This window comes from Pleurodeles waltl, chromosome 9 (assembly GCF_031143425.1).
Source record: "Pleurodeles waltl isolate 20211129_DDA chromosome 9, aPleWal1.hap1.20221129, whole genome shotgun sequence".
NCBI lineage: Eukaryota > Metazoa > Chordata > Amphibia > Caudata > Salamandridae > Pleurodeles > Pleurodeles waltl.
Window position 1 is genome coordinate 421,649,615 of NC_090448.1, and position 144,179 is coordinate 421,793,793.

A 144,179-nucleotide genomic window follows, 5' to 3' on the forward strand; every position below is an offset into this window, starting at 1 on the left:
TTCGCCATAGCTCCATCTTCCTTGCAATGGAGGTGTGCTGCACCTGTGCTCCAAATAGCCGTGGCTCTACCCAGACGATTTCCTCCACCATGACCCTGAGCTCCTCCTCCGAGAACCTGGGGTGTCTCTGCCGTGCCATGGGGTGGTGTGGGTGATGTGTGGGGTGGTGTGTGTGGTGATAAGTGTAGTGATATGTAGTGGTGTGTGGTGTTTTGTGCGTGGAAGTTGTGTGGGTGATGGTGTTGAGTGCCTGTGGATGCTAGTTTGTGGATGGTGGTGTCTCTCTCTGGCCTTCTCTCTGTAATAGTGGTCTTAGGGGTTTGGGGGTGATGTGGGTGTGTGTTTTATATTGTAATGGGTGTGTGGGAGTGGTGTGTGTATGTGTATCAGGTGTGTGTATTTCGAACTGTCCAATGTGGCGGTGTTTTGTAGAAGTGTGTGTATTTTGAGCGCGGCGGTGTGTACCGCCAATGGAATACCGCGGTTGAAAGACCGCCGCATGGATTCGTGGGTCGTGATGGCATGGGCGTATTTCTGTTGGCGTGACGGTGGAGGATTTGTTTTCGCCAGTTTATCACTGACCTTTGGTGTGGCGGACTTGTGTGGGTGTCTGAATTTTGTCGGATTTCGAGATGTGGGTCATAATAGCTGTGGCGGAATTCCGCGGCGGTGTGTTGGCGGTCTTCTGCACGGCGGTAAGCGGCTTTTACCGCCAATGTTGTAATGACCCCCATAGTCTCCCAGCTACTGACAACTGCAGCCTAATACACTTTCCTATTTATTCAACCACATTTGTCATGCTTTTGCCCTAGTTCTCCCCTAGAGCACCTTAAGGATTTTAGGTGCCCTGGGAATAACATATTTTGGAGGCTCCTGTTTGTAACAGACTTGAATTTACAATCCAGTTCCAACGATTTCTCGCCCTCTTTGGTCAGGTCACTGGCACACCCATCCAAATTCCTAATGTGTATACATCTAATATTTAGGGATAGTGATGTATGTTTCAATACTTTTCAACACAGCAGCAGCAGCTCACTAATATTACTGCAAATAATCTCTGTTACACCCTCCCATTTTTCAAATGTGAGGTCCTGTTTTGTTCGTAAAGAACTTTTTTCATGGATGCTGCATGAAACACATTTCTCCGAAATTGTCAGTAACAGTCCCTCACATATCACCCACGTTAAAAATAAGAGAATGAGAAAAAAGAGAAGAAAATTGTACTAAAAACAATCTAAGAAAGGTTAAAGGTCATGAGAGCTACACTCTCTGCAGTAAATGGAAGTGTTTTAGTTATATGCAAGCCCACTGGAATTATGTGGCAGAAAGGACCAAATTATGCAGCAGGGCTGACCAATTTATGTGGCAAGAAAAGTCGTTATGCATTTACAACACCAACAGCTCTAACGCAAGCAAATGCAAGAACTATTGCATTGCAAATGCTTGTCTGTTTTCCTGCCAACTAGGACAAAAACGTGGGACCCCTGCAAGATTTCACCTACTGCTTTGCTCCTGTTGTTTCCCTTGTGCAGGGCACAAGGAGGTTTTGAGTACATCACCATTTTGAGGAGCGGGAGGTGGAATATGTCCCTGCCCCCACCCTTGGAGATCTATTTCAGTGGAGCACTGCTGCTGTTGGAGGATGCATGGTTTCATGAGAAGTGACCGCCGCACCCTCGCTTTCCTCTTGAGTAACCTGTTTTTGGTCTTGTTCCTGGGGCTAGGGATGCTTTAGTGTTTAACTACACTCCTGGTGGACACTTCCAACGAGAGCAGGTATATGATTATCCTTCACATGTGCATTAGAGGTTTCCTCTGAGCATGCTCATTCTGCTGGACTTTATGTATGCACGGTTGAATAGTACTCCTCGCATGCAAGTTAATTTGTCCTCAGTGTGTTGCCTTCAAAATTAGTTTTAGGTGTGGCTGCGCCTGGTTTTAAATTCAAAGGTCCTGGTTAGAGTTACAAAGCTGCAGTTCGTAACTCTGTTTTGAAGCAACAGGATTTACGTTCCTTGGCAGTATGTCTGTGGTGTTCCTTCAGTGGACTGAGAGACAGAATTACAGGGAAACACTCCAGGAAAACAAGTTCTGATTCTTCTTCTTCCAGTTCTTCTCCTTCTAGGGACAACAAGAGATTCAAACATGAGGATAAGATTCTAAAGATCAGAATTAAGCAGATCGTCCTTGAGACTGTCAGCAGCACATGATCCTCAAGTACCTAAACATTTGATTGAGAATCAGTAATCCTCTATTTCGAGCTGTGGAGTGGAGGAGGAAGGAGTGTAGTTGGTTCCCTCCGACTTGAAGGGCAAATATATTGACATGGAGTTGCTGCTGGAGATTGTGGTCAGACTTTGACAAAATATGGGATTTTCCATGGAGGAGTTACTGTGTACTTCTTCAGAGCCTGTTTTAAGGCAGTTTCAGCAACCCAAAGTGTTAGGTCACCGAATAAACATGTTGGTGACCGTAGTAAGGAGTGAATGGAAAAACACCAACAAAATTGATGCCTCTAGATTTACGTCCAGATTGTGTCCTTTGGAGGAGATTGATAAATCAATGCCTGAGTCAATGGATTCCTTGGTTGCCAGCTTGGTTGGCAGAACGTCTATGGCTAAGGAGAGCAGCTTTAAGGACCAAATTGAAAAAAAGATTGCTTCTGCCTTAAATAAATCCTACACTGGAGCTAATTTGGCCATGAAGGTAGGTATCTATTGTGCGTGTGCCTCAAAGTGCTGTATATCTGATATCAAAAGCCTTTTTAAAGTAGTTCAGGAGAACACAGTGTTCAGAGGCTCTTAAATCCTTGGAAAAACAAGGTGAGTTTTTCTCTGATATCACCTTTGACATTGTAAGCTTTAGCTCTGTCAGAAGGTGCCAGAATCTCTGCTAGAAGAATTTTTTTAATTAAAGGAGTGCCACACTGATGGTTTAGAAGGCAGTGGCTTTAAGAGTGCCATTTGAAGGGACAAAGTTCACTGGTATGGATATATAGGAGAAGTATGTGTAGGAGAAGTTACATAGAATTTCAGAAGAAGAAGCATTCTTAGAACTTTTATCAGTGTTGGAACATCTGGATCCCAGTCCTCGTTTTCCGAATACTCCTTTCACTAGCCTTTTAGACGATCTGATCAGGATCAGAGGGTCTCTTTCTACAAAGGAAAGGGCTAGGTAAATAAACATCAAAGAGAACAGGAGGGAAAGTCTGAGTTTTCTAACAGAAAACAGCAGTCGTGACTATGCTGGGAACAGGTCCCTCCTCCCAGTCGCAGGGAGATTAGGATGTTTTCCTTTCTGCTTGGGAGGAGTCTACCTCTGACATGTGGGTCTGTTAGGTGGTAAGGACGGGATACCAGATACATTTTCTGGAGACTCCTTTGGATTCAGGGGTCATTCCTACTCTAGAACCTCCAGATGTGATAAGGAAATTAGTTTGGCGCAGAAGAAAGTAGTGGTTTCAGTTCTAAAAGCAGAGAGGAGCCAGGCAGTGTACTGAAGGGTCATCCCGGTCCCCAAACCCTTTGGTCAGTTCAGAATGAATATAGACTTGAGAGAGGTGAAGAAATAGATAAAGAAAGTCCCACTCAAAATGCAAACGATTCAGATGATTATTCCTTTAATTCCTGACAAATCTTTAATGATAAATTACGATCTAACCAATGCTTATTTCCATGTCTGTAATGCATGGTGTAATCAGAGATACCTCAGATTTGTTTTGCTCAGAAAAACACTTTCAGTTCCAGGTAGTTGCCCTTTCCCATCAAGTAAATCCCAAGGGTATTTCCAAAGATGATGGCACCCTTGGTAGGACGTCTCCATCTTCAGGGTTGGGGTGTATATCCATACCTTGCTTCTAAATGTCCCATTAAAAGAGAAAATATTGAAAGTTTGGGATGTAATGAAGAGTTCTCTACAGAGCCACGGACTACTCAAACTTGAGGAAGTGCAGGTTAGATTCTTCTCAGGACAGAACATTTATTAGAGCCCAATTCAGGGTGGATTTGGCGATGGTCTGTCTTAGCGGTGAGGGTGAGGGCAACAGAAAGATTGTGACTGAAGGTTCAGGAACACTTGGCCTCCTGTGTGTTTCTAGTCCCTGGGGAAAGGCTTCATGTGAGACCACTGTTTGCTCACCTGGCAAAATATTGGAAGCACTTTAGTGCCTTCAATGGACTCGGAGAAGAATATCCTGGTAACGGATGTGGTCAAGGGTCAACTTTAGTGTTGTCTGACAGAGGAATTTCTGCTTCATTCTCCACCGGTGATTGCCAAAAGAACGGATGCTAGCCTGGGGTACAAGCCTGGACTGTGAGGAAAGTACTCACACAGATTCAAAGCAACCTCTCCAGGTTCGAGCCCTTGTCTTAGTGTGCTTCAGGTGTGTCCTTCAGCTTGCGGACAGCAACACATGGGGTTTCTTCTCCACACACAGGCCTTTAGGTGCAATGTAGTCGAGGTTATCGGTAGCAATAAATGCTTTTAGAGCGTGACACGTATACACCGCTACAGCTTTAGTTGCGTCACTTCGATGGTGCGCATCGTGTACAGAGTGCAGGGCATGCCTGGGCGCGCAGGTGCGTTCTGTCGGAGATGGCTTGAGTGCGCGAGTCAGGCAATCTATTCCAGGCAGCACCCGGAAACACTGGACGTCGATCAAAAACGGATGCGTGCACAAGTAGTGTTAGATCTTGTGTAAAGATATTATCCCTTGTTTATCACGTTTTATTTCTGTTTTAAATGGTGTGTGTTTATGTGGTTGCACTTAAAATATTTGGAGCACAGGAAATCTAATTGTGTTCCCTGAATGTGAAAAACACGGAATAGCTAGCTCCCAGTGGTGCCGTCGGTGATGTTTCACTGGGACCCAAACACCGTGGATGGTTTTGGCTGCACGGTCTGCAATTTTTCATGCAGTTTAGTCAGATTTTATTTTGCGAGTACCTCCCTCTCCAGGGCCTAGCCCTTAGATGACTATGTTGTGTTATGTTACGAGATGTTGTGTTATTTTATGTAGTGTTATGTTATGCTGTGTTGTGTTATTTTATACTGTCTTGTTATGCTATTATATTGTGTTATGTTAAGCTATACTATGTTGTGTTATATTATGCTATGTTGTGGGATGTTATGCTAAGCTATGTTGTGTTAAGTTATGCTCTGCAATGTTTTGTTATATTGTGTTATGTTATGCTATGCTTTGTGTCAGCTGAAGGGACAGGAAACTCAATAGGACGGAATAAATTCCAGGCAGCAGGCACTTTATTTTTTGTTTATTTTGTGAACCTTTATAACGTGCTTGAGGTACCCCAAAGCCGGTATACAATGGGATTGACTGCATAAAAAATATACAGAATAAAGAGGCTTATCTTATTTTCACAAGGGTGGAAGGAAAGTTAAAAGTGTATTGTATCTGTACAAAATATTCTTAATAAAGAGTTAGGATTTATACAACGAGTTCACGCTGTTGTGCCTGTTCGCGCTGTGAGTGCCATGACCGCCATGCAGCGAGAAGGGGAGAGACAAAAGAAAAATAAAATCTCAAGTATATCGGTAGTCGTGCAATTATCCATGTAACAGTAGCAGTCTGCAAGGCATGACAAAAACAGCCTCAAGGCGGGACACACGTAAAGCATTTATCGATGACATGAAGTGAGTTCTGAAAGGCAAGCCCACAAACAAATGAAAGTGATGGGCGTGAGATAGGCGTGGATAAAAGCTCACAATACTAACAATAGGTCAAAGCGCTTGCACGCTAGACTTAAAAGGGCAATAAAGTAGAGATGAGGAAAAATGGGAGGAGTGGCAATGGAGGGCGAGAAAATAGATGAAGGAGGAGCATAGATTGGAAGTGAAAAAGGTCAGATGAGAAAGGCAGGGAAAGGGGCTCAAAGGGAGAGGAAGGAATGAAATATCAGGGTGCATGGGAAAAGGGACATTTAGATATAGAGTGAAGGAATAGAAGAAATTGAGAGGTCAGGGAGGAATGATACGCTATGGGAGATTCAGAAAAAGGGAGAATAAAACAAGTGAATAAGAGAATGGAGACAGGAAAAGGGTGAGGGTGAAAGATAGCAATAAGAAAAAAGTAAAAGGAACAGGGAGACAAAAGAAAAAGTAGATTAGAAGGAGCAAAATGGGACAGTAGAGACAAAGTGAAAGGAGCAGAAATAAGGAAGTCGGATAGAACTTGAGGAAGAATATGAGGCCGAGATGCGAAGGCAGGATGTCGATGTGACCAAGAAAGGGAAATCATAAAGTGGACAAGTTTAAAGGGAACTTGGGGAGAGAGAGACACATATAACTTAGTAAAGAGGCGAGAGGGTGAGGTAGAATTTAGGGGAGTGAGGAAAAAGAGGCGACTGTGCGGGGAGGCAAGGAGATGAGAAGAGAAAGTAAGAAAGGAGATTAGGTAGAGTGAACGGGGGTGGCAGAGTGGAAGTGCACAGGGACGGGATTAAATGAACGGGGGAAGGAGATGAGAGGAGGGTGGAGACAGGGAAGAGGAGGAAAGAGAAGAAGAATGAGAAATTCAGAGACCCCCCTCCAAGCAGTGGTGTAGCTCTCACTGGCAGTGGACCAGTGCCCACCAATGCAAGTGGTGCAGTGCATCCGAATTTTGGCAAGCTTTTGGGAAATGGTGACATCTTCCTTGCGTGCGTTAGGGCCCCTACTATGCTACTGTTCGAAGATCGTTTTTCTCCAATGTAATTCTAGATTCATAAAGTTCATTACTAAGGCGCTGGTTATTACCCAAGTAATAATACTTCTTCACAATATTCAACCTGGATTTGTGGTTCAGAGAGCTCAGTATGAATTGTGTTAACCGCACGGCTGCATTTTTCTGCATGTGTTAGCCTTGGTTCTCCACCTAACTTTTTCTAGTGGGAACAATCTAAGGTAATTCCATGATATAAAGCAGTATTATTTCTCTTTTTGAAACAGTAATTTCAACCTCATCCGTAATTCAGGGCGGAAAAACACGAATTTGCAGCACGTTTTTTTACACTTGATTGGATGGTTTGAGAATAACAGGTGCAAACACTATTTGCGCTTATTCTGGACTTAAATTTTAATATTGTGTCTTTGATTTTATATCCAGTGAAAATATGGTGGTACTAAGCAATGCAAAACTCAAGTAAGCACAATTTACACTCGGCTGAAACTTAAGGCCAGTGCAAAAAAGTGAACAGTTTTTGCACTAGCGACTGGGTGTAAATGAAGTTTGTGGTAATGGTTACCATGCATATCTATGATTACCACAAGCCTCTGCAGGTGCCTGTAGGAAAAAGCGTTTGGAAGACAACCGAGATCAAAGTGGCTACATTTCAGATGTAAACATTTGATCCAGTCCCGAATGTCATTCATTTTAATATTTTTTAATGTAACTTTTGTTCTTCACATTGCCAGTTATAGTAAAAATGTGTTTATTTAGACCATTGGTCTTTTAAACATGTACATCATAAATATAAACTATTGTTACAATCCTAGTTAGAACGAAACATAAACCATTAAAATCACGTAAACACTTCCCTATTTGTTGAAACTATAAAATCTACCCACTGCACATCACATTTAATAATTGCATCTTATAAAAACCTTATTGCACCACTTCATACCCTAATCCCATATTTTGTTAGTACAGGTTTTAATAAAGAACATCCCAGTGATAAAAAATATAACCTACAATAAAGAATGTGGGCAGTAGAGCCGCATCCGTCTAGACTATAACAGTAGTTACCATCATTATCTAAAAGTTGCTCCAAACCATCACCCCCTAGAGTGGAGTGAATTTAGCCCTATTCTAAATTTTAATGAAGTATGTCTCATAGTAGGGTTTGGTATTTCCGTTAAATACGGGAAAGAAGTTGTATTCATTTAAGAGGCTCCTCACGTTATGAATAAAATGCAAACATACCCCAATGTAAATATAAACCTCACATGGGCCAGGTTAACAGATGGGTATCTTTAACAAACAATTTCCCACCCACTGTTTTGTAGTCATCCCTTGCTACTTTTTGTGGGTAGATATTTATGCTTTTTTTTGAGTGACTGACAGAAATCCAGGGCTAACCAAAGGTCAAGCTTCTTTAAATTTCAAACTATGTTGTAGTTAGAAATGGTGCATTTTCTCTTCATTACCAGCCAGGCTAAGGAAAGGGCAGAATGGGGGGATGGTACTAACGTTTCAATCTATGTGTATTATGCTGAGAGAAACCAGAGTCTTTTGGCCAAGGTCTAATACGTTATAAGTGACGCCCTGCCCAAAACAAAGTGGAGAGCCCTGGTTCTGTTCAAGGTTGCCAGAAAGTGGACGTCTCTTACAGAACCCACCAACCATTTAAATGATGCTTAAGAACCACAGAAAGCATGGTGTACTCTCCAGAAGGATAATCAGCATTTGTGCACCATTCACCATGTTGTCTGTAGAACACCAGTCACCCTGCACTAGGTATCCCAACTATGCAACATTTGGGAAACATGCCACATGAATCGCAACACAACACATACTGGGTGGGAAGCAGGGACACCAATTATGAGAAGCTGGACAGGTCTGGCCAAGTCCAGGATACCGCCAGACTGCAGGTGAAGACTTGTCCCCCTGAACCTATTATCATCTTCTAGCTCCTGCCATTCGCCACATTGACTGGTATGATAAACGTTGTGCAGATCCACTCTCTGACTTGCTGAGTTCTTGAATCCAGAATTGAAGAAGAGTGACAGGCTAACCAGGATATAAGTTAATCAAAAGCCATTATACTACAAGTGGTGCAGTGTCCAGAATTGACCAACGGCATGGAAGTGTGGCAATTAGCTGTTAGCTGTTTGGTGGATCTCTTGTGTACTGCTGTACCCATTATCTAGCGGTGCAAATAAAGGGTACAGATAGTTACCTACAAGAAAATGCAGACATTTTGCTTTCCTGCAGTACTGTTCTGCTGCAGCCTAAGACTCTTAGTCCACTGATCCTGCAGCCAGCTAGGCAACCACTAGAAGCCCTCAGCAAACCTGGTATAGGCTGGCTCCTTATGATCAAGCTGTTGCCTTAGTTTGAGAGGTGAGCCGTGGATAGCAAGAAAAGCAGGTGTGGCAGGGGGTGGGGAAGGTGTTGGGGGGTGGGGGGGGGGCGGTCAGGGGGCATGGCCAACCAAGAAGGCCGAATGCACATGATCTACGCGGACTCTGCTGCAGGATCTATGAGAAAACAAGGCAAGTGAATCCCACATGCAGTAAATATCACCCTAACGTGATGCAGAACCACTGAAACGCTTGCTACCAACCAAACCAACGGACAAGTGGGGATGTCGCGTAGGTTCTCATTATCCTAATGAGACTTCTGGATTTGGGCGGCAGAATCACCAGTACTGTGGGGTACTGAGTCTGATCCCGCACCATATGACAGCTGTCGGCCCAATCCACGTTTGTTCCGGCTAACTAGCAGTGCCTCATCTCCACTGAAGAGCAGGGATGATTGGGGCAACCGGGCACATAACATACATGACTCCTGAGGGGAATCGTGGTCACTCAGATCTCACCGGTTTCTCTCTGTTACATTAGTCTCACATATGCAAGGACAATCAGAGGCAGAGTATAGTACAATAAGGTTTTATTGAAGTAACTGCATCTTAGATAATAAAGCATGTATGGCAATAACTAGGACGATGAAACACAATAAGATTAAAATTGAGACAAGTAGACACAAGAATAACGCTACCATACTGTCACTAAGGTTTGTATAGCTAGTTCCTACCTAAGCTATGTTAGAGCACCGCATGTTAAGCTCTAATTCTGCCTTTCAGGTTCCCCCTGGGAAAACATCATCCCTCATACCTGAGCAAGAGGCCTGTAGTCTACATAAGCGGCTGTAGCAAATCAATCAGCAATCAACATACAGTGTAGTCATCTGGCTAGAATCTTCCTCTAATGTACATAGGTCAAAGTAGTGTTTTTATAATAAAATAGCTGATGTTCCAAGAAAGGATCCCCACGTAAGAGCGTGTATGTTTCTGTGAACATTGGAGACAAAGCATACCACTTTTGCCAGCAACCTATCTTACTGCAGCCTTGAGAAAAGCACAGCGTGAGAAATGTCTTGTTTAAGAACGCAGTGGTAACCTAGGCAAAGAACAGCTAAAAAATAAAACAATACCGCAAACATGCCTAATGTTAAAATAATAAAACAAAGCTGAATAAAATATATGTAGGTTAAAGTGCACAGCGGCAGGCTTAGTTTGCTAAAATAACATGTATCAAACTGTAGCTAAAATGGCTACACAACAGGGAGAGAAGTGCCACTGGGGGAACACGTAGGAGCAGCGAGGAAGCCCTGCCGGGAAGTCAGCCAGCCTGAGTGGTGGGTCGTGAGATGCTTTGTTGCCCCCGCTGTGCCCCGTGTAACACGGAGTCAGGCGGGGACCACAAGCTAAGGTGAGCGAGCCGGTAGAGGCGCTTTGCATGCCACCCGGTGTGGTCATGGAGAGCTTGCGCTGCCTAGGCCACCCGTGTAAAGTCTGAGCCTCACCTGGTGGTCGCAACAATGCATTAGGAGACTTCGTTCACCCCCACTCACCAGTCTTTTGCAGATGTCTGCAAGGCTATGAACTGGGGAGATGCGGGGGTACCACACCATGGGCCTCGGTCTGAACGGCCCAGACAATTGACAGCGAGTAGACTTCAGTGCCTGACTTAAACGTGCCGGCTTCCCTACGAGGCAGAGGGAGAGTGCCCTCACGCTGAGTTAAATAGAGGAAGTGCAAGTAAGAAGATTCCACCTGCTCACTCACTAATTTTCACAGCTAATATTGATGCCTGCTGGTGCCCACTGACAAGAAACAGCGCTACGCCACTTGAGATGCAGGTAGGCCTCTCACAGGCTGACCACCTTACAGCCTAGGCGGTGGGGGTGGACCCCTTCCTCGCCACTCCTGATCACTGCAAGGGGCCTGGGTGGCAACGATTTACTACCCAAGCAGGAGAAAGAACATTAGAGATTTGCACACACAAAGAGCTGGCAGGGTGGAAGTTGATGGTTGGGGTCTTTGAAGGGATGAGAGACCATGCTGCCAGATTGAGTGGCGTGGCTTGCCTGTGCAGATGACCAGGGTGCAGCAACTTTGCCTCAGACACATTCAGCAACTGCCAATTGCTACACAGCATTGGTGCCCCAGGCAAGAATGTGGTTACAGGCCATGTAAAAGTAAACCACAAAATGTGCCACAGCAACAGGCACTAGTATTTTATAGCCAGCCTCTATGTTAATGACTGTTGCCTTTATGCCTCCAAAAAAGTCTCAGCCTAACAAAATATCCAGCTACTTCACGCCTACGAAGGCAGGGGGCGAGTCACTCAAGGCCAGAGAAAACGCCGAAACGGTCCTCACTAAGGAAGATCTTCTCTTCTCCTTGCACAAATTCAAGAGGGAGCTAGAGAGGAACTGCTCCCTGGACACCCTCCAACAGGACATTAATACTAAACTTACCTCCTCGCAGCAAGATCTGGACTTGGTGGGCACTCGAACACTGGAGGCTAAGATGTGGGAGATGGAACAAAAAAGGGGCCAGATGGAAGAATAAACTACCATCCGTTCCACGGAATTACAAAGATCCATACTGAAATGCAAAGCTCTAGAAAACAGATCATGGAGAGACACTTTGCAATCTGGAAGATGGTGCAGAAGGGCCATGCTTGGAAGCCGTTGTTGGGGAGCATGCACCCTTTTCACTACGAGTCACTGCACAAGGTCACTGTAAGTCACCCCTATGGCAGGCCCTCCTAGCCCAGAGGGCAGAGTGCAAGTACCGATGTGGGAGGACAGCGCTGCGCTAGCAGAGGTGCCCCCATATGCTCCAGTTCCATCTTCCTGGACTTTGTGAGTGCAGGATGCCATTTTATGCGTGTGCTGGACATGGGTCACTACCTATGTCTAGCTACATAATGGTAACTCTGAACCTAGGCATGTTTAGTATCAAACATGTCGGAATCATACCCCAATATTGTTGCCAGTATTGAAAGTATGATTCCATGCACTCTGTGTGTTTCTTAGAGGACCCCCAGCATTCCTCCTACCAGCCTTTTGGGGTTTTCTGGGAAGCTAAAGCTGCTGCCACCCACCAGACAGGTTATTGCCCTCCCGCTGCTTGTACAGCTCAAGCCCAGGAAGGCAGAACAAAGGATTTCCATGGGGAGAGGGGGGCAACACCCTCTACCTTTGTAAATAGGTGTTATATGGCTTGGGAGGGGTAGCCTCCCCAAGGCACTGGTATGCTTTGAAGGGCACATTTGGTGCCCTCCGTGCATAAACAAGTCCACACCAGTTCAGGGAGCCCCAGTCCCTGATCTGGTACGAAACTGGACAATGGAAAGGGGAGTGACCACTCCCCTGTTCATCACCACCCCAGGGGTGATGCTCAGTGTTCCTCCAGAGGGTCCCTGGGTTGTGCCCACCTTGAATAGAAAGGTTGGCAGGGACCTCTAGGAGCATCTGAGTGGCCAGGTCAGGCAGTTGATGTCAGAGCCCTCTCATGATAGGTGGTCACCTGGCTAGGTGACCAATCCCCCTTTCAGGGCCATCTAGGGTCTCTGTCTTGGGTGGGTCCTCAGATTCGGCTTGCAAGATTCCAGTAGGACTCCTCTGCAACCTCAACTTCGACTGCTAGCCACTGGAACCGCAATTGGACCCACCAAGAACCGACAATCTGCATCCACTACGAAGACTCTGCTTGCTACATTGTTTCCACAGCTCCTTCCAACTTCTGCAACATTTCCCCAGCTGTGCATCCTCTGAGGGCAGAAAGTCTTCAGTCTCCATGAGAAGGAAGAAGGAATCTCCCTTGAAGTGAAGGGGTCACTCCCCTGCATCCGTAGACACCAACTGCAACGACGACCAGCTGCGTGGACCTCCTCTCATCCTGAACTGCATGGATACTGCATCACGGGTGGTGGTCCAGAGTAGTCCTCTTGGTCCTCTCTGCCAGCTGTCTAACTTTGGAGGAGGCAAGTCCTTGCCTTCCCATGCAGGACAGTACCCCTGTGTACTGCGTCTCTTGCAGCTACCAAGGCTTGTTGGCATCACCTCCAAGGGTCTTCAGGCTCTGTGTAGCCCGAGCCCCCAGCACTCCTTCCTGTGACGCATAGCCCTCTGTGTGCCTCTCCTACGGCCTGGGACCCTTCTCCTGTTGTGCTACGTGGGCTCCTCTGTGACTCTGGTTCCTCTTCCAGTGGGTCTCCTGTGGGGGCTGCTGTTTCTTCTGTGGACTCTCTACCTTGCTGAGGGTCCCCCCAGGACTTCACCTGTGGTCCTTGCTGAACAATGCAACCACTCATCCCCAGTCACAGATCTGGGTTTAACCCATCGTTCTTTTGCTCACCATGCCACCCCAGTTTGCACCCAGCCATATGCAAATCAGTCTTGACCCTGTTCCTCATGGGAACAGTCCAGCCCGAACTGCCAAGCCAGGTCCTCCCTGGACCGGAAACAAGCATCCTGGGACCGGTTTCAGGGTATCACCCTTCATCAGCCAGGCTAGCTTGAATCCAGTGGCACAGTGAGCAAGGGACCCACGTCTGGGCATACCCTTCCCATTTATGGCAGCTTTAGCAACACAATTAAAATTACAGTATTGCAAAGTTATTTTATCTTTTCCAAGGGCATCCCATTGAATTAGACTGAGACTTGTTGCCCTCTCTTTGTTCTTTAATAATCCACTTCATATGGAAGGGACGCAGAGAATAACTGGAGTACAAATTCCTACGTCTATGGAGGGACGCAGGTAGCTTAGCTCTCCCAGATTTTCACCTATATTACAAATCAGCCCAGCTGCGGATGATTTCCGAATGGTCACGGCAGGAGTCAGACAAACATTGGCTCTATCTGGACAGAGCAGTAACCGGCAGATATATCTGGGATTTACTATGGAAGCCAAAGATGGCTCGCACCCCTTAACACTTCTATTGGCACCCCTATTAAAACTACTCTAAAGGTGTGGGACCACTCAAACTGATGGTTGGTCCACCTTTCCTTCCCCGTATACGCTGATTCACTATAACCTGGCATTTATAGCAGCACTCAATCCGGACCCCACTGACCAATGGAGGGAGGAGGGCCCTCTCACTGTTTCAAACCTCTTTCACAGCTCTTTCACGACTAAGACATAATCACCTTTGAGAATTGCCAACAGGACTTCCATCTACCTGACGCAGAACGCTATCACAATATGCGGTTGAAACACTGGATACTACATCCAAACCTCAGAGAAGTGGCCGCTAGAGAGCTTAAACCCATTGAACAATTTGTTATACGAGCGGGAGGGTATTGACAATGTATCTAGTATATTTACTCTTTATTGCTCACTACTATGATTTCCCTGCAACCTCGCCACATCACTTTTTGGGGGGCAGGCCCTGGGAGAAACAATCCCTGAGGCAAAATGACACAAGCTCTGGAGAGACATTACCAGATTCAATCATTCGATAAGCATTCAAGAAGCGCACTATAAATTGCTCTATGACTGGTATCTTTACCCTAACAATCTCAATATTTTTTCCAGACACGTCAAATCTCTGCTGGAGGGGATATAGACTATTGGAAGACTTCCATCATATTTGGTGGAACTACCCAACAATCTGCCCATTCTAGTCTGAAATTCTGGCCCAGATTAAGGATATTTTGGGGTACCCCATCCCAGATTCCCTGGGGTTTGCATTGTTGGATATGCTTGACGACTCCCTTAAGCACCAAGCATCCAGAGACTGAGCGATAATGTGGCTTTGCCTGGGCATTGCCAAACATGCCCTAGCAGCTGCATGAAAGAAAAAGGAGGCGCTCCTGCAATCTCAATGGCACGCACAACTCTGGCAAGTGGTCACTATGGAGAGGGCATTCTTTTAGATGAGCACAAAAACTTTCAATATACGTCGGGCCCTCTTGTTGAATATCTATCCAGAGATCTACCACTGTGTGCTTGCCCAACCTGTACAAGGGTGCTTTATCTTTTCAAACATAGCTAAGCTGACTTCAAGCATGATATATACTGGGTCTTAAGGCCTGGCCCCTGCCTTACATCCTGAACCTCATGGCTTAAAGTGTGTATTTGATTGTACTGCCATCATGCACCACAGTTTAATGGTATTTGTTGGGGGTTAACCGGTTGTGGATTTTGAAATGATTAGCGACGACAATGTAATGATTTCTTAAGCAACTTTGGAGATATCTTACCTTACTAGAAACTGTAAACCAATTTAGCTTCTCTGAGGGATGACACGCTGTTGAAAGTCAATAACATAGTCACATTTTGGGCTCAGTGTAAAACCAATAAAGAAAGTTTGACAAAGGAAAGTGTCTGTGCTTGAAAAAGCCCTGCTGTCTAATGCACTAAAGGAAGATTAGAGCCTGAAAACCTGCTTCCCATCTGGCAGAAGCTTGGTTTATCTCAGTTTAGTGGTCCACAACTGTCCAAGACCAGAATCTATTGTTGTGAATTGGGGCATTTCTTCATTTAAGCTATTGTGATTTTCAGCTAAATATTGTAGAAGCAAATTATTGCAGGTGGAATGTATATAAGTCAGAGTGACCTTTTTATGCCTCCCTGCGCTGGTGGTGGAAAACCCACTGCATTTTGAGTTTGCCCTCATAGTTGCTAGTGGTTCTCTGGTCAAGTGAGTGAAGACACTTTCGGGAAACCTTTGATGGATATTTTGACAATCCTGGTGTTGGCTGGTAGCATTTTCCACCAAGCAGCATGAATAATGGAAACTTACCCCTAATTGGGGGTAGACTGTTAGTACCCGCTTAACATACCTCTACTATGTCTTGAGGGATGTTTCTGCAAAAAGTGGTCTGATCGCCAAAGAGAAAAGCAATATCAGCGGAGGACAGCAATGCCTTGCCCTTTCCTCATGGGGGAGGAGCTGGACAAAATTCTGCTCCCTCAATGCATGTTGGACGTAGGAGAACATGGCGGCCGGCTGAGGGGCCGGGCGCGGAGGGCTCAGCAGGGCTCGGTGCGTGTAACGCGTGGAATGCAATTTGAACAATAGCCACTTACTGGGGGGTCGGAGGAGGCGGCATGACTGTAATTTCAACCGAGGGATAGTTTTTCTTTCTTTTGAAGGTGGCGGGGGCACAGAGCATTTACAACCAGAAGCGGGCGGTGCCCCTGCTGAGAGCTGGTTCAGAGGTGTTCAGAGGAAGGGAGGCAGTAGCAAGGATTCCATTCCAGGGGAGGTGTCAGCACCAGCTGCATTTGCAAAGGCAAAGGAAAAGACTTAGCAGAAGGTGGGAAGGTGTTTTCTACATTTGGGGCTGCAAGAAGTGAGCAAGAACGCCGAAGGAGTGTGGGAGGTACTTTTTGTTTTATAAATATCAGACTGCAAGTAAGGAATAAGGTTATTTCTCCGGCATTTCAAGGTCCCATGGTGGATAAGGCAGAGGGGGTGGCTCTGAGCCGGGCCAGAAGAGGAGAAGGGAAGATAGGAGTTAGGGGTGGCAGAGGTGGGGTAGCCTATTCCCTACGGAGTGTGAAGGCGACGAAAAAGCGGATAGAAGTGGAAACCGGTGAGAATTCTCAGAAGCAGACCACGGGGAGGAGTAAGGAAGAGCAAATTAATAATTTAGGTAAGAGGAAAGGTATTCAAAGTAATTTACGTTCTGCTACAAATAGGAAAATAAAGGTCACCCCCTCATTAAGGACTTATTTTAGGTTACCCGGAACCCCGAAAATGTCAAGTGCGCAAGGGACAGAGGTAGGACTGCCCTTGCTAGGAAGGGGGGAAATATCTATCTCAACCGTTAATGGGGACTCGACGCAACAAAATATCCCTGGAACCCGCTTTGGGGAGGACGGATTTAATGGAGGAGGACAGGGGGTCAGTCAAGCTGACATACAGGCTGGAGGGGAACTTGACCCCTTGAATAGGGGTGGGGATGTAAATTTACCCAGTGACTCTGTTACAGATATGTTGAAGGCCATAGCCATGGAATTGAAGGACGGTTTTAAAACATCTAAATCTAATAAGGAGGAGATCAGGAATTTGTGTGAAGATCTTGGTAAAAAACAATTACGATTTGGCAGGTCCGACAGCTGCCTTGGAGGAAGAGGTTGGCGATCTGAGGGCTGTTGTGGAGGAAAATAAAGAGCAGTTAAGAGGTTTGAAATCAGGAGAAGCAGGTGTGCTGGCTAAGCTGGAATCCTTGGAAAACAATCAAAGGAGAAATAATTTGAGGTTCCTCAGAGTCCAGAGGGATTGGAGGGAGATGACCTGAAGGGATTTGTGGTCAAACTAATAACCCAGGAAATAAAATTTGATGATGCTGGAGTCGATATAGCAAAATATATTCAAAGGGTACATAGGGTCCCCGCAAAAATGCCCCCCAACAGGGACAGGCCAAGAACATTTTTGGTTTACTTTCTTACATATGGGCTTAAGGAACGCATTTTGGAGATGACATTGAAGAAGAAGTCACTCTCGGTGAATGGTGCTCTATTTGAGGTTAGGTTGGACCTTGCATCTATTACCTTAAATAAGCAATGGGAGCTGAGGAAAAGAATCAATATATTGAGAAGACTTGGGGCAACGGCCCAATTAAGGTTCCCGGCATCCTTAAGAGTAATGGCAAATAATAAGATGTATAATTTCAATGATTGTAATGATGTTGATGACTTGATCAAGAAATTAGAGCAAGATTCTGGTGTAGTATAGGCCTCGTCCTCTAACATCGGTTAGCTGGTTATGGTGATATGAGGCTTAGAGCCCTGAATGATGACCCTTCATAGGCGGTAACGCCGGTCTATGAAGATAGGGAGGGTTCTCCTGGGGTTGGGAGGATGGGGGTGGGCCGGGGTGGAGGGGAGGAGGGTGATGGGGAGCACTGGCTGGAGTGTAGTATAGGGAAAAAGGAAAAAAAGGTCCTGGGTGTTGTGATGGATAGAGAGGAAGGTGGGGAAATACGAAGTCTAACAGGGGCGGTGGGTCCCTTGAGGGAGGATGTCAAGAACTGATTTGAAGCTCCTGTCCTGGAACTTTAATGGCCTCCGGGTGAAGAGCAGACAAAAGAGGATGGTACAATATTTGAAGGATGCTCAATTCGATGTACTGATCTTGCAGTAAACCCATCTTTCTAAGGAAGAGTGTGTGGAAGTTTTTCGACCATGTAGATGGGTGCAGCAGATAGCTAGTTCTAATTATGTGGGGGGTAGCAAGGGGGTAGCCATCATAATAAAAAAACATGCTAATATATCTTTTGTTGAGGGTACGTAGATAAGTCTGGGAGATGGGTGGTGGGGAGATTAACAGTGTATGATTTTGGATTTACTCTAGTGGGGTATTATGGTCCTAATCGGGATGATACAGCTCTGTTGAGAGAACTTTCACTTTGTTTGCTCCAATATTGGGACCCTATTATATGGGTGGGGGACTTCCATATAGTGCGGAATTATGAGTTGGATAGGTCGTCACGGAGTAGGTCAAGAATTAATGAGAAAATGCATGCTCAGGTTCGATTAATGATGTCACAATTTGGCTTATATGATGTTTGGAGAGAAAAGAACGGGCGTGAAAGAGGCTATACTTATAACAAAAAAATATATAGACATCAATCTAGGATTGATTATTTTCTAATTGATGAAAGTTTAAAAGAGGCTGTGGAAGAAGTTCTACATATTGAGGCCTATCTTTCGGATCATTCGGCAGTGACCTTGAAGCTCAATTGGTTTGGGGATAAAAGAGAGAGAAGGTGGACTCTGGATAGAACGTTATTATTGGAAGATGAGGTCGTAGCAGAACTACGGAGAGGGACTGAAGAATTTTTCAATCTTAATAAAGGGTCAGCCTCGCTTGCAGTAGTATGGGATGCATTCAAAGCCTTTTTGAGGGGGAAGTTGATAAGCGCAGCTGCATATAGAAGGAAAAAGTACTATGAAGAAATAAGTAGGCTAGAAAATGTGATTCGGCAGGTTGAGCTGAGATTGGCAGCTATGGATTTGGAGGAGGAAGACGTTAATCAGCAATATAAACAAGATCAAGAGGCTCGTTTGGATTTAGCAGCAGTTATAGATAATCAAATCAGAATGAGATGTGAGGCAAATAGGGTGTCTCATTTTGAATACGGTGAGAACAGCGGCAAACTGTTGGCCTGGAAGGTAAAAACTGGTATAGTTAGGAACTGGGTGGGAGAAATCGGGGACAGAATTTTGGGGGAGGTTAGGAAGAGTAAGAAAGAGGTGGAAGACACTTTCTTAAACTTTTTAAAGGAATTATACACTGAGGATGTAGAAGTTTCAGCAGACTCGGTGAAGGGATGGTTAGAGGGATTGGAATTGGCATCTCTAAGGGAGGAGGAGAATAAGGCGATAAATGAGCCAACTGATATGGTAGAGCTTGAGCATGCGATAAACTTGGGTAAATTAGGTAAGGCGGCAGGACCTGATGGGTTGCCCGCCGAAGTTTATAGAGCTTTGGGCAGTAGTATTATGGGTTTTTTGAGAGAACTCTTCAATAACATTCTTGTGACTGATGGGAGACCCCCCCCTCTTGGAGGGAAGCTATTAACACAATAATTGTAAAACCAGGAAAGGATCCCAGGTGTTGTGAATCTTATCGTCCAATATCCCACCTAAACTGTGACTATAAGATCTTTGCAAAAATTATGGCAGACAGATTAGGGGGTGTTTTGGGGAAGCTGATACATACTGATCAGAAGGGGTTTTTGAAAGGAATACATATGCAGGATTTGACACATGGGTTGGTAGCCTCGGTCGATTTGGCCACCACAGGTCACTCCCCTCTAGCAGTTGTGATGGTTGATGCAACCAAAGCTTTTGATAGAGTTAACTGGGAATATTTAAAGACGGTATCTGAAGGTTATAATCTTGGGGGACACTTTATTAGGACGTTACAAAAATGTTATCTTGATCCCTGTGCAAGAATTTTGGTTAATGGTGATCTCACTTCCTTGTTTAAGATAGGAAGACGTACGCGCCAGGGGTGTCCGTTATCCCCGCTACTGTTTGACTTGTACATTAAGCCACTTGCTACTAGAATTAGGAAGCAGCGAATTCTCCCCTTTGTTAGTGGGAGTTTTTCTATGAAAGTGTCCTTGTATGCAGATGACCTGATGATTTATACTTCTAACCTAACCCAGACTAATTTGGTATTGGAAGAACTGATGAGAGATTTTGGGAGTATTTCAGGGTATGCAGTTAATAATCGAAAGACAGAGGTGATGGTTTGAAAGATGGAGGTAGGCAGTCCTGTAATTAAGAAGGAGGAGGTTAAATACTTAGGGATTACTATAACACAGGATATAAATAAACTTGCAGAAACAAATTTTAGGAAGGTAATGAGGGAGGTGGATATCCTACTGAAGAGATGGTTAAATCTACCTTTAACTACTATTGGTCGGGTTAATTTAATTAAGATGGTGATTGTCCCCAAGCTTACATTTATTTTCAATTTGATACCATTAATGTTTAGCAAGGATTCTTTAAGGAATCTTCAAGGAAAAATTAGCAGCTTCTTTTGGGCATCTAAAGGTGTACGTATTTCTTGGAAAAAAACGAGGAGGAAAGAAAAAGGAGGGTTGGCTGTGCCAGATATGCAATACTGTGCGTGGGCCTTCTTTTTGAAGAATGCGAGGGAGACCTTTAATCACCCACGTCGGTCTGAGCTGGGGCAGGCTCTGATCACAATGGCACAGGATAATGAGTTACAGACAAGTTTTTTGTATAAGTTTGGTGACCCTAAGTACTTCAAGAAAATCATATTTAAGGTGTTACAAGATTTAGCGAGGATGTGGTATGCGATCAGGAGAGCCACGAAACTGTTGCATTATAGTAATAAGGCCCCTATTTGGGACTCCCCAGGGTCACCAGAGTGGACCAAGGATGCATTGGCAACCCCCTTAAAGGCAGCAGTTTTTTTTATAGCGGAGACAATTTTGCTATAATGGAGAGGTTTGATCATTTGAAAAGCTGAATGGGGAGGTAGGGGGTAACTTGTCTAAATTCAAGTACCTTCAGATTATCAGCTGGGCGAAGGATTTAATAGTGGAGTTGGGAGGCACAAATGAGTTGGAAGATCAGTGGCACCTGGAAATCCTGTTGAAGAAGGAGGTGGCCAGATGGTACTGGCTATTTATGGACTTTGTGGACGGTGATTTCACCTTACCAGAGGAGCTATGGGGAGAGTGCTTGCCGGAACACCAGCACAAAGATTTATGGCAAGTATGTACTACACTTTTATATAATACTGTCAAGCCTGCTGCGTTAAGGAGGAATCATTTGTTTTCAATTCACAGAGTTTTCTGGACACCAGCAAAGCTTTCTAGAATGGATCAGGACAATATGGTCGGATACATAAAGTGTGGGACCCTGGCGGTAGACGACGTTCATATGTTCCTGGAATGTCCCAAGCTCAGCAAATTCTAGGTAGAGGTTGGTGATGCTATTAGTGAAATACCCTCTTTAAGACTCAAGGTAAGCACTTCACTTGTGTTTTTTTTATGTTTGATAGGACCTCAGTGGATAAGTAGGGATGGCTCTAAGCTGTTGTTTTATATAATGCTTGTGGCAAAGAGAGCGATTTGTAAAAAATGGATCGATGCCTCACCCCCAACTCTTATGGATTGGAAAGATGCTTTGATGTATAATTTAAAGCTGGACATGAGTAAGATTTGTAAAATAAAAAATAGATTCTGGAATCAACTGAAGCAGTGGTGGGGTTTGGGAGAGGATGGGGGAGGATAAGGGAGCACATTTTGATCTGGCACGGTCCAATGATTAAACATGCCTCCAATGTACCACCACTGGCCGTCGTTGGTAAGTGGAGTGAGTATAGCGAGGCCATACTCCTGGGCAGGTAAAGGTCTGGCGGAGTTGGGCAGCGTTTGGTCATAGCAAACTTTGTATTAATGACCACCCCGCCTTATATCCTCTCGCGGTGAGGAAGGATGGTATGAAAATGAGGACCAAAAAAAAATAAATCTGCTCCCTCTGACCTTGGCCTCAGTTTTCCATAAAGAATCTTTACATACCTGAGGAAGATTGGTCTGATATTCATTTTGTCAATGGAACTGAATGTGTATTGCCAATCAGGGGTACTGAATACACTTTGGATACCTACAAGCATTATAGCAAGCAAAGGCTCTAATTTGTGGTCCAACCTGAGTGTGTTGTGAGTCTTTCTCCTTTTATAGTGAGTAGACCTACACGGAATAAAGTCACCCTGAAGCATCTGCACTAAAGACAGTATTAGACCTGACATCCTTAGGGTGGACTCCCCCTTCCCAGCTTTTTGCCTACCCCCTCCACTTTTCTGACCTCGTTTTTGCTGGTATTAGGACTCTGTGCACTGTGCTTGTGCTGTCTCCTTAAAATATGGTACCATTGGCTTAACCACAAATGGCATATTTAATTTAGTTATAAGTTCCTAGTAAAATGCCCTACATGTGCCCATGGTCTGTAAGTTAAATGATACTTGTGGGCCTGTGTTAGACCTGGTATCCTTAGGGTGGTCTTACCTCAGGGTTTTTGCCTTCGCCTCCTGTTTTGTTGCTGTATCTTTTTTGTTGGTCTTAGGACTCTGAGCATTTCACCACTGCTAACCAGTGCTAAAGTGTATGTGCTTCTCCCCTAACCATAGTAACATTGGTGTATCCACAATTAGTATATTTAATTTACCTGTAAGTTATGTGTAAAGTGGTATTCCATATGCCTAGGGCAGGCAAATTAAATTAATGCTACTAGTTGGTCGGCAGCGCTGATTGTGCCATCCACTTAAGTAGCTTTTTAAACATGTCTCAGGTCTGCCACTGCAGAGCCTGCCACCCCAACTCAGTATCTAAAACCGCTTGCTAAGCCCAGAACTCCCCTTTTCTTTCATGTAAGTCACCCCTAAAGTAGGCCCTAGGTAGCCCATATAGCAGGGTGTCATATAAGCAAAAAGCAGGGCATGCACATTTTACTTTTTCATGTCCTGGTAATGATAAACTCCCAGAGTCGTTTTTCATTACTGTGAAGCCTGCCTCTATCATAGGCCAGCCTTGGAAATTCCTTAAAATACATTTAACTGTAATTCCTGATCTGAAAGGAGTAGCTACATCAGGTTTAGTACCAGTGGAATGGTAATAATAAATCCTTTTTACTGGTAAAGTCTGATTTATTATTACTATTTTAGAAATGCCACTTTTAAAAGGTATTACCTTATTTCGATGCACTCACTCCCCTGTGTGCCCACATACTATCCCCAATACATGTCTGCCCTGGTCTGAGTAACAGCTACACTTGTGCATTCCCTCCAGACACCCACAACACAGGATACTCAACTGCATCTGCATTCATCTGCATACTCATGGGTCTTCCTGGTAAGGAGGTTGGGAAGGGCTCACCCTTACATTTCAAAGGGTAGTGACCAGAGTCCACACCAAGGGGCTGATTAACACCCACTAATAGTCTGGAGCAGGGGATGAGCTAAAAGGGGGTCCTGTGCACTTCATAGAAATTCTTTGTAGTCACCCCCCACATCAAAGACACTTTATAATATAAGTACTGGGTCCCTGACCCACTCAAATCAGTACACTTCTGAACTCAAGGAAATGCTGCTGAAGTAAAGACTGCTGTGTGCCAGGATTGCCACTCTGCCAGCAATGACTGTTCAAAGGAACTGCTGCCCTGCCCTGCTGATCTCTGCCCGATAGCCCAGAACTCATCCACCAACCCCAGAGTGACTCCAAGTGGCTTTGCTGCTTGTTTTTTCAATCACCCCGAGCAGCTTTGTAGGACTTCGCCGCCCGCTGTCTTCAATCACCCTGAGCAGCTTTGCTAAACGTTGTCACCCGTTTTCTACATTCACCCCAAGAGGCTTTGCTGAACTTCACCAGCTGCCTTCTTCAACCATTCCAAGCGGCTTTGCTGGATTTTGCTGCTGGCTTACATTCACAACTCCGAGCAGCTTTGCTTAACTTAGCCGCCCGCCTTTATCAACAACCTTGAGCGGCTTTGCTGAACTTGGCCACCCGTTTTCATCAACGGTCCAGAGCGGCTTTGTGTGCTTTGCTGTTCACTGCATCCCAGAAAGTGACTTACCCCTGGTGCCGCCGGCCTCTGCCTCACAGTTCCCTGCAATCCCTTCCTGTTTTCTTGTGACAGCACAGGGGGAATGCCTTGCCTGGCAAACATACACTCAGCCGCTCTCCAAGAAGAACGCACCCCAGACAGTACCGTAATCTGTGCATGCAACACACACTCATGCCGAGGAGTTCGCGGCACCAGCTTTTTATCCTATAATCGTTCATAAGCCTTGCTTTGTTTCATCCTAAAAAGTAAATAACTAATAATTGACTGGTTGGATTTCTGTTGTTCTGATCTTGATTTATGCAGATAAATGAGCTTTATTTTTCTATACTTGTGTGGAGTCTTTTGGGGTGTATCTCTTGTGGTTACTGTCTGTGTGTTGCACAAATACTTTACACATTGCCTTCTAAGTTAAGCCTGTCTGCTCTAAAGCAAGCTACCAAAGCGTGAGCACAGGTTAATATAGGATTATATACATTAATATAGGTTGCGTATTTTGACTTACCCTGACTAGGATTGTGGTCCCTTTTTGGACACGGTACATACCGCTGCCAACTAGAGACCCAATTTCTAACAGCCTGCAAAACTGATTGTGGCACCCACTTAAGTAGCCCTTTAGCCATGTCTCAGGACTGCCACTGCAAAGCCTGTGTGTGCAGGTTTACCCTTCAACGTCGACCTAGCAAAATAACTCTTTGGTCTGGCACAAACCTTCCCTTTTCATACATATTTGTTACCCCGATGTAGGCCCTGGACAACCCAGAAGGTAGTGTGCAATGCATTAAAAAGGCCAGACGAGTACTTTTAAGTTTTACCGTCCTGGTAGTGAAAGACTCCCAAAGTTGTTTTTCACTACTGCAAGACCTATCTTTTCCATAGGATAACTTTGGGATTACCTTAGTACAGTGGACCCAAACTTTTTCAAACCATGGCTCCCTTGACCTATTGGCTGTTGGCCATGGCTCCCCATTATGTTACTTTTTTTTGGTGGGTGGGGAGATGTAAGCCCGGCTTCTGGACTGCTTCCATTTTTCTCCTTGAAAATAGTTGGGATGAAGCTGATGAAGGTGTTATAATTGTGTGAAATCCTATCCTATCCACTGCGGAGCCTCATGAAGTGTCAATGACTGATTGGAGGGACACAGGGTTCCCAGAGAACTGAACATTTACTGCATTGTGATGTAGTGCTTTTTAAAGAGGTGTGCCTTTAGCTCATTCCTGAGCAGGGGTTGTGGGGCCCTGATAGATACTGGAATATTGTTTCAGATCCTTGGTGCATTGATAGAGAAGGTCTGTGTCTGCCCTCTATTTTTTGATTTTTTGCACATTATTGCCTCCAGTTCGATGGTACGAGGTAAACTCTTGACTGGCATCCTCCCTTTTAACTCTGTCCTCTTTATGAGCATGCTTTGTGCACTCTCCTGTGTGCTCCTTTCTAACACCAGACTGCGATCTCATGCATGCTGTCTGCCTTATGCCTCTTGTGTGTACTTGCCTCCAATCTGTGTGTACTTGCCTCCTAACTGTGTTCCCATGCCTTCTGTCTGTGTGTTCCTGTTTCTGTCCATGCCTTCATGCCTCCTGACTTGTGTCCTCATGCTTTTTACCTGGGTGTTCTTGCCTATTGTCTGTGCGTCCTTGCCTCCTGTCTGTGTGTTCCTGCCTACTGTCTGTGTCCTTGCCTCTTGTTTGTGTGTTCCTGCCTCCTGTCTGTGTGTCCTTGCCTCCTTTCTGTATGTTCATGCCTCATGACTGTATCTCCCTGCCTCCTGTCTGGTTGATCTTGCCTACTGTTCGTGTGTCCTTGTCTCCTGCCTGTGTGTTACTGCCTGTGGGTCCTTGCCTCCTTTCTGTGTGTTGCTGCCTCCTGTCTGTGGTCTTGCCTGCTGTCTGTGTGTCTTTACCTCCTGTCTGTGTGTTCCTGCCTCTACGTCCTGTGTGTCCTTGCCTCCTTTCTGTGTGTTCCTGCCTTCTGATTTTGTGTTCCTGCCTACTGGCTGTGTGTCCTTGCCTCCTGTCTCTGTTCCTGTCTACTGTCTGCGTCCTTGCCTCCTGACTGTATCCCCATGCCTTATGTCTGTGTTCCTGTCTTTTGTCTGTGCCTTCATGCCTCCTGACTGTGTCCTCGTGCCTGTGTGTTCCTTCTCAATGTCTGTGTGTCATTGTCTACTGTCGGTGTGTTCCTGCCTCCTGTCTGTGCCTTCATGCCTCCTGACTGTGTCCTCATACCTCCTGCCTGTGTTCTTGCCTGTGTATCCTTAACGTCTGTGTGTTCCTGCCTCCTGTCTGTGTGTTCCTGCCTCCTGCCTGTGTGTTCCTGCCTCCTGCCTGTGTTCTTGCCTACTGTCTGTGTGTCTTTGCCTCCTGTCTGTGTTCCTGCCTCTACTGCCTGTGTGTCCTTGCCTCATGTCTGTGTGTTCCTGCCTACTGTCTGTGTCCTTGCCTCCTGTCTGTGTCCTTGCCTCCTGTCTGTGTTCCTGCCTAATGCCTGTGTCCTTGCCTCCTGACTCTGTGTTCCTTCCTCCTGTCTGTGTGTTCCTGCCTTATGCCTGTGTGTTCCTGCCTACTGTCTGTGTGTCCCTGCCTCCTGTCTCTTTGTTCCTGCCCGCTGTCTGTGTGTTCCTGCCTCCTGTCTGGGACTTCCTGCCCCCTGACTGTGTGGTCTTGCCTCCTGTCTGTCTCCTCATGCTTCCTGTCTGTGTTCATGTATCCTGTCTTTGCTCTCATGCCTCCTGACTGTGCATTCTTGCCTCTTGTCTGTGTTCCAGGTCCCCTGTGTCCTCACGCCCCCTGTCTGTGTCCTCTGGCCTCCTGTCTCTGCCTTCAGGTCTCCTGTCTTTGCCCTCATGACTCATGTCTCAGTCTTCAAGCCTAGTGTGTGGACACTCATGCCTTATGTCACCTGCGGACACACCTTGTCTATGCTGTCTATGAATCTCCTGTCTGCTCTCTTGCCCCTGGTGTTTGAGTCCTCGAGCTCCCTGACTGTTCCACCCCAATGACTTTGACACCCCCGTGTCCTGTCTTTTTGGTGCTTGTGCCTCTCATCTCAGAGATGATAATGGCATCAGTGCTGTGCCAGCCCCTCCCTAGGGTCCCAGACGTGTCCGTCCCAGGTCCCACCACACACTCTGCCTTTAGCAATGTTTTTTCCAGTGACCTCGGTTTAGGCACATTTTTCCATATTTATGTGCGTTTGTTCTGACCTTTGGCCTATTGTTTTTACCTTTGGTTTTGAAGTTTTGCTTCTAACCAATGCCAATTGCTTTTGGTCTTCTGTTTCTGATCTGCTGAGTTGCTTATTAATATTTTAAGTTGTTTTTAGTGAAATAAGCATCAACATATTCACTTATTTTGTCTTTTGCAAACTGAAACATTAACCTGCACTGAATACTGCAAACGTCTTGCCTCCCTTTATGAATTTTGAACACTTCAGACAGCCTGTGTTTGTTTTTAAAACATAGCATGGAACTGGTAATTGTGAATTCATTAATTTTCTTTGGTGATAATTGGAGACAAGTACACCCGAGCATCATAAATAACTTGGCTTTGACACTTTAACTGCACATTACTGACTGAAATGTTTTCTTTCATCTGCCTCAGCTGCTTAGCTTATTATTCCCTTGTCAGAGACTGGCCTGGCCAGAGAGAGTTGAGGGAGTTAAACTGCAGTTCTGTGCTTAAAAAAGATCTAATTTACAGGCAAATTCATATCACACAGTGGTTCCCAAACTGTGTGCTTGGCGAGAGGCGCCTCTGTCTATTTTTGATGGAGCACTTGGGCGCCGTGACGCACAGATTGGGAACCACTGCCTTATTATATCTTAGAAGTGTAATTCACAAACTGAGAGAGATAAAACTTTTCAAGCTTGGTGTCTCTGGAATCACAATTTAAGTCACAACTTATGAAGAAGTTGGATTTTAAACTGCAATTCTGAAAATGCTACTTTTAGAAAATTAGCATTTTCTTACTTTACCCTTTAGTGCCAGCTGCCTATCTCTGATTAGTTGTCTGGGGTGGGTGACAGGTGAGCTTTGTTTATTCCCCTTAGGCAGCCACATACAATGGGAGCTTAACTGTGACTTGTTGGGCCATCCTAGGAAGATGGGAGGGAGGAGCTGGGCACAGCCTCACACCTGAGTAACCTGTGTTCTGTCCAGCACAAAGGGTTGCATAACCCCCTGTAGTGAGTCTGGAGCCAGGGTACAAAAGGCAGGACCTCTGTGTACTTCAAAGTTCTATCTCTGAAGTCTCCCTCACTTCAAAGGCCTGGGTATAAATATTGGACCTCTGACACCTCAACTTCAGTACACTTCTGGACCTAGAATAACTGCTGTGCTGCTGGAGAACTGCCACTCTACTGGACTGCTGCTTTGCTGGACTCCTGCCTTGCTGTGCTGCTCTGTTGCCAATGGTTCTCCTGCCAGGACTAGGCCTGGATCACTTGAACCCAGAGTGACTCCATGGGCTAGCTGGCTGGCCTCCTGATCTGAAGCCTCTGGGACAGAAAGACTTACAACCACCCTGCTTTTGCGCCTGGACTCTACCTTCTGTGAGTATACCGGGCCAAGTGGAGCCACCCCAGTCCTGGACCCTTAGAAGTAGGCCTAGGGTGCGTTCTCAGTGGAACCAACACATCCTCTGCTGGGTTTGAAACGACGCCCTCGGACCACCACTGCGCAACGGTTTTCAAGCCCAAACTCCTTGCATCTCCCATCAACTGCAGCCTCGATGAGGACGTTCAAACTCCACATTGCAGCTTCACCACTCATCAGAATAGATGCATCACCTTGACTGTGCAACGTTTCCTCAACACTGGCCTTCGCATCGCAAGCAATGTCGACAGGATCCTCAATGTCGACGCAACAGAAAATCGCACCGCAATTTCGGGGCATCTTGGACTGACGCTTCCCCGGCTGCGCATCACATCTTCAACGTGGATCCACAATCAGGAGTCAAAGTACTTTGGTTCAGCAAACCTAACTGGGTGCCGGTAACCGGCCCGTGCTCCATCGTGGTCAGCCTAAATTTTTTACTTTGTCCGGGTCCAGCGTGACAGATTCATTCCCGCTTTCTTACTGGTAAGAGAATGAGGCGTCTGGCTAGAACTGCCGACTTTGGAGCTGGGGAACCCGTTTTGAATCTCGGCTTTGGATTAACATCCTGTGATTCTGGGCAAATCACAATCTCCTTGTGCATAAAAGAAAATGACTGTGACCTTATGTAATGAAAGTGATGCCCCTGTAATGTGCTCCAGTACCTTTGGGTCAAGTTTGCATTATTTAAAACTGCAAAGAAAAAAAATAAAAGCAATAGAACTGTTTCTGACCGGAATTCTGAAACCTATCGTTCGTTAGCTAAATACCAGACATTTAGGTGTCACGTTCCAGCTCACCATCAATCAATCAATAAATCGGTGCTTGTAAAGCACAACTACTCACCTGTGAGGGTCTCAAGGCGGTGGTGGTGGTGGGGGGGTTACACATCCACTGTTGAGGTGGCTCTTAGAAAAGCCATGTCTTCAGCTCCTTCGTGAAGTTGAGAAGGGGGCTGGTTTGTCTGATGTGGATAGGAAGAACGTTTCAGGCGGTGGTAGAAGGTAGGAAAAGAATAATCCTCCTGTTCTGGTTCTCCTGATGCAGGGTACTTTGGCGAGAGAGAGCTGGGCTGAGCGTAGGGCCCAGAGGGGTATGTGGAAGTTGAGTCGCTGGTTCAGGTAGTCTGTTCCAGTGTTGTGGAGGGCTCTGTGTGTGAGGATCTTGAAGGTGATTCTTTTCTCTATGGGAAACCAGTGTAGTGTGCGCAGGTGTTGTGAGATGTGGCAGTGTCGAGGCAGGTCGAGGACCAGTCTGGCAGCGGCGTTCTGGATGTTCTGTAGTTTGCGGGTGAGTTTCTTGTTGATTCCAGCGTAGAGTGCGTCGCTGTAGTCCAGTCTGCTGGTGATGAGGGCGTGTGTGACGGTCTTTCTATGTTCGAGGGGGATCCATTTGAGAGTCTTGCGTAGGAGGTGGAGGGTGCGGAAGCCGGTGGAGGTGACTGAGTTGATTTGATGGTTCTTGCTGGGTATGGAGTCCAGGACGATCCTGAGGATGCAGGCTTGGCTGGTAGGGGTGGGCAGGTTTCCGAGGGTGAGTGGCCACCAGGAGTCATTCCACGTGTCGGGTTGAGGGCCCATGAGAAGTACTTCAGTCTTGTTTGCGTTGAGTTGAAGGCAGCTGTTTCTCATCCAGTTGGAGACTGCTTCCATGCCTTTGCGAAAGCTGTGTCTGGCTGTGTTGGGTTCATTGGATAGGGAGAGGATGAGTTGGGTGTCGTTGGCATAGGAGACAATGTTGATTCCGTAGCTTCTGACTATGGTGGCTAGCAGGGCCATGTAAACGTTAAACAGCGTGGGGCTGAGGGAGGACCCCCGGGGAACTCCGCAGGTGGTAGGTGTGAGGTCTGCGAGGAAGGGGGCGAGCCTCACTTGTTGAGTTCTCCCAGAAAGTAAGGATTGGATCCAGTCGAGGGCCTAGTCTCTGATGACGGCTTTGTGGAGTCTTTGTATCAGGGGACTGTGTTGAAGGACGCCGAAAGGTCTAGCAGGATGAGTGCCGCCATCTCTCCCTTATCCAGCAGGGAGTGAATGTCATCTGTTGCAGCCAGGAGGGCTGTTTCGTTGCTGTGGTTTTTCCTGAATCCGGATTGGGAGATGTCGAGGAGGTTGTGGCCTTCGATAAACGTGGCGAGTTGGCTGTTGACGGCTTTTTCGATGACTTTCGCAGGAAACAGGAGTGGGGAGATGGGCCTGAAATGTTTTACGTCGGTGGGGGTCTGCCAAGGGTTTCTTGAGTAGGGGGTTGATTTCGGCATGTTTCCAGTCATCAGGGAAGGTGGCTGAAGCTAGGAAGCGATTGATGGTGAAGCAGAGCTTGTGGGCGATGATGTCTGCGGCTCTGTTGAAAATGTGGTGGGGGCATGAGTCCATGGGGGCCCGGCACTGTATGGACTTCATTGTTTTCAGAGTGTCTTCGGTGGTGAGGGGGGCTCCAGGTGGTGATTGTTGGTCGGTTGGAGTCAGGTTTTGGTAGAGGAGGTTCTGCACGTAGGTTGTCCTTGCTGAAGTTGTCATCGATGGTCTTGATTTTGTGATGGAAGTAGGTGTTGAGTCTGTCACAAAGGTCCTGTGAGGGTGGGATGTCCGTTGTTTCACTGTTGGGTTGGGTGAACTCCTTAATGATGCTGAAGAGTTCCTTGCTGTTGTGTGTGGAAATTATATATTGTACAGATTTCTTTCTGGTGTTTCTGATGAGTTGGTGGTGGCGGCTCTGAAGTTGCTTTGGGCTTCTGTGGATTTAGGGTTTCTCCAGATTTTCTCGAGGCGGCGTCAAGTGGGTCTGGATTCTCGGAGTTCTGGGGTGAACCAGCTGGCTTTCTTTATGTGGGTGCTGTTGTTCTTTTTGAGGGGGGCTGTGGTGTTGGTGCAGTCAGTGATCCACTTGTGAAAGGTGCGTGCTGCGGTGTTTGGGTTGTTGTGTGCGATGGTCGGGCGGAGTTGGCTAGGGCGATGGTGAGCTGGTCGTCGGTGATTCTTGTTCAGCTTCTATGTGATGGTTGGTGTTGGGTTCTGATGATGGTGGGTGTGTTGTAAGTAAAATGGATGCATCGGTGTTCTGTCCATGGGAGTTTGGAGGTGTGACTGAAGGTAGCGGAGGTTCCTGTTGTGAAGATGGGGTTGAGGGTATGTCTTGCTGAGTGTGTTGGTTCCATCACGATATGTCGGAGCCCTATGCTGTGGAGGTTGTCTATGAGGGATGCCGTGTTGGGGTCTTGTAGGATGTCAAGGTGGAAGTTGAGGTCTCCCAGCAGGGTGTAGTTGGTGTCTGTGATGGCTTGTGCAGTGATGCAGTCAGCGATGGAGTTGGAGAAGGGAGCACGGCGCCCGGGAGGGTGGCAGATGAGGGTTCCCCTGATGGTGGATGTAGGGCTGGTATGTAGTTTGAAGTGAAGGTGTTCCATCGGGTTTGTGGAGTCTTCGGAATGTGTGCTCAGATGTAGGATGGACCTGTGGATGATGACGAATCCCCCCCAGGGCGGTCTTTCCGGGTGATCTTGTATCCTTGGGGGATGGCGATGGACGATGTCTGGGCCTGAGGTGGTGTTGGGCCAGGTCTCTGTGAGGAAAGCGACGTCAGGGGTGGTGCCGTCAAGGAAGTCCCATATTTGCGTAGCGTGTTTATGGAGGGGACGGATGTTGAGGAGAATGCACTTCAGAGTTTTCAGAGTCGGTGTGTTGTTGTGGAGGGGTTGTGCTATGTCCAAGTTCTTGGTGGTGGTATAGGTTTGGTGGCAGCGGAGGCAGCTGAAGGGTTTGTGGGTGTCAGCTGGTGATGCCTGCTTGCAGTTGTTGTTGCGTCCTGGGTTGAGTACGATGAGTGCTGCTGGCGTGTACAGGCGGTAGATGGCAGGTCCAGGGGTCCTGGCGCTGGTCGCAGTTGAGTACGGGCTCGACTTAGGCGTGCCAGCGTGTGCCCGCTGCGCGCTGGCCAGGAGGGGGAGAGGACAGCTGGGAGGCAGGAGCAGGCAAATGGCGTGAAAAAGGGGGGTGGGGCTGCAGGGGCAGCAGCAGTGGGGAGAATGAGAGAGAGGAGAGAGAGATAAGCGAGAATGAGAGGAAAGATAGAAAAACGAGAGAAAGAGGAAAACAAATGAAGAAAGCGCAGAAAGCGAAAAGGCGCAATAACAGTACACTAAAAGAAACACGCAGGGAGAGGACAGAGAAAGGAGGCTGAGGGCAGCCTATTAGAAGAGCTGAGCTCTCCCACTAGACACCAGGGATGAGCCTCTGGGCGGAGGAGGGCATTGAACTTCTGACCGGGGTCAGAGTTCAAGACAGACGGGCTGCACTTACTGGTGGAGCTACGCAGTGGCAGAGCAGTTCACTGACCAGGTCAGTGAGGTCAGTCTTCCTATCGTGCAGCGGCCGCCATTAAGTAGGCAGAGGGAGGAGAGGACAGCTGGCAGGCGGGAGTGTTAAAACAGCGTGAAAAAGGGGGGCTGGCCGTGGGGGCAGCAGCAGCGGGGAGCATGAGAGAGAAGTGAGAGAGAGAAGCGAGAATGAGGAAAGATAGAAAAAATGAGAAAAAGAGGAAAACGATTAAAGAAAGCGTAAAGGCACAATAACAGCACACTAAAAGAAACATGCAGGGAGAGGACAGAGAAAGGAGGCTGAGGACAACCTAGTAGTAGAGCAGAGCTCTCCCACTAGACACCAGGGATGAGGCGCAGGCAGGAGCCTGCGGGTGGTGGAGGGCCTCGAACTTCTGACCAGGGTCAGAGTTCAAGACAGACGGGCTGAACTTACTGCTGGAGATACGCAGTGGCAGAGCAGCTCACTGACCAGGTCAGTGAGTTTGCTCCATTGTTCCATTTGTACCCATTTTGCATTCCCCGTTACTTAGAATTTGTATCCCTGACTGCGTAAAAATAATAGGAAAGCCCATAGCTAGAATTTGTATTCCTGACTGTCTGAGTATCTACTCCCAGGATAAAGACATAATCTCATTTGGAGAAGGAATGGTGCACAGCAAAGAAGAATGTGGACACCTGCTCGTTCAGGTGCCCGCAGACCCAAATGTCTTAGAGCACCAGCATAACTCTAATTCCTTCAACAATGATTTTTGATTATGGTCAGTGTCCACTCTGACTACCCGACCCATACTTTACTTGTCCAGATCTCCCTCCTTAGTTCTGTAGAAGTCATAACCAATAATTGTGGCCCCAACAACGGCAAGCATAAGCAGATCACTGAGGATATTAAGCACATCAACGCCCAATGTGGGTAGTAGAAACACATGTAGGAAAGTCCATGACTTTCCATTCAGTCCCCGACTAACCATTGTATATCTCCCATACTTGTCAGACCACATACACTGAATCTGAAGCTTTTCTTAATTTCAACTAGACCCCTTAGTGAATTGTACTTACCGAACCCTCAGAAAGTGCCTTCTTCAGCCATTCACATTTAGTGCCAGCAAGTGGATTTTTTGCAAAAATTAAACACAGGGGACTGACTTTTCACATATTGTGCTATTGCCCCCCCATGATGTTATCATTGAGGCCATTGACGTGACATGTAAGTATTCAAAATTGTCTCATGTCACCTCCCTTTTGCACATCCGCTACATCATAAGAATATTAGATTTTCAGGCGACAGGTGAGAATTCCTTACTTCTGAACATCCTGCTTACCATAAAATACCCCCTCCCTCCAACGCTTCTAATCCAGAAGTATCTGTCGCTCCAATGAGAACACATTTACCCCACCTCCCTAAGCCTAAATAATAATATCCATCTCAGCTACACCCAAACTAATATAAATGCAAAACATAGACTAACAGGTGTAGACTCCAGCATATCTTGTGGCTCACAGCTTCTTCTTAACGTTTTTGAAGGACGTACACCATTTTTAGGATTAAGCGAATGCAAGAGCTCTGGCCCCTGTTGTAATATCTATGTGGGCTTTTAACCATCAGTTTCATGTAAACACTGGCCTGCACAATACAGTTTCTTTGCACATCTTCACTTCCTGTGTACCCCGATTCACTGTTGAGGTAGTGGTGGTCGATGCACTATTTTAGCCATCATTTAATTTAGAGAAGATGCCTGGCAATGTATTGTGTCGTTGCTGAGGTTTTCCGTTTCACTTGAGTTCGCACCTGTTACCCGTTTCTGCAGCTGTGTTATTTTTTCCCTTTTCTGTTCCCCTATGGTAAGGGTTTCCATTTTGGTCTCTTCATTGGTCCTTTGCACTGTTGTTTTGCCTCCTTGTATGTTCCTGCTTGACAAGTTGCTCCTCAGCTGGCATTCTGGGGTTCCCATTTGATGCAAGCTCATTACAGTGCATTATACCATTACAATGAGTAAGACATTCATTCCCTATCTGCTTATTACTGTTGGCCTCCTCCATTCATTATACGTCAACCTCCCAACTGCTGTCTTCTCCCCAAGTACAGCTGGTTCTCAAATCTCTCAAAGTCTCCAGAAGGCTGCAGACAACATCACCTGAGTTGGATCTACCCAGAGGGCGTATCATGTTGTAGTGTTCTCTAACCCCTTTCTCTGTTTTTACTCAGATTCATCTAACAGGTGTATCAGTTTGACTGATACTCTGCACAGGAACTTGAGGGCATCATAGGCTTTGGGCAGGTCTGAACTCTTGGAACCAAACAGATATCATATTAGAGTGAAATACCAATTAGCTAAGTTGGGAAGGGGCAAGATGCAGAGGAAATTGGTCCCTAAAAGAATGACAGCAGCATACTCATTTCTAAATCATTTGCATTCAAAGGTTTATTTGCAGGCGAGGGCCAACTGTTGCACCCTGCTGTGAATTACATTTTGGCGATCAGACACACAAACAAATTGTGATTGCTCGATCCTAAGTCTTGCAGATTTGAGATCAGATTTCTGGCCCTTTTTGCCTGGAAAACAGTACAGCAGTTCAGGAAGAATATTTTGCAGTGTTATCCAATGATGTGGCAGCCAGGGGGGGCCAGCTTTCTTTGTGATAAGCAATTTTGCTTTGGATCATGCAGGTTTCTAACATCTCAATTATCTCTAAGGTCTACTGTGGAGATCTATTTGCCATGTGTCTCAATCCAAAAAAAAACAGCTTCTTCAATTGGCTTCTGGAAGCAAAGGCTCAGGGTGCTTTTCTTCAACCTTTGGTAAATTGGCAAGCTTTATCATATCCTCTTTTACCACCCTCACACTCTTCTGAATGATACTCGGGTCTAGAGTCAATGAACAGCGGAGACAGAGCAGTGCCGATTCTAGTTAATGATGAGGTCTCCTGAAGTGTACTACCCTCAACCTTCTGGTGCTATCAACACATTTTCCCCAGTTGATTTAAGCTTTTCTCCAACTACTCCTAAATCCAGTGAGCACTCCTCATGAGTTTGTTACTTAAGGGTAATTTTCAGTGGATGCCTTGGAAGATTTCTGACATTCTTCAGACTCTGACAATTGTGGCAAATTACAGATATAGCAGGTCATTCTGTATTAGCTGCTCTGAGAAACGGTAATCCCATCTGTGCTTTAGCAGTAGAGATTATTAACGTTTTATTTTTACATTACTCTGCCAGGTAAAGACTACTATATCCGCTGGCTGTATTTTAGTGAATAGTAAACCTGTAGGATAGCATTTTCTGGTAAGAGGAGCTTTAAGTAAAGTTTCAACAAAAACCTAAGTATTTTGTGAGAATTTAACAGTGGTTTTAAATTTCATTTTGCGATGACCTGAGACAACTTTCTTTAAAAACAAATGTCTGTCACGTTTGCCAGGCTTATATGTCTGATTTCTTTTCAGATGGTATCATATACGAAAGCATCAAATGCGGATCATATCTCTCCAGAACGTTTTTCTCTTTATGATACTAAGCTTACAAAATCTTTTTTTCTAAAACAATACTGCATTCAAGTTGTGCTAATAATGCCACATTATGTATTGTTAAGTGCTCTCTCTCCCTTCCAGTCCTCCTTCACACTTTGATTTTTTCTCAAGAAACTTTTTGCACCTCTTTCTTTATTCACCTTCAACAGATAGGTCAGGCAATTTATGGCAGCCTAGAATGTTTACACTTGTCTTTGGCGCTCATTCGATCAACAAAGCTTTGATATCAAATTCATGTTTTACTTCTGGATGTTTAAAATATATTATGAAACCACAAACTGGTTTTATGAATCTACTTTTAGATCTTTCTGTTCAACCAGGTGCCTCGTGTATCATAAAATTTGAAGAGAGTGAAGTCAGAAGGCTAGAATACAAAGGAAGAGATAGAGAAATAAGGAGACAGGATGAGACTCAGAAAATGAAGCACTGAAATGGAGGGAATGGGAAATACTCCACTAGAGTGCATGTGTTGTTGAGCCATCTCTCTTGTGTATGTTTCACTCTCTGCACTCCGTGTTGCTGCTCTCTGTTGCCCAACTGCTTCTACCCACCCCCTCCTACTTGCGCTTGCCTGTGTGATTCTCCCTATTTATTTTCCCAGCCGTTTCCTTCATGTTGTTTTTGGGTCCCCTTCAGCACTCCCTCACTGTAGCTTTTGCATCCCCTCCTGTGTTGCTTTCACCCCACCCTCCCGGTGTTGCTTTGCTGCTCGGCCCACTTCGTCCCCGTGCTTCTTTTCCTCCACCTAACTGCTTAAAAAAAACATGCACAAATTTGCATGTTTTATTATTGTTTTAGATACAAATCCAATTCAACCCAGGGTACCTTGCATATCTCTCTATGTGCAACGCCCGTCCTTTCTCTTTACTCAGTATCTCCTTTCTGCCATCCTCCTTTTTCTCATTCCACCCTGCCACTTTTTTCACCCTTGCTTAATGATTCATTTGTGTTCTTTCCCCTAACCTTTGTTCTTTGCTCCATCCTTTCTTCTTTTTCATCATGTTAATTTCCCTTCTTTCATTTCAATTATTCATTTCTTCCTTTTCTTTACATGCCTCCCCTCCAATCTCCCCTTCCCTATGTGGAACATTGCTAGCCTCCTGTAAGGAGAATGCACACATCTGTTTGACCTGTGCAATGGGCAAACCCCTCTACACTCATTGTAATCAAGGACAATTGCTTCTTTCCTGGTACTATGACTCTTGCTCTTCTCCTAGAAAAAGTGGACCCATTTGCAAAAATAAAAGAAGCACTTCTCATTCTGGCTTCAGGCCCTTCATGAAGATTTACTGAACTATGTGTGAAAGGCTGACTACCAGGATGAATTGTAATTGCATTTATATAAGGCATACTAACCCTGCCAAGGTGCTGAAGTGCTTTGCACTGGCAGCAAGCTGCTCCGGAACCCAAGGTTAGTGGTTAGAATTCCATGCTATTGATTGCTGTTATTTATTGGGCTTAGTCCTGTGCACTCAAGTAAGCTGTTCCATGTAGTCAATCCAGTGTCTTTATGGTGGGATAATTTAATTGAAGAGAATGAGGCCCTCATTACGAGTCTGGCGGTCCTAGGACCACTAGACTCTCGGACCACCGCCAATGCGGCAGTCTGGCCTCCACATTATGACCGTGGTGAACGCACCACGGTCGGACAGCAGGCACCGCCACTTTATCACCGGCCGACGACCTGGCAGTGCCAGCTGTCTTAATCCACCTGGGCAGCAATGCCCTGGGGATTACGAGTCCCCTCTCCGGTGGCTTTTACATGGCAGTTGCACTGCCATATAAAAGTTGGCAGAAACAGGGTGCTGGGGGGCCCGTGCACTGCCCATGCACTTGGCATGGGCAGTGCAGGGGCCCCAATAGACAGCCTGTCGCGCTTTTCACTGTCTGCTCGGCAGACAGTGAAAAACGTGATGTTGCACCCGACGCACCGCAACATTGCTGCCAGCTCGATTATGAGCCGGTGTCAATGATGTGGGCTGTTTCAGCTGGGCCAGAGGGAAACTCGTAATAGGGGCTGCAGGAGGGCTGCCTCAAAGGCAGTAACCCGGCTGTGTGAGTTTAGCGGACGGGCTTTTTCACCAGCCAAACTCATAATCAGGGCCTGAATGTGAGATTGGGTGGGAAGGACAGTAGGAAGAGGAATAGAAGGTGGAGGAGGCAATGTGAAGGAAAGGAAGAAAAGTTGCCTGAGGGTCGTGAGAGGAAAAGGGAAAGGGGGCAAGATGGAAACGGAGAGGCGGAGAGAAAGGGCTGCCAGGATCTAGAAGTGGAGCAAATGTTAGTAGAAGGACAAGATTCGAGAATAAATGCGAGCAAAGGGTGTGAAGCCCCAATGTGATCGCAGAATAATAATAAGGTGCTTGTAGAGTTCTCCTAATGGCAATTCTACGCGTTCGAAATTGTAATTTGTATTCCATTAATTATATACGACAGGTCTGAGGTGGAAAATAAAACAAAAAAGGACCGGCAGAGCCCCATCCCACCCCACCGATTAACGTATTTCCGTCTAAGATTTGCCAACTCAGTTGAAACAACTAGATTTTTTCTTTTCAGGGCTGCTGCCAGATAGAGGGGGGAGGGGCAGTTTAGAGAGTGGGAGAGGGCGCATTACTATTCTTGCCAGCCTCAGAGAACGTGAATCACTGATATTTGGAACGAAACCCTCGGATTTCTCAACCTCAACAAGGAATAACGTTTTTTTTAATCTGAAAGAAACATAAAAAATACACATTATTCCGAAAATTATATAGACAATAGAGGTGGGAGCTCACAATAGTGAGTTGGCAAGTGACCTAGAGGAGTCTATTCGCCGGGATGCAATAAACAGGCAGCCTGGAATGAGAGAAACCACAGAGGGCAGAGGCGGGGAAAGGGCGGGAGGTCCGGGGGAGATTGCAGCAGCCTTCCTACCGCCTCTGATTCGCCTCAGCTCAGCAGTACTGACTGTGCAAACAGGGACTTTGCTTCATTTCGGGTTTCACTTCATCTGCGTTGGGATGGGGGAGGTGAGTTGGGCATGCCTGGTGACTCATTGTCATATTGCTACTAATTCACAGCTGAGAGCTGCATTGCCAACTTTTTTTTAAATTCCGAAAGTTTGCCGACTCTGTGCGGGGGCGTTTTTTTTTTTTTTGTTAACCTCTAGTTAACAGGTCGTTGTTTTGAATACACATCGGTCGACATGGAGATTCGCTCGCCTTCTTTCTGTTTGGTGGACTGCGATTTCCGGGAACTCCAGCTGTCCCATGTTAGGTGTCAGTGGTTCTTACAGACCTATTGCTTTCTTCTTGAGCGTGAAACTACATATGCCGTACCAGAAAGGCAAGACACAAGTCACAGAGTGGTGCATACATAAGGACAGACCTTCGCAGACCTCTCACGTTTTCACAATGTTTAGGAATGAGCACCGGCAGGCGCACCGAACCAAACTTATCAACAGTTCAGTGAGTCTAGCAGCGTGAGCGCGGAGGGCACTGTCCGTGCGGGACTTAAACATTTTCTAGCTATCGCGTCAAGAATTTTAGATTCTATTAAGGACATGGAGGCGAGGATTATGCTTTCTCTTAACTTTATTGACAAACACAGCAGCCAATAAAAAACAATACTTTTTCAAACTACAAATCCCATGAGCCTTAGCTCACCAATCATGGCACGATACTGTCCATATATATATCATGAGCTCTATAGTCCTTCCTCTTTCTTTGCGAAAACAGTTCAAACATGCGTAAACTTGCAGAACTTGAAACGAAATTCTTTCCAGATCGCTGTAACAACTCCAGGCGTTGGGAGATAACCACATTAACGATGCTTCATCGAAATCCTTCATGATGTCGTGTTGGATGATCCTGAATGAGAACAAACACAAACCACTAATATCGAATATATCAGGGAGGGTAATTATTTTACGTTTTTAAATTAAAAACCATTTTCTTAATCAATTATCATATTAATGACATAAAAATGACAATGAAGCCTTTATCACATTAATGATATAAACGTACCAACCGGGTGGGATAATCCTCGCCTCCGTGTCCTTAATAGAATCTAAAATTCTTGACGCGATAGCTAGAAATTTTTTAATTCTATGTCAGGACCGGAGGCTTCGGATTATACTAGTTCAAAGTCTATTTACTACTTCCGACACTACATCCACAATAGGTTTGTGATAGAAAACCTTGAAAGTGGAATCGTTTGACCAATCAGCTGCAGCCATAATGTCCTCAAGTCTGGCTCCTGTCGCAAAGGCTTTGGAAGCCATAGCTCCTCTAACCGAATGAGCCCCAAAAACACTTCTGTCAATGCCGGATTCGGCTAATAACCACTTGACCCAACGGGCTAAGGTTGCTGCAGAGACAGGATTAAACAGTTTTTGTAAGGAAATCAACAATTGACCTGAAACATTTTGCCTGAATTCTCGAGTGACATCCTCATAACTCTTCAGACATTGAACAACACATAGTTTCTTGTTATGCGGAAACGATGGATATGAAATACATTTGGATTAAGTTTTTGTACGCCTAGAAATAGAAAAAGATACTCCATTAGGAGTGAATACTCTACCTGATAAATCCAGAGCTTTAACGTCTGAGACCCTTCTGCAGGAGAGTAAGCATAGCAGCATAGTCAACTTTGCGGATAACTGTTTGCGAGATAGACCGTCATTATCCGGCCAGTTTTTGAGAAAACGTAAAATAATGTTAACATCCCACAAAGAGGAATACTTTGGTTGTGGAGGTTTTACCATACGGATGCCTCTAAGCAATTTGCAAATCAAGGGATGTTCTCCTACCGGTTTCCCTTGAATATGGGGATGACCCGCCGAAAGAGCTGAACGACAATTGTTAATTGTCCTATAAGCTAAACCCTGAGAGGCCAATTCTGACAAAAAATTGGCTATGACATGAATTTCTGACCCCAAGGGATCCACATTCCTTGTGTCGCACCAACGTAACCACTTCTTCCAGGCCTGTTCGTATCTCTTCTGAGTGGAGGGGGCCCAAGATTGGGATAAGAAAAACAACGCTGAGTCCGAAACTCCAGGCACTTGCCATCGTCTCCTGAAAGTCTCCAGGCCATCAGAGTTAACAGACCTTGAAGGACCAGAGGATGGAAATTGTTCGATGGATCTGACAGGAGATCCACTGACCACGGTATCTTCACCTGAAATTCGCATGACTGGTTCATTGCGGAAGGGAACCATGGTTGAGCACTCCACCATGGGGTCACCAGAATGATTTCCGAGCGTTGGCGACGCACTTGAGCCAAGACGCGAGGAATCATTACAAAAGGAGGAAAGGCATAGAGAAGTTCCCTCGGCCACAACTGCATGAATGCGTCCGTCCCCTTTGCTTGAGGATCCGGCCTCCAACTGAAGAAGCATGGGACCTGACTGTTCAACCGGGAGGCGAATAAATCTATCTGACATGTCCCCCAACGAAGTTGGAGAGCTTGGAAAATGTTCAGTTTGAGCCTCCAGTCGCTGCCATCCCGAAGGAAACGAGAGTTCCAGTCTGCTGTCGTATTGGTAATGCCCGGAATGTATTCCGCTATTACCGAGATTTTTTGATTGAGGCAAAAGTGCCAGAATTCTTTCGCTATCTCCGCTAGGAGACGAGACCTGGTCCCTCCTAGGCGATTGATGTATCTGACCGCGGAGACATTGTCCATCCGCAGAAGAATACAGCAATGAGCCCTGTGGGGAGCCAAGGATTTGATGGCGAACGATCCTGCCAGGAGCTCCAGGCAGTTGATGTGATAAGATAATTCCCCCGGGGACCAACGGCCTCCAGTCTCCACTGGGCCGCAACGTGCCCCCCAGCCCCAACGGCTGGCATCCGATTCGATCACTACATCCGGATTGGAGGGAAAAATCGCTCTGCCATTCCACGCATCCATGTGGTCTAGCCACCATGTTATCTCTGTCTTGGCTTCCTCCGAGAGGGGAATTAGTTCTGAATATTGAAGACCTTTTTGGAGATGAAGAATCTTCAATCTCTGAAGGGCTCTGTAGTGTAGAGGCCCCGGGAAAATTGCCTGAATCGATGAGGCTAAAAGGCCGACAAGCCGGGCTAGAGTCCTCAACGATATAGTCGGAGAGGCAAGCGCTCTCCTCAACTCCTTCTTGATCAGATTCCGTTTGGTGATCGGGAGAATTAGTAATGATGCTAGAGAATCTATCTGAAACCCTAGAAAATCCATACTTTGTGAAGGAATCAGGTTGGATTTCTCTGAATTTAGGATAAACCCTAGATCCTGGAGCAATTTTATGGTCCAATTGAGTTGAGTCAGCACCAGGCTTTTGTCTTGAGCCATGATGAGAATATCGTCCAGGTAAATAATTAGGCGCACTCCTCGTTCTCTTAGAAATTGCACCACTGGTCGAAGGAGTTTGGTGAAACACCAGGGCGCTGAGGAGAGGCCGAAAGGGAGCACCTTGAATTCGAACCACTGGGAATCCCATTGGAATTGTAGGAATTGTCTGTGAGGTGCAAATATCGGGACTGAGAGGTAGGCGTCTTTGAGGTCTAGCCGTACCATCCAGTCCTTGTCCCTTAAAAGATCTCTGAGAAGGTGGATGCCCTCCATCTTGAAATGGCGATACACCATCCAGGAATTGAAATGTTTTAGGTTTAAAACCAGTCTGGATCCGCCGCCCTTCTTTTGAACCAAGAAGATAGTGCTGGCGAAACCCCGAGGGTGAGGTGAGGTTTCCACCACTGCCCCTTTTTGAATGAGAGAGATAATCTCCTCTTTTATGAATTTGTGATCTGCGCGGGAAAAAAGGAGAGGCATAGGAGGACTCTTTTGCTTTGGGGGGGCATAAAATTCTAGCTGAAAGCCCTGAACTGACTGAAGAACCCAAGGGTCCTGAGTAATGGATTCCCAAGCCGGGAGAAACAGTTGAATCCTGCCCCCCAAAGTTACCTCTGAGGGAAGAATAATTCTCACCTGAATTTGTGCTGTCTTGAATGGAGTTACCCCCACGGTATCCTCTTGAGTTTCTACCTCGCCCCCTGTAGCGATTGGGGTAGAAGTTGCCCTGGTTTGGGTAGGTTCCTCTGTTGCCTTGGGAGGCATATCTCGGGGCCTGGTATCTTCGGCCTGGCGCTCAACCCCTGAAGCGTCCGGCCCGCATAAAAGGAGCATTATTGAATACCTTTTTGATGTTCGATTGGGCTTTATCAAGGGCTGTAAATGTAGCTACGTATTTATTCAAGTTGGAAATAAATTTATCTCCGAAGAGCATACAGTTAGCCGCAGGACCGGCTTCGTTAATGGACAACTCAGCGAGCTTAGGATCTAAACGAATGAGGAAAGATCGTCTGCGCTCCGTTGACATGGCGCAGTTTGCGTTTCCCAGGAGGCAGATTGCTCTCTGGGTCCATTGAAGTATCGCTTCCGTATCCAAGGGGGTTTCGGATTCCTTGGATTCTACAGCTAAATCCAATATTTTTGTTAACGGACCAGAAATGTCTAATAATTTGTCCTGACAACCTTTCCAGGCACGGTCTAGACCCTTTTTTGGGTCCTTGGCGAATTTCCGGAGAAAGGTCGCCATGTTAGGGTCCAGTTCTGGAGTGTCCGCTACTTTACCCAGGAGGGAGGGGCGGGGACACTCTGATCTAAGAGTATTGCATACCTCTTTCTCAAAGCTTCTGCGCAGCCTGTCTTGGACGTAGTTCGCCACTTCCTGTTGAGGGACCCACTCAGTAGAGCGAGGGTGAATGATATCCTCTGGAGAGAATAAGAGGTTTTTGCCTTGCGGGGTGTCATCTTTGGGTGTATTATGCTTCGCCTTGCGCTGCTTTTTGCGTGGTTGAATATCAGTCTGAGATTCGTCCGAATCCGATTTTGAGGAAGAGGGATCGTGGTAACTGGATTGGGAAGATGTCTGCACAGGAATGGAAGGTGAAATTTGAGGTGGGGGAGATCCTCCATACGCATGGTCACGCAACACGGAGGTTGCCATTTGTGACAAAATTTCTGCAGAAGAGGTGCCACCTGAACGCTGTAGTCTAAGACCCAACACGTCACCGGAATCTCCGGTTTGCAGGCGAGGTTGTTGGCTACTTTCACCTAGAAATTCTCTTCTAGCGAAATTAGACAGAGGTTGAGTAAAAGGCTTGAGGGCCTGGATTAACGCCCAATTCACGGAGTCTTGCACATGGTAACCCAGTGCTTCCACCAGTCTTTCCTCCAATAGATGTTCTGAGGTTTCCTCCTGCAGTTCGCCATACTGCTCTTCCTCATTGGCGTAGTACGCCATCGCAAAAAATGTGGGTAAGTCCTTGATAGGAGGAGTTGACAGGGGGGGGCAAAACCCTGAGCAGGTGTTTAAATTATCTGATAAAGAGTTTTTAAAGTTTTTAAAGTGGAGGGAGCCACCTGCCAATTTTAAATCTTATTAAGTAAAAACTATTAAAATATCTTTATGCCCCCTGAGCAAAGCTCTATGAGTATTATTTCAGCCCCTACGGGCGCTCTTAGGCCACTTGCACCGGAGAAATTGCCACTCGCGTACTCGCGCTGCAAAGAAGCCGGTCGGAAGCCTCCGATCGGCTCAATGCGCGCGCGCACGCATGAGCAATGAAAGAGGACTACGTCCTCTGAGCGAGCGAGCGCTCGTTCGTACGGCCTGCTCCCGCTCCACACCAGTGGTATTGTAACGCTGGGGGCATTTAAGGAATCGGAGCCGAAGCTCCGGAAAGCGAAGCAAAAAACAAATCAAACACTTCTGACGCGCTAGCAATATTATTAATAAACTTTACAATTCGACATGACATTCAAGCGGAGCGAAGCTCCGAGCGCGCTGTTTACTATAATATATTAAAATCACAACAAATATAAGAGCGTTTCGTGCGTGACTTAACTGGCTGCTGGAGCAGCAAAGAAAGAGGAAGGACTATAGAGCTCATGATATATATATGGACAGTATCGTGCCATGATTGGTGAGCTAAGGCTCATGGGATTTGTAGTTTGAAAAAGTATTGTTTTTTATTGGCTGCTGTGTTTGTCAGTAAAGTTAAGAGAAAGCATAATCCGAAGCCTCCGGTCCTGACATAGAATCCTTGGTCGCCCTCTGTTGTCTCTGCTGAAGCTCGGCGAGCCAATAAATTACAGGGGACAGCCGAGCAGCTGATTGGTTTTGTCTCAGCAGCCCGTGCACGAGCCCTGACAAAACTAGAATGTAAATCATGAAGCAAACATTATGTTAGAAAATGATACGGTGTCTTAAAAATTCAAGAAAGTATTTAACATAAAAAACTTTTCACTTAATTATATCAGATTTTTTGACTAGTATCTTTTAAACATGAACCGAGAAACGTTCTTGCCCCTGCCCTTATGGCAATGCTATTAGTGAACGAAGGGCCATACGTACGAACACATTTTCCCATTGTGACAGAATGGGAAAAACCCTTCGCTACATCTGGCCCTAAGAGACAAGCCAGAGGTCATGTATACCATATATGTGGCCTAGATTGTTATTATAGCTGGAGCAAACGTATTTGAAGGTGCTCTCCTGTGTGATAACGAACAAAAAGGAGATTCGATGAAATAAAGTATTCATCTAAGATCATACAATTTAGTCAAGCAGGGATTGATTTCATACTGTGCAGTTCAGCCATTGATGGGTATCAGTTTCTGGCATCAAAGGTTACCACTTTTTCTATAATTCTTGGAGAATGAAATAAGGGCACACATGTTATTTTGGGCAGTTTTCCATAATGCAAAACTTGTCCAAGGACTTAAGAGCTTTTCACCATAGATGCAGACTGCAAAACACGTTTTCCCTGGCACAGTGACGTTTGACGGGAAAACGATGCGTAGCCGAGGCCAGGATTTAAAGCTGGTTCCCCATGATACAAGGTTGGCATCTGTAAAATTGAGGCCACATCACCTCCTCTGGAAGCTTGACTCGTTTTGGGCTCAAGGTACCAAGAGGACCTTGAGTTGAGCCACAGCCATTCATCTAGATCAAGCTTCCAGTGGCTTGTCCACCTCTAGTCCTTGCTGTATAACATGTTTAACAAGGCAGGTTCAAAAGCCTCATTGCTTTTTTCACCAGTCCATGGATGTGCAGGATAAGTATTTTCATAAGCTAGTGCTGTAGTCCCACAGGAAGTATCTCTGCTTTGTAGTATGGCCATACCACTTCCAATTCACCGGCATGGCCTTGGGCGTGACACTGGCCTGGTGGGTCTTTACATAGGTTATGTTGGTGGTTAGGATGGTTGTAGCACATTTTCTAGGGTCGGAAATTAAAGTATTCTCATACCTTGATGACTGCCTATTGAAAGAAAGCTTACCTCGGCTAGTCTCGGACTACCTTCCAACAACAGTCTTGTTACTGTCTACTCTAGAATTTTCCATCAACGAGCCCAAGTCCCAGCTTTGACCACCTCAGAGGCCCCCCTTTATCAAGGTCATTCTGTGGACAGGTGCCTTTCAACCACTGCGGAGAGTGCAGGATATCTGGGCTGTGATTGTGATATTCCAAGAAAGAGCGACTGACCTCGCCTTGATGGTTCTGAGTCTCCTTGATGACGTAACATCTTGCTTCATTCTTGTACATCTTGCTCATTGGTGACTGTATGGTTGCCTTTGACCCTGTACAGTGCTCCACTACATTTTACCTAGGTTTCTGCTATACAGATACCACAAACATATATATACATGCAGGCCCTTCAATGGAACCTTCATCTGCAGTTAGGCCAAGCACTGGGGATACCTCACAGACTGGATTCGCATCACCTACTAGACGACTAAGGCTTTCGGTGATGGATGTCAGATGCCAACCTGACGTGTGGTAGATCATACTCTGGAGGTCTCAGTGATGACCACTGCATCTGCTTTAGGTTGGGGAGTTTCATCCGGATAATGAGGAGATTAGAGACCTCTGTTCCATGGAGCAGCACCATCCATCAAGCCCTTAAAGTATTTCTGCCTTCCATCAAAGACCGGTTGATACAGATAGGACAGCACGATTGCCATGTGGTACTGTAACATGCAAGACGCAGTTGGGTCCCATGCCCTCTGTCTGGAGGCTCTTACACTATTGTGGTGGATGGAATGTCACAGGTTTCCCTGACAGTTAGGATGGAATCGATCCACATCCGGACAGACCCACTCAGCAAACATCTTGCCAATTACAAGTGCTGTTTACATTTGGAAGTGGCATTTTTTGACCAGTGGGGTGTGCCCCTGGGAGATTCAGCCATTGCCTCCAAAAACACTCAAAGCCTGACCTGTGCTCTAGAGTTTCCTCCTTGTTGGTCACCAGGAAATGTGCTCAACCTTTGATGTGATTCTAGTCTCTTATAAGCATTTCTGCCTCTGATACCATAGATCCGAAAGATAGTCTGGTTGGACAAAATGCAGCTGATTCTGGTGGCCTTGGATTGGGCCAGGATGATCTGATTCTCGGAACGTCTAACCATCAGCATCTTCCCCCTTCTTTTGCTTCTTTGATTTTCATTGTCTTCCCTTTCTTTGGCTTCTTGTTAGGAAAAATATGCTGTCCCTGAAGTAATTCAGAGTACTGCATCCAAACCTTCAAACTTTACGCGTCCATGTGTGGCGATTGAGTGGAACCAACTGAGAGGTTTTAATCTTCTGTCAGAGGTTGAGGATGTCAATCTGGTTCAACCCCCTGCCACAAAGTACCTCTACTCAGGCCACTGGTTCATGTTCGTCCCCTGACATCACTGGTCTGATGTTCTTTTGGTTTTGTTCTCTTTATTCTGGGAGGGCTTTGCTGCGGAAGTTAAGGTTATCTAACAGCCTTTTCAGTCTTTGATCATTTGCCTGATCAACCCTCTTTATTTAAATAATAATTTGGGATACTTTATTTTTTTTAAAGAGCTTTCACATGCGTTTCCCCTGGCCATTTATGATGCTGCAATTTAGCCCTCACTTTCCTGTTGTGTGCCTCTTTCCAGCCTCTGCATAGTTGTACCTTGAGCCTCCTAAATATAAAGACACTCTTTCTCACTGCAGTCACTTCTGCTTGTCACATATGTGAGCCACAGGCATCGTCAGTCCAGGCTCCTTACAGTACCTTCTTTCCTGACAACTAGTTCTTAGGACTCATGTCTCCTTTCTTCTTAAAGTCGTGTCATCCTTCTATGTTTGACAGTCCATCGCCATGTTCTTCTCTCCACATCATCCCTCTAAGTAACAGGAGAGACTACAGGGGTTAGGAAGATGCAGTAAAAGCTGATGCACAGCAGGCTGTCACGGCACCCATCTCAGTTCTTTTGTGTGTTGCGTAAAAGACCATAGTAAACTGATGGAGTGACAACAACACGATTATTTAAAGGGGGAAGTTGTACTCAGGTGCTGCTTCTGACAGGAGAAAGGAGTAAGACATCTGTGACGCCAAGACGCTGACGCTGCATGAGGGGCGGAGACTAGAGGCCGGAGCGCGTCCGAGCCCCTTCGATCCTTGGATCCTTTGATCCTTTGATCCTTGGACCCTGGGCCCCGGACCCTCGTACCCTGGAGGGCTGAGGTTCGGCCGACACAGCGTGCCCAGGATTGTCCGAGGACTGACCCAAGTCTCAAGTCTGTGAGGCGCCTCTTCTCTGCATTTCTCCTTGCGCCTTTGTACCAGCGCCAGCACAAGCACCAAGCTGTTCGGCCGCCCGTGCTGACTTGCCGCCTGCCACCCCACTCTGCCGTACCCCCTCCTGTGACCCAACGCAGCTTAGTGCTTTCGCCTGGGCCCCCTGAAACCTCAGAAGCCCCCCCTTTACCGAGAAGCCCAACAGGTCCACCAAGCCACAAAACAAGCCACCCAACGAGCGGAGCTGCTAGCCGCCGAAGACCAGACGAAAGAGTCGGTGAGCAGAATAAGGCAGAGAGTGGAAAGTGTGGAGGTGAGGTTATGTGGATGGGAGGCAGAGCAGAAGGCGAAAGAGTAGAAGGGGTGGAAGAGTGGTGGAGAGCGGCCAGAGTGAGCCCCTGGAAGATCTGTGCGGACCTAGGCGGGAGCACAGAGGCTGCTACCAGCTCCTGCCAAGTGTGTGCCACAAAGCTCCTGTGGAAGCGGCCCAACTAGAAACCTGGTCAACTTGCCCACTGACTGTTCCAGGTTTCTATGAAATTCAACAGCCTGCTATAAAAAGAAACATTTTTGGGAGACCCTCCGGAGGCCTTTCGATCTACTTAAACATCAACTTAGACTTCCTAGTTAGTATAGTACCTACCAATAACCAAATGCTACAAATAATAAGATTGGAAAGCCTGACATCAAAAGTTCACAAGTCAAAATTTATCATAATTAACCTTTACACTAACGTATTTGGCCAAGCAAAGACAGAAAGTATGGCACAACCAGTTGACAAACTGGATGGAGCAGTCTGCGACTACACTGGCTCTAGTATCATAATTTGTGGAGATTTTAATCTTGGATCGCTAGGAACAAGAGCAAACTTGATCCGCCCGGAATGCCCTGCCAGCCGTCAACTTCAACAATTCTTTGAAAAACAAGGCTTTATCTCTATTCAGCACTCACAAAAAGTCAGTGCCCTCGCACAGCAGTTCCCGAAAACTTTTCAGAATAAGAGCACCTTAGACTATATGTTCTCTACTGAGGAAGGTATAGACTATCTAACAGCTTTTGAAAACCCAATACTAAAGGCAAGTGACCATCTTCCCCTTAAAGCAACCTTTGAGATGCATCTAAGGCGCCCGGAAATGTAAAAATCAATTGGTATGCCTCAGGGGGAAGAAGAAACACAAATAATCAGACAAATAAAATGGGGACCCATTGCATCCCAAGCATACAACCAGTGGTTAAACGCCAATAGCCCAACTCTTTTGTTATTATCGAGTGACTCACTTTGAACTAAATGGTCAGACATCACCTACGATCTCGAGCAAAACACACAGGATCCTCTAGCATACCCCAACGGTGTTTTGCAAAAAACCCTCGTCAAGAAACCATAGGAGAGAGTAAGTCGAATCTAGCCAGATTAAGAAGATCACTCGGCAAAACGAGCAACCACATAATAAAAAAAGAGCTAGTATCAAAATTACAGAAACACACTAAACAACACAAGCAGCTTATATGGTCCATAAAACGCCAACAAGCGGAAAAGGAGTCTGTTTACATTTACTCTTTGACAAGAAAACACAATCACGGTGAACTATGGAGATACATCAAAAGCAAGTTCAACAAAAGTGACCAATGTAACAATGCAATGAATGAAGCTTCCCGAGTAGAACATGTAAAAAACCTCTATTCAACCGGCCAGTTTTCCCAAGTACAACCAGAGGAGAAACCGGACATCAATGAACATCAAACAGTCATAGGACTTGCTCCCTCTATAGGAGAGATTGCTAGCATTCTGCGCAGAATGAGGTCGTCGGGGGCTCCCGGTCCAAACGGGATCCCTGCATACATTTACAAGGAAGATCCGAACCTTTGGTCACTAATTCTTTCTGCACTGTACTGCTCCTGCCTTGATTCCCAGGAAGTACCACCAAACTGGAGAGGCTCAATACTACACCCCATTTACAAAAAGGGGGATAGGCAAAGCCCCGCCCATTATCGCCTCATTGCACTCCTGGACACTGAAGCAAAAAGATTCGCCTCAGTCCTTCTGGAAGAACTGCAAAACTGGGCAGAGGCCAAAGAGTTAGTGCCACTAAACCAAACTGGCTTCAGGGCGAATTGTGCGACCACGGACAACATCGTAGCCCTTTTCTTTCTAGCTCATGAGGCTGTGGCTAAAAAATCCCCTCCCCTTTACGCAGGTTACGTAGATTACTCCGCGGCATTTGATGCCGTTGACAGGAATCTACTATGGAACAAGCTAAAAAACTGGGGCATCTCAAATAACCTCCTAAGGCAATAACATTGTTATATACATCTACCTGGGTGAGGGTCAAGCTCTCACCTTCCACAGTCCCCAAGGAGATTCCTAATACCAACGGGCTAAAACATAGCTGCGTTTTGGCACCGCTTCTATTCAACCTCTACACCGCAGATATGCCACAGGCACTAAAACAAGCCAACTTGATACCACCGAAAACAGGCAATCAAAAGATCACCTTTCCTAACCGGGGATGACTGTATTATTCAGGGACTGCATGTATACGATTTGTAATGGTATTTTGACTCCTGATTATGTATCTGTGCCTGTGCTATAAACTTGAGCCCTCCATCACCACGGCACCTGGTCTTCTTCTCCGTTTTACGCATACTATTCTCGACCACAGATCCGTAACCCCTTGGCGGGAGCTGTCACTTATCATATAAGAGATGACACAAACATTTTTTGCACGATGGATTCATCTTGGAGTTAGCTTACGTGCATTGATGAAATAGCTTGGTGGGACCTGTCATTTACCGTATGTTAGAGTATGCAACAAACGACTTCTTTGATATTGTTAATATACTCTTACGTAGATCTGTTTAACACATTTTCAGATTATTTCCGTGGTTTGAGATGCATGATCTTGTTTATTAAACTCACTGATATTTTGCATACCCATGAAGCACTGGCCTCTTGGTGGGAGCTGTCACTTACCGCATCTGTGAATAACACAATTTATAACAGAACGTTTTCATCCTAGAGGGATGTTACATGTTGTGAGGGTATACTTTGGTGGGGGCTGTCACTTACCTATTAAGTGAAGGCTTATCAGACGATTCCTCTGACATTGCTGATTTACACTTACATACATATATTTAACAGATATCCAGGATATTTTCTTACTACCATATTTGTGATAAACGAGGGCCATGTGGCCTGAGGGTTTTCATCATTAATATAAAGTTGATTACATGATTAATATTGACTGTGCACACTTCTTTGTATACTAGGGACAGTACAGTACATGACTCCACGTCAAACAGTGGGCCATACTGTGATGTTTCATGTTACTCTAAGACCATACCATTTAATTCCTATATACAACATCATGGGATTAATTTTAGGCATGCAATGATTATTTTTTCTTCCTTATACCCCAGACATGCTGATTATTACATTGGCTGGACACACATAGGCTCTCCGCTGATTCCGTCGGGCCCATCCTTGAATTTGAGGAGGGTAAGAACCTTAGCCTTTTTTCAATTTAGAAGTGTTCATTCACACATCACTAGAACACCACTAGGGATTTTTCACTAGTGTTTTGTCCATTTGGCACAGTATATTATTAAACTACTGTGTTTCTAATGAACCCTTTCTTTCCCTTTTAGATTTCTGTACCGCAAAGTTAACCTAGTTTAACATAGCTGTGAGAATTAGGTATGATTTTTTGAGGTCTTAACGAATCGCACTAAGATCTTTATAGACTTACTTTTAGCGAGAAACATGTTGACCTTCTATAATTAGGGCAGTGTAGGGACGTCCAACTCTACCTGACAAATACTTGATCACTAGATCATAGGGTTCACCAACACTACATTGTGATTAGGGTAAGACAGACATTATTCTTACTTCCCCTTTCCTGGTTTGTTTTTAATCTTGACAGAGGCCCACATTTTCAATAAAATTACATTTCATTATGGGGTCCTATTAGTCAATTTTAACAGTTCAACTCACCAATCCCACATTATTGCATTCAACTACAGCAATTTTCTTCAAAAGATCTCCGGTAAAGAGCCCCGACGAGGGGCCCGTCAGATATTGCTGTGCCGGTCTGACGAGGAGCATAGCCCGATGATGAAGCATGTCACCAATAGGTGAGTGAGGTCACTTGTTCCTGAATTAGGTTACCCACAGGAACCGTTCTTTAACTCTAAGGTCTACAAGGAGGGTAATTTTGTCCCCTTAGTCCTGCAGAGCTTCCTGGTGTAAGGTTCTCTCCTCAGATCACCTCCTCTTGCATGGGGCATTGCTTTGGTATTGATGCGCAAGGTGAGGACTCTGTGGTAAGAAGTGTCCATTAGAAGAATAAGCTACCTTCAGAAACATTCTTCATGGTGGATAGTTTAACCACATATTCTTCATCACCCTCCCTCGTCCACTCTCTATAGAGTGGACTTCACACAGTCTGTGTGTCTCAGTCTTTCAGTCACCATCCATGTGTGAGTGACATTGTAAAGTCCAGTGAATAAAATGACATAATTCTGCAGGACTGGCACCTATAGGCAGCTCCATGTGGTCATGTTCAGAGGGGGTATAGAGTTGTAGCAGAGGCCGATGGTGCAATGTGCTAGTGCGCAGCAACTAGTAGTAGAGTTTCCCTCTCTAGCATGGAGACTGGGGTATTCACAAGGTAAGAAATCTGCAGTTAAGTTGAGTATCCACTAGAAATAGCACTACCGAAGGCAAGTAACCTATATTTCAGGGGTGGTTTGTATATTGTTACTTGAAAGAGAGAGTTGAACTATATAAGGTGTTTGTAGCTGTAAAGAAATGGATTATTTGTACCCACCTCAAGGTATAATTACAACCCTTGTCAGGGTAAACCCTCAATGTCACTAAATTAACCTGAGCTCAAACACTTGGTAGGTATGGCACAGAGCAGATAGGCTTAACTTAGGGCAATGTGTAAAATATTTATGCAGTACTAAACAAAAATGCAAAGCAATGAAAATCCCAAACCAAATTATAGAAATAGAGTAAAATTTAATAAAAAAATGTCAAAAATCCAATAAGGGAAGCTGAAGATACAAATTCTTAATTTTTTACGTGGAAATAGAGGCAAAAAAACAAAAAGAACCAATGATTGTCAATTGTTGTGGTAGACCGGAATTTAGGCGCAATTTGAGGCTGACCATGATAAAGAACGGGATGGAAGCGCCAAACAGTTTCATCTTGGTCAAAGATTTAACCTTCTGGCTTCGTCCTTTAAGTCCTAATCCACCACAAGAGTACACTTCAAAAGCCCACCAAGACCTCAGGCGAGAGCGCTTAGAGACTCACAGAATGTCAAGCAAAGGCCAACAGCAGGGTCCATTCCAAGTCTAGTTGCCACTGGTTAGCTGAGCACTTCCAAGAAAAGCCCTGTTGTAGTCTGATGTATCCCTGTAACTTGAAGAGGCATTTAGCCTTAAAACCCTATGTGGCCACTAATTTGTCATGGGTATAAGAAGAAGGCCTTCAGGCTTCTCTTGGGTCACAGGAACAGGCCCAGTCCTCTTCTGACCTTCAGTAGGTCCAGTAAGTGATCTGAAGTGGGTGCCTGAAGGTGCCGGGCACTAGCTAGAGAGTGGGAATGTCTCCTGGGCACAGCATAACCAATGAGGTAGAAGCTCTTGGGGCCAATCCTACCCACTTATGGCATTTTCAAGATGGCAAAAGTCTTCAGCAATACTTAAACTTGGGCTCAGAGGGCTGGGGGTGCGTATGGGGAGTGTGCTACGGTAATCATAGTGTTCACCCACATCTAACACTAATAGCCAGTTTGAGGCAACCACTGTACCCAAAATAAACCCAGAGACAGAAGTCTAATAGTACAGAAGCAGAGTACTTCAGCAACCAGGCAGTGGATTCCGATGAATTGTCTTGGCATCCTATTCTCTCCCCTTTCAAATGTCCCCTAAGGGTTATATGTAAACCCAGAGACAGAAGTCTGGCAGGAACAAAAGAAGAATTCTTCAGCAACCAGCCAGTGAGTTCACAAAAAGTGTCTAGGCTGCCCGTCCACTACGCTTCATGTGTGCCCCAAGTGCTATACGTGAACACAGCACACTTGTCAAGCACGATTCGGTACTCAAGCAGGGGTTGACAGTGTAGTATCAGAAAGGATGCCTACAGCCCCACCCTACATATTCTGTGGAGTTCAGAGGAGTCATCTCTGCCCATTCAGGTCAGCCTATGGTTTGCTCCTAAGAGGTGTTTGCCACATATTCACACCTAATCAAGGCTAATTACCAAATTATCAGCTGGGAGTTGACAGAGGCTTATGTTAATTAACCTTCTGACAATTCAGGCAGGTAAAAGGTAACTTTCTAACAGTTACTTTTCCTCAATATGTATTAAAAATGTGATTATACCACTTAACTTGATTCTTATTAACTGTTTATATAGTTGTTTATTTTTCTAGCTAGTCTCTTTCCTGAGATACAGTATTAGCATTTCACTCAGGTTTTGTATACAGGACAACCTGGCTTGCCACAGTGAAAATAGCTTTTGAGTGCTAGTCACTGTGTAGACATGTTAACATTACATTTCTAGACGCCCTACTTTTAAATACCTTGCTCCCTGCATTTTGGGCTACAAGGTCTACACAGGCACGACTTTCTAACATTTAAAAGGGATGTTTTTACTTGTTAAATTAGTTTATTTTGATACACTGGAATACAGTTCTTTCACTGCTACATTCAGGCTACAGTGGTAGGAGTAAGGCTATGTTTGCCTTGCCACAGTAGTTGATAGCACAATAGGTGGATAGCACAATAGGTGAAGTCCACTAGTGGGATTTAATTTCCAGGCCCTTAGTACACTTTGTAACATACAGTAGAGACTTCAAGACAAGTTAAATATGCTAGTTAGGAGTATGTCATTTCAACCATTTTAAACGGGGAAACACAGACCCTTTACTACTGGATACCAATGGGAAAGTGCCCAGTGTTTTAAAGACATAAAATATATAGAGTCTAGTAAAAAGAGAAAAATCTGGGGTGACTAGGCAAAAAGGCAATTTCCCACCCACATTTAAGTACTTCTATTAGCCTATGATGGATACTAAAGCAGAGAACAGTTTTAAAATGTGAAATCTTTCTGGAGGACTAGGATTGTGACAATAACAGCAACTCCAAAAAATCAGCAAAATACATCCCTCAAAACGTTTTATTACATGGATATTAAAGTGAGGGGTCATTTCAGCCCACTGTCCCTGACTTAATCAGCACTACCACAAAACATGAAACCTGGGTCACTTACAAAGGATGATGGCATCAGCAGTTTATATTCTCATTGCAGTGATTGCGATTAAATGATAACGTCGGAGGGAGCAGGGATAAGCGCAATGCAGATAAGTCTACCTGTTCTTTTCAGGTCACTATGGATAACATGTAATGTGCTGTTTATTTGCCCATGCACTAAATGTCAATCTTCTTAAATGAAACTCAGTGCTGCAACAAAATTGACTGACTTTTGATGGAAGCAGATGGCAGTGAAAGTGCAACTACAACTGGAAGCACAGTTGAAACCATGTTATATCATGATAAATTGTACAGGGCTATCGATACATTACTGTTCGTAAAGCACTAAACAAACCTAAATAGCACACAAAAACGTTCATTGTTACCATGTATGCCTACTGGTAAGGAGGAAAGATTGGTTATTAAAAAAACACATAAAGAGATGCACGACTAGCAACATATTGAGTCCTAGAAAATCACTGCAGGACTTTTCATTTTGTATTTCTACCTAACCTGTTTATTTCTATGACTGCATTATGTGCTTGAGTGAATGCTTATTGCTGTGCAAGAAGCCGAAGATATAGGATGATTAAACGAGCCCCATAGCTGAAGTGGATCAAACCAGTCCTGAGATGGAAATTCCTAGAGCTGAATCCTCGGAGTGTAAGCTAGGAGTAATATGCTGGACAGAGGATCAACAGTGGAATGTAAGTGAATGTTCAGTTGCTTCTCTGCTAGATAAACAACCAGTCTCAATTGTGCTCCCTCTGACCTACTAAATGTAACACCCTTCTCCGTGCCTGTGTCTCACATTCTTTCATGGCAACAAGTGTGCGATACTGCTAGAATAGCCATAGTTTAGCCATTTTTTAGCACATCTCCCCACCTACTATCTTTCTGCATGGCCAAAATGTGTTATGGTTGTTCTTTCTCATCTTCGGAAATTCTGGGGTCTTAGGATGAGCAATATCTGCAAGATATATATAATAAAGAATTTTTCCTTTCCCCCACTGACTCTCAAAAAGTGCATTCCTGCTGCGGGACCGGTAGTGGGACTGGGTAGTGTGACTGCGAACCAGCCACAGGATTGCACGACTAGACACCAGGAATTTATATATTAGGTGCATTGAGAGATCCCTTGATGCAAGAGTTGCTCCCCAATTTGAGTAAATATGTATTGCCCGTTTGGTGACCACCTTTCCACCCTCCACCCTGAGGCAGACTGCCCATTTTGTAGGCAGATCTGCCCCCAGAAGGGGTGTGGAAAACCACTAGACACCAGAAATCTTTATTTAGACAAACGAGGAGCGGCCTCTTAGGCAAGGGCTACTCTCCAAAAAAATGTAATGGAACATGGTTTGCCTGTTTTTCCCCACATTTTCTAGGCCAATCTGCCCTTAAGGGGAAGGGGGTGGAAAACCATTAGACACTAGGGATTTTGTATTTATGCATGTCTGGGAGCAGCTACTTGGGCAAGGGCTGCTCCCCATTTTTTGGGAAATATGCATTGGCTGTTCCCCCCCACAATCCTCCCCGCAGATCGGCCATTTTTTATTGCAGGTTATTTAGCTCCTGATTTTTTGTGTTTCATATTTACATGTTTGGATTTGTGCAAGATTGTGTTAACTTGTGTGTTGTTTATTTTTTCCCTTTCTGGTGGGATATCTTTGGTGCCTGCTGTGCGGGGGGAGAGTAGGTACAGTTGATCCTCAGTCTAGCGGTCTGTGGCAAGTGAGAGGTATCTTTTTGGAGTATAAAGTTCATTGTGTGGTTTGTACTGATAGTTTTTTTCTATATCATTATATATCAATAGTTATATTTACTGTGTGATACAGCCACAGTTTGTTTAGTTAGAATTTGACATTTTTATTGTTCTTTTGTTGTTGTGCTAGTTTTGTTAGTAAGCAATATGGCTGTCTGTAGGCTGATCGCCCAGCAGGTTGTTGGCCTGCTTTTTGAATCTGTTTCTAAACATGGCTCTGAGACTGACTCTGCATCTGAGGCAGAGGTCCAAGTTGGAGGTTCTGGCAGTGAATGTTCTGTCAGAGAGGAATCATCTGATGATGAATCCGCTATTAGTGTTGATGAAGTGCTCCTTTTAGTGGAGGACATTGATATGCCTGTAGTGCAGCAAGAGCAAGATGGACTGCAGCCAGGGACTGGGAGGCTTCACAATGGAAGTGCTGAACCCTGAGTTGCCCTAACATGGTGCAGCCTGTTTTGGCTGCCTTTAGTGATGTTGCAGGTTGTAGTCAATACAGAGAAGCTTTTGCCTATCAATTTCTTCCAACTCTTTATTGATGATGTATTTTTGGATGATATTGTTGTGCAGACTTATTTGTATGCAGGATTTCTTGTGGGGGACAACAATGGCACACGTAAGGCCCACTTCTAGACCTACCTGGTGGACCCCTGCAAATCTCCACGACATTAAGCAGGTCTAGTGTTTAACTTTGTTGATGGGTTTGCTAAGGAAGCCACCACTGTTTTTATAGTGGTCTACTAGTCCCTTGATGGCAACTGTTATATTTCCAGCAACCAAAGTCGAGATCGGTAGTTGCTTCTGCTGCAGATGTTGCATTTTGTGGCTAATGGTAAAAATCACCTGGTTTGCGGCAGTCTTGTACACAATTCGGCCCTTCTTGACCATTTAGTAAATTGTTTCTCAGAGATCTTAATTCCAGGGAAAGATGTATCTGTGGAAGAGTCTCTGGTCCTGTTCAAGGGCCATTTGGTTTTCAGACATCACATTACCAGCAAGAGAGCACATTACGGTATTAAGATGTATATGTTGTGTGACGTGCTTCTGGATATGCATATAATTTCAGGATTTACACTGGTAGGGATTTCTTCAATTGACCCCCCGTTGCCCTTACACTTTTGGAGTCTGAACAATTGTGTGGAAACTTGCCATAGGACTTTTCAATAATGGTTACCATTATTACATGGACAGTTTCTACACAGGTGTGCAATTATTTAATGAGTTGTTCAAAGTGGGAATCGTGGCATGTTGTCCAGTCCGTTCTAACTGTAAAGTTTACCCTAAAAAGCTTGTGCGTAAAAAAAAAAAATCAAAGGGGACAGAGCAGTGTCTTGTATAGTACTGAACTTCTCGCTTTGAAATTTTCAAACAGAAGAGATGTCCGCATGTTCACAAATATTCACAATGAAAACACTTTACCTGTGACCGTTTGGGGTCGGGTACCAGAAGTACGAAAAAATGTGTGTATTTTAGTTTACAAAATGTGCTTGGAAAGTGTAAATAGAGTAGATCTAAGGTTGGAGCCTTTAAATTCTACTTGAAAGTCATAAATATGGTGCATGAAGTTGGCTGTTAATTTGGCATCCTTCAATGCGTATGTTGTCTTCAAAGACTGATCTACCGAGTCCAAGATGAGTTTTGTACAGTTTCAGCAGTCTGTAATAGGCAGCCCTGTTTGCAGTTGAGTGGGCACCTGTTCCTAGAGTCAGAGTGATAGAGGATGTGGCTAAATTAAAAGATCACTACCATCCTAAATACGTTTCTCTAACATCCAAAAAAGACTTTCCTTGTCAAAGATGTAGAATCTGTTCCTGAAGAGGAGTACAAAAGGAGAGTCGTAGGTACTGATCTAAGTGCCCTTCTAATCCCAGACAGGAAGAGAGCAAACCAGGGTGAATGGTAGACCTCATGACGGTACTCCCACTGACCCTGGTTTAATCCGTGCCTTTCGAGGGCACTAGGCTCAGCCACGCAAGTGGGGAAGTGTTTTTATTGGGACAAGTGAGGGAAGATTGAGTGGTAGGAATTTTGTGGATTACTGCTGATTGCTGAAGTTTATCTCACTGAAAAGTAAGAAAAATGCATGATTAAAGCCACAGTTTGAGTTTTGGGGGCATTGTGGGTAAGAAAACTATGTGGCATCCATGTGAGGCACACTCACTAGAGTCTTGGTTTGGTAGCTCTTCCTGTGTGGTTGGTGAACCCTGGCTCAAAAACTGCAGCTACCCCCTTGCCAAATCAGGTAATTTTTATGACAGGAAATGTTGATGTCTCCACTTTGTGTTTTGGCCCCTTTCGTGTTGCAGATGCTAGACCCACCACCACCACAAGTTACATACCATTTTTATTGGGAGACTTGGGGGAACGCTGGATGGTAGAAAATGTGTGGCATCCTGAAGATTCCGGAGGTTTTTCTCACAGATATGTGTGGAAATTGTATGTTTTTAGTCAAAGTTTGAGCCAGCCTTGTGAGAGCTATGCAAGCCACTCCACCCTGGATTCCTTTAGGTGTCTAGTTTCCAATCTGTACAGGTTTGTTACGTTTTTCTAGGTGGCAGCTGAGCTGGGCCCAAAATCTCCCTGCTACCCAAATTGCAAAAAAGGGGCAGTTTTCAGTGGGATAATGTGATGTGTTAATGTTGGGTTTTGGTCCTTTTCCTGGTGTGGGCAGTAGACCTACCCACACAAGTGAGGTACCATTTTTATTGGGAGGCGTGGGGGAATGCTGGATGTTAGGAAATGTTTTCGCCCGCACAGATTTCAGAAGTGTTCCTCACCGAAATGTGAAAAGAAATGTGTGTTTTTAGTCAAGGATTGAAGTTTGCAATTGCTTCTGGGCACAAAAGAGCTGCTGCTAGCCATGTAAGTCACCCCACCACGAATTTCCCTAGGTGTCTAGTTAATTTTTTTTTTACTAGTGTGCTAGGTTTCCCTTGGTACCAGCTGAGCTTGGCCAAAAATCCACAGCCACCCACATTGCAAGCAAGAGGTCAGCTTTCAGTATAAACATGTTATGTTGCATTTTGGGTGCTTTCCTGTAGCAGGCATTAGGCCTACCCACACAAGTGAGGTACCATTTTTATCGAGAGACTTGAAGGAATACAAAATAGTAGAACATTCATTATTAGCAATTGTATTTCTCAGCATTTGCAGCTTCCAAATGTAAACCGTATGTAAGAAAGAAAGAAGACATTCTGAAAAATGGCCTGTTAATCTCCGTATCTAATGTCCTTTTTAAAAATACATAGACGACTTCACTCTTCATATTTTACCACATTAATTGCACCATACTTGGTACACAATGAAAACCCAATGTAGAGTGTAGCTCAGTTGTTGGCTCTGATACCTCAGGTTCTGGGAAAACCTACAAACCATATATATCCCTGCAACCAGGAGGGTCTAGCCGACATAATGCTAGATTGATTTTGTAAATCAGCCATCGTGACAAGAAGGTACAGATGAAAATGCTGTCACAAATTGATGTTTCTGCTACTCATTTTCATTTCTTTAATTTCAAATTTGTTTCTTTGGGAAAACTTTGAGGGATCTACTATAAAGACCCCTTGCTGAATTCTGAGTTGTGTCTACCTTTCAGAAATTTGTAACTTTTCGAGATCAGCAATGGGTTTCACACAAGTTTCCACCACACACTGGAAGTAGGTTAAAAGCAGAAACATTAGGAAAAATGGGCTACCTCTTTGAAAAAATGACAAACTGTTTTTATAAAAACATAGGTTTTTTGAATCAGCTTTGCATGCTCCTAAAGCTGTGAAGATAATGACTTTGGCACAGCAAACCTTCTGTTGAAACAGACACTTTTTTGCAAGCACTTTTTTCTTATTTTTGCATAAAAAAAAAAAAAAATGTAGATATATATTGGCTATTTTCTTGGTTCACTCAAGGGGATTCCACAAACCCTGTGTATCTTTAGATTTCTCAGGATGTTAGAATAAAAGGATGCAAATTTGGAGTTGACACCTTATGTGGAAAAAGGTTACGGAGGCCTAAGCGCAAACTACTCCAAATAGACAAAAAAGTGCTTAGCATTTTAGGGGCGTGGGAAAGGCCTAGTAGTGAAATATTTTTTTAAAAAATGTTGATACGGGGAAGGGAACCTGACAAGGGGCGCACAACACCAAGTTAGTGGAACTGTGTTGAGTGGTGCTTTGAGCCATACCATGACCAGTTTGTCAGAATTATATTCTTCCCTTTTCATGTGTTAAGGTATTTTGATTAATTGTTTTAATTCCTCTCCTGTGTACATTGTTGTTTTGATTGTAAAAGTTTCCAATAAATATTGGAAGTTGTAGAGAACATCTGCAATGAACAAACATTTCACAGTCACCATTATTTTTAATAGCACAGGGTGAGCCTCCAAATCCACAAAAGTAATAGAGAAAATAATTTGCTTTTTACCTACCGGTCATTGCAGGAGGAATGTTCTTGCCTTTGAGAAAACAAGCTATGCTGGTGCACATGTAGGAATTTGAGGGGGATAAAATATTTGAAAACATCTGAAGAATGGGCATCTAGAACATGAAGAACTAGGAGCAGGGTTCTAGTGGCCTAAGATGTGACAATAAGGATAAACATAACATTCTATCCTCCAAAGTGCAAAGCACTTGTCAGAAAATAAATGTTACACTCTAAATGAATAGCCCTAGTAAAATGCATATTCGGTCATTGGGCGTTAATGGAGAATCACGCACAAAGCACATACAGTCCTACTTCGAAAAAAAACTATCTGACATTATCAAGAAAGTGTAGCAATTTAATTATATCTCGTGCCCCTGCCATGCACAGTTTTTTCATCAAAACCTTTACTGCAAATATTACATTGATATTATCAATGATGTTATCCAAGATGTCATGAGTGCCGTAATTAGCAGTAAACCGTGAGGGCACAAGTTATAGTTACTTGAGATAACTCTACCTATAACAGGTGAATTTCTATGGTTTTGCACATTTAAAACGCAAGCCTAAGTATAACGTCCCTGTAGCCTTTGTTTTTTCTAAGTACATTTCTATGTTTTTATTATATTCTATTTCCTAACTATAACGTCCCTGTAACCTTTGGTTTTGTTCAGTGAATGTTTTTTTTAAACATTAAGTAATTTTCATTACAACAAGTTAATCCAACCACTATCACGCACAGCCCTACAGCCCACTCCCTATATCCATCCAACTTTGAGGCCAGTCCCTGCAGCCAACTCCCCCTAACCACCCAACCCACGCTGCGCACAGCCTTTGGCCATGTGCAGTGGGAGTTGGCTGAAGGTCCGCGTGGCCCTCCTCTCCTGGCTGATTTTGGCCCCAGGGACCCCATCTCCCGGGCCCTAGTGGTAATATATGTATTTTTTGGGGGGGTAATGGGCCAATGTGGCCCCCCTACCCGGCCGATTTCGGCCCCTGGGCCCAATATATTTTTTACTTGGGGGGGCAGGGGGGCCGCCCGGCTTAAACAATTTTTTTTTTTATGGGGATGGAAGGGGGCACATGGCCTCCACCTCCTCAGGCCGATCTCGGCTCCGGGGACCCCATCTCCGAAGGCATCCAGTCACCACCGTTTGGGACTATGGGGGGGGACCTGAAGGCTCCTGCAGTCCCAGCCAGCACCCCACCTCCCGGGGGACCAGCATTACGATCACAGACAGAAAGCTCCCTGTCTGTCAGAGCAATAGTTTCCTCTGTTTCCCTGCCTGCATCTGTGTGTGTGTGTGGTGTGGGGGGGGGAGGTTCACAGCCCCCCTCTAATATTTATATTAGCCCTGGGAAGGTGGGAGTCCCTGGGGTTGTGGGTGGATGCCCCCCACATTTAATTAGATGTTAGCCCCAGAGAGGTGGTGGTCCCCAGGCCATCGGGGAGCCGGGCGGCTACGGCCACCCCGCATAAAACTGTTTGATATTGTTTGGCCCCAGTCTCTGGGGCTGTGGGGGAGGGGCATGCAGCCCCTCCGCATTCAAAATTTTAATGCCCCCAGGACCCGGCCCACCGGGGGCCGTTTACAAAACATGTGCGGAAGCCCGTTTTTTTATTTTTTATTTTAACTTTTCTCCGTGTCTGCCACGACTTCCGCCAATTTATTATTATTATTTTAATGCTTTTTTGGTTGGGCTGGAAAGGGGTTTCCAGCACCAGAGCTATGGGGCCAGGATGTACCTACCCTGGCAACTTAAAAAAAATATTTGTTTCCGGGATTTGGCTAAAGCTGAGTCCCAACATAGCTGCCAACACTTCCTTGTTGAAGTGTTGTCAGCCAATCAGATCTCAGCATGAGATGGGGAGGGTCTGCACAGCATTCGCGTACCAAAATATAAAAATTATTTTTTTCTTTAATTTCTCAAAAACTACTCAACGTATTTACACCAAATAACAAAAAAGTTGCTTTCTGGAACAAGAACTACCTTTATGCCAAATTTGGTGTGAGTCCTTCTAGTAGTTCAGGCGATATTCCTGTACAAAATCCTGATGGAAAAATGCACAGGGAACCCCTTCTCTTCGGCCCCCACTTAACAGGTCACCCAACACTTTCCAGACAGTAGCTGAAGTAAGCGTATTTTTTTTTTTTTTTATAGAACATTTTGTGAAATTTTATCAAACGGTGCCAATGTTACTAGCAAAACAAACATTGCTTTTGTCATAGAAACTAGGTCCTAACTATAACTACTTAGTGGCGACCGCAACTAGGTTATATATATAGGACCGACTTTCCAAAGGAAGAGTGTTTTTTGTTTTGCCAATAACTTTTGTGCTGTTCAACGAAGCTTGACGAAACTTCCAAAACTAATACGACAGTCAGTTTACCTGCTGTGTTGAAAGTTACGGGGTAAGCTGTCAAGCGAGGGCCAAGAGAAAAGGGGGCCCAAACACCTTTACCCAATGCATTTCCCCTAGGGTCTTTAGACATGACTACGGCCTGAACCGCTGAACGGAATTACACCAAATTTGGCATGAAGCTAGATCCTGGTGCGCAGTTCGTGCTTTTTGTTATTTTGTGTAAATCTGTTCAGTAGTTTTGGAGTTATTAAAGGAAAAATAAATATAAATCTTTGGGCAGAGCCTAAGCACAGATCTCATGGTGAGATCTGACTGGCTGTCAACACTTCAAAACCAGGAAGTGCTGGTAGCCATCTTGGACCAATATACATGATAGCACCCCATTGAAATGCATTGTAGTGAATGCCAGGTTTTGAGGGTCACAAAAAGGAAAACATAAAAAGGGTGATAAAATATTTTAGTTACAATATAAGTCATGTGTTGATGGTACCACACTCATTTTAGGCCTAGTGGTGTGTTTGTTCGAAGGTGTTTTTCCATTGTGAAAAAGCCTTCTGCTGGGATTTCATGAATCATGCTGAGAGAAAACTGTTTTCTCATGATTTTCCCATAGAGGTTATGGAAGGTGCTCCAGAAGCTAAAATGAGAGCATATTTTCTGTACATTCACACTGCCTTTCTCAGCCATATCAGAATGAAGTCTGACACTCTCAGTAAAACATGTACTTCCAACAGGAGCAGCCTGTTAGTTGATTCCCTTGTGTTCTACTGCAGCCTCCCAGAGTGTTCTAAAGAACAACTAGAGTGCTAACAGTCTTATTTATGACAAAAGTGTGGCACACCTGAAGCCATCTTTATTGATTCATTTTGTCTTAGAAATTATGGTTAGTGCTGCAGAAAGAAAAATTAAGACATGTTTTAAGTGAGTTCTGAAATATTTTCTTCTTCTATTTCACTCAAACATGTTGACATGCAGACTGAAAAATGTACTTTCAACACCAGCTGCAGACTGCCAGTGAGCTCCCTGGTGATCGGCAGCTTTTCTAGAGTGTTCTAATGAGCAACTAGAGTGCTAACGTTCTGAATGTATGCCAAAAGTGTGGCACATCTGAACACCATCTTGATAGAACTCAAGTGGAAAACTGAAACCATTTTCTACTGAGGTTACTGCAGTAAATGCGGACATTATGGAGCTTCATAACAAATGTGTCCCAAGGTGACCACCAGAGACAAAAAGGGCCCAAATGTAGTATAAATATCATGCAAATGTAGTACAAGTATAGCCCAATGACAAAAGTGTGCAAAACACTTCATTTGTTTGTCGTTTTGTGGTCTTACATACTGTAGACTTGCCCCAAAGGTATTTGAGTGCTTTACATGAGCATCAGTTACATTATACAAGGACACATTCATTTTGGTTTTAGGCATGGGTAGATTAAGGGATTTCCCTAGAATCACAGGATGTCGAGCTGATGCCGAAACCCGACCCTGGTTCCCCAATTGCAAAGTCTGCAGCTCTGGCCGTAACGCCACATCCTTTCCCGTAAGTATAACGTGTAATCAAGTGATCAACTGGATAAAAAAAACATAAAAGGTAGCAAATTTAAAAGTACTTTCTTGCTATTTGAGAACTCAGAAAATATGTCCTCATTTTAGTTTTTTAGAGCACTATAAATAATTTCTATGGGAATAAGACCCTCTCATTTTTATAATTTCTAAAGGAAATGCTTTAGGTATTATAGTTTTGATTACATCAAAATGATGTCAGGTGTGCTACACTTTTGTAACAAATATAGAATGTTAGCAATCTAGTTGTTCATTACAATACCGTGGGGAGGCAGAGGTCAAGGGCATGGATTCAGATAATTGAGGGCAGGGTGGAGGGTGCAGAGGCAAGAAGTTGAACACGCTGGGCAGGCAGGAGGGGCAGTGGCAGTACAACGGTCCTTGGAGGGCAGGGGAAAGGGGGCAGGGGTAACAAATCAACCATGCAGGACAGTCAAGAGAGGTTGTAGCAATATAACAGGGCACTGAAGGAAGAGGCAGTGGCGGTACAACCATACATGCCAACAGACCGATTCAGGCAGGAGACTCCTGATGTTTTAAAGCCCAAAAGGGCTTTATTTTATCTGTCGCCTGCCAAAAATCTCCTCTTTTCAATGGAGAAAACCCATATCCCTGTCCATTTTCTTCAAAATCTCTCTCTTACCTGTTGGCATGTATAGTACATTGGATCACGGAGGGCAGGAGGAATGGGGTAGGGACATGGACTCAGATAACATAGGGCAGGAGGGAAATAGGCAGGGGCACCAAACCGACCTTACAAGGCAGGTGTCAGGGGTTGTAGCAGCACAATATACTACACAGGGCAAGCGGGCGGCAGTGCAGCACAACGGACCATGGAAAGCAATAAGGCGGCAACAGGGCCAGGTACATGGACAACAGAGAGCAGCGGAGGAAGAGGCAAGGACAGCAAGCTGACCATACCCAACAGGAGGGGCAGCTACAGCATAATGGAACATGAAGGGTAGGAGGGAGGGTAATGGGGTACGACAATGGACCAGGCAAGGTAGGGGTGTATAGTGGCCTGTACATGGAAGAGAGTTGGCAAGGGCATCACCAGAAAGCTGCCCATGGATGGCAGACGGAATGGGCACTGGAAGCACAACACACCATGGAGGGAAACAGTGAGACTATAATGTCATACACACAGACAATGGAGGGAAGGTGGAAGGGGATCAGGGACAGTAAGCTGACCACATATGGCAGGTCTGAAGGGCTGTGGCAGCACAGAAGACCATGTTGGGCAAGCAAGTGGGTTAGTGGTGGCACAACAGCCATGGTGGGCAAGAGGGAGGGGGCAGGGGCATGCACAAAGGACCATGGAGGACAGAACGGAGGGGTAGGAGTGGGACACAGACAACAGAGGGCAGGGGAAGGGGCTTCACGAAAGACCATGCAGGGCAGACAGGAGGAGCAGCTGCAGCACACCACAGCATGAAGGGCAGAAGGGAGTGGCAGCAAAATGGACCATGGAGGACAGGAGGGAGGGGATAGGGGCATGGCACTTAGGTAGGCAGGGTGTAGGTGGCAGCCATCTCACCAGGCTAGGCAGGTGGGAGAGGCAGTGGCAGATCAACAGAAAACTCTGAGTAGATAGGAGGGGCACTGGAAGGTCCTTGGAGCATGGTGGGAGAAGGAGCATACACACAGACATCAGAGGGCAGGGGGAAGGTGGGTAGGGGCAGCAAGCTAAGCACAGAGGCTAAGCAGGAGGGCAAATGTGGGGCACAGAATTGTGCAACATAGAGAAGGAGAAGTGGGCAGGAATATCAAACTAAATGGAGGGCAGTGGCAGCCCACTCAACCATGCAGGGCAGGAGGGAGGGAGGGGCCTGGTGCATTGACTGTATCAACAGAGGGTTGCAAGGAGGTGGATGGGGAGCGCGTTACCTGTTTAGGGCTGGCGGGAATGGCAGTGGCAGAACAACGACCACACAGGACGGTAATGAGGGAGCAGGGGCATCGATTTGGACAATGGATGGCAAGGAGGAGGGAAGCTGGAGTTGCAATCTTAGGGTGTGGGGGGCAGGGTAAAGCACAATGCCATGCCCTGCATCCAACCCACCCCCACCATGCATTGTGGGCATCTTACTCAACATGAACATAAAGCGCAACAGCAGACATTGGCAGAAAATGTCACAATGTATGAAATAAAAGAACATTGCAGGCAATAATCCAATGCTGACCAGAATAAGGTGAAGAGTATACTCAAGAACACACTAAAATAAATAACTGATTGCAATTAAAAGCTAACTCATGTTTAGCAAACATGCAGGAATTTATTTCCCAAAGAACACACTGGCTCACTGGCACATACTTTGTATTTCTAAAAAGATTGTAAACCTTATTAGACAATGAGTGCAGGAAATCTAACCAGCCGAGACTACACAGTGGTCTTGGGGTTACACTAAGGCACAAATGGTATTAAAATTGTATTTGCTGTAGAAATGCATGTATTTAAGCGTGAAGAATGGGTAGTTTGTCAAGTATTGTTAAAGCCACAAGTAAAGAATGTGTAAATTAGTTTAGAGTTAAGGGGTTATGGGGTCACAGGTGTGCAAATAGTTTTCTGTTTTCATCTATGACTGGCCAATCAATCATTATTTACTTTTTGTAATTAAGTATTGAGTGGTCATGTATATAAGAGGCTGTCTGTGCCACAGGAATTTGAGGCAAGCTGCCTGCCTATGTGAGGAGGGTCGATCTCCCTGTTGCGACAGTAAAGGGCTGTCTTTTCACTGCAAAAGAAGAGTTTGCTTTTTTTTCCAGTTTTTAAGTTTTGTTTTACCCTGCAACAGTTGGCGAGCCAGCACTGGAGTTTCATTTCTGTTTTTGTTCACCTGTCTGCTGACACCGGAGGGCCACTTACCCCCCCGCTGCATAGATATTGTGCATCGTTAATTGGGTAAGCAGACATTGTAGTTTTTGAAGTTCTGTCTGTGCACGGGGCTGGGAAAAATTTCAGGGACTGCCATCTTTTAAAGGTGAGGGCAAATGCAGACTAATGTTCCATGCTTTTTCATCTAATGTCTGGCTTATTTTCCCTGGCAATGGTAAACACAGATATAGACATATATGATTATGAGAGATACAAGGGTATTGCATGCAAGATTGTGTAAATGTGTTGCACAATATAAAGAAAGTCGCACATAACTGGTTCACTTGTTGTTCCTAGCGATGAGCTAGAAGTAGTCAATGTGGGTAATTCGAAATGCAGGGGTTGCCTGAAGAGGTGTTTTGATGACAAAGAGGGGCAACTGAAAAGCTGATGTCGCTAAACTTTATCTCCAGATAAGACTTAAAAACACTCAAATTGCTGTCCTGGACCTAATCTCTGGAAGTCATTCTGTGGTCTGAGAGATGCATGGTTTTGAAAAGGTTTTCTTCTCCGAGGGCGGAGAAAATTGTCCAGGCGTGACCAGTTATATTTATGGTTTTAGAGTAGAATATTGTTGATTAATTGGGCACAGCACGACCAGTTAACTTGTTATTCCTAACAACGAGTTAGATGTAGTCAATTTGGGTAATTCGAAATTGGGTGTTGCCAATGCATGTCGAATGATTTGATACAGAGGGACAGCGGGAAGGCTGATGTTGTTAAAATGTACCTCTAAGTAAAATCTGGATACTCTAATTTCTACCCTGGATCTAATATCCAGAAGTCACTCTATGGTCTGAAGGACATATATTTTGAAAAGTTTATCCTTTCTAGTCACAGAGGGAAGTGACTAGTGTTGCCGGTTGTATTTACCATTTAGGTTTAGAAAAAATGGTGATTCATACTTATGAAAATAGTTGGTGTTTAGATTTTGTATGTAGTTGATGGTGAGTGTGTCTGTGTATGAATTAAGTGGCCACTGTGTGATGATGTTGTGTAATGTTGCACAAAGTTATTATTATTATTTATTTTTTTAATATGTATTGTATAATTGACAAAGACATAAATTGCTACATTTTCCTGCTTTTAAAAACGTTTAAGTTTCAAGAGAAGTGTAATATTTGAAGGTAAAATTTTGACATATTGGGAAGATGAGTAATTATGCAGACTCCGTTAGCACATATGCAGAAGGCCTTTCCCCATAATCAGAGAAAATTACAACAATATTGTTTAGAATGATCTAAATCCAACCAAAAACATATGTATACCTGGCCAAAAGAAGGGACCTTCAATGATAAAATAATTGAGCATATTGTTACATCCCTCAGGAGTAAGTATGAGGGAACCAAATTACAAAAAAGAGAAACTATTCTAGCCTTGAGGCAAGTATGTTGTGAAAAATCTAAGGACCCCTTAAAAAATAATACTCCTATTATCTCATCTGCTTCCTCACCTCCATTAGATTCTATGAGTATCTCTCCCAATGTACCTAGTATTTACCCACTGGTGCAGCTACAAAAAGCTGCTGTAGGATTTAAGAACCTCCAAACTGAGACCCCTTCACAATCCCCAAAAGCAACCCCTAATGTTGCTTCACTAATGCCAAAGCCAAAATATGTCAGAACACGTAGTCAGCACGCAAAGATACATTAATCTCAGTTTTCTGGACAGTTAGAAGCACAGTTGAACCTACGTTTAGACCCAGTCTCTCCTGAGGAGGACAAAAGTGAAGAACACTGCATTTGTTGCAGGCAAAGGAGATACACTGCAGGAAGGATAGTTAGGGAATAAATGTCTACCTCACAGCAAATAATGCAGCTAATGATAGATGGAGTGACAATGTACACAGAACTGACAGCATTGCACAATGGCCAACATCCCAAGAAAACGACAGGACTAAAAGTAGTTTACCACCTTGGCAGAAGGGGAATGTAATAGTTTCACCTTTAAGTGTGCAAGAGTGGTTATCACAAAGTAAGAGTAGGGGAGATTCTAAGAAAGTAACAAATAGGATAGAGCTTATACATAGGCATGCAGATAGTATGCGTGAGCTGCTTCGGGCGCATCTATAATATTGATACTCAAGACAGACCCCTTATTGATCTGGGTCATACAAAAAGTGCAAGGGGATTATCTGATCGTGTTCATATGAATGGAGAGTAGGAGGGCTATGAAAGCTCGGGCGACAGAGCTTGAGAGATTGCAATTTCAGGGAACACATGGCCAACCAGACCCGTAGATGGGATCTTGTGAAGCTATGAGAGGACTGACATTACAGGAAAGATCAGTGCATCAAATGAATATTCAGTCAGTTTTGTGCAGTGCAGATCTCACTGCTAGTGAGATGGCTTCAAAATGAGAGAATAGTTGGCACAGTGTTGTGTCATATGTAGAGAATTTAGTGGATTGGACTGAACGACTAACATCACAGATGAGTCCATGGCCACAAGACGGATCTTTTGATCAACATGATATGGCAAATGCATAAAGATTGCATTCTTTATGCGGTGGGAGACCCAGACTGGGATTATCCCTACATGCGAAAGTGATTGCATGTATGGCAGAAATATGCTAGCGAGCATAATCCCCAGCGTTCTACCAGTCCCTTACATCAAATGCCCCTGGTACATAAGGGACCTGGGGCACCTCATTATGTTCCATGGCAACAAGTGGCTAAGTAAAATCTTAAGATATTGTTGCCACTGCTTACAGAGGGAGCAGTGAAATAGATTAGGGCTTTTGAAAAACAAACTGCAGGTATTACTATAGCAGTAGGGGACATAAAAAGTCTGCTTATTTGTCTCATAGGAGATGAAACAGACACAATTTTTCAAAAAGCTGGAGTAAGAAAACTTACCCTCATTGAAACTAGATATAACGGATCTCCATTTAATTTAGTAAGAAAAGCGATTTGGGATCAGTTGAGGAAGATGTATCCTAATAGGCCAGATACTGGATCCTTTATGACTCAAGTCAATGCAGCCAAATGAGGATCCTCCTGAGTTCCTTAATAGGATGAAAGAAAAATTGATCCAAGAAGTAGACCAGGGTTGGGAGGAACAAGGTTACCCTATGATATACAGGATAGCCTAGATAATATAGTGGTGTTAGAAGCCATAATTTATTTTTGTAAGAAGAAACAGGAAAAAGAGAGGAACAAATAGGAAGTCATAGACAAAGCAGCAGACATATTGGTACAGCAGAAGCTGGCAAAGGAAGGAGCAGTAGAAAGAACTGTAGCTGTAGCTGCCACTCAGATGACTGCAATGTCTGTGGGATCGGTCCTAGTGACCACTAAAAACAATACCCACAGCAACAGGACAATAAAAGGATATAGGGAAGTAGCAGAGGAGGGCAAGGAGGAATAGGAAGAGGTAGAAAGGGTCTTCAAGGAGTGGATCAGATATGTCATTATTGTCAGGGGTATGGACATGTTATTAGAGATTGTAGAACTAAGACCATGGGATGAGCAAAATGGAATGGTAGGAGTTTATAATCATCCAGGGAATACAGCAGTATAGTCACAATCTAATCCGCAAATCATATATGTACCTCAGGTGCCATCATAAAATATGCAGCCACCAGTAATGCCACAAGCACAATGGGTGTCACCTCAGCAAAATTATAAAACACCCCCCAACGTTGATTCCACATCAAAGTGGACAGGGAGGTATAGTTGTGAGAAGAGGGAATTCTTTGCAGATGAATTCTGTGTGAGGATATTCCCAATGAAGATGCCAGCAGAGCATTTCTATATATTCAGTATTGTCAATGATGCACGGGCGAGATGAGGGACCCATTGTGACAGCAGCTATCAATAACAAATGCTATGCATTCCTTATAGATACAGAAGCAACTAGATCTGGTATTAAAGAGGGGAGGGGCCTTCCGACTTCTAACAGATAACTGGACACACAGGGATTCTCAGTGGAAGTAATGGGGGTTCCTTCCACTATTCCAGTAGAGATGGAAGTAGGAGGGAGCTACATTGATGGCTAAATATTATGTTCTCCAGGTGCCCCAGCAATTTTATGAGTTATGGCCAAATTAAAAATGAGTATTCATTTTGAATCTGATGATACCATGATTTGTTCATCTCCTGGAGTTTCACCTTCCAGGGTGATAGCAGTAACAACAGATTCCTCCACTGTGGACCAGTTTAGAGCATGACCTGTTGAGCTGAAGGCATTTACAACAGTGATGTATAGAATCATAGCAGAGACACCAAAGGTGTTGGAAAAGGATGTTCAATTACCTAAAGAATGTCTTTTTCGACAGCAAGGGAAAGACTCTTGGATGCCTGATACTGAACTAATATTGTAAAGATAGGCCTTAGCAATGACACCAATCTATGCTGCTCTGAAAGCCAGCGACTATAATCATGTCCTATGGGAATGTATTATTTTTATAGAACCAGAAAAAACAGAGACATATATGGGATTGCCAACTGTTTTGTGATGACAATTCTAAGAAAACAGTTGCAGTTTTTCAAAGTGACATACCATTGAGGACAGTGTTGGACGTGAAGACACCCACACCAAAAAGAGCTTTCGATTCTGTTAGGGAAGCTGATCTGTCCCAAGTACCAGATATTTTATTGACTAAGGGTCTTTATAATGTAGGCCTTATTCGTACTGCCATACCATTTTAAAATACATTAAAAGAAGGTGCTATTTACCCAGAGTGAGACAGTATCCTCTTCCTAAGGAAGCAAATGAGGGCATTACCCCTACTATACAGGCTTTGTTAGAGCAAGGAGTAATTTACCCTAGAATGTCTCCTTGCAACACCCCAATTTATCCGGTTAAGAAGTCTAAAGGCAATACTTGGTGCATGGTTTAAGACCTGTGCCTTCTGATTAATGTAGTGGTACCAGAATTTCCAATTGTTCCTGAGCTATCTATCGTTTTGACGAACATTCTTCAGGATGCTAAGTATTTTTCCATTACTGATCTGAAAAATGCCTTTTTTAGAATCCATCTTCATCCAGTAAGTCACTATTTGACAGTGTTTTCGTATCACGGAACTCAGTATATGTATTCTTGTTTGCCCCAAGGGTATTGTGAGTCCTCAAATATTTTTCATGGAGTGCTAAGAAACGATTTGTCAAATTTTCAGTGTGACAGCACCTTGTTACAATATGTTGATGACATACTGATTTGTAATCCTACCAAGCAGCAGTGTAGAAAGGACACTAAGGGGGTGATTCTAACCCTGGCGGTCGGTGTTAAAGCGGCGGCCAACCCGCCAACAGGCTGGCGGTAAAAAAAATGGGATTCTGAGCCTGGCGGGAACCGCCAACACAGACAGCCACCTTAACACTCCGACCGCCACGGCGGTACAAACAAACAGCGCGGCGGTCACCGCCAACAGACAGGCGGCAGACAATGTACCGCCCACACTATTCCAACTCACCAATACGCCACCTTTTCCGGGGCGGGAGCACCGCCGATAAAAACACGGCGGAAACAGACTACGGACGGGAAAACGCTCACCACTACGCACTCCAGGAGGAAGGAGGACAGCATGGAACCCGAATTAAACATCCTACCTGCTCTCGTCTACCTTCTCATCTACCACGAGTACGAAGTCCGGCGCAGACGACAACGGTGAGTACTGCACCTACGACACACGGGAGGGGGAGGACGAAAGGTTACGGGCACACACATATGCAACCCCCCCCCCCCAACTATGTACTCACCAATGCAGAGCACCAAGTCACAGTGACACCACCCAAACACCCCTGAAAAATGCTAGGACATAATCATATTTGGAATAAATATTTATGTACCAAAAAGCTCCAGAAAATTATCGTACAACCATGAAAGATATTCACAACAAAACTAATGACATACACATCAGTGTATAACTGAAGTACCAAGTCCTGCACATCCTACGAATTCAGCATGTCCGTGGGCCAAAGTCTTGAGAAATAAGGGCAAAGCCCACACAGGAGACCTGAGTCCTTTGGAGAGAACACTGCAGGGGCATCAGATGTAAAAACTACAGGCACCTCAGGGGGAAGGGAAGGGGGGGCACCACAGCCACATGAGTCCACGACGCCAGATCCACGAGGAGCCACCATGCCCACGGGAGTGCAAAGCCACAGTCTCTCAATGTCTCTACAGTGGGTGGGCTGCCCACTGGACCATCCTGGGGAGTGCAAAGCCACAGTCTCTCAATGTCTCTACAGTGGGTGGGCTGCCCACTGGACCATCCTGGGGAGTGCAAAGCCACAGTCTCTCAATGTCTCTACAGTGGGTGGGCTGCCCACTGGACCATCCTGGGGAGTGCAAAGCCACAGTCCATCAGGTGGATGACAGTCTCCACTGGTCAAGGAGGAGGCATGGTGGGCACAGTGAACCATAAACGGTGCTTGAGACGGCGGTGCCCAGCGGAGCGGTGCTTGAGAGGAAGGGCCCAGCGGAGCGGTGCTTGAGAGGAAGGGCCCAGCGGAGCGGTGCTTGAGACGCCGGTGCCCAGCGGAGCGGTGCTTGAGAGGAAGGGCCCAGCGGAGCGGTGCTTCAGAGGAAGGGCCCAGCGGAGCGGTGCTTGAGACGCCGGTGCCCAGCGGAGCGGTGCTTCAGAGGAAGGGCCCAGCGGAGCGGTGCTTGAGACGCCGGTGCCCAGCGGAGCGGTGCTTGAGAGGAAGGGCCCAGCGGAGCGGTGCTTGAGACGGCGGTGCCCAGCGGAGCGGTGCTTGAGAGGAAGGGCCCAGCGGAGCGGTGCTTGAGAGGAAGGGCCCAGCGGAGCGGTGCTTCAGAGGAAGGGCCCAGCGAAGCGGTGCTTGAGACGGCGGTGCCCAGCGGAGCGGTGCTTGAGAGAAAGGGCCCAGCGGAGCGGTGCTTGAGAGGAAGGGCCCAGCGGAGCGGTGCTTGAGACGGCGGTGCCCAGCGGAGCGGTGCTTGAGAGGAAGGGCCCAGCGGAGCGGTGCTTGAGAGGAAGGGCCCAGCGGAGCGGTGCTTGAGACGGCGGTGCCCAGCGGAGCGGTGCTTGAGACGGCGGGGCCCTGTTCAGCGGTGCTCTTCTGCACCGCGGGCCCTGTTCAGCGGTGCTCTTCTCCACGGCGGGGCCCTGTTCAGCGGTGCCTATCTCCACGGCGGGCCCTGTTCAGCGGTGCTCTTCTGCACGGCGGGGCCCTGTTCAGCGGTGCCTATCTCCACGGCGGGCCCTGTTCAGCGGTGCTCTTCTGCACCGCGGGCCCTGTTCAGCGGTGCTCTTCTCCACGGCGGGGCCCTGTTCAGCGGTGCTCTTCTGCACCGCGGGCCCTGTTCAGCGGTGCTCTTCTCCACGGCGGGGCCCTGTTCAGTGGTGCCTATCTCCACGGCGGGCCCTGTTCAGCGGTGCTCTTCTCCACGGCGGGGCCCTGTTCAGCGGTGCCTATCTCCACGGCGGGCCCTGTTCAGCGGTGCTCTTCTGCACCGCGGGCCCTGTTCAGCGGTGCTCTTCTGCACCGCGGGCCCTGTTCAGCGGTGCTCTCCTCCACGGCGGGGCCCTGTTCAGCGGTGCTCTTCTGCACCGCGGGCCCTGTTCAGCGGTGCTCATCCAGCAGGTCAAGGGAGCCAGACCTGGCCTGGACCCCCTGCTCAGTCGCCCTCGGACCGTGACATTTCTGGACCCTTCGGGGACGGACTCCTGGCCTCCTTAGTGTCCTCCTTCCCAGCTGGGATGTGGCATGTGGGGTCCACCTTCTCCGCGCTCCTGCTGCCCTTCCGCTCCTTTGATGGGGCTCACGGGCCCTTGCCTCCCCTACATGGTGTGGGTGGTGAAGTGGCCGCACATTGCTCCTTGGGGGCAGCCCTGTCGGTCCTCGCACGGCGGCCCTTGTTTTTGCGGGTCCTCTTGCCGGGGGGGGGGGGCTGGACGTGTCCTTGCTGCTGATCGATGTGTCACTGCTGGCAAAGGGTGGGCTCCAGAACCCAGGCACAACAGTGACACCCGAAGCTGGGCTGGTGGTGGCTGAGGTGCTCTTGGGACTCTTTGAAGATGGATGGGGGAGCTCATCGGGGGGAAAGAGGTTAAGGTTAGCCAGGAAAAGTTTTTTAGGGCCAAGGTAAAGGGTAGGAGAAGTGGAGATGGAAGTGGAGGTAGAGGAGGTGGTTGTAGGAGAGTCAGGTGTGCTGTCATTGGGTGAAGGTGCTGGTGCTGTAGGCTGTCGTGAGGTGGATGGCTGTTGGGTGGGTGTCTGCCTGCGTTTGTGTGTCTTGGAAGAGGGGGTGACAGACACAGTGGGAGAGGACACAGGGGACATGTAAATGGCAGTGGGGGTGGTGACTGCACGAGTGTGGACTGTCCTGGAGGGTGAGGTGGTGATGGAAGCACTGGCTGATGTTGGGGTGCATGCAGGTGTGAGTGTAGACGTCACAGGGAGGGAGGAGGGAGACGAGGAGGAGGGGGACACAGGGGTGGCAGTGGCTGCTGGCATGTCTGCATCTGGGTGTTGCTTGGGTGAGTGTTTGTGGGATCTGTGGTGCTTGTGTTTGGATGAGCTGCTCTTGGGTGTTGAGGTGTGTGCAGGCTGGTCTGATGGTGTGGATGGGATAGGCTGAGGAACAGGAGACAGAGAAAGGCTGGAGGCAGTAAGAAGAGGGAGGCTGGAAACAGGGACAATGGCTGCCGTCAGTGCTGAGGCCAGAGCAGTGAACGCTCGTTGATGGGCAGCCTGACCCGAATGAATGCCATCCAGGTACGCATTGCTCTGTTGCGCCTCCCTTTGCACACCCTGGATGGCATTCAAAAGGGTCGTCTGCCCAACAATGAGCGTCCTTACCAGGTCAATGAGCTCCGCACTGAGGGCAGCAGGGGTAACAGGGGCAGGGGCTGAGGTGCCTGGGGCGAAGGAGACGCGCGCCTTCCTGGGCGAACCGGCACGGAGCGAAGACTGAGGGGCTGCTGGGAGGGCGGGGCTGGTGCGCTGGGTGGTGGCTGTACCTGTAGAGGCGGGGGGCACGGATGTTGCCGCCACCCCTAGGGAGCTCCCATCCGAGGACGTGTCGCTTTCGCTGCTCTCACCAGCGGTCCCCGTCGTGGTGCTCCCCTCGCCCTCCGGATCACTGGTGCCCTCGGTGTCTGTTCCTGGGCCCACCGGGGCCTTGTGTCCTGCAGCTCCCTCGTGCTCCGATGCCAAATCTCCTCCGCCTGATGATGCTAATGCACACATGCACAAGAAGATGAAGAGAAAGGGTGGGGGGAGAAAAAAGAAGACCAGGTTGAGTGCATGCAATGTCAACACCGTTGGCGGAGAGGACAGACACAGGTGCCTAATGCACTAAGCCGCGCATTCGGGGTACACTACTCAGTACTACTGACTAAGACAACAGGCCAAGAGACGTCAAACGCGCACATGGGAGATGCTGGACCTTCAATGGCTGTACTTGTCACCCTACCGAGGTGGGGGCCGGGGGCACAGGGCCATGCCTAAGGGAGAGGACTACACTACAGAAAGCGCCCTGGCCTAATGTCACCCACAGCCCTCCTCCCCCACCCAGACGCCTCCACTGCGCAGAAAGATAGGAGAATGTGCTGATACTCACCCCCTTGTGTCTGCTGTGATGTCTTAAAGCGCCCATCCAATTCAGGGTAGGCCACCGCCAGGATCCGGGACATCAGGGGGGTCATGGTGCGACTGGCACCCCTCCTAGGTTGGGAGGCCATCCCCAGCAGTGTTTCTGCGGTCTTCCTTGTTCCGCGGCGGATGTCCTCCCACCTCTTGCGGCAGTGGGTGCCCCGTCTGTTGTGGACCCCCAAGTTCCGGACTTCCTTGGCGATGGCACGCCATATCTCGATCTTCTGATGGGCGCTGACCTATTTGACATGTACAGGGTGGAAAGGAGGAAATCATCAATGACCTGCATGTTAGATGTAATTGGCCCCCCCCACCCACTTTGCCATATGGCACATGCTCTCATCTGTCGGGCGTTGCACTCCTCATTCGCCCCCCACCCCACAAACTTACATCCACCCCAATCCACACAGGCATAGCCCATTCCATGTGCACCCGGTGTACTCACTTGTTGGTCAGGAGGACCGTAGAGTAGCGCATACTGGGGGAGGACCCCATCCACGAGCTTCTCCAACTCTTCAGACGTGAAGGCAGGGGCCCTTTCCCCAGTCGCAGCAGCCATTGTATCTTCCAGACCGAGGTCACAGCAGCACTTGCAGTATAGGTCCTCTCCTGTGGATGATCAGGTCTCGAGTGATTAAGCAGATAGAAAATGGCGGTCACGCCCGCGGCGGTGCGTACCGCGGCGGTGCGTACCGCGACCGCCGGCGCACTTCGTCATTGGCTCCTGAAACCCATAGGCTTCAATGTTAACCAATGCGGCTTTGCGCCGCGGTCTTCGACCGCCTACCGCCACGGTGTGCCCCGCCAGCGCATTGACCTCACATCCCATTGTCCCACTTCACAGGTCAGGCAGCCGCCATTTCAAGGGCCTACATGGCTTAATTTTGACTGCGACACACAGGCCTAGGCCTTGCATTGCCACACATACACGCCTTTCAACCCATTGCCATTCTTTAACTGTGCAAGCTGTCTGTACGTACCTGTGGTTTGGCTGACTCTGTGCTCCATGTTGTCCTTCCTAGGCACCGTCCGCTGGGATTTGGGATGAGAAGGAGGAATCCTCGCGTGTACCGACCGCTGGTGGACCTGTCGACAATGGAAGAACGCCATATAATACTTCAATACAGACTTGACCGTGCCACTATCCATGAACTGTGTGCCCAGCTGGAGCCAGCCCTGATGTCCCCCATCCGCCAACCCACAGGGATTCCCCCTCTGGTGCAGGTTTTGTCAGTCCTCCATTTTTTGGCCAGTGGGTCATTCCAGACCACAGTGGCCATGTCATCTGGAATGTCTCAGCCTATGTTTTCTAAGATTTTGAGCAGAGTGTTGTCTGCCCTGATGAAACTCATGCGGAGCTACATCATTTTCCCCGAGGAGGGTGACTTGCCTACAGTGAAGGGTGATTTCTATGCCCTTGGACATATCCCCAACATCATTGGTGCCATTGATGGGACCCATGTGGCTTTGGTACCCCCAAAAGACGATGAGCAGGTGTACCGAAACAGAAAAAATTATCATTCGATGAATGTCCAGGTGGTCTGTTTGGCTGACCAGTACATCTCCCATGTAAATGCCAAGTTCCCAGGGTCAGTGCATGACGCCTATGTGATGCGAAATAGCAGCATCCCCTATGTGATGGAGCAGCTACAGAGACAACGTGTGTGGCTAATAGGTGACTCTGGTTACCCCAACCTGCCGTGGCTACTGACCCCAGTGAGGAATCCCCGGACAAGGGCAGAGGAACGCTACAATGAGGCCCATGGGCGTACTAGGAGGGTGATTGAGCGAACCTTTGGCCTCCTGAAGGCCAGGTTTAGGTGCCTGCATATGACAGGTGGATCCCTAATGTACTCACCAAAGAAGGTGTGCCATATCATCGTGGCGTGCTGTATGCTTCACAACCTGGCTTTGCGACGCCAGGTGCCTTTCCTGCAGGAGGATGGTCCAGATGGTGGTGTTGTAGAAGCCGTGGAGCCTGTGGAGAGTGAAGAGGAGGAAGACTCAGAGGACGACACAGACAATAGGGACAGAGTGATACAACAGTATTTCCAGTAACACCCAGGTAAGAATCACCCACGCCATTTCCCAATTGCTTCTAGCCTCCTGCATCTGTACTTTCTGTAGTTCCCACCAGATATTTTTGGGTAATTTTTGATTTTCCCTTCCCTTCTCAGTGCTGTATGACGCAGTGCCTGACTTCTGCTTGGTTTGCCCATGAACTACAGCGTATTGACATTGGTATGTTGTCATCACTAATTGACAGAACAGATATTGAACAGTAATATGTAATACATTTGCTAATAATACAGCATGACTCCAAACTGATTTGTGTGCAATATGTGATTTATTTACAGGGCTAGATATTGCTACATGTGATTCTAAGGGTGATGGGTGGGGGTGGAGTAATGTCCATGGCAGAGTCCAGTTCTCAGTCTCACAGGTGCATTGTCCTTTTGCCTGTGGAAGGATGGAGCAGAGGCAGTTCATGGTTGGACAGGGTGGCAATGTGGGACAGTGGGAAGAGTTCAGGGGGTATGTCCTGCTGGCGGGGGTCTTGACATCCTACTCTGTCTTTTTTTTGGATCTCAGGCTCCTCTTACGGGGTGGTTGTTCTTCAGCAGAAGGTGGGGTTCTGGTGGCCTGCCGTGGTGTTGGGGCCTCCTGTCCACTAGCGCCGGCGGAGGTGGTAGGCTGTTCCTGGTCCGGGCTAGTGACAGGGGCCCTGTGTGGTGCCACATGGTCCCGCAACGCGTCTTCTATCCTGTTGAGGGCCAGGACGATGGTCCCCATTGCGGTCCCGATGATTCTCAGCTCCTCCCTGAACCCCATGTAGCGTTCCTCCTGCTGTGCCTGGATCTCCGTGAACCTGGCCAGTACCGTCACCATCGTCTCTTGGGAGTGGTGGTAGGCCCCCATGATGGTGGTGAGGGCCTCTTGGAGAGTGGGTTCCCTGGGCCTCTCCTCCCCCCCCTGTCGCACAGCAGCCCTCCGAGCTGCCCGGTTTCCCCCGGCCTCTGTCCCCTGGACGGTGTGCCCGCTACCACTGCCCCCAGGTCCCTGTTGTTGTTGGGGTGTTGAGTTAGCCTGGGTGCCCTGTAGTGGCAGACACACCGCTGATTGAGCTGTCCTAGAGACAGAGGCATGGGCCCGCTGGGTGGGAGCTGTGCTGGTGTTGGCAGAGGGGGTCGGGTCTGGTGTGGCCTGTGGCTGCCTGAGGGGAACCGACTGCCCAGAGGTCCCCGATGGTCCGGGCTGGTCATCAGGTTCACTGTCGACAGAGCTGCTATCCTCAGTGTGGGCCTGTTCCGGTGGTGGGATGGACACTTCTGGACCCTCCTGGCTGGTGTGTTGTCGTTCGGGTCCTGCATGGGGTAAGAGAGTTTGGTTATTGTTTCTGTGTGTGCAATAGCGTGCGTGTTATGGGTGCCCTTGTCCCCCAGTGCAGGCATTCCCTTGAGGGAGGTGTTTTGAGGGTAGTTAGTGGGGGGGGGGTTAGTGCAGTGGTCATTCTTAGGTGATGGGTGCCCATGATTTGTGTTGGCATGCAGGAGTTGGTGTTGGGATGGGTGGGTTGTGCTGGTGAGACATTGTCAGGGAGGATGTGTGCTGGGGGGTTGGGGGTGAGGGTGGGGGTGTGGGTTGGCATGCTGGTGGGGTGGGGGGGATATAGTAGTTGAGATGGGACTTACCAGAGTCCATTCCTCCGGCTACTCCAGCGAGGCCCTGAGGATGCAGGATGTTCAAGACCTCTTGCTCCCACAATGTAAATTCGGGAGGGGTGGGTGGGGGTCCGCCGCCAGTCTTCTGGACCGCGATGTTGTGCCTGGAGACCATCGATCGGACCTTCCCCCGTAGGTCGTTCCATCTTTTGCGGATGTCCTCCCTATTCCTGGGATGCTGTCCCACCGCGTTGACCCTGTCCACGATCCGCTGCCATAGCTCCGCCTTCCTGGCTATACTGGTGTGCTGCACCTGCGAGCCGAAGAGCTGGGGTTCCACTCTTAGGATTTCCTCCACCATGACCCGGAGTTCTTGGTCCGAAAAGCGTGGGTGCCTTTGGGGTGCCATGGGGTGGTGTGGGTGAGGTGTGGGGTGGTGTATGTGATGAGGAGTATGTTGGTGAGTGGTGCTTTGTGCTACTATGTGGTGTGTGTGATGGTGTAGTGTGCCTCAGTGTGTCTTGCTATGGATTGTCTGCTGTGTCTCTCTCTCCTTCTCTCAGTAATTATGGTCGCAGGGGTTTGTGGGTGATGTGGGTGTGTGTTTTATAGTTGGTTGATTGTGTGGGAGTGGTGTGTGTATGTGTATCAGGTGTGTGTATTTCAAATTGTCCAATGTGGCTGTGTTTTGGTGATGTGTGTGTATTCTGACCGCGGCGGTGTGTAGCGCCAATGGAATACCGCGTTTGAATGACCGCCGTGTGGATTCGTGGGTCGTAATGGCATGGGCGTATTTCTGTTGGCGTGACGGTGGAGGTTTGGTCATCTCCAGTTTATCGCTGCCCGCAGATGTGGCGGGCTGCAGTGGAGGACGGATTTTTGGAGGTTTGGCCGTTGTGGGTCAGAATGACCGTGGCGGTTGACCGCGGCCGCGGCGGTGTTATGGCGGTCTTATGACCGGCGGTAAGGGCATTTTACCGCCGAGGTCAGAATGACCCCCTAAATCTCTCCTAGTTACTCTTCTGCAAAGAGGATACAAAGTAAAGTAAGATACAGTACAGAATTGTCAGGAGGAAGTTCATTACTTGGGACAATTGTTGTCAGCTTCTGGTTGATGAGTAACTCCTGAAAGGGCAGCATCCATTCGTCAGATGACAGAAACAGAAGCTGTCAAAGAAATGCAGAAGTTTCTTGGTCTCTGTAACTGCTGACAAAGAAATGCAGAAGTTTATTGGTCTTTGTAACTATGTGAAACAATGGGTTTTTAATTATAGTACCTTGATTGTGCCTCTGTTAGCTTCTATCAAACAGACCAAAGACAGAAATGAGAAGATAACATGCACCTAAGAGATGAGGCAGACTTTTCAGATATTAAAGACCGAAAAAACAAATGCTACGGGCTTAGAGACTCCTGATTATAGCAAGGAATTTCATTTATTTTGCCATTGCAATGGTCAGATGATGACAGCCACCCTTACACAGAAATATCCTTTGGGATTTAAGACCATTGCATATTTCAATGGACTGTTCGAACCAGTGATGAAAGGACATTATCCCTGTGAATATGCTCTCACTGCTGCAGCTTTTGCAGTAAAGAAAAGCACCCCCTTTGTTATGGGGGCACCTTTGATACTTTATGGAGAACATGCAGTATTTGCTATCATTCAAAAAGCTAAGATACTCTGACTTCACAGAGAATGTCAGGATGAGATGATACTATCACTACCTTATTTGAAGATTGGGAAGTGTAATACGGTGAACCCCGTGACATTCTTTGCCCATTCACTATTAAATTATAAGGATTTTGTACATGATTGTGCAACTTAAGTTCCTAATGACCTGGTAAAGAAACAAATGATTCTATACTGGTTAGCATTGTCTATTATGTCTAGGGTTCTTCTACAATTGACCAAGATACAGGAATTAGATACACAGGTGCAGCAGTAGTTAGTGCACAACAGAATGATTCTTTCTGATACATGTCATATAGTGGAGCAGTTGACGTAACCAGTGCATTATTGTGTGCAAGCAGCAGATTTAATAGCAGCTCTTAAGCAAGGAACAGGATAAGTTATTACAATTTATTCAGATTCAGTTTATGTGACAAATACTGTATATTCCAGCATCATGAGATGGAGCAGAATCATTTTTCTTAAGTCAGATGGAAGTCCTGTTATGCATAGAAAACTCCTAGAAGCTGTAATAGAGGCTCTTGCACTACCACAGGTGGCGGCAGTTGTGAAGTATGAAGCACATAGCAGTGAACAGGATTTTGTTTCTCAGGGTAATGCACTAGCAGATTGGGAGGCTAAACGATGCAGCTAGGCGCACCCCCCCCTGCTTGTGCCAGCAACATCACAGCATGTCCCAGTCTTGGTACCTCAGACTGCCTCACCCCCTGAGTCTGAATCTAATTCCATCACAGACAATGAGACGTCACATTTTACTGAAACAGCGTGTTTAAATCTGAGCGAATTGCAGCTCATCAACATGAAAACCATCATGGGAGGACAGAGGATGTACCCAGTCAGGGAATTACCTAATATATAGACACTATCTGCAGATAAACCAGTGATGCCACAGGCCTTACATATAATAGCTCCTGATCAGTTGCATTTACCAGCTCATACTTCAAGAGATCACTTGTTTATGCAAATACAAGTCTGGTTTGTTCCTAATATGTACAACATACTTGCTATGTACCTTCAGAACTGCATTGTCTGCCAGCAGTTTTCTCCTAATCCCACACTGAAAGTAATCAGTTCCACTATTCCATGACCACAAGGTCTTTTAAAGCTCTTAACATGGACTCTGTGGACATGATTGATAGGTGCAACAATAGGTATTTTATAGTTGTGGTCTGCCCTTTTTCCTGATGGATTGAAGCAGGACCATGTAATGCTAAATCAGCAGCTACCTTTGTAATTTGCGAAGTAATTCTACAATGGAGAATTCCAGAGGAAATAAGATCTGACAATGGCACCCATTTTGTCAACGCAATATTTATTCATATTACAACACTGTTAGGGATAAAGAATAAGTTATCCTCCGAGTATCATCCTCAAAGCAATAGCACTTAAGTGGGCTTCTGAAGCACAAGATCAGCAAGCTATGTGGTACAAGGCATAAGTAAGGTCTGTATTGCCTAACTTTGGTACTCTTTTCCCTTAGGAATACACCTAGTTCTGATCATCACGTAATGCCCCATCAGACAGTGACAGGAAGATTTATGAATATGCAAGTCCCTGCCTCCAGAAGTAGTGTGCAGGAGGAAAGTTCTGCAGAAATGTTAAACAATGAAATGCATGTGTATCTCTCTGAATTAGCAAAAGTAGCAAAGTTTATTTCAAAGCAAGTGACTAAGGAAAAGAGAAGCACACCAACGTTGAGGTCGACCTCCCAGTTGTGCACATAGGAGACAGCCTTTGTGAGGATTTGTTTTTCGAAAAAGGAAAGAGGCACGCTTTGTAGGCCCTAACACAGTGACCATGGTGACCCTTACCACCCTCAAGGTGGATGGCAGAGGGGGTAATGTTACAGGAAATGTAGAATACGTAGACTAAAATATAGAACAACAGTAGATATTGGCAGAAAATGTCACGATGTATGAAAACAAAGAACATTGCAGGCCCAAATCCATATCTGACCAGAATAAGGTGAATAGTTCACTCAAGTGCACACTGAAAAAGGTAACTTAAACAGACTGCAGTTAAAAGCCAACCTGTGTTTAGCAAACATGCAGAAATGTATGACCCAAAGCACCCAGGCTCACTGGCACGTACTTCATGTTTCCAAAAAGACTGTAAACTTGATTAGACAATAAATGCAGGATATCTAACCAGCCCAGACTACACAGAGTTCTTAGGGTTACAATGATAAGGTACACATGGAATTAAAATTGCATTTGCTGTAGGAATGCATGTATTCAAGAGTGGAGAGTGGGTAGTTTGTCAATTATTGTTAAAGCCACAAGTAAAGAATGTATAGATTAGTTTAGAGTTAAGGCGTTACGGGGTCATAGATGTTCTAATGTTTTTCTGTTTCAATCTATGACTGGCTAGTCGATTATTATTTACTGTTTTGTATTAAAGTATTGTGTGGTTTTGTATACAAGAGGCTGTCTGTGCCACAGCAATTTGAGACTGCCTGCCTATGTGAGGAGGGTCGAGCTCCTGTTACAACAGTAAAGGGCTGTCTTTTCATTGCAAATGAAGAGTTTGTTGTATTCCAGTTCACCTAGAAATGTACTGAAAATAAAAACAATTATAGTTAGGAAACAGAATAAAAAAACCTTAGAAATTCATTGAAAACCAAAGGTTACAAGGACAGGAGTTATTTCAAGTAAATATAACTTGTGCTCTGAGGTACCCTTAACCCGCGCCCTTGCCGTGCACAGCTAATTACCCCAGAAATTACATCACTCATAACATCTTGTATGACATAATTTATAATATCACTAACATTTGCAGTACAATTACTGAAGAGAAAACTGTGCATGACGAGGGCATGAGTTATAGTTACTTGAAATAACTAACTATAACAGCTGAATTTCTATGGTTTTGTGCGTGTAAAATCTGAACCTAAGTAGAACATCCCTGTAACTTTTGTTTTTTTGTGTGAATATATACATATTTTTTCACTGCAAAAACTACGAGTTACAGAGATGTTATAGTTAGGTTTACATTTTACTCACAAAAAAACATAGAAATTCAGCAGTTATAGTTATATTTATGTTAAGAAATTATAGCTCGTGGCCTAAAGTTACTTAACAGCACACATTATCCTTCAGAAAAGTATACCTGGTGAACTTCTATGGTTTTGCATGGGTAAAATGTGAACCTCACTATAACGTCCCTGTAAACCTTTTTTTTTTTTTTCAGTGAATGTTTATGTTTTTTAATGTAAAAGAATGTATAATTACTGTATCTTAATACAACCACCACCGAACACAGCCTTTGACCCCTTATGTGTGTTTTTATTTTTGTTTTCTCCCCCAGGGGCCAGTCAAGAAACAAAAAAAAGGGCGGCCACAACTTTTCTTTCAGGTTGTGGCCAGCAAATCAGGGCCTTGCTTTTGACTGGATTCCATGAATCCTCCACAGGTGTCCACCGATCCCCCACAGGTAGATTCACATTCCTCAGTATCTATTTTTTTCCTTCAATAACTCAGAAAGTACTAAGCAGATGAACACCAAATTACAAAAAAGGTGGGGTCATGGCCAAGGCAAGATGGCCGGCAGGACGTGCTCCTAGTGAGCTCCCGCCATCCTGGCGACTCCTTAACTGATCCTGGGGTGCCCTTGACATTGGCTCCCCCCAGAAACGTAAACTGAAGCCTTGGGGGTCACAGGCTGCTGCTACCCGCTGAAATCAGCCTGTTCCCAGCAGGACGGCGCGGGCTGAAGACGCTGGGCCGCGGTGACAGCCTCTCACGGCGGCTGGGTCCGGAAAGGGGATCCCTCGCCCCTGTGAAATTTTCGATTGCCGGCTGGGAGCTTGTTGTGGTCTCCTGGGGTCCCAGTTTAGGGGCTGAACAGCAGGAACCTGAACAGGCTGGCCTGGCCGGGTCTGTGCAGAGCCTGGAGGTGATGTGGCCCGTGCCCCCGACAGAGAGGGGCACTGGGGCCCATGAGTGAGACTCGGAGACGGCGGCTGCAGGTTTGGAGCTGTACCTGCTCAGGGGCTCGTTGCTGACCCCTGTGCGGAGGGGGGGGCCTCGGATATTGCTTGGGCTTTCCTGGACACATTGCGGATGCTGGCGAATGGGACCTGGGCTCGTGCGGTGGATAGCAGCTGGTGACTGTTTAGGTACAGCCTGGTGCTGAGTGGCCCCTATGGGCCAACAGAGCAGCTGAGGCGAAATTTGAGAGAGCGCCTGATTGCGAGTGAACAAGTTGGAGCTCAGTTTGAGGGAGGGCCCCCCCGGACTCGCTAAGGACAAAGGTGATATTAGGCCACCTGCCTGGGGCCTGGTGGTGGGCCCCTGGAACTGAGGGTGCTGGACCTGTGGAGATGCCTCTGTGGGTGCTTAACTTTCCTGGTCTGGACTGCCTAACTGGTGCCAGGGTGTTTTGGCACCGTGAGACTGCGGAGGTGACACTCAGGCCTTGGATCCAGTGATCTGTTGGTGTCTTTTTGCCACCCCGGGCTTAAACCCAGAAGATACGGACTACTTCCACGGCTGCCTAGGGATGGGCGGACATCGGCGGACCGATGTATCACAGGGAAATACTACGGAACAATATACCACTCCGGTGCCCCTGCCGCAGCGCACTGACCGGCAGAGGGGGGCTGAAGATGGCCAGAGTGGGAGGACGATCGCTGAAGAACCATCGCAAGCAGAGATTCTTGCTGCTATTCAGGGCTCGAGAGTGGCTCTTGAAGGCAAGATAGAAACAGTGGCGGTAGAGGTGAACCTCCTCAGGGCGGATCTCAGAAAGGTATCCGACAAGGTCAAGGTGGCGGGGGCTCTATCGTGGAGCTACAGACGGAGGTGGGGGTTTTGCATAAGCAGATGGTGCAGGCTACCTCCATGATCGGAAGACTGGAGGCACGAATGGAGGATGCTGAAGGCCATTTTCGGCAGAACAATATAAGACTGTTGGGATTCCAGGAACGTGCAGAGGGGTCGGCGGCCAAAACATTTGTGGAAAATTGGATCAAGGAAATGCTGCAACCGGTGGGCCTCTCCGGAGTGTTTGTGGTGGGGAGGGCTCATAGGGTGCTTGTGGCGCCTCTGCGACCTGGTGCACCCCCGAGGGATATCATCACCCGTCTCCTAAACTACAGAGATAGGGACTGTGTTCTACGGGCGGCCAGTGACTCGGACAAGGCTGTGTTTGAGAACAGGAAAATTTCCATTTATCCTGATTATACCAACAAGGTACAGAACTCACGGAAGAGATTCCCCGAAGTAAAGGCGAAGCTCCGGGCCATGAATGTTAGATACATGCTTCTATACCCTGCGCGCTTAAAGGTACTCTCTGGAGGCAGATCCCATTTCTTCGAGCAACCAGAGGAGGTTTGGGGATGGCTAGAGATGTGGGATAAGGTCGCACCGGGCAGTTCGGCAGAGACTGGCGGAATGGCTCATCGGGCCTCTAGGGCGGAAGGCCCTGACTGGAGGATCAGTGGAGGTGGCCTATCGGAGGCCACTGTTGCTGGGGGGGGGTGGGTGCGGTGGAGGACCCTGCCCTCAGGATTGAGATACAACAGGATGGGACGATGGCTGTGGTGCCTGCTGGGTCGGTGGATGGCTCTGGCGGAAGGCCGGAGCCGGACTTCCTCCTTGTTTGCCTCCACCCAGGTCTGACTTTATTTCTGACACTTGGAGCTGCCTGTCATACCCTCTATCGGGGTGCCTGGGTCCGCGTGGGAGCGGTCTGCTTCTGGAAGGTGGTGCTGTTTGATGGTGAACCAGGCCCTGAAGGGGCACTGTCGTCACATGGGTGAGGTTGGACATTGCAGGGGGCAACGCTAATATGTAGTAATGATGGTTCACGTGTGGGCAATACTACATGGATGCCGGGTGGGGGGGGTGATCACTCCACGCTTGTGGTAGGTCTTTGAATGGGTGAGTGGGGATTAGGCAGTTGTCCTGGCAGCATTTACAGTCTGGATCTGCAGTATGGTGGTTAGTTTCAGTTGTTATACTGTATTGTCTTGGGGGGGTTGAATGTTTGAGGGGTTTGATCGGCACAGTTCGTCAATGTTTGATGTTGGTTTTACAGTGCAGGTATTATGGCGAGACATGCATGAAGTACCTTCTTTACTGCCCCAAGGGAGGATGGACGCCAGGGGGAGGCATGAGAGTGGGGGGGTTGGCAATTCAGTACCAATATGGGTTGCCAGATTAACATGTTGACGTGGAATGTCAGAGGGTTGAAGAGCTTCACCAAACGATATAGGGTACACTCCTTCTTAAAGAGGCAGAAGGTGCACATAGCCTGTCTCCAGGAGACACACATGACGGAGGAGGAGGTGCAAAAGCTTTCTAAGAAATGGCGGGGTCAAATGTTTTCTTCCTCCTTCATCTCTTACGCGAGGGGTGTGACAGTTTGGGTGGCTCCAGGGGTTCCTTTTACCCACACATATAGTGAGGCTGATGTTGAGGGGAGATATCTTCTAATTTAGGGCATGCTGGATGGCTCACCCATCATTATTCTTAACACTTATGCACCCAATATTGATGATCCCTCCTTTTACACCAACGTACCGGAGATCCTGGGGGAGAGTGTGGATAAGCCTATTGTTTGGGCAGGGGATTGCAACTGCATACTGAATGGGGAGCTGGATCGCCTCCTTCCGAAGCTGGGGCCCAAGCCCCTGATGGTGAGATCACTTACGGAAGTGATGAGTCAGTTAGGGTTATGGGATAGTTGGAGGGAGTTACACCCGGAGGGTAAGGAATTCACCTGTCACTCTAGAACCCATAATACTCACACTCGTTTGGATAGGTTTCTTCTGGCCGGTCTTCACGGTTCTCAGGTATTGGAGATCTCACATATGGGTCGGTTTCTGTCTGATTATGCACCTGTCTTGATGCAACTACAATGGGGGGCAGTGGGCACCAGTGCTGCGCGTAGTTGGTGCTTACAAGCAAACTTTCTTATGGATGTGGGGTGCAGAGATGGGGTGGGGGAGGCCATTACTGGTTACATGAACTTGAATTGGAATACAAGGGCTTCTAGGGGATTGGAGTGGGAGGCTATGAAGGCTGTGGTGTGGGTGGTTTGTATTGGTACGGCATGCGGGGTGCGCAGGCGAATGAAGCGTGAGCTCACGGGGTTAGAGGCGAGACTAGGGGCTCTGCAGCGGAAGCTTCCAGCAACAAGAGCAGCTGAAAGGGAGGTACTTAGATTACACAAGGAAGTTAACGATTGTTGGGATACCTTGAGTCGGGTCACCCTCAAAGCATACAGGCAGCGCCTGCATTGGGAGGGGGATAAGGCTGGCAAGCTCCTGGCGTGGATTCTGAGGAGGGAAGTGGAGTCCCCTGCTATACTACACATTCAGAATGTGGAGGGTTAGACATTTACATTTAGTGTTAAGCGTACAGATATTTTGAGTGTCTTGGTAGAGCACTTGCGGAAGGTCTCAAGGCCAGGTCTGGTACCCTCGGGTGAGGCCGTAGGGGGATTTTTTGAAGCTGATGTGTCTTCCGCAGTTGGGTGTGGAGAGTAGGGAGGCCCTGGAAGTGGCGATTACTGTTGAGGAGGTGAGCGAAGCAATGGCTGCGATGTCTATGTTTAAGTCTCCGGGTGGTGACGGGTTTCCTATCGAGTTGTAGCGGACGTTCTCTTTGTCTCTGCGGGAGAAGCTTCTGGAAGTGTTTGAGGAAGCCTGCAAGTGTGGCAGGTTGCCAGACTTGATGCAACTGGGCATAGTGTGTTTGTTGCTTAAGCCGGGGGGGGATCCTAGTGATCCTTCATCATATCGCCCGCTCACTATATTAAATAGCGATGTTAAGATCCTTTGCAAGATCCTGGCCTCTCGACTTCATGGGGTGATTCAGGGTCTGGTACACGAGGATCAGTGTGGGTTTATCCCTGGTCGCAGCACATCTTACAATCTGCGTCGTATGGCACATGTTCTACATGAGACAAAGGGTGAGAAAACTGAATTGGCGCTGGCGTCCTTGGACCTTGAGAAGGCTTTTGATACGGTTGAGTGGGGGTATCTGCTGGAGGTGTTGCGTGGTATGGGGTTTGGTCCTGGTTTCTGTGCCTGGGTGCGACTGTTATACACTGCTCCTACTGCGCAGGTTCGGGTGGAGGGGGAAACTCTCTGACTCCTGGGAGATTGGTAGGGGTACGAGGCAGGGTTGTCTGCTCTCGCCTCTCCTCTTTGCTCTTGCTGCGGAGCTGCTGGCGATATGGCTTCGGGAGGGCATGGCTGCGTGGGAGATCTGGGTGCGGCAGGTCACTCATGTGATTTCTCTATATGCAGATGATGCACTAGATTATCTCCGGGAACCTAGTGTCTCGGTTCCGATATTGTTACAGAGGATGGAGATGTTTGGGGTTGTTTCTGGCCTAAGGATCAATCGGAAAAAATCGCTCCTGTTCCCCTTGGGATCCCAGGCTGACTTACCTGAGGCTGGCCTTAGGTGGGAGATTGAGAGTTTCCGATACTTGGGCATTTGGGTCACACACACTGTGTGTGGGAAGTTAGCTCTGTATGTACTAATTCAAAGTAAGAAATAGCATGCACAGAGTCCAAGGGTTCCCCTTAGAGGTAAGACAGTGGCAAAAAGAGATAATTCTAATGCTGTATTTTGTGGTAGTGTGGTCGAGCAGTAGGCTTATCAGAGGGTAGTGTTAAGCATTTGTTGTACACACACAGGCAATAAATGAGGAATACACACTCAAAGACAATTCCAGGACAATAGGTTTTTATATAGAAAAATATATTTTCTTAGTTTATTTTAGGAACCACAGGTTCAAGATTTACAAACAATACTTTAAATGAAAGGTATTTCACTCAGGTATCTTAGGAACTTTGAATCATCACAATAGCATGTACAGTTTTGGTAAAAATGGCAATAAGCTATTTTAAAATTGGACACTGCAAAATTCAACAGTTCCTGGGGGAGGTAAGTATTTGTTAGTTTTTCAGGTAAGTAAAGCACTTACAGGGTTCAAAGTTGGGTCCAAGGTAGCCCACCGTTGGGGCTACAGGGCAACCCCAAAGTTACCACATCAGCAGCTCAGGGCCGGTCAGGTGCAGAGGTCAAAGTGGTGCCCAAAACGCATATACTTCAATGGAGATAGGGGTGCCCCGGTTCTAGTCTGCCAGCAGGTAAGTACCCGCGACTTCGGAGGGCAGACCAGGGGGTTTTGTAGGGCACCGGGGGGGATACAGGTCAGCACAGAAAGTACACCCTCAGCGGCACAGGGGTGGCCAGGTGCAGAGTGCAAACAGGTGTCGGGTTTGCACTAGGTTTCAATGGGAGACCCAGGGGTCTCTTCAGCGATGCCGGCAGGCAAGGGGGGGGGGGCTCCTTGGGGTAGCCACCACCTGGGCTAGGGAGAGGGCCACCTGGGGGTCGCTCCTGCACTGGAGGTCAGATCCTTCAGGTCCTGGGGGCTGCGGGTGCAGTGTGTTTCCCAGGAGTCGGGTTCTTTGAAGCAGGCAGTTGCGGTCAGGGGGAGCCTCTGGATTCCCTCTGCAGGCATCGCTGTGGGGGCTCATGGGGGTCAACTCTGGCTACTCACGGGCTCGCAGTCGCTGGGGAGTCCTCCCTGTAGTGTTGGTTTTCCGCAGGTCAAGCTGGGGGCGTCGGGTGCAGAGTGGAAAGTCTCACGCTTCCGGCGGGGAAACGTGTGGTCTTTAAAAGTAGCTTCTTTGTTGCAAAGTTGCAGTGTTTGTGGAACAGGGCGGCTGTCCTTGGGAGTTCTTGGTCCTTTTAGATGCAGGGTAGTCCTCTGAGGCTTCAGAGGTCGCTGGACCATGGGGGATGCATCGCTGTTGCAGTTTTTCTTGAAGTGGGGAGACAGGCCGGTAGGGCTGGGGCCAAAGCAGTTGGTGTCTCCGTCCTCTCTGCAGGGCTTCAGGTCAGCATTCCTTCTTCGTCTTCAGGTTGCAGGAATCTCTCTTGCTTGGTTCTGGGGGCCCCTAAATACTCAATTTAGGGGTGTGTTTAGGTCTGGGAGGTTAGTAGCCAATGGCTACTAGCCCTGAGGGTGGCTACACCCTCTTTATGCCTCCTCCCTGAGGGGAGGGGGGCACATCCCTAATCCTATTGGGGGAATCCTCCATCTGCAAGATGGAGGATTTCTAAATGTCAGAGTCACCTCAGCTCAGGACACCTTAGGGGTTGTCCTGACTGGCCAGTGACTCCTTGTTTTTCTCATTATCTCCTCCGGCCTTGCCGCCAAAAGGGGGGCCGTGGCCAGAGGGGGAGGGCATCTCCACTAGCTGGGATGCACTCTGGCGCTGTAACAAAGGGGGTGAGCCTTTGAGGCTCACTGCCAGGTGTTACAGTTCCTGCAGGGGGAGGTGAGAAGCACCTCCACCCAGTACAGGCTTTGTTACTAGCCACAGAGTGACAAAGGCACTCTCCCCATGTGGCCAGTAACATGTCTGGTGTGTGGCAGGCTGGCAAAACTAGTGAGCCCACACTGGTATGTTTTCAGGGAGCATCTCTAAGATGCCCTCTGGGTGTATTTCACAATAAAATGTACACTGGCATCAGTGTGCATTTATTGTGCTGAGAAGTTTGATACCAAACTTCTCAGTTTTCAGTGTAGCCATTATGGTGCTGTGGAGTTCGTGTATGACAGACTCCCAGACCATATACTCTTATGGCTACCCTGCACTTACAATGTCTAAGGTTTTGCTTAGACACTGTAGGGGCATAGTGCTCATGTACCTATGTCCTCACCTGTGGTATAGTGCACCCTGCCTTAGGGCTGTAAGACCTGCTAGAGGGGTGACTTATCTATGCCATAGGCAGTGTGAGGTTGGCATGGCACCATGAGGGGAGTGCCATGTCGACTTAGTCATTTTCTCCCCACCAGCACACACAAGCTGGCAAGCAGTGTGTCTGTGCTGAGTGAGGGGTCCCCAGGGTGGCATAAGACATGCTGCAGCCCTTAGAGACCTTCCCTGGCATCAGGGCCCTTGGTACCAGGGGTACCAATTACAAGGGACTTACCTGGATGCCAGGGTGTGCCAATTGTGGAGACAAAGGTACAGTTTTAGGGAAAGAACACTGGTGCTGGGGCCTGGTTAGCAGGCCTCAGCACACTTTCAAATCATAACTTGGCATAAGCAAAGGCAAAAAGTCAGGGGGTAACCATGCCAAGGAGGCATTTCCTTACACTGTGGCTGCACACAATACACATAATGTTGAGTGGGTGGTTGCTGGTCTGGAGCGCTTGGTCTCTTTTTGGAATAGATTACTTCTTTCTGTTATGGATAGAGCTACGGTGGCAAAGATGGTCTTCCTGCCACGGTGCCTATACTTGGTTCAGAATTCCATGTATCCATTGACTGCTCGGTTCTTCCGTAGGCTGGAGAGCCTTTTAATTTCTTTGGTGTGGGCTGGACGGCATAGTAGGGTGGCTCTATCGGTCCGTCAGAGGGATCTTGAGGAAGGAGGACTAGCGATTACCAATCTCAGGCATTATTATTATGCAGCACACCTGCAATTCACTGCTAAATGGATAACAGATACCGATAATTGGGAGAAGAGACTGTTTACTGGAGTGTTGGACAGGCAGGCATTGGCGTATCTTTTGATGGTGGGGGTAGGTCTACCATTGTTGCTCCCTATTTGGCGAGGTCCACTGCAGGGATCTGGGAGCAGGCAGTTATACGTCTTGTCACCCTTCCAACTTGTCCCCACCTTGCAACTAGAATTAATAAACCCTCCCTGATATTATATCCGTTCCCAACCATAGGTACCTTCTCTTGTCGTCCTTCCTTGTCTACTTACTGTCCTCCCTATCCTAGTCCCAAGAACTTCACCACCATATGCTGTAATTCAACTAACAGTACTTGTTCCTCAAAGAATCCCCCTCTTACCTGTCCTTTACAACTGAACATCAAATCCCATCTGTCTTCCACATATTCTTCTTTCTGCTTGTCACGGCACCTATTTAACAACAAAAAAAGGTCAGCCTATTCAAACAGACACATTCCTTTCCTGTGCTCTTGGTCTACAATCTGTATAGAAGAAAGGGGGGTAGGAACCAGTGAGAAAAATAAATATTAATCCTCCAAGTACAAAATCACTGAATTTCTCACATATCTCCTGCTACAATTTGAGCTCCATCCACCTCCGAGTACTTTTTACCTGACTTTTTAAAGCCCATTCTATTTTTCTCAGTTGCCATATTGTTCCCTCGGCAAGCCTAAACATGTTAACATTACCTGAAGTTCCTGAAAACATGTTGTAGTCCTGCCTTCAGCATTACCACAAAAACTGTTCGCACACTCCTACCAACTCTATGGTCTTATTCCCTGACTTCCAAAAATCATGGCTGCCCCCCTACCAACGTGATAGGTCTGTGATTTATTTAGTCTTATACTTAAGGTATGATCTCCCATCTAACTGCCTGAAACGTAAAGACCAGTTCATGCTTATTTCTCCAACAGCCCCCCAAAATAATCATTCCATACAAAGCCTAAACAAGGCAGCAGGGGCGCAACTAAACCTGACTTTCGGGTAGGGGGGCTAACTCTTTGGTCAGTGGGACGGGACACGCATTTCGAGCAATGTACGCTGAGGTATCTTTATAGCCAATATGAGAGAAAGAAGTGCTAAACTGCAGTTTAAACATATTAGACAAACACAATCTTATTATAAGTGACAGACTGGAGTCTGTATTTATCCTTAGATTCCTCACTTAGGCCCAATTGTTGGTGGCAAGGCTTCTTGCTGAGGCCATATTGTTGATAGGCGGTGTTTGATCCATTTACTGCATTTGTATATTTTGATCTGTGACATGTTTATTTTGCTGTGGTGAGATGATATCCATTATATGACTTTGAGATATTGTCCGATTTAGTACGAGTCAAAGCAGATGATTTTGCATACTTAAGTATAATTTATTTATTATCTGCTTAAAAGTAACACTTGAAATTGAAGGAGCAGATCAGGTGCAATATAGACCTATGGTAAATGTTTAAGAGAGGGTAAAGATGTTTAGTACACTAGTGGTAAATTAATGGAGCTGACATGAAGGGAGCAGTGAGATGATTATCTGTCTGACAGAAAAAATTCGATCTGCTTCAGTTATATGCCCTGCACTCTGATTTTGTCACGTCTCTGCTTGGGGTGGTGAACAGTATCAAAGGCAAGGGAGAGTTCAAGTAACAGACGTGCCAGTACTCCAGTTTTAATCCAATGTTATTTTAAAATCATCCCATGTGGAAATCACTGCTGCTTCTCTGCCTCAGTCATACTAGAATCTGTTTTTGTAATCTTAAAGCAAGTTATTTTCTTTGAATGCAGGTGTATGGTTTGAGGCAGATCTTCAATTGTTCTATCTTTTTGACTAAAAACAGCCTGTTATTGGGCAGCGATTAGAAGGATCTCTTGGCTTGGTTTGGTTTAGGGAGGGCTTAATGTGAGGCATTTAGAGTTCCTTTGGGAAAATACATATTTTCAATGAGTTGTTGACTGTTCTGGCTGGACTGGCTGCAGAGCTAGTCATTGGTATGGGTCTGCAGGCAATTCTGCTGGCCCACAGGCATTTGCAACAATGATAAAGTATTGATGAAGCCTTGATGAGATTAAAAGTGAGGGGACTACAGATGTTTTTCTGTTTTGCTATCTGGTAAACTGTATTGAGCTTCTGGAATTGTGGTTGAGCAGGAGGAAAGGATGCAAGAAGAGGGAAATTAGTGGGTGAGGTGTAATGCAGGTTTGCCCTCCAAACAGAAGGGGCCAGTGGCGAGGAGGCCCTTCAGTTGTACTTCCAAGGAATCAGGATGTTCTAAGGTACTACCACTTCAGGTATTACGGCTGCCTGGCCCTTTTTCCTTTGAAATCTTCTAGAGGAGCAGTTTGTCACCTTGAGGCCTCTCGTCAGTTCTGAAGGCTCCTCACCAGCTTTCACTATTCAAACCTTCTGCTCCATGTTAAGGGTATGTGGGTACTCTCAGCTCTACAGCCTGTAGGTAAGCTCTCCAGGTCTGGGCAGGTCTCCCTTGAGCAAGGCAGCCACCAGGTCACAGAGTGTTAATTTTATTGCCTCCAGTCAGCTTTCCTTGCTACCAATTCATCGTTCATGTGAAGAAAAGAAAAGAAAACATCCAAGTTACTCACCAGTTAGAAGGTGAGGAGCAGCTAATCCTGCATGCGTGCAGTGTGTAGAGATGGACAATGAGCGGAAATAATATATTTAACATCAATGACTGTGTAGCTGGCCCCACTTGTGTAAAGTTCTGCATCAATGTGTAACTTACATCCTAGTACGAATATCCTAGCAGAAGGTGTGTGTTTGTGGCTTGTGTTTTTTATGCAGAATAATGGAGGCCTGCAGGTCCCATTTTGGAAGCCCATAGCCTGCTCCAGTGCACAAGATGTAGGTGAGATTATTTTCACAGACAGTGGGAGTATTGCCGTCATTCCTGAAAATGGAGGGCGGCAAAACAGCTCCTTTAAAATTCACTTAAGCAGCTCTTGCGGAGTGGAGCTACTAATTAGTTTTCCTATGGTACTGTCATTTGGCAGGTGTTCGGGGTAGGACTCTCACGTTTGTTGTTTCTGATAAGAGAGAACTTTAGGTGAAGCAAGCCTTTTGTCTTCATCCTGACCACTGTTCAGTGTGGCTGGTGAAAAGCTAGTTGCGGAAACTTCACACCTCTTTGAGCCTCTGTTGTGAGTACTCCAGACTGGAGACTACCCTGCTTTGAAGAGCATCACTCTACACAACGGCTCTGCCTGGAGAACAGCCTGAAGAAGAAACTTGACAAAAGAAATGCTGCAATCTTTTTTTCAGATTGAAGACAGAGAATCCACATTCCTTATCTGCTTTGCCTGCATAAAAGTGAGTGCTGCTTACATCTTTGTCACTCCAGTAGTCCTTTCACCATGGCAGCGAGTATTCCGCAGCATACTTTGAAGACTTATATACAACAACCAGAACTAATGACTGTGTGACAGCCAGCTTCCCGAAGGAGAGGGTACATCAACTGGAGTCTTTACTTGCTGGAAGAGCTGTACCCCTGACCTGAAGCGCCTCGAAACCCGCCTGCCTCCTGAGAGAATGAAAGAGTCTGTCAAGCCGAATAAGGTGATACTGGCCCGGTAGTGTCAGAAACTACCAGACCTTTGTGTGTAGAAGGGACATCTTCAGGATTTTGGGGGCCCTGGACCAAAAGGATTTTGTGGGGTCCCTGATCAGAACAACCTTCAATTTATGATCCAAATTCAGCTCTTTCATGCCCTCTTTGGCGAGGTCACTAACAGTGCACAAGTCCAAATTCTAAGTATGTTTACATCTAATATTCATGGTCAGTGGTATGCATTTCAATATTGTAACACAGAAGCAGCTCACTAACATTACTGCAAATAATCTCTGTGACACCCTCCCATTTCTCATATGTCAAGTCCTGTTTTGATCCAAAAGAAACTTTTTTATGTTGAATTAAAGATAAACAGAACATTTCTCTGCAAAAAGTCTGTAGTAGACCCCCACACATCACCCACATTTAAAATACATCAAAGGAAAAGATTATTTAAAACAATCTGTTTAGGAATCATTTAAGGTCATCAGGGCAAGACTCCCTGCATAAAGCCCATTTTGCTCATGCCTTAAAACGTCTCTGGTGTGGAGGGTCTACCAGGAGAAAGAAGACTGCAGAATGTGATCCGCGAGTCCAAAGAGGGTGGGTGCAATCTCTCCAGAGGTGAGGTTCCAAAAAAGAATCATCGGCAGGCAGCTGACCTTGCAGTAGAAATAATAACGGTTGACTTCACTGCTTAAATCAAGAGCAGTGCCCATGGTGAATGTAGCCACTAAAACCTAGAGCTGTTCCTGTGTCTGATGTCACCACAGAAGTAAAAAACTATGTCCATAATGGATGTGGAGGTCACCGTAGTGCCCAGACTTGTACACATGACTGTAACCAATGCATTATTTAAAAAGTGCATCCATGACTGCTAGCGTGTGGTTGGGACACAGGTGTAAGTGATGGCCTATCTTCTACCCAGTGACCTAGAAGCAGGTTTGATATCTGCCATGAGCCCTCACTGACTTCCATTACCTGCATTCACTAAAGGACTCTCTGGCTGCCCAATCCTGTTACGGCCTGCTCAGTCTGAAGGCCAACTCCTGCAACAATGCCTTCTCATGCTAGAAGCGGACAAGTTTGGAGACATAAGATGCTGAAACGCATTGAGACCTGCACTGTGGTGATGCTGTATCTAAAAGACTGTACTGAACGGAGTACAACCATAATTGAACTGGGGTACCTGCACCTAAGCCTTGATTAATGTCTCACAAAACTAACCTAATGGGGACCTGCCTAGACTCACAAGAGGAGATACTCATGTGAAAGAGAGAAGAGGAAGGCAGTATCCCAAGATGCAGTAGCCCAAGTGGCAGTGCATGTTATTGTACCTGCGGCAGTATACCGTTTTATGCATGCCTATTAAAGTCCGTTTCTTAACACATAAAGCACTGGGTTGGACATACAGATACAGCTCTGCTGGTTGATCTGAGTTTCCATACCCTACACTACCTCCCTGAGAAGTTTGTGAATGCTGCAAAGTGTACCACCAAGTAAACTGCTGAAGAGGTTGTACATGGCCCTGTTTGTGAAGCCAAAGTAGTACAGACTCTGACACATCCGAAGCAAACCACCCCAGCCCCAATGGCTGAGGCCCAGTAGCCCCTGCTTGCCCCATGCCCCCTGAAATGAATCTGACACATGCCCTCTGTCAGAAAGGATATGTATTTTGAGTGACCAACTATATAGTGTGTGCCGCCTGTCTATATAGTCAGTGTTATTCACTTAATACTAAGTTTTCAATGGGAGTCGAGGGCACAATGGGTTCAAGTAGCAAAGGTACACAAGGCACTAAAGGCACTGAAGGAAAAGAATGAAAACAAAGATGTTTTTAAATAAAACTAACACTGTTTTAAAAACCACTTCACAGCTTATGGATAATCACCAGTACTCCACAACACATAACTCTTTATGTTATTCTTGAATCGTTAGTCTACTTAAGTTAATGTATAGTGCTGCTATGATGTGAGGTTTTTAAGCACTATATTGAATGTGTTTCGATACTTCTAAGAATTACTTTTTAGGTCTGGCTATCGCCACACCTTGTGTGATCCACAGAAAAAAGCTTTAAGAAACACAACCGTCTGAGACCTTGGCTCCTCTTACATGTTTACCTTGATTACAGCATTTGAATGGACAGATCTTGTGTGGTGTTGCCAATAAAGAGTGCAGTGTTGCTTGCACTTCTATTGACTCCTGAGTGGTGTTTCCTTATCTCACATTGCCACCCCATTAAAACGTAATAACATGGCTGAGTGCAAGAAGAAGATCCCTCCACAAGGATGTGATAGTATTGGCTAAGAATATTATTCTGTGAGCCAACAATGGTATAATCAGTAGAAGTATTGGTCAATAGAGCTTCCCAACAAGGGATTTCCCCCATCCAAAATGGTTCCTATGTCCACCATGATGGCACAGTTGCATTTGAGTCCGTTTGCATTTCTTCCCCATTTGCAATAGTGACATTCAAAACAATTTTTTTTGTTTTGCCCAACCTCCCTTGCACTCCAGAAGTATTGCTCACTGCAGCCTTAGCCTGTGGTCCTGTGTCATAACAGCTTCATCTCAGTCCTTCCTCCTACACCAACCTACAACCTCACTTCACTCTAATCAATTTCACTGGCTCCTCCACAGACTGCTCCGATCTCAAACACTAGCTGAAGCCCCAGCACACTCTCCCCTCCAATGCAAGCCCCTGCAGAACGCTATTGCTATGCAGGCCAACAGGGCTCTGATGTTGGTCTACATCATGGCTTCAGAGGCAACAAACACAGCATGTCTGGCCACAGGTGAACCCCCACCTATCTTCACAGAGGCTGTTATGAAGGCCAATGGGTCTCAGTGCAGGGCCAAAAAGTATCTCTTGAGGTGTAAATTCTTCCCTCAGCTTTCACCACACCCTTAGCCTGCAGTACCAGTCAACTCCCAAACCAGAGCACAGCCACAGTTGCAGTGCTTTATCCTTAGCCTGTTGTGCTACACCCTGTCCTGCTGCCTTCGCCTGCTTTTATCACTCCCTCTTGCCTGAGCCCCACATCCTAAAACTGATCCTGGCTCCCACACCAGCCCCCATTTAATCTCCTTTCCTGTACCATCCCACAGTCTTTAGTACATCTTCCATCTTACATTGCACCTGTGGGTATGGATGGAACTGAATAAGCACCTATTACTGCAGGAAGGAGAGATATACTGTAACTGCATTTGTAGACATGTGCATGTACACAAGTGTTCGGTAGTTCAATGTGTGCTGTGTTACAGGTGTGGTCTGGAATTGCTGAGTGACGGTGAGTGGCGTAAGTGCAGGGTGAGCAGTGTCAATGCAGAGTGAAATGAATGCCCGTGTAAGTGCAGGGTGAGAAGTGTGACTGCAGGCTGAATGGTGTGCCCTTTGAGAGAACGTGGTCACCAGTGTGCTCTTGTGAGCAGATGGGGAGAGGAAAAGGTGAGCCTGTGTAAGAAGAGGATGACTCGTGAACCTGTGTGAGTGTAGTGTGGGCTATGTGAATGCAAAATGATGTATCTCTAGACACTCCTAAGTAATTCACCTTATCTTTGGCAAGTGACAAGTGGGATTCCAGGTGTAATATGAACTTTGGTTATCAAAGCTGATCCTGCAACAAAATGTCAGCCTTTTGGACATGCAGAAAGTTATTTTTCTAGAGGTGGAAGAGTCACTGAAGTCCAGATACAGATGCTAAGCTCTGGAAAATGTTCTCTTGGAACTTCGGCCAAGACTTCTTGTGGATTCCGTCACCCACGCCCTTATATAAGTCACAAATCTACTTCCCCTTCATCTAGTGACTAAATTGTGCACCGTAAATCCAGGAAACCTGGTTTCAGACATGGTTTGCCTGCTAGACAAAACCTGTTTTACCCTAGGCAATTATGTTTTTCACTGTGCCTCTGTGTCTCTTATTGTTCCTTTTGAGAGTACCTTAAAAACCCCAAATGAGCATGTGCCCTCTACAAAAACGTCACTTTTATATGATTTAATAGACTTTGTTGTTCCATATGTTCTAAAAATCTAAGCAGTGTTCACATGACAAGTGACTTGCCTCTTGATTCACTACTAGCCAGAGCCACTGAAATTATGCGGTAGAGGAGGACCAAATTATGCAGAAGTGTTGACTAAACTATGCATCAAGAAAGTCCAAATTATATGTCTTTATGTGGCCCATTTTGTGATATTATTACCTCATTATTTTGTCATGTTTACTCGTGGGGACATCTCTAAAAGATTTCACCTTATTAATACCAATTTAACATCTAAATACAGCATTAAGCATTAAACTTTTGCAAAGTGCCTTCCAGAGCACATGAACAAGTATTGCCATGTTTTTAGTAAATTTTGATCAGTTTGAGCTATGCTTCACCATTCTTTGATCCACTTCTTTTGCCACTTGCTAAGGGCCGTCTGCCTTGCCACAACAGATCAAACCACCTACCCTGTCATGTCTGAGTAGATACCATTAAAAAAATCAGGCAAACTGTCAAGTTTTCCCTCACTGCCACATTTATTCACATCTTGTGATGTGATAACACAGTCCCTACCATGGCAAAACCTACCCATCTGCAGAGAATTCTTCCTACCCACACTATGTGGCACACAATACTCCAGAGCCCGTTTCTATGACAAGGGGGCAATATGACGCACCGCCTGCAGGTGAAGCCAGATTTCTACAGGAACCATCAACAGTGGTTTTATTTTATGAAAAGGAGGAAGTGGAGAGCAGCAAGTGTTGCTTTGCCTTGATGTCAAAAATCTTTGCACATGCCCTGAGCCTTACATGTTGAAAGCAGAAAGGATGCATAGCTGTACATTGTCCAGCACTGCCCTCTGATGCCTCTGTGGGGAGCTAAACCAGTAGACTACCTGCAGGGTATTAACTTGAGGGCACAAAGTGTGCTAGTTGAGAAGATTCCTGAAAGGTAAACAATGTAAGAGGAGGGAGAAAAATGTCACTGAGCGTAGTTCTGGCAAAACCCATATTACACGTTGAATGGTAATGGAAGCTCCTCCAATATCAAGAGCAATTGATAAATCCTGAGAAGCATCCACTGGTGGAAATTTCTTCACCATAGGCTTATTATAGCAGAAAAACACTGGTGGATTATCCTCCAGAATTAGTATTCCTCCAGAAATTGAATAATTTCCTGTTCTGTGAGCAGCTCACTTTAAATCAGGTCATAGCAGAGAATGGCAAAGAAATGCAGTGGTATGGGTGACAGCAGAAGCAAATCGGAGCATGTAGTCAATTATGGAGGATTGCCTGGCATGTATGACACTAAATATGTTCTACAAAGTAGAGTAACATTACGTACATTGGAAGGGGTAGTGAGATCGCGGACCAACCGCGCTTTCATTGGAACGGCCCTGCTAGTGGCAAAACGAGATGTTGCTGCAGCGTGGACCTCGTCCTCTGGTCCGTCCCTACGAAAATGGAGAACAGGAATGGACTGGTGTGCAAATCAAGAGAGACGAGTATATGAATCGAGAGGATGTCCCCGGAAATATGAAAAGATATGGGGCCCATGGCTGGGGACGTTGTCATAGGCCGGGCGGTGACAATCTCTTCTCCACTTTACTGGGTTAAAGAAACATATACACTCCCCGAGAAGCTATACATATGAGTGACACTAATGCATAAAAGTGAATTGCCTTGTTCTGTCTGTATTAAATGTTTGAAAATATATATTTTGGAAAACAATGGAAAAATGTGTTTATAAAAAAAAAAACATTACGTACATTAACTCCATGCTCACAATGAGCTATCATGCACATTGTTAGACTCTGTAGAACTTGAGTCATTAGCTTCGCAGTGTATAGCTTTCCTAACCCCTTAGCTGCTGGATCTTTTCCCCCCAGTGCTGAGCCCTTTTTTGGCTAATTGGGGTAGTTCGCGCTTAGGCCTTCATAACTTTTTGTCCACATAAGCTAACCACGCCAAATTTGTGTCCTTTTTTTCCAACATCCTAGGGATTCTAATGGTACCCAGAGTTTGTGGTTTCCCCTGGAGGAGACCAAGAAAATAGCCAAAATACAGTGAAAATTTAGTTTTTTCCCAAAAAAATGGGAAAAAACTAAAGCTGCCGAAGAAGGCTTGTGGTTTTTTCCCTGAAAATGCCATCAACAAAGGGTTTCTGGTGCTGAAATCACTATCTTCCCACCTTTCAGGAACGGGCATACTTAAATCAGAAATCCACATTTTTCAACACAAATTTGGCATTTTACTGGGACATACCCCATTTTTACTATTTTTGGTGCTTTCAGCCTCCTTCCAGTTAGTGACAGGAATGGGTGTGAAACCAATGCTGGATCCCGGAATGCTAAACATTTCTGAAAACTAGACAAGATTCTGAATTCAGCAAGGGGTCGTTTGTGTAGATCCTACAAGGTTTTCCTACAGAAAATAACAGCTGAAATAAAAAAATATTGAAATTGAGCTGAAAACAACAGCCATTTTTCTTTATGTTTTACTCTCTAACGTTTTCCTGCGATGTCAGATTTCCAAAAGCAATATACCGTTTTGTCTGCTGGACTCTTCTGGTTGCGGGGATATAAAGGGCTTGTAAGTTCATCAAGAACCCTAGGTACCCAGAGCCAATAAATGAGCTGCACCCTGCAGTTGGTTTTCATTCTATACTGGGTATACAGCAATTCATTTGCTGAAATATCAAGAGTGAAAAATAGGTATCAAGAAAACCTTTGCATTTCCAAAATGGGCTCAAGATAAGGTTTTGAGGAGCAGTGGTTATTTGCACATCTCTGAATTCCGGTGTGCCCATACTAGCATGTGAATTGCAGGGCATTTCTCAAATAGACGTCTTTTTTACAAACTCTCTTATATTTGGAAGGAAAAATGTAGAGAAAGATAAGGGGCAATTACACTTGTTTTGCTATTCTATGTTCCCCCAAGTCTCCCGATAAAAATGATACCTCACTTGTGTGGGTAGGCCTAGCGCCCGCGACAGGAAATGCCCCAAAACACAACGTGGACACATCCCATTTTTTGACAGAAAACACAGCTTTTTTTTCCAAAGTGCCTACCTGTAGATTTTGGCCTCTAGCTCAGCCGGCACATAGGGAAATCTACCAAACCTGTGCATTTTTGAAAACTAGAGACCTAGGGGAATCCAAGATGGGGTGACTTGTGGGGCTCTGACCAGGTTCTGTTACCCAGAATCCTTTGCAAACCTCAAAATTTGGCTAAAGAAACACATTTTCCTCACATTTCGGTGACAGAAAGTTCTGGAATCTGAGAGGAGCCACAAATTTCCTTCCACCCAGCGTTCCCCCAAGTCTTCCGATAAAAATGATACCTCACTTGTGTGGGTAGGCCTAGCGCCCGCGACAGGAAATGCCCCAAAACACAACGTGGACACATCACATTTTTTGACAGCATACAGAGCTGTTTTTTGCAAAGTGCCTACCTGTAGATTTTGGCCTCTAGCTCAGCCGGCACATAGGGAAACCTACCAAACCTGTGCATTTTTGAAAACTAGAGACCTAGGGGAATCCAAGATGGGGTGACTTGTGGGGCTCTGACCAGGTTCTGTTACCCAGAATCCTTTGCAAACCTCAAAAAGTGGCTAAAAAAACAAGTTTTCCTCACATTTCGGTGACAGAAAGTTCTGGAATCTGAGAGGAGCTACACATTTCCTTCCACCCAGCGTTCCCCCAAGTCTCCCGATAAAAATGATACCTCACTTGTGTGGGTAGGCCTAGTGCCCGCAACAGGAAATGCCCCAAAACACAACGTGGACACATCCCATTTTTTGACAGAAAACACAGCTGTTTTTTCCAAAGTGCCTGCCTGTACATTTTGGCCTCTAGCTCAGCCGGCACCTAGGGAAACCTACCAAACCTGTGCATTTTTGAAAACTAGAGACCTAGGGGAATCCAAGATGGGGTGACTGGTGGGGCTCTGACCAGGTTCTGTTACCCAGAATCGTTTGCAAACCTCAAAATTTGGCTAAAAAAACACATTTTCCTCACATTTCGGTGACAGAAAGTTCTGGAATCTGAGAGGAGCCACAAATTTCCTTCCACCCAGCGTTCCCCCAAGTCTCCCGATAAAAATGATACCTCACTTGTGTGGGTAGGCCTAGCGCCCGCAACAGGAAATGCCCCAAAACACAACGTGGACACATCAAATTTTTTCATAGAAAACAGTGCCTACCTGTGGATTTTGGCCTCTAGCTCAGCCGGCACCTGGGGAAACCTAGCAAACCAGCGCATTTCTGAAAACTAAAAACCCAGGGGAATCCAAGATGAGGTGACTTGTGGGGCTCTGACCAGGTTCTGTTACCCAGAATCCTTTGCAAACCTCAAAATGTGGCTAAAATAACACGTTTTCCTCACATTTCGGTGACAGAAAGTTCTGGAATCTGAGAGGAGCCACAAATTTCCTTCCACCCAGCGTTCCCCCAAGTCTCCCGATAAATATGATACCTCACTTGTGTGGGTAGGCCTGGTGCCCGCGACAGGAATAGATCACACAACGGTCAATGTTGGTCCTTACGTGAGGCAGCTGTTGGCCCTGGGGTGATCCATTCCTGACGCAGGCACTAGGTGTAGGCACTCAAGTGGGGTAGTGTTTTTATCAGGACAGGTGAGGAGTCACTGGGTGGTAGGAATTTTGTGGATCCCAGCATATTCCTGTAGTTTGTGTGACAGAAATGCGAGAAAAATAGAGTTTTTATTCAACATTTCAGCTTTGCAGGGTATTCTGGGTAAGAAAACTTTGGGGAATCCACACAAGACACACCTCTGTGGACTCCCCCGAATGTCTAGTTTCCAGAAATGTTTGGCTTTAGTGTGTTTCTCTATATGGCCGCCGAATCCAGGACCAAAAACACAGGTGCCTGCCTTACAAATCCAGTTTGTTTTGCCATAGATAATTTTGATGTCTCCACAATACGATTTGGGTGGTGGAATTTGGGGCTGAACTAAATTGCGGAGCTCCCAAGAGAGCACTCTCTCTCTCTCTGCTTGCCGCCGCATTCACCTGCTCTCTGGGTTGGGCTAACCCACTATTACCCAGTTGCACAAACAGCTTGCGAAGGGACAGCAGGACTGTCCTCATCACCTCCCTCATAATGTACTGGAAGAGGAGTTATGGAATGGGACTCCTCCGACTGAAAAATCACTCCCAGAGTCTGCGCCATTGTCCTATCCCTCAGATGCTGTCTCAGTATCTGATGTCTCAGTCTCTGATCCTATGTCAGAGCGGTCCTCTATAACCCGAGTGCAGGCAGCAGTCATCCATCAAGATGCCATCTCTGCTATTGGCTAAACTGTTGCTCTAAAACACTAGCCTACGTAGACAGTCACAAAATCGATGGTGTGTGTGAGATACGTGCAACAGTAGAGGCCACCTTACCTGCGCTTCTTCCCTCAATCAGCACGTTCTTTCAAGACACTCAAAAAACACCTTGTCACATACCATTCGTCACAGTCTTTAGCACCTCCTGCGCCCAGTCCAACAATCATTATTGGTGCTCCCACTCCCTCCTCCTAGGATTCCCTCATTACCACCCAGTAAAAGTGCCCTTCATCTCTCCATAGCCGCCCTCCACCCCGCACATACATTTCATTGGTATTATAGCGCAGGTAATGGCTGACTTTACTAATGTACTCAGCTATTTACATAAAATACAGATTTGCTCTTTGCAGTAGGCATATAAACCTTCTGCGCTTCTTTATGGCACTAAAACTGCCACTTGACAAGTCTGACCCTTTCCCCCCCCCAGGGAAACCACACACATATTGACAAAAGTGATATATATATGACAGCCAACCACCTGAAACCCAACTCAAGCAAAACCGAAATAATCCTCTTTGGCCCACACAAAAAACTCCTGGGACACCTCATGGTGGCCCACCACGCCAGGCCCTACACCCACCCCCGCCAACCACGTACGCAACCTCGGCATCATCCTAGACTCCTCCCTCTCGATGACCCAACAAATCAACGCTCTCACCTCCTCATGCTTCAACACACTCTGTATACTGAAAAAAACATTCAAATGGATCCCCACAGAGACCAGAAAAACTGTCACTCACGCACTCATCAGCAGCAGACTTGATTACGGAAACGACCTCTACGCCGGCACCACTCTAAAACTCAAGCGCAAACTACACGCATCCAGAACTCAGCAGCACGACTCATCCTCGACCTCCCCGGACACGAACACATTTCTCCACACCTCAAATCCCTCCACTGGCTACCCCATTGACAAAAGGATCACCTTCAAGATCCTCATCCTCGCACACAAATCACTCCACAACACAGGCCTTGCCTACCTCAACAGGAGTCACCTTCCACACCCCCACACGAAACCTCCGCTCAGCAGACCTCTCTCTCGCCTCTGTCCCCCGCATCAAACACACCACCACCGGGGGCAGATCCTTCTCCTACCTTGCACCCAAAACCTGGAACGCCCTCCCAACCCACCTTCGCAAGACCCAAAACCTACTTCTTTTCAGGAAGGGCCTCAAAACCTGGCTTTTCGAACAGTGAACCTCCCAGCCCCTTTCCCTCCCCCCGCAGCCCCCCAGCGCCTTGAGACCCTCAGGGGTGAGTAGTGCATTTTATAAATCTCTTTGATTGATTGATATATATAGATCTATCTATATATATATATATCTATCTACATAGATATATCTATAGATATATCCATGTACATAGATATATCTACATAGATATATCTCTATATATAGATCTATATATAGATCTATTTTTTTTTAGTTGTTGTATGGTTTCCTTGGGGGCCAAAATGGCCCCCAGGGAAACCCTACAACATCTAAAAAAAATATTGCCCCCACAGGGGGTCGCCCTGCCCACGGGCGACCCCCTGTCTTTTTATTTTTATTTTTAGAAAAAAAAAAAAAAATCCCCGGGGGCGGGGGGGGGGGGGGGCACCTACCTTTTTTAAAAAAAAAATATGCCCGGGGGGGGGGGGGGGCAGCCCGTTTTCCGAGGGGGCCGACCCCCCCAAGTGAAGTCCCTGGCATCTAGTGGTGTTTCCTGGCCCACGATCGCAGCACAGCTGCGACCGGGGGCCAGGAAACACTTTCAGGAAGGCCTCGTAAGAAAGGGGAGACTCTCCCCTTTCTTACGAGGCCTTCCCGAACGTGGGGAAGGCCATTTTCCCCATTGAAGCAGGAAGCGGCCGCAAGGCTGCTTCCTGCTTCGATGGGGAAAACAACTTTTAACGTCAGCGCGCCTCGCGGCGCGCTGATGTCACAAAGGGGCGGGTGGGGGGCGGGGGGAGACACGGAAGCTTTCGTGTCTCCCGGGGAAAGGAAAAAAAAAAATAATCCTACCCTCCCTGGTGTCGGCCACTGGTCGTGACCCGCACCAGGGAGGGATTGTGGGCGTCGGCCACTGGCCGACGCCCACAGTGAAAAGGTTAAACTGTGCACCCAGTTGCATGGATTTGGGATTACTGTTCCAGGCTGTATATTGTGTTTGGGAGCACTTGGTGGTGAAAGATTAACAGAGTTGATAGAGGTTCACTTTAGTGATGGTTCCTGTTTTTCAACGTGAAATAGTAAAATTAAACATCATTATTATCATAACTAACCTGCAGAAGCTATGTTTTCCTTCATGATAGCTTTGCCTACCGGATGTGCCCTTTCTGAGACCACACACGTTGCACCCTGGCTTCAAAGATGTGAAATTTGCAAACTAGCTGGCTTAGCCAAAACACTTTGAATTTGTATTACTTGTGAAGTTCATCTGCTAATGCTGAGCTAGGCATCGGCTTGTACTCTTGATCCGGATCTTTGTCATCAGATTGTTAGTAGAGACTACATGTGCTAAAGTCCAAACTAATTCTAACTTTGGGCTATGGGGTCAAAGCGTTCCTGAATGAGTCTACATTGTTTTTAAATGTTGCACAATGCAGAGCTTTCCACATTCTTTTTCGCCTTCCAGGAGACAGTTCGAAGTCCTAAATTAGGCTTGAGTTTGGGCTAATTGATCAAGACCTGGCCCACAAGTTGGGACTTCTAAAATATTTATTTGTGCTTCGTACGGCAGACACTGGAACCCTCAAAGCTCTTCTTTGGGAAGAAATTCAAATAGACCCATCTAAAAACGCCGGGCAACTGCACTAAGGAACACACTTGCAATGTCTGAAGCTGAATTATTGTTGTAGGACCCACCCTTAATGAAAAATTAGTTTAAACACGTCCTCAAAAAAACAAGTAAGATACATCTCATTCATTAGTGATAAGGAGTCATTCTGAAACAGAAGCCATACCTGGATGTCCTTCAGTACTTACAAGCATCTGATGCCCCTGGCATATCTGACAGAGAAATACAGATCCAGGTGATGCCTCTCCACGTTGGTTATGCATTAACACTTGATCATCGGCGGAACTGGTTACCGAAGCCCTAGACAAAGATGGGCCATCTCTGCAAAAACCAGGAAGAATCATTAACATACATTTTATGTATGTGTACCTTCTTGCTCAATGATCGGCGCTATTGGGCTCTGTATTATTTTTTTTTATCAATTTCAAGTCAAGACATGCGATAATATTCTGCATGCAAGTTGACTTCCCATCGTCATAGCAAGGTTCATAAAATATATGGACATAGCTAAAAGCTGTCTTTTGTTGAAGGCATTACAAACAAATAAAGGAATCATTTATAAACTTTTTCGAAAGGTATGAATGCCAGATTCTACTCTGGAAAGTTTGACAATATAGTCACACATGTAACAATAAAAATCATGGTATCAAGTAACAGAGGAATTGTGGGCAAAAAGGAATATTAAGGACCAGGTAGTGAATGTAACTCATAAGAGCAAATCAGATGAAAGCGATTTGGAGTTAAGTGGCAGAGAAGGGTGAGAGGGGAAAGCATGTGAGGAACAGAAAGTATAGTTGAAGAAGAGAGAAAGGAGGAGCAGAAGGTTGAGAATGTTGGCTCTCAACACAACTCTTAAAAAAAAAAAAAAATTGGCTGACCTGCAACTACCTCAAACTAGACACCTTCAACACAGGGTTCCTCCTAATCTCCCCTGTCACTCAGTCATGTGGCGTTGAAGATTGGATGAAGTAACTAAAGTCTCTTAACTGCTTCCCACATTTTATAAACTCCACAAAATCCCTGGGAAAATGCTGGACAAGAATCTGAATTTGCAGGAGCACATCAGTAGAGTTACCAATGGTGCTAATTTACAAATTAACATACTTGGGAAAATAAAGCTCTTCTACCCCTGCCCAAGACAACCTCAAGTCAGCTGTTCAAGCTCTAGTGCAGTGGTTCCTACCTTTTGACTTCTGAGGACCCCCACTTTATCATTAATAGAACCCAAGGGCCCCCACTGAGTCATCACTGGAATCTGGGGACCCCCACTGAGTCATTACTGGAAGCTTGGGACCTAATTTGTCAATATTTGTTAATATTTTTTAATTTTCTAAGCAGTCACGGGCCCCCTGAGAAGGCTTCGCGGATCCCCAGGGGGCCCCAGACCACAGGTTGGGAACCATTGCTCTAGTGCTTTCCAGGCTGGATTGTGGAACTGTAACCCTTTGGGGCTTACCTAGATCTAAGTCGGCTTCACTAACGGCCTCTCTTAACTTTGCTGCTAGGCTTATTACAGGATCTAAAAGAACCAACCACGTCTCTCCCTACTTGAAATCTCTTTGTGTAATGTAGTGTTCTGTATCATTAGCTGTATCCCACTTAAAATATGTATTGTTTGCTTCACTTGTTCCACATGACCATTTGTAAAGAGCTATGATACCCTCATGGGTCCTGTTTGCCCCATATAAAACTTTTATAAATAAATAGGGTAAATGTCTGGCCTCAAGACCCATACTTTCAACTTAAATGTTTCTGATGATGCAGGTAGAGTGGACATTCAGGCATGACAGGAACGACACCCTCATATTGCATTAGATTATGTGATGTCATGCAGCGAGTGCTTAGTGCCCTTAATAATGGTTTTATTGGATATATTTTTATGCAGCTCTGCACACACACACACACTTTCTGATGATGCAGGTAAGAAAGGCGATTCGGGCATGATCCACAAGAGACACACTCAGGTCAAATTAGACTCTCATGCAGCGAGTGCTCAGCATCAAATGGTGCACCCTTAGTAATATTTCTATTGGATATTGTTTTTATGCATCTTTGTAGACACACACTTTTAAAAGGCACCTGCCAGTTTCGCACTTCAGCTCTTCATGTTTTAACTTCGCGCACACGCACTTTTCAACAAAAGCACAAGTAGAGTTCACTCTGTACTGTACGATTTTTAATTATTCATGAATAGTTTGCACACAATATTTGATCAAACATTCAATCAAACCAGCCTTTTTTTTATTACATTTTAGATTAAACCGCACGGTATAATAGAAGGGAGAAAACCAAGCTGAATGTGTATTATTTTGTTTCTTTGATACTGGGGATCGTTTTACTATGTTCATATAATACAGATCATTGGCTGCAGAACGACATCACTCTGCGGTTTTAACACTAGTATGCTATATGATTGTTCAACCTTGCCTTGCAATGATTTTAACTAATCTGGCAATAAAAATATTCTGCTTCTGATACTAGAGACGTTAATAGAGCAAAGATTTGAGTCTTGCCTTCTTATGTTCATCGTGTGTTTTTTTCTGGACTGGCATCGTTAGCCTGGATGACAGCCATTACGTGCCAATTTCGAACGTAATCATCATCCATATAGGCAGGCACTGGTTTAGAGTTTTTATTTTTCACCACACCTATAAAACGAAAAATGAATACAAATATTTATAAAGATATTGTCAGACTTAGTTAGACAGTTCTTCAGGTTCCTTGGGTTAGCAGTGGGATTCTTGAGTAGCTGGTAGATCTCGGCGTGCTTCCAGTCGGATGGGAAGGTGGCAGTCTCAAAGGATCAGTTGATAGTCCAGCAGAGCTATGGTGGTGCAGACCAGATTGAAGACGTGATGTGGGCAAGGATCCGAAGATGCTCCCAAGCGGATGGAGTTAATGAGTTTCTTGGTTTCCTCTGTGGTGATGGGGGCCCAGGAGTTTAAGATTTTATGTGGTGGGGGTCCGTGGTGGTGCTTGTGGGTGGCGCAGGCTGGTTTCGGTTGTTGAAGCCTTCGTAAATATCCTGGATTTTCCAGTGGAAGAAGGTTGCAAGGTCATAGAGCTCTTGAGAGGGAAGGATGGCTGAGGTGTCTGTCCTGGGGTTTGTGAACTCTTTGATAATGGTGAAGAGCTCCTTGCTGTTGTGAGCGCTGGTGCTCAGGCGTTCTTTAATGGCGGCTTTCTTAGCAACTCTGATGTTCTGGTGCTGCACATGACTGCGTTCTTGCAGGCTATGCAATCTGATGTTGATTTGCTGCACCTCCATTTCCGTTTCAGTCGCCTGCAGGAGTGTTTGGACTCTTGTAGGTCTGTCATGAACCATCTAGGTGTTTTGCTTTGTTAGTTTCCTGTGGGTTTCCTGAGGAGATCTACACTATTAGTGCATTCCAAGACCCAGAGGTGTGGATTCATTTGCGTTTTCTGCGTCCGGTGGGGAGGAGTGGCTGAGTGCATCGGTGAGTTGCGCTTCTGTGACTTTTCACCAGCGTCTGCCAGGCGGGCAGGGGGCATAGTGGCATGCAGTATTCTTTGTGAAGGTGAAGTGGACACATCTGTGGTCGGTCCAATGTTGTTGAGAGGTGTGAGAGATGGTGATGTTGTTCCCTACCGAGCAGACGGGGTCGAGGGTGTGTCCAGCTGTGTAGGTAGGGACGTTGACAAGTTGTTTGAGGCCGAGTGTAGCAAGGTTGTCTAGGAGGCTTGTGGTGTTGGGGTCATCGGGTATATCAAGGTGGAAGCTGAGGTCTCTGAGTAGGATGTAGTCAGTGAAGGGAAGTGCTTGGGGGCTGACAAGGTCAGAAATGGGTTCTCTGAATTGAGGTTGGGATCCCGGGTGGTCTGTAGATGAGTGTGCCATGGAGGGAGGAGTTGGGGTAGGTCTGAATCTGGAAGCGTAGGTGTTCATAGGTTGGCTAATTCTGAGACTCGTTGGTGGTTGTCAGACGGAGGGTGTTCTTGTAGACTATGACGATACTTCCTTCTGGACGGTTGGCTCCGTCTTTGTGGATGTTTTTGTAGTTGTCTGGAATGGCCGTGGCAATGTCCGGGGCCAAGGTGGTGGTAATCCAGGTCTCCGTGAGAAAGGCGATGTCCAGGGAGATCGGGTCTTGGAGGTCCAAGATTTCTACTGCAGGCTTGATGAGGGGTATGCACTTGAGGTGGCCATCTGGGCAGGGTGTGAGATCGTGTGGTGGTCGGTGGAGGGTGCAGGAGCATGAGCGGCTCGAGAAGCGTCCATAAGTGTTCCTCGGGTTGGCTAGGTGGCAGTCTGATGATCTCCCCTGGTTGAGGGCATGTAGAGTGTTTGAATCGAACCAACAGATGCAGCTAGGACCAGGGTCCATGGCGCAGGGCGCGGACTAGGCACGGATGCGCACAGACAGGTTTGCCTTTGGCGCGGCCGCACAGCAGCCACCCTTAAGAAGGAGAGGAAGGGTCTGGACAACTGGGAGGCTGGAGGGCAGGAAAAGCGATTCATGGGTGAGGGCAAGGCAGCAGCGGCAGGGAGGGAAGTGCGGGAAGCGGCAATGGGGAAGGCGCAGAGAAGCAAAAAAGCGGCAAGAAGTGAAACAAGAGAAAGAGTGAAAAAAACAGAGAAAAGCAGTAAAAGACAGAAAGGAGACAGAAGCAGATGGCCACTAGGCCACCAGGAATGAGGTGCATGCGGGTGGAGGTAGGCCTCGATCTCAGAGCCGGCAGGCTCTTGAGGAGATCAGTTGCAGCAGCAGGTGGCACCACGCAGGAGGGAGTGACAAACACTGACCAGAAAGGTCAGGGGGGAAGGGTCTGGACTGCTGGGAAATGGAGGGTGGGAAAAGTGCTTCGCTGTCGGGCCGCAGGGGCTGCAGCAGCAGGGAGTTAAGTGTGAGACGCAGCAATGGGGAAGGCGCAGAGAAGCAGAAAAACGGCAAAAAGTGAAACAAGAGAAAGAGTGAAAAACAGAGAAAAGCAGCAAAAGACAGAAAGACAGAAAGTAGACAGAAGCAGACGGCTACTAGGCCACCAGGGATAAGGCACAGGCAGGTGCCTGCAAGTGGAGGCAGGCCACAATCTCAGAGTCGGCAGGCTCTTGAGGAGATAGGTCGCAGCAGCAGGAGGGAGCGACAAACCCTGATCAGAAAGGTCAGTGGAGTTGCCCCTCACTTCGCTGCAGCCACCTTTAAGAAGGGGAGGAAGGGTCTGGACAAGAGGGAAAAGCGCTTCACGGGAGGGGCCGCAGTGGTAAGGAGGGAAGCACAGGTACCGGCAAAGGTGAAGGCACAGAGAAGCAAATAAGAGGCAAAAAAGTGAAACAAGAGAAAGAGTGAAAAACAGAAAAGCAGCAAAAGACAGAAACCAGGAGACAGAAGCAGATGGCCACTAGGCCACCAGGTGGAGCTACGCAGAATGGAGCAACAAATGCTGACCATAAAGGCAGTGGAGTGCACTAGAATTCAAGCGCAATCACAAACTGAGGAAATTGCTAGGGTATTGCTTTTCTAATGAAAGTGTGCTGTAATGATTCAGTGTGTTGTCCACAATAGAAACAGAGTACTGAAAATATATTCATACTCTCCTTGGAAACTTATCCAATGTTAAGACATGACACATCCTCATGTGTCAGAGAATTTAGTCTACACCAATTTCAGATGCCATTTTACACACTAATAATATGCGCTCTATTGCAGTTTGTACATAGTGAGTATGAAAATTTCAGCTAATGCTATAATAATTACCTTCTTGAGAAAAACCTCTATTGTAGTATTTTACACTAGGCTGTAATTAATTGGGCACACTAATACCAAATCCAGCTTACTTAGTAGACTACATTGTGTGATCCTGGGAAAAACACTTTGGGTTTCATTTTGAGTTTGATAGACAGGGTACTTCATCTGCATTCCACTGACTGACCTCCATTGGCACTGTTGATGGAAAGCTACCTCCGATGACCTAACAGGGTAGGAGCTGTTGGAGTAAAGCCATCAGATCGTCCATTCTAAATAGAGGAAAACCTGTTGGTGAGGGCCAGAAAAGAATAATGACCTCCAATGACCCCCAAACCCTGGGAGAAAACTTCCAGTTTATAGAGATCATTCATTTTAATATCTTGCATACTAGGCAGAGCGAGCTCTCGGTCTGCAAAAGGATCTATTGTCAATTTACAGTGGGCTTAGTGCCTGGCCATTGCTTATCATTGGTTGACTTGGTCGTCAGACTAATTTGCTTGCTTTTCATTCGTTAGCTCATGCAGGCTTTTCTTCCTCTTTTCATGCTTTTCTTTCCCCTTGACTGTGGACTCATTGTTGGTGTCTTTCCATCCATTATTTTCTAGATACTACTTTTTCTTATTGATTAAACAGTCCATGCAAGTAGTGCGTTTTCAGCTGCCCCTTATGAGTATTTGTTTCTCACTCTGATGTGCTCCATTTTGCTCTCTTGCCTGTGTGCTCTCTGTGACCTCTGTTTTGCACTCGTCCTTGTATGCTTCTCTCCCCTGCGTTGCTTTCTCACCCATGTGCTTCACTGCATTGCTCTCCTGTACATGTGCTTCTTTTCTCCACCACGCTCCATGTTGCTCCCTCTCGCCCATGTCACAAGTTTCTCTTCCAACCCACACTCTGTGTTGCGTATCCACCACCCCACCCATTGTGTTGTGCCCCACTTACTCAATGTTGCTTACCCCACCTGCTTTTGAAAACGTAAAACTCTTTTGTGCTACTAATGTCTCCAGCCTGATACTCTGGTTCAGGGCCTTTAACAACTAGTATTGCCCTTGGCAGCAGGCTACAATAAACACATAGGAATGCTCATTAAAGCAATATGAAAATTGCTACAACATTTTATGACTTAAGAACTGCCAGGATAATTGAAATCATTGTAACAAATCCACTCCACACCGTACCATCATTGCGATAAAGTAAAAAAAGACAGTATTTTTGCAGGCGAAGATTCCTACTCTTTGAACTGGGGAACAGATGCACTTGATGTGCTGATTTAAATGTCAGAGAGCCTCAGACTACGTAACCTAAACGTTGGCGCCCAGAATCACAAAATGGCGTTTCCTACTAATGCCTGTATGAATGCATGATAACTTAATTTCACTTAAATCAAATAGGCCAAATCACAGAGACATAATTAAAAGCCTGAAAAGATACTACATTTAAACAATATGGTTGTAACTGACCTATTGAGTAAGTGTGCATTATGAAAATAAAGATGACATGTAATAGTTCTGATTCTCGAAGCTAGTTTTGTTCGATTATAGGTAAAACAATCTCAGTCCACAGACTCCAAACCTATTTTTTATTTTCATTTTAAACATTAAACCACCATGAAATCTACAACCCCTACACAAGTATTTTGAGCTGCCTTTACGGAAAGCTATTGAGTAAGTGTGCATTATGAAAATACAGATTAAATGTTATAGTTCTGATTCTCAAAGCTAGTTTTGTTAGAGTGTAGGTAAAACAATCTCAGTCCACAGACTCCAAGCCTATTTTTATTTTCATTTCAAACATTAAACAACCATGAAATTTACAACCCCTACATAAGTATTTTGAGCTGCCTTTACAGAGAGGTAGAGCACTGTACAAATGTGCAACACTGCAATGACCTAAGATTCTGTAGGAACAGCAACTGATTCTGGGACCGTAGGCTCCGATTATGCTTCTCAATTCTTTACTACTCAAAAACAGAAGCCCATGAAAAAACAGTGAACATTAAAGAGGCTTTGAACGCAGCCTCCTATAACCACCAATAGTAGACCAACATAGTCTATAAACAGGGGAGGCACCAACTGGCGTCCTCTTTCTTTGCTGCTCCGCAGTCAGATAAGTGCCTCCCCACTTGTGGCTAACTTTGGTCATTGTTTTATGAAAATTGATGTATTTTCTGTTTGCGCTCTGTTTTTCTCAGTGCGCTAGGACGCGTGTTGCGCCCGTATTCTTTTCCTGTTACTGATGCCGCTTCTGGTGCCTCGCGCGCTTCAGTTTTGCGTATCGGGCGGCTTTTTCTTTTTCTTTTATTTCCTTCGGGCATGCACGCTTCATATCTTAGAGCGGGCGGCCCTTGGGGTTTTATTTACTTATCTTTATTCCTTCACCGCTTTGCGGCGGCAATGTCTGATTTGCCGCTTCGCAGCTTTTTCTATTAATAACTGTGCGCACCATTACATTGTTTGCGACCGGAAGGTCAGGCACGGCTTGCCTGGCTTCCGGGTCGCGTCGTCGCTGCGCACCAGGAGATGCACGTTTATAGCCCAATTAGGCTATTCACGCACGCATGCATCCCACGAGGGACGAAGTTTGACAGAGTATTATGGTCAGGGCCTAGATTACTATTTTGACCCCTGTTTTGAAAAGGTTATTGATTCTTCCATACAGAAGTCTTTGGATAAAACAATTTCATCAGCCCTTGTACCCTTATCCAAAAAGATTGATGACCTGGCTGGCCCTTCTCCGTCGACTCCTGCTGGGGATACTTCATCTCTGTCTGTCCCTTCTACTGAACAAATGTGGCCTCATAAGAGTAAATTGGTCAATATTCCTTTTCCTTCTAGCTCTGAACACACTAACACTTCAGATCCTTCCACGCCTATTACTTTGCCTTCAACTGTTTCTGATTCTGTCTCTTCTCAGTATTCCGCTCCTCCTAAGAAACGCACGAAGAAGCGTACACTTTCCTCTTCTTTCTCTCCCTCTCCCTTTTCTTTAGAGCCATCTGATATTATTGACCCTAAATCATCAGATTGGGCTCCTGCCCCTGCTGTAGCAGATTATATGCATCTACATATTCGTAAAGGGTTTGAGAAGGAGGTCAGATCCAGATTGAGATCGGAGTGCCCACGACCAGATTTACCACATAAAACTGCGCTCACTCCTGAGACTGACAACACAATGGTGACATTCCTTAAAAAATACAACAAGGACCCAAAGAAAGGAACAGACAGGGCCCTCAAGGCTTGTCAAGATAAATTGCTAGATGTGTCCAGTCCCCTCGCAAAAATCCTCGAATTGGCTCTTCAGGCTCAGGAGACCGGGGCAGCCATCCATCCAGAGGTGCTGGCTGGGTGGACTCAACAAACCATATGTTTCCTTGGCAATGCAAATTGCGCATTAGCATCAGAATGCAGAAAGTCGGTCTTGCTGCGTATTGACCCTCAGCTGGCAGATTTGGCTTGGGCTGAAGTAGGCCCTCTTGCTGAGGGGCAACTTTTTGGGGACAAGTTTGTGAAGGACATTGCGAAATTTGTTGACACCTTCACGTCTTTGGACAAATCACAATCTTCCCTTTAAAGAATGTTTAACTCACTTTTCGGACGGGCCGGTCGATTTCGAGGACGCCCGACCGGCCGGGGCTTTCAACAAGGTCTTGCAAGAGGTACTTATCCAAGACGCAGGGGTTACACCCAGGACCCTTCCTAAGCAGGTTTCTACCTCTCCAGATATCAAGAGCATGCAACCGCATCAATCGAAGCGCCCATAGAGGTTACAGAGCCATCAATAACACCCCTACAGGTAATACATCTCCCTCATCCTTCTCTAGCCCATTAGGAGGCAGACTAAAATTTTTCATTAAAAAATGGGCCTCCATTTCCTCAGACGCATGGGTTCCAGATACTGTTCAGGGGTATTCTATAGAGCTGGTATCTGTCCCTCGTCAGCACGCCTTACCTCATCCTATCCTTTTTTCCCCAACTAGACAAATCCTTTATAGATGACGAAATTCTGGATTTATTAACAAAGGCAGCCATTTCTATCACTTCCCGTCACCCAAGGGGTTTCTGCAGCAACATTTTCTTGGTGCAAAAGAAAGGGGGTGGTCAGAGGTTGGTACTCAGTTTAAGGCACTTCAACCCCTTTGTGGTATACCGTCATTTCAAGATGGAGGGCATCCATCTGTTGAGAGATCTTCTTCAGAAGGGAGATTGGATGGTTCGTCTAGATCTGAAAGACGCTTCCATATCAGTCCCCATAGCGCCTTCGCACCGACGGCTCCTTCAATTTCAGTGGAGAGACAGTTGGTACGAATAGCTGACACTCCCTTTCGGGCTGTCTTCAGCTCCTTGGGTGTTCACAAAACTCTTGAAACCAGTAGTGGAAAATCTTCGCAAGAGAGGCATTGGATTGATAATCTACCTAGATGACATGATTATCATGGCTCAAGATTAATCTCTGTTACTGACCCACCTCTTTTGGGTAGGTTCTCTTCTTCAGGACTTGGGGTTTGTGATCAATCACAAGAAATCCTGCATGATTCCCTCCCAACGCTTGGAGTTCCTGGGATTTCAGGTAGATTCTGTACAAGCCCAGTTAATTCTACCTCCTCAGAAAATGAAATCGATCAAGAGGGACTTGAGGATGTCGTTATCGAAACAGACGGTTTCTTTGAGGTCCCCAGCACGGATTGTAGGCCTTTTGGCCTCTTCGATTCAGGCAGTTTTTCCGGGTCCTCTCTAACACAGAGCATTGCAGAGATTGAAGATCCAATTCCTTCAATAGGTTTCTCATACGAATACCTGGTTCTACTCTGTCTGGAAGCCCAGGAAGAGCTTCAGTGGTGGCTCGCCCATATGGAGGCGTGGAACGGCAGGGCAGGGAAATCCCCGAGGTGGTGATAGAGTCGGATGCCAGTCGCAGGGGCTGGGGAGCGAGATGCAGTCCTTTTTTGACGGGGGGAGGTGGTCCTCAGAGAAATTGCATCTCCACATCAATTTTCTGGAACTCTTAGCGGGCTCTTTTGCCATCAGATCTCTGTCCCCCCTCAGGAGCAATTGTTGTATTCTTCTGAAGATGGACAATGTGTCAGCAGTCCGGTATATCAACCGTCTGGGGGGAACAAGGTCTCCCCTCGTGGGGAATATTGCCTGGGAGTTCTGGCATCTTTGTCTGGATCGGAAAATCATGGTGATAGCGGAATTCCTTCCAGGCAAAGACAACCGAGTGTCAGATTGGAATTCTCGATTCCTGAGGGATTCCAGCGTTTGGAAACTTCTACCTTCTGTCTTTCAGAAAGTCATGGGGTTGTTGGGACCTTGTCATGGGGATCTGTTTGCGTCTCACCTCAGTTTCCAGATCCCCAAATTTTTCAGATGGAGGCCAGATCCTCTGGCCTTGGCGACGGATGCGTTTCTGCAGGACTGGTCATCTCAGATGAATTATGCGTTTCCTCCGTTTGCCATGATTCCTCGAGTTGCAAAGTGCTTGCGACGTCATGCAGTGTCTGCAGTTCTCATAACCCCCTTTTGGAAGAGTCAACCCTGGTTTCCATCTCTTCTGGAACTCTTGATTGCCCTTCCTCTTTGGCTCCCGGTGTTTCCGCAGCTTCTTCTGGATCCGGTGGGTTCCTCGCATCCTCTTCTTCTATCAGGTCAGCTGTGTCGCATCGCCTGGAAGATATCGGGAGACACTCACAAGTGCAGGGCCTTTCAGCTTCAGCTTCCTCGTTTATACGACAAGCTTGGGCTCCTTCCATCCACAAACGATACTCCCTGGCATGGAAGAAGTGGGTGGGTTGGTGCATTCAAGTAGATGTGGATCCCGTGGGATCCGAGGTCAAGGACATTATAAATTTCCTGTCTGAGTGTGCAGATTCTGGTCTATGTTACAGGTCAGTAAATAATTTTAGATCGGCTATTTCAGCCGGACAGTCTTGGATTAATAATAAACCGGCTAGGCAACACCCTTTGGTTTGTAAATTGCTAAAAGGTATCAGAGTGGCCAACGCACCTAGACCACGCTATACACAGCTTTGGGATGTGAATGTTGTTTTGTCCTTTTTGTCTAATTGACTGGAAAAACATTTGTTATCTATGAAACAATTGTCCGCAAAGTTAACCATGGTACTCTTTAATCTCTCGTTGCAGGCTTTCAGATATGAAAGCATTAGATTTAGGAGGGAGGTTATTTTCTGCTTCAGGTTTTTTTAAAATCATTTCTAGGCGTATTAAATGCATGTCTTCTGTGGATTACCCAGCATTTCCACATAATGCAAATCGGTGTGTAATCAAATGTTTAAAGGTATATGAAGAACGCACTGCAGGTTACAGAGTGGACCCAATGTGTCCTCTTCTTATTTACATCCAGAAACCCTTCAAACCAGTTTCAGTGGCTACCCTGGCAAGCTGAATTCCGTGGGTGATGTTAGAGGCAGGTATTGATATGTCTCTATATGGGGCCCATTCTACCAGGGGGGCCATGGCATCAAAAGCTTTTCTTTTGGGTTCCAGATTGGAGGATGTTCTTAGAGCGGCCCATTAGTCTAGTGATTCTATATTTAAAATGTTTTATTATAAACCAATAGTATATGTGTCTAATTTGGTTGTGGATCAGCTATGAACCAGCATAATCAGAGCCTCCGGTCCTGACATAGAATACAAAATTTTCTAGTGTAGCGTTAAGAATTTTAGATTCTATTAAGGACACGGAGGCGAGGATTATCCCACCCATTATATAAGTTGAACTGAATGATATTTTTTCCAATGATTTATATTATAGTTTTGTTTCCCCCCCTGGAAATTTTGGTTGTATTATTCTTGAGTCTTATAATGGATTTTTCTTTCAGACATGGATACCAAACAAGGATGAAGTTTTGACGAGCCTTCGTTTGGTCGTTCTTGGCAAACTAGAATTCTGGTGGATTGCTCTTCGTTCCGGAGACTTTTGATGGACTTAGTCACTATATGGTTTTTCAGATTTTTCAAAGAAAGAAGACGCCAGTTGGTGCCTCCCCTGTTTATAGACTATGTTGGTCTACTATAGGTGGTTATGGGAGGCGGGTTCAAAGCCTCTTTAATGTTTACTGTTTTTCCATTGGCTGCTGTTTTTGAGTAGTAAAGAATTGAGAAGCATAATCCTCGCCTCCGTGTCCTTAAAAGAATCTAAAATTCTTAATGCTACACTAGAAAAGTTTGTATTCTTGAACCAGGCTTACGTGCTACACTTGCAGTTAAAGAACTTCATCTACAAATCACACTTCAGGTCTGAAAAAACATCTCACTTCCCCTAGAAGTAATAATTCTGCACTTTCAACTCATTAGCTCTGTTACCATCCACGTATTACAGAGCTATACTGTATTGTAGCATTTATCAACCACTTTCTATCACTATGTGGGGTGCTGAAGGCCTTGTCCACACAGATAGCAAGCTACACCATGCAGAGTGTGTGGCTGGAAGGGTGTAGTTTTTGCTTTGAGTCTGTGTGTGAAGTGTTTTCACTGAGGCACGGGTATTGTGTTATTGGACATAGTACATCGGCTTTGGGTGAGGGTATATAGAGATATACTTGCAAATTATTACTGTAATAACAATGCCAAAAAAAGGCAAGAGGGGGAATTGGCGACATAAGCAGATTCCATACACCATTTAAGGTCTTATGTATTTATTTAACGCAGTGGTTCCCAAACTGTGCGCCGCGGCACCCTGGTACGCCGTTAAAAGTTGCCAGGGGCGCCACGCACATTTTAGAAACATGAATTGAACATTTTAAAAAGATTTATGTGTGCAGTTTATAGATGACCTGTTTACGACAAGTTTAAAGTATTTTGCGGCCGAGTAACTCTTTAGCATTTTATGTGGGAGAGTTACATAAGCCCCACCTGTCAAGGTCTTGCCCTCTGCAGCATGGTTTCACCAAACGTGATTAGTTCTTAAATATAAGCCGAAATTCAGAAGAGAGCACTGGAATGTTATTGCTCCCGTGGGATCCTCTTGAAGTGCACATCGGACGTGTTCCTTGTTGAATTTACAATAATCAGGTAATTATAGTTATTATTATTAGGATTTCTAATCTAGGGTGAGAGAGAGGGCACGGCAGGACCGGAGATCACAGGAATGTGCAGGAAATTCTCCTAAGCAGAACCGATATAGTAATTATAGTATTATTAATAACTAATGTTCTGTTTTTAAAACAGATGGATATTTCCCAGGGGCGAGCACGAGGCCCCTGTGTAGTTTCGGGACAGAAGAAAACTGCTAACAGCTTGATTCAGCACACACACAGAGGTTGAGTTTGTTTATTTAGGTTAGAAGACATTATTAGAATTATTAGTTCCTTGTTGATGACAAGTCCAGGGGAAATTGCAGCATTTCTGCTTTGTGAAAGATTAACCTTCCACCCTTTTCTTATTATTAAGCACACCTTTCCTTTTTTCCCCATTTGTGTTTACTAAATGCTAGTAAATTGTTAAAAATAAATTATAGGACCCCAGTCCTCCCTCACTTGCATGCCCAAATCAGATTACTTACTGAGTCTTACTGCCAGGGGAAGGCAATTTTCGTTGGGATGCCAGAAAAACGGCTATGGGAGGTACAGACCAAGTGGAACTTGGAAAGCACAGTTATCAAAAGCTGAAGCCTTTGAAATAATTTAAGGCAGCGGTGCCTCCTAAATTCTCAAGAAACTGCAGAGTGGGAGTGTGAACGGCAGTGCTTAATTTGTAAATAAAAACGTGCCGGTGCCCAAAGTCCTCCTTTTAAACATGTGGCTGCTGCAATTAAATGTGCGAAAATGGAATACTGAGGCAGTGTAATACTGAAGCCATCTCAGGCCTCTTCAATGATTTTAAAGCCACTCCCTGCCCCTTCAGCTCACTCTTGCAGCTGTTTTCTCCCATTGTGACACTATTTCGTTTTTCTCTTCCTTGCTTAGCACCGGAAACAACAAACACAAATTAAGCACTGGTGAATGATCAAGTACTGTTAAGTAGTTTTAGAGGAGAAAGTGTCCAGATTGAAGGCAGAATGTGTGCACCAAAGGTGAGGTGTGAGATGTGTGTGTGGTCAAGGCAATGTAATGACGTTGTAAACAGAGAAGAAAAGACGTGCATGGAGGACAGCAATTGTGACACGGGGGGAGATGTGGCTACATTGTTTAGACGTTTAAGAATGAGAGGTTGAATTGGAGGAGATGTGGTCTAGCAGGAAGGAGGAAACATACAAATCATCCATGTTATGCTCGTTGATATAATTAAAGTACTCCTGAGGCTGGGCTTACATCGCCCACCCGAAGAAAAAAAAAAGTAACATAATGGGGAGCCGCGGGCAATGGCAAATATAGATGAAGGGAGCCGCGGGTCGAAAAAGTTTGGGAACCACTGATTTAACGAAAGAGATACTTCCTACTACTAACTAAATTCACCCCTTTAAGGAGGAAGGACGGAGAAGTGCACTCAAGGCTGGCAAACTGAGCAGGACCTACACAATCTTTAAAAGGCCCAGATTCCATCTACTCCTTCTAGGCTGAAGGACAAAGAAAGATAAATGTTTGAGCAAGGATTCACCCCTCTTAAGTACTCAAATGCAAATAAGCACTGGCCAGGTGAGCTCTAGCTGGACTGTGGCTCAGAACCCAACCAGACCTGCTGTCTACACATGCAAGTGTAAGACAAGAAGTGCATGGCAGGTTGATGCCATGGTAGTGCAGGAGCGAACCATCCTGTCTCACGAAACCCTGCTGTAGTCATCCTTCCATGCAAGCTCAGTAAATTGCTTACATTCTAGAGACCCTTGATCTTACTACTCTACATGACTTTTTAGAATTTCCTCCCAGAACAAATTCCACTTTTATTAGTAATAGTGAATGACATTACAGAGTCAAAAAAGAGACACTGTGGTAAAAGTAGACTTACCCTGCTTTCATTGTTTCATTTAGGATTGCAGCATTGCATCAATTTGGTAGTTCTCATTTTCCAATCTTAGCTGAGCTCTTGTTTGACCTGTGAGCCTTGTGAAAACATGTTTTATATGTCGCCACAAGTTAATTTCCATTTTGATCTTCTATGACTGTAGAGTGAATGAGTTGATTGAGTCTACTGGATACTGCAGCTCATGTCTGCTCTGGGAAAGCAGAGCCTTTGCCTGCCTTGTTCACCCAGAAACTCTGGTCTTGGGGCATATGGGCACACGGTAGGGAAAAACTAGATTATTCTTACTACTTTAAGACTAGTTGCAATGTCTCAGATATCCTCACTGATTTCTGTTGATCCTTCCCATTGCAGAGATATGACTCGTAATCTGCCTTTACCAGAATTAGCAGATGAAAGTACATCAAGCCCAGCCAACCAGTTAAAATCAAACTACCCCAACCACATTAAAGCAGGTCTCAATGTCTCGGGATAGCCTTGCTGAATCCTAGGCATTTAGGTTTAATTTCAATATCGTAAACAACTCTAGAAACATTGTTGGACATTTTCTTAAGGATATGTAGCACATCATAAAAATGCATAGATCATAATATACATTAGAGTAAATTAATTATGGCAAACAAAGGACAACATGCAGGTCTTTTTTTTTTTTTAAACGTCTGTATTAATCAGAAATTCACTGTTTGTTCTCCTTCAAAACAAAAAAGTGCTATTTGAATTTGTTTCCAGCAAGTCAATTCCTGTTTCCCCAGGAAAATTATCTGTGTAAACTGAAACAGTGCTCTATTTCTACTGACTTTGTCACTTTGTTCCAAAGTTAAGGTATGGTCATTTACATGTACTGGTCTTCGTGCACTTCCAACACAGGTCAAGGATACCGTAAATTATCATTAATACCATAATTTTCCTAATTTCCCCAGGCCCCGGCCTCGAGCTCCAGCTATTATAAATACCATGTCTCTCTTAATCTGCTGTTTGTCCTCTTCTGTGGGAAAAGTAGATAGTGTTTCACTTACAAAGATCAGTACTCAGGTTTGTCACTTCTTTATATTCCGGTTGTCAGGCAAGATCTTCCAAGTTAACTTTCTTGAAGTCTTGGAATAAAGGAATTCCTGAGGCGCTAGTTGCAGGTGAATACAGGACTCAGGAATGCTGAAGAACAACAATTTTGCAGCCTAGGTGTTTATTACATTCCTAGCTCATGATTCACCTGGTGCTGCCTTCTCCCACTTCGCTGAGCTTTTTTGTAATAGAAATGGTCAAAATCAAGTACTGAATCTTATTGAAGGATTAATTAAAGCGCTCCAGACTCGAGCTACGAGATCCAAGAAAAGGCAATTTAGTTGCTACACAGTAAAAATAAGGTGGAGGTTGGGGGTTAGGGGGGGGCGCGATGCTTCTTGTTACCACGCTGGCAATAATCAGAGAGAGTCAAGGACTGACACTGTACTACTATCGCTGATTAAAATCTACTGAATGATTAAAAGTAGTGACAGGTTTACTGGCATTTTGGATTACACTGCAGCCATCTATATGTGCGATCACATTTTTTCTTCGTGTTTTAATCACTAAAAACATGTCTTCGATTTCCTATCTGCAGTACCACTTACAGTATTTGAGTTTCCTTACTTCCTCTGGATCTTACTTACTCTTCCCCTTGGCTTGAACCATACTTTCTAAGATTCAGGAAAGCAAAGAAGTCACATTTGGTCTGGCAGGATTACATTAAAATCGTCTTCTCCATTACTCTCTGTTTTGCTAATGTCATGGGCCTCATTACAAGTTTGGCAGACCGTTTAGACTGTTCGCCGAACTTCCGACAGGGAGGTTGCCACTATAGTGGGTACCTCCCCACCGGGCCCATTAAGAGTTTCCCTCTAGGGTGGACCGCCGCTGGCCTAGCGGGAATCAGCCTACAGCATTGTCTTCGACTTGTATATCGAGCTGGTGGCAAGGCACAGCAGACCATGAACACTGCGAGGGTGCTGGCCAGGGGGACCCCTGCACTGCCCCTGCACCTGTTCTCTGCCAGCCTTTTTATGGTGGTACTACCGCAATGAAATGGCTGGCGGAGAACAAGGTCAGATTGGTGGATTAGGGGCGACGTAACCGCCAGACCAGTGGGATCTGTGACCGCGGCACGACTGCCATGGCCAAATATGGAGCTTGGACCGCCATCTGCAAGTCTGGCAGTCTACTGACCTCTAGACTCGTAATGGGGCTGTATATGTCACATTAAGGATGCACTACCCTGCGCACAGAAAATCTTAACATTTTCTTTTCTACTGCTTGTGCCTGCAACAGAACTGTAATTTATTTCACATGTTTCACTGAAGACCTGCAATAAGGGAAGGACAGCAGACTCTGCAGGATGTCACAGTCCTCTTTCCTATGTTAATCAATCTAATTGCTCTCATTGAGGGGCTGCCCCTGCCTCTCTTTACTGTATGTCAGGGAAGGCAATGATATAAGTATAAAAATTATGGCCTGCTTTTCCGTGGGCTTAACTTTGTTCGTTTTCTAGAAAGATATTTAGTCATTTTATACATACATTGTGTCATATTGAAGTAAAATGTGGCACTTGTATTTACTGGCCTTAGTGTCATAAACAGGACATAATTAAATATAATTAAATATAGCAAACGGGATGCATCCAGAAGATATAGTGACCAGTTTCTCAACAGAAATTCCTGACTTCCCCATGTCACCTGATTGTGTGATCCTACACAAACTACTTCACTTCACTATGCCTCATTTTAATTGAGTGTCAAATCTGAGAACTTCTTGAAAGGTGGTCAGTTCAGCTCAAAAACATATATTTGTGTTTTGACTGACAATACTGATCAACATACAATGGCAATATCTGCCATAACTAAAGTGCACTTAAGAAACTGATTTCTCTTGTTTCCTGCCTGGTAGTGGCATTTAAAGTGAAACACATGCATGGAAGACAGCACAGACCCCAACTCCACAGCTCTCCTCGACAGCCACAGCAACCTCGGACTCACCCAGCTTGTCCAAGGACCAACCCACACAGCAGGCCACACAATCGACCCTATTTTCTCCACAACAACAGGAACACCACCGCCCATACAACCCGCTCACATTGTCTGACCACTACATAATAAATTTCAAGATACCCACCCACCAAGCCACCCCACCAGATAAACCCAAAGCACCATCAAGACACTGGGGCAAAATATCCGATGGAACCTGGACCAAGACCCTAAGGGAATGCCCTCTCAATCACAACAGGAACCTTAATGTCGGCACCAAGCTCTTCAATAAATGGCTCACTGACTGCGCCAACTGCACTGCCCCCACCAGAAACAAGACCTCCAAAAACAGCAAACGACCCAGCTGGCACACAAACAGCCTTAGGGTCAAAGCCCCACTCCAAACAACTTGAGAGAAAATGGAGACTCGACAAAAACACTGTAGCAAGATCCACATATAAAAGTTGCCCTCAACCTCTACCACCAAAACTACAATCCCAAAGAGCTCTTCACCATCATCAAGGCCTTCTCCAACCCCGCATCTGCCAACAATGACATCCTCCCATTCCAAACACTCTACAATGACCTATCAAACTTCTTCGAACAGAAGACTGCCAAGATCTACAACACACTTGACGAGAGCATACAGATACGAACGCCCACCAGGACACCGCCCTCATCGACAAAAAGCAGCTAAGCATCTGGAAGCCCCTCTCGAATGAAGACACCACCACCCTGAAAAATACCATCCGCTGAGGAGCCCCCTCAGACGCATGCCCCAACTTCATATACAACCTTGGAAGAACCATCATCTCGCCGCGCCACCAATATCAACACCTCCATAACTACTGTCACCTTCCCATTTTGCTGAAAAAATGCAGAAGTCAGTGCCCTATTGAAGATGCCAACAGCGGACCTAAACGCCCTCAGTAGCTACAGACCCATCTCGCTCCAACTTTTTCCATCGAAAGTCACTGAGAAAGCTATCAATACCCAACTCCCAAAGCACCTAGAACTCCATCAACTCCTAGACAGCTCTCAATCTTTCACACCAACCTTAGCAGAGAAACAGCTCTCACTGCGGCCACGGATGACATCAAAAACATCCTTGACTGAGGAGAAATGGCCACACTCCTCCTCCTCCTCAATCTCTCAGTAGCTTTCAATACGGTCTCCCACACTTCACTCATCAGATAGCTTCAGCATTAATGTATCTGCAGACTGGCTTTCAAGTGGATGTCCTCCGACCTCAAGAACAGAACTCAATGAGTTAAGACTTCTCCCAGACCTCAGAACCCAAGAAATTAATCTGCTGAGTCCCTCAATGATTGCAGCTCAGCCCAACACTCTTCAACATCAACATGACACCCCCTGTGGACATCGTCAGAGCCCACACCATCAACATAGTATCCTACGTCAACATCCTGTCCCTTAACGACTCAACCAGCACTGCCAAAGCAAACTTCGCCAAATGCATGAGCAACGTTGCTGCTTAGATGAAAAACAACTGCCTCCAGCTCAACACAGACAAAACCGAAGTCCTTACCTTCGGGAACAACTACTTCCTCTGGGACACCTCTTGGTGGCCCTCCGAACCAGGCCCCCACCCACCCCAGTGGACCATGCCAAGAACCTTGGGATCATCCTGGACACCAATTGGCTCATTATGCTTCCACATCCTGCAAATGCTACGCAAGATTTTCAAGTACATCCCACTTAATACCAGACAGTCACCCAGGCTCATATTACAAGCAGACTTGACTACGGAAATGTCCCCTACTTCGGTTTTATGCCGACTCCAAACCACCCAGAACGCCGTCGCCAGACTCATCCTGAACATCCTGTGAAATTACCACATCTCTCAAACCTCAACAGTCTCTACTAACTCCCAGTCCATGATGTAATTTCAAGCTACTCAACCCCACCTACAAAGCTCTCCGCAACACCAGTCCAGCATACCTCAAGCACCGCCTCAACTTCTACCAACCCACCAGACACCTTTGATTTGTGTTCCAAGCAACAGCACACCTCCCTCGCATCTAGAAGACCAGAATCAGAGGATGCTCCTTCTCATACCTCGAAACCAAAACCTGGAATGACTTCATGCAACACCTCAGAACCTCCCCCTCCCAAATGGACTTCCAAATGAACCTGGCCTTCCAGCTGAAACAGAAAAGATTACCCCCCCCCCCCCCTCCTTGCAGGCCTGCCCTACTCAACGCCTGGATACACTCACGGGTGATTAGCCACGCTTTACAAATCCACATAACGTAACATGTATTAGAGAATTAACTATTTTCAATCTGATTGAGTTGTTAATGTGCTTTTACTAGATGTTTTATGTGTCATTTACCTGCTGAATCCTCCTCTGGTGGCTCTGCCCATGCTTTGTCTCTCATAGCCAAGCCAGACCCAGAGGTTGGCTCTGCCTTTGAACTACCTTGCCTTCCCACCCCTATTTGTAATACTGTTGATTCAATTATGTGAACCATGACATGGGCTATGGTTTTATTGTTATTGATTTTGTAGCATCTAGTGACTTTTTGAAAATTAAAACACATTAAAAAGGTATATAAGAACAGTTGTCACAGATGGTTTGGTTCCACTACTTTTAACCACCAGTATTTCAATACTGGCTTCCAGTTGTTGCTGTCCCAAGGCAGCACCGTCATGGCTGGCAAATATTGATCCCCTGACCACTCTGTTGCCTGTTCTACCACTTTTTTTTCTCAGAAAAAGAGAAAACCTCAGTCTCTGTCTTAGACAGATTGAATCCCAGTTTGGTTGCTCAACCAATGTGGTACAAGATCTCGGTGGGTATCAGGTGCCTCAGTGCAGCTCCTTTCACTGCCTGTCCCTCTTAGAACTTTCACTGACAAACCTGTGTTTTTTCTCATTACACCACGAAGGCTCAGGCTTTAATATCCTTTAAGCAGGCGCATCTCACTATAACAATACATGTTTCTCACCAATGTATGCGAAATAGGTAGATGAAGACTGAATGCAAGATGGATCAGCCTAAATGACCTATATGAAATACAAGCTGCCAACCTGACAATAATGTGACTTGTTTACTAAAACAGTAAAGTATTTACTGTATTCAACACCATCCCTGTCATTCATAGCATTAAAGTATTCACATGCATTCAGCATCTTCCCTATTAGTCACAATAGTTTTTTTCTTGTTTTATTTTAGGTATTTGACATTGCGCAAACCTAACACCAAAGTGCTTTACTAGGAGCACTTTTGCAATTTAGCTACATACAGCTTTGTAACCAGTACTTTAAGATATACTTCAAGTAAGCTCTGGGTCTGCATCTTGCTCAAGATTGGATGGATGTCTTGTCTATTTCAGTTTGCTGCTCTTGATTCGTTGAATTCCTATGTATGCTCGTGTTTGTTCTGCTCCTAAATCATTTAGGTTTCACCCTGATTTTTGATTAGATCATTATATGGTTCCACTTCTGAAATTACATGCCAGAAGTGAGACTCCCCATAGGTCGGCTTTGGTTTACCTGAGGTGGCGGTAAGGATCAAAAAGGTAAAGTAGGCAGCGTGTCCCATAAGTGGCTTGCCCTTTATTAATGGCATCTTTGCACTCTGCGTGCCTATTAGGAATCTTCCTTTGCACCACTTGGGTTAGCGGCACCCATTGTTGTGGACCTTCATTAAACCTCATCAAGACTGTACTGGCGTCCCCACGGTGACCCCTGAAGGCTTACGTCGGCGGCAGATTATTCCATGCACTGTCCAGGACATGTGGCAAAAAAGTCTGATCACAGAACATGGGGAAATTCAAGAACAAATACACTAAACAAGAAGAGAGCAGATGTTGAACATACAGTTTCTTACTTGAGCAAGCGATACAAATAGCTGTCTTTTCATGATATGTTACCAGAACTTCATTGTTCAAGAGGGATTCCAACCAATTTCCTGTAATATCACTTTCTGTTTAAATAACTCCTATTTAAAGAGGTTTAGGTATCGGAAGGACATGTTGCAACTATTTTGAATCGCCTATTTTTGCCACAGTAATCACCAACCTCAGATGATTTTTGCCCTTCTTTTGCAGCTGGAAGTTTTTTTTAGATCTTCTTTTCTGGGAGATTATATCCAGGGCTTTTTTCTATTCTGTATGTGCCTTTCTTTTTCAACTCCTGTATAACTCCACAGCTTTAATTAAGTAGTATCACTATTGCCATGGAGGTTTTTTCTGCTCTCTGTGGCTTTTTCCTTATACCTGGGGACCTCTTATTACCTTTCTGGTATAAATTTAAGTGAGGGTGGCTATTAGAGAAGTCTTTCCTCAAGCATTCAGGAAGGTTACAGGAGAGACCTGATGTCCAGTGCTTGCCATGTCAGAGAACTATTTTTCTTTTTACTTTTGCATTTGTTTTCTAGGGCCTGATTTAAAGTTTGATGATGGGCTACTCCGTCACAAGCGTGCCAGATATCCTGTCTGCTGTATTATAATTTCTATAGGATATAATGAAATCGTAATACTGTGGACTGGATATCCGTCACATTTGTGATGGAGTAACCCCATCCGCCAAAGTCTAAATCAGGCCCATAGCTCTCCATGGGAGCACATGTGCTGCTCTCCTTCCTCCCCCTCTTTTCTCTTTCCCTTTCTACTTGCACATGTGCATTCTCTTTCCCTTGCTCCCTCATCTCTCTCTCTTTATTTTCTATACTTCCAAGATGCAACCACGTTGCATTTAGACACAACATGACATCACAGAACTGTAGAAAATAGTGTTACAAGTTGGCGGAACATTATTTTCTATACTTCCTAGATGACCACCACATTTCGTCTACCCACATAATAGCCATTTTCGAAATATAGAAGCTACCATGCAAGGATGGCCTGCTGCTGGGACTACTTTTCCAATGCTGGCACAATTTTAAAAGCATTGGCAAAGCCAATAGCAACAAAGCAAAACAGTTGGCTTTGGTGATGTTTATTTTTGCCACAGCTTCTCCAGCAGGAGGTACAATACATAAAACCGTGTGTCATGCAGAATCTGGATAGGAGGGTATGGGTGCCAAGTCCCAAGATGCTCAGTCCTCTTTTTGGGCTCCTGTTTATGTGGCTTATTTCTTTCTGCCATTGTCCATGGAAGCCAGAGACTGGAGGATTGTGGCCTGTGGGATGAAGCTGCAATGAATACAGGAGTGTGGCATGATCTGGGATCCCAAAAGTCGACCACTGGAAAGATGTATATGGGTCCTTGCTGCTTGCTCACAGTTGCAGAATTTCGCATATGGTGGTAAACCCACGTAATGCCCAACTTAGGGGCTGAGAGGCTGGAGGCATCACAGGGGGCCACTGGGCCTTGGTGAATTCAAGGAACTAGGAGGGATGCATGGCAGACAGTCCTAGTCAGCCGAGACAGCAGCTCTGAGTCTGCGCCATGGAGACACCTAGTTGTAGAGGCGAGCTGGAAAGATGCATTCTTTCCCTATGTAGCTACCAGTTTTATTGTACGGCTGTTTTGTGCCTGGGGGTGATAAGTAAATAAAAATACTTAAAAGGAGGAAGTAAGGTATTCGTCTAGTAGTGTATCATGGTTTTAGAGAGTATTGGTAGGCGATTCTGAATGGACGGTGAGGGTGGTTGGTCATGTCAAGATGAAATGCAGCAATCACAGTGGTGATTGTGATTATGTCAAAGACTTTGGGGGTCATTCCGACCCTGGCGGTCCATGACCGCCAGGGCCGGGGACCGTGGAAGCACCGCCAACAGGCTGGCGGTGCTTCCTGGCCAATTCTGACCGCGGCGGTAAAGCTGCGGTCAGGAAAGGGGAACCGGCGGTTTCCCGCCGGTTTTCCCCTGGCCAAAGGAATCCTCCATGGCGGCGCTGCTTGGGATTCCGACCCCCTTCCTGCCAGCCTGTTCCTGGCGGTTTACACCGCCAGGAAGAGGCTGGCAGGAACGGGTGTCGTGGGGCCCCTGGGGGCCCCTGCACTGCCCATGCCCCTCTCATGGGCAGTGCAGGGGCCCCCTAACAGGGCCCCATAAAGATTTTCAGTGTCTGCTTGGCAGACACTGAAAATCGCGACGGGTGCCACTGCACCCGTCGCACCCCAGCAAATCCGCCGGCTCCATTCGGAGCTGGCTTCATCTTTGCTGGGGCTTTCCTGCTGGGCCGGCGGGCAATCTTTTGCAGATCGCCTGCCGGCCCAGCGGGAAAGTCGGAATGTCCCCCGCGGTCATCTGACCGCGGGGCGGTGTTTGGGCGGTTTCTGCCCGGCGGGCGGTGCCCGCCGGGGTCGGAATGACCCCCTTTGTGTTTTAAATCAGTGAGTATAGTTAGTAAATGTATGTAGTATTAGTGACTAGTAATAAATCACCAATATGAGTTGTGATATGTGATGGTTCTCACCTGCACACATCTAGCGCGCAGGTCGCGCTAAAAGAAGCAGTGCTATAACTTGGAGCCAGGAGTTGTCTCGAAGCACAAGGGGTGACAGCAGGTCCCTTGTTTTTTCTGGCATATGTAGCAGTGAGCAGACATACCTGCACCCTTCTCATGCTCGTAAACAGGATCAGATGGTTGCACCCTCCAATTGGTGCAGCACAGGAGAAATCACTGGCAGAATTACACAGAGACAGGGCACACCAAGTGTGTTGGAAGGTATTATCAGGCCACAGGGGTTGTTTGAGGAGCAAGCAAAGTTAAAATGTTGTGCCATCTATGCCACACTGAATAAATGTGCACATGGGTAAGTTCTCACAAGTAAGTCATCCATCTTTGGGGCTAGCACTTCGCTGTTATTTTTCTGCAAGTATTCATAGTGGCAGAAATAACTGCAACCACATCATCAAACCCGGTGATGGTGGCTTTCCAGGCAGTGTTCTTATATTGTACCTTCTCGGTGCTAGCTAGATACTAAAACTACTTCAGATTCGACCTTGAGGTCTCAACAACTGTTCTCGATTGAATGGGGCATTGTCCCTGTAGTTCAAGGAGCAGTGATACACAATTATTCATGCTGTTAGGAAGCGGACCACTATTGCTCAGCAGCCATCTACTTGGGAGCAAATTTCTGAAGCTACCTTGGCAGTTTGTCCTAGAATGGGTGCGAATATAGGTAGGGGGTGCTAGATTGTCCCACATCAAGGTGTTCATTGGATACAATTCCTGGATCCATGACAGATTTTCAGTTTAACCTCTGATTAAGTAAATGATTTCAATTTACATTCCGATTCTGTAAATGTATTTTAAGTGGGTATCCTGCAAATCTAGACTAGATTCATCCTTACAAGATCTATATTGGAACCCTCGTCCTAGAAGCATCAAATATTGGTAACTGGGCCCAGTCTGAAGGGGAGGGAGGTGCTTAATAATCCCTTTGGCTATGGTGCCGAAAATCCTTTCCCCAGTCCTTCCCCCCAGGAAGTATTTCCAATCAATCACCAAAATACAATTTTTTTTATTCATAGCTCTTTATTTGCATTTCAATGAATTAAACACCCAACATTTTACAGATATCTAATCATCTGTTAAGAGGTGTGACCGCATCATAGCTGTCTGGAAATAACACATCCGAGTGAAGGTACAGCATTAAGCTATAAGTTCAGCTATAATTGTGTAATACACCAGTAAAAGCATTAACATCTCACCATTACAGTTGCACATTCATTTTTAGAGAGGCACCTCTCCTAATCTAATGAATACATTCCCATTCCAGTATGTGGCCATGTAAGATACCTGCATTACCTCCCTTGTAGCACTAATGCAGCTAGTAGCCCTTAAAGATATGGCAGTTTTCTCCATCCATCTTTATGCCCATCATTATTTAATAGTAATCTGTGTTCTCCATTAAGCACAGTGTGATCGGTTGCCAGTGACATGTGTATTCACTATCCTCTATGTCATATTGTGTCTCGCCACTCACTTTATGGTGGTCTTTCATCTGATTTGGCCTGTAGTGCCAACAGGAATGTGTCCCATTCTGTAGTCGGCATCCCCTTGCCTAACTGGTTATGGATGCGAGTCATGACTTATTTTCCATTGTGCACCATTTTATCAACTCTTGAAACCATTTTGAGACCAGTGGTGCCACAGTGGCCTTCCAGTAAATCACTATGATATGCTTGCCCAAAAGCTGGGCCAGGTCAAGGAATCTAGATGTGGGTTTGGCCTTTTTAGGTCTGCCCAGAAAGCAACATGCCATCATCATAGGCGAAGGTCTGCACGTCAGGTCTGTTAAAAAGCCTATTAAGGACTTTCAATAACTTTGTAGTTGAGGGCAGTCCTAGACAATGTAAAATAAGTCCACTTCTATTATGTGGGGCCTAGGGCTTTCTGATGGAGGACCCAGGTCAATTTTGGCTAGTCAGGCAACAAGTATGTGCAGCGTAGATAACTGAGATGGGTATATTTAAAACGAGGGGGTTCCTATTCACTTCCTTGGTGTATTCCAATATTTTATCCTATTCCCTAATGGAAATGTCTTCTTCTATCCTTTGTTCTCATTTGGTTTTCAGAGCAGCGGTGGGAGCACTGAACACCGGGGTTATGTTACGTACTGCGCTGGACTTCTCACCTCTGGATACCGGGTTGGCGAATACACCAAGGGCCTGATTCTAACTTTGGAGGACGGTGTTAAACCGTCCCAAAAGTGGCGGATATACCACCTACCGTATTACGAGTTCCATAGGATATAATGGACTCGTAATACGGTAGGTGGTATATCCGCCACTTTTGGGACGGTTTAACACCGTCCTCCAAAGTTAGAATCAGGCCCCAAGTCTTCTACAGGTTCTGGATACTCCCAGATAAGGGCGACCCCTTCTAGTAGCCACGGTGCCCCTTGACAGGCTACGCCAAAGCAGACCGTACCCTCCAGAAGGAGTCCCAGAGGGAAAAAAAACCAACACTGGGGAAAAAACCTCAAACAGGAACTCCTGAAGAAAAACAAGAAAAAACAGGACTCAACAACAGGAAACAAAAATAGGCAAAAATCTCCCAAGGCAAAAAGCAGGAACAAAGAGCAGGCAAAAATCTCCCAAGGCAAAAAGCAGGAACAAAGAACAGGCAAAAATCTCCCAAGGCAAAAAGCAGGAACAAAGAAAAGGAGCGAACAGCACAACCAGAAGGAAGTGTTTGCAACGCAAGGTGGAACAAGACTGACTGACTTATATACTGAGAAAAGGGAAGTGACATCACAGGAAAAGGAAAGAACACTATCTTGAATTGGGAAGACCCCATAGACCAGTATAGGAAAAAGAAAGTAGTATAAAAGAAAAACAGAGCATGCTGGGACAAAAACACGAAGAAGACAAGATGGATACAACGTGGACAGAGACAGGTAAAAAGACCAGACAAACTCACCAACAACAAAAAAGAAGAAAAAAGGGCTACAGGTAAGTGTAGCACGACCGGGAGCGAAATATATGCTTCCCAGAATGTTTAGTCAAAAAACGCGGGGAACGGCGCTCCGAGTATCGGTAGTGCGTTCCATCCGCGAGGACAGAAAGAGACGCCGTGTCTGAGCGAGGCGTTACAGTAGGTCCCCTCCCCGAGGCACCAGGTTTGTCAGGATGACTGTCAAAAAACAGGCGGACCAAACGGGGAGCATGGACGGAGGAAGCATCCTCCCAAGAACAGTCACTGAGAGGGTATCCTTTACAATGGACCAAAAACTGTAGTTTGCGTCGAAAAATTCTGGAGTCACAGATTTCCTGGACTTCATACTCAGGCTGTCCGTTAATAGAAAGAGGAGGCGGACGCTGGAACTGGCGATGGTATGGATCAGGAACAAAGAGTTTTAACTGGGACACATGGAAAACAGGATGAACCCTCCAGGTATGAGGTAAGCGGAGACGCACAACTACAGGATTCAGTACTTGCGAAATCCGAAAAGGTCCATAAAAACGCGGCTTGAACTTATTGGTGGAAAACCGGGAAGGTAGGAATCTGGAAGAAAGCCACACCTTGTGGCCCACTTGATACAAAGGTGCGGCTTGTTGATAACGATCCACCTTTCATTTCATTGCTTGTTTCGAAGCTAGGAGAGTTGTGTGAAGTAGGCTCTGGATTCGACTAATCTGTCGTGAAAAAGAAGTGACAGCAGGAAATCCATAGGTACAATAAAAGGGTGTGGTCTTGGTCGCACTATGTATTGTGTTGTTATAGGAGAACTCGGCAAGAGCAAGATACTCCGACCAATTGTTTTGTGTGGCATTGCAGTAACATCTCAGATACTGCTGAAGTTCTTGATTCACTCTTTCTGTTTGCCCATTAGTTTGTGGATGGAAACCAGAGGATAAAGAAATCTCAATGTTAAATAAGGCACAAAAGGCCCTCCAGAAACGTGATACATATTGAGGCCCTCTGTCTGAAATGACCTCTTGCGGAAGACCATGGAGGCGAAAAATATCCCGCAGAAAAATGCGACTCATTTCTGGGGGCGTCGGTAGTTTCTTCAAGGCTGGGGAAATGGGCCATCTTGGTGAATGAATCTACGGTCACCATGATTACTTTGTTACCAGAGGAAGTAGGTAGAGAGCATATGAAATCCGTGGATAGAGTACACCATGGAGCGGAAGGAACCGGTAAAGGTCTTAATAAACCTGCCACCTTAGTTCGGAGTGTCTTAGTCTGAGCGCAGACTGGGCATGCTGACACATAGGTTTTAGTATCTGTCTTAAGCAAAGGCCACCAAAAAGATCACTGAAGCAGCTCCTGGGTCTTCCTGATACCTCGCTGACCAGCTATAGGAGAATCATGGCACATTTGTAGAGCTTCTGTCTGCACTTTCTTGGTAGGTAGAAAAAGAGCATGTTGATGATAGAAGTAGTTGTCCTTCTTCTGCACAAAAGGAGTCACGCTATCTCATTCTGAAGCAGACAGAAACTGGTACTCGGATTGAACGCGTTCTTGAAAAGACTGAGTAGCTCCAATGATTCTGCTAGACTCAATAAGAGGTGGAGAGGAGTTCTGGGCTAGGTCAGGATATCTGCCACTGAATTCTGGGAAACAGGTATGTACGTGATCACAAAATCATACTGGCTAAAGAAGAAAGCCCATCGAGTCTGACGACTATTGCGACACTGAAAACACCGAAGACATTGGAGATTACGATGATCAGTCCTGGCTTCAAAAGGCTCTCTGGAACCCATCAAGAAATGCCTCCATTCTTTACAAGCAACTTTGAGCGCGAGTAGTTCTCGTTCCAGTACAGAATAATTGCGCTCAGCCTCTGATAGGATATGAGACAGATAAAAGATAGGATGTTCCGGTCCATCGTTGCCTTGTTTTTGTAGCAGAACTTCCCCAATAGCTGTCTGAGGCATCAGTCTCAACGATAAATTTCTTGGTATTGTCAGGATGACGCAACACGGGTGCTTGGGTAAAGGCTGTCTTCAATTCTTGAAACGCGCGTTCAGCATCCTTGGTCCAAACGAAACCCTTCTTCAGGTTCTCTTTCTTAATTGTTTGTGTTATGAAACTTTGTAGGTGGGCAAAGTTCTGAATAAACTGACGATAAAAGTTTGATAAACCAAGGAAAGATTGCGTTTCCTTAATGGACGTTGGAGAAGGCCAATCTAATATGGCACTGACCTTGTCAGGATCCATGGATATTCCGTGTTGATTAATACAGAACCCCAAATACTTTACTTCAGATTTATGGAACTCACACTTCTCAGGTTTACAAAACAATTGGTTTTTCTTGAGTCTTTCCAGGACTTGCAGGACATGATTTATATGTTGCTCAGGATCACGGGAATATATCAAGATATCATCCAAATAAATGACTACATATTGGTTGAGCACATCAGAGAACACCGAATCCATAAATCGTTGAAAAACAGAAGGGGCGTTGGTCAGTCCAAAAGGCATAACATGGTACTCATAGTGCCCAAAAGGGGTACGGAAAGCTGCCTTCCATTCATCTCCTTACTTGATCCGAAGGAGATGATAGGCACCCCGTAAGTCTAATTTGGTAAACATCTTGGCTCCTTGAATGGCATCCAATATATCTCTGATTAAAGGCAGCGGTTATCGATCCTTAATCGTTATTCAGTTGAGTTCACGAAAGTCAACACAAGGACGCAGATCCTTGGTCTTCTTTGGGACGAAGAAGAGAGGAGCCCCAGCCGGGGATGTGGAAGGAGTAATCAAACCGTTGTGCAAGTTATCGTCTAAATATTCCTTTAGCACCTTCTTTTCTTGGTCTGTCAGAGAATACATTCGACCAAAGGGGACGACTTCATCAGGAATTAAAGGAATAGCACAGTCATAACTGCGATGAGGCAGCAAAATAGGATTACTAGGTTTCTGAAAATTCCTGTTATATTCCTGATAACAATCTGGAACTCCCTGGATCATATTGATAGAGTTAGTGTTATCTTTAGTTGACTGACAGGACCTTTTGGGAGTCCAATAAGAAGTAGTGGAATAACAATTCTGTTGACAAAATTAAGACGTTAGGGATATAGTTCTTGTTTCCCAATTGATATAGGGGTTGTGTCGGGCTAACCAGGGTATTCCCAAAATCATGATGTGATTTGGTGAGGCTATGAGATCAAAGGCAACATGTTCTTGATGCCCCCCAAATGTCAAACAAAGAGTAGGAGTTGAGGCCACCACAGGTCCTGAGGTTAACGGAGAACCATCCACCGTGTGAACCTGCTCAGGAGTCTGTTTAAGAATGCTGGGAATTCCTTCACTCGTAGCCCAGGTCTCATCCAGATAGAGTCCACTGGCTCCACAATCAAGGAGTGCCAGAAGGTGTTCTTCTTGATCTTGTGAACTTTGTAACTTCACCAAGAGGATAAACAGGGTGGACATGCTTTCTTTGGAGGAACATATTGATGGTACTTCAGCTCCTCCCGTCTCCTTCCTCCTTTCAGGGGACGGGAGCTGGCGTTTCCCGCAGGTCTTGAGGGATGTACCGGACAACTATGGATCAGGTGGCCAGCCTTATCACAGTACAGATAAAGTCCCTTTCGTCGTTGTTCCTCCCTTTCTAAATCCGTCAATGGCCCACGAACCAGATCTATCTCGTTTGTTCGTTAGCTTTATTTCTGTACAGATAAATACCATAAAAGCACACCACAGATCACAAATTCATAATTTTACAAAACAACAAGCTATGTATAAAAATCCTCGGAAGTAAAAATGTTGGACTACATAAAAAACTTTGAACATGAATATTTTCCCTCTAAAAATTCATACCATATTATGGGATCATGCGAAAATGCAGAATTTTTCATGATAGGTATGAGGAGTCAAATACATACCTAATTAGACACAATAAATAAAATAAGAATAAAACATTTCTATTTTAAAAGTATAAGAATATATGAACATAAAAAATTCGTTGGACAATAAAAAATTGGTAAAATTAATAAATGCATACATTAAAATTCACGAGTGAGTTCGTCAGTGACCACTCCCAACGTCTATTGTTAAATTTTCCCCTATTTTTTTAAGCGTATTCAATCTGCAATGCCAAATGGAATCTAAATATTTTGCCAAACAACAAGCCACTAAAACAGATGGATCAGATTTAAGAACTCTCAGAGCCAGTGTACAATTCCTAAAACCCATTTTTCTACATAATGGAATAATCCAACGAGCCCTCTGTTTATATTATGCAGAACATTGAAAGAGGACGTGGGTTATGGATTCTTCCCTGGCACAGCCCATCGGGCACATCTTAGAAGTACAACTAGTATTAGTCCATTTGTGTGTTAGGATGCGCAAGGGAAGAGAACCTATCCTAAATCTGGTATACAATGCACGTGCACATGGAGAAAGTACTGTGTCCATATATTGCTCAGATTCATAGTGGCATTTGATTTTTAGAAAGCTGCCAGTCATAGATGATGATGAGACTGCAGACAGTTGTGTAAGTTGGACATTAAGCCAAAATGCATCCTTCAGGTTCTGTGTTGCATTTTTTGGAATAGATGACGGATCCTTCCAGTATGACCCCAAACCAAGTAGTACGAGGGTCGGTTCTACGTACGCACACCACTAGATTTTTAGACTAGTGCTATTGGCCATCAAGTTAGCTAGCCCGCATCTATAGAGAATAAGAGAATCAAGTGACCATAGGCGAATCCAAAACAACAAAGGCCTGAGAGCAGCAATCTGGCTAATGGGAGGCAAATTTAAATCCATTTGAATAGGAAGCATTGGGGTACTAGAGCGAACTCTCAA

At 45.9% G+C, this 144,179-nt stretch overlaps 1 long non-coding RNA gene across 1 annotated transcript; it reads right to left on the reverse strand.

The window, feature by feature from the left end:
- Positions 1-40,106: 40,106 nt before the first annotated feature.
- Positions 40,107-111,693, reverse strand: LOC138258639 (uncharacterized). The gene is made up of 3 exons (XR_011198472.1): positions 111,569-111,693; positions 96,061-96,130; positions 40,107-40,343 (listed from the first exon to the last, which is right to left on the reverse strand). It is a non-coding gene; the product is annotated as an uncharacterized lncRNA (long non-coding RNA).
- Positions 111,694-144,179: the final 32,486 nt, after the last annotated feature.